The sequence below is a fragment of the Homarus americanus genome, unplaced genomic scaffold (assembly GCF_018991925.1).
Source record: "Homarus americanus isolate GMGI-L3 unplaced genomic scaffold, GMGI_Hamer_2.0 scaffold32583, whole genome shotgun sequence".
NCBI classification, from domain to species: domain Eukaryota; kingdom Metazoa; phylum Arthropoda; class Malacostraca; order Decapoda; family Nephropidae; genus Homarus; species Homarus americanus.
The window spans coordinates 19,344,835-19,489,013 of NW_024713129.1; the positions used below are offsets into that span (position 1 = coordinate 19,344,835).

Sequence of the window (144,179 nt, forward strand, 5' to 3'; positions counted from 1 at the left end):
TCAAATTCCTTATGCTCCAATACAATAAAGTTCATTTTAGCATGTTATTGATAGGATGGTTACATCTATATGTCCATTGAGGGCATGTGGCTTATCCTTCTGCATGCATTGAGAAATGCTGAGTCTCCTCGACTTTCCTAAGTGAAAACTGTGAAGACTCTAAAATTAAATCTGTATTATTGAAGATACTATTTAAAAATATATGTTGCTTTCTACTAGGCATGCAATGCATGCCTTGCATTAATTAAGAATATGCCACTGCTATGCAACCTGTACCAAAACTCACAGAACTGCCAGACGTACTTCAAGCGTCACTAGTGAAGAGGGAGCTAATGATTGGTTAATACAAGAGGAGATGGTTAACACAGAAGGAGTTGTTCGATTTCGTTCATATCATTATACAGTAGTAAGTATTTTAAAAGAGGCAAACAAAATTTTTTTTAATTATAAGTATTTATTAAGTTTTTTAATTTTTCTCTGTGATCATAATAACCTGTGGTGGGCAGGGCATGAAGGATGGGGGAAAGTGTCCGGTAAAACACAGTGAAAACAGATCATATGACAATAAAATGATATCTCTACATACTTTGTTTGTGAAGAAATTAATTATTTACCATAAATACTGTATGGTACTCCTCAAAAAAATCTGCCAATTTGACGCACATTCTCGTCTACTCAGTTTGTTTAAAACCAACTCTCTAGGTTTGAGCATAATCTTACATCCACAAAAAAAAACATAAAATCACATTATGTTCTATTAGGTTCTAGTAAATGTCGCCTCTTTTGAATTGAACAATGCCTCTGGTGTTAGCCAACTCCTCCAGAATTACCTATGACATTGCTTTAGCTCATGACCGTGCAGTCTCTAGGAAAGGGTGTTTGGGGATCCTTTGGACCCTCTACAAATAGATGACCACCTGCTGCTATGGTACGAGATTTCCATGTAAGGATATACTCTGGCTAGATATTGGGCGAGTGGCAAGTTCATTTCCTGTCAGTCCCAAGACTCCCAACATATATGTGTGTGTTAATAGCGTTGAGGTATCTCTTCTTCGTCATCGTCGTCTTCAACGGGACTGTGTTCTGTTAGTTGTTGCAGATCTTCGTTGGTGAGCTCTTCTGTATGGGATGCCAGGACGTCCTCAATATCCTCTGATTCCAGCTCATCAAAGCCTGCCTGTATAGCCAAGCTGAGGATATACCTATTCACAGCTGGGACTAAGTCCGTGATTCCCGTAAAACTGTTGACTCACTCGGGCCACAGTTTATGCCACACACCATTCAGGCAACTTTCTGAAACCTTTTCCCATGCCTTGCCAATGTTGTCAATTGCATGAAGAATGTTGAAGCCACGCCAATATCCTCCGATCGTGGGTTTATTCTCTTCGTCTGTAGCCTTGAGCAGCTGAACTATGGTACGGCGTAAATAATACGCCTTGAATGAGGCGATGACGCCTTGGTCCATAGGCTGCATCAGTGCTGTCATGTTGGGAGGCAGAAATACAACTTTTACACTGTCATGCAAGTCGTCGAGATTGGGAGGATGAGTTGGAGCATTGTCAACGATCAGAAGAATTTTGAAGTCAAGGTTTTCCTTGGCACAGTATTCCTTCATTGCAGGGACGGCGTACATGTTTAACCTTCTTGTTTGCCTTGTAAATGACAGAAAGGTGATCCTTAGAGTAACCTTTCAGTGCCTGTGGGTTAGCAGCGCGAGAAATCAGCATAGGCATCAGCTTGAAGTCGCCGGCATCGTTCGCGCCAAGCAACAGCGTCAAGCGGTCTTTTGCCGCTTTAAAACTTGCTGCTCTTTTCTCCTCCTTGGAGATATTGGTCCTCTCAGGCATCCTCTTCCAAAAGAGACCAGTCTCATCTACATTGAAGGCTTGCTTCGATGAGTAGCCTCCTTCCTGGATAATCCATTTGAATTCTGGCGGGAATGTCTCGGCAGCAACCATATCTGAACTGGCAGCTTCACCAGTCATCTTAATATTGTGGAAGTTATACCTGCGCTTTATTGAAACCAGCCTCGGCTGGCCGTAGAGGTCTCTTTCTTCGATCCTTCCCCCTTTTCTTCCTTTATGTCATCAAGCAAGGATCTGGCCTTATGCTGGATAACCCTAAGGCTCACAAGCGCATTGCGTTGGTTCTGGTCCTCCATCCACATAACCGGCATCTTTTCCAATTTTTCTATCACAGTACTTCTAGTTCGAGTTGTTTTAGTTGCACTGAGAGTAGTGCCACTTCCAGCACTCACCTTAATCTTGTCAGCGTTGGTCCGGATAGTACACACCGTTGTGGGGGTTAGACCAAGCACAGCGGCGATGTCCACAGCACGTTCCCCTTCTTCAAATCGGGTTAATACATCCATTTTCGTAGCAAGGGTAATGGTCTTATGTTGCCTCTTCACTACACCAGCATCAGTAGCACTTGTTGGGCATTTGGAATCCATTTTGAATGGTTATAGTACAGTTTTAGAGCAAAAGCACTTGAGCACACACAAATGATGTGAAGTCGTAACAGAGGCTGGCTTGGGGACGCTGTGACGTTCTGTGAGTGAGGGCAGCGCGTCGAGCCAAGAGAGCGTAGTGCGGCCAGATAAGAGCGGGTGATGCGCCGTAGAAAGTAGTCCGTGACCACGCAAAACGACATAGTATCGGATCCCCGGGATGTTAAACGAATTTTTGGTCTAAAGTTTAGCGATGTAGTACCGAAACAACGTTTAGCGGGACGGCGTTATACGAGGATGCACTGTACCTTGTTTTATTTTATTTATCATAATAATAAATGGCTTCTCTCAATTAATTATTTGTTTGGGGTTATTATGTTGTGAAAAAGAGGAGAGAGAAGATAAAGTGAGCCGTCATCTTCGATACAAAGTATCCTTTTATTCTCAAGTCAGAATACAAATTATATACAGTACAGTATTATGTTTTTTCTGTTATTGAAGACTTTATATTATTTATGATGAATCATATGCCATATGAGGCTGATCATAGAAGAATATAATATTATTGAATCAATAATAATCACGTTCGAAAGCTGACCTTGACGGCAGGAGTGGAAGAGTAATCAGGGAAGAGATTACTTTCAGATACAGCTTTTTCTTTTATTTTCAAGTCAAAATACAAATTATATATAGTTTTTTGCTTCTATTATTTAATGTTATATTATTTATGAAGAAACATACACTCTAAGAGGCTGATTATATGAGAATATAATAATGATTGAATGAAAACAAACTGGCGAACTTGGCAACGGCAAGTCTCTCACATCTCCAGCACGGTTATACTGTACATGAAGTCTCATCTGTCGTACCTATTAGCTCTCATTAGGCCTATATCAAATCTGATTCGACCACTGTACAGTATCTCCATTAAAGACAACACATACTTCACATAAAATGCTAGCCATTGTTTATAGGTTTAAGAGAAAAAATATAAAGCTGAGAAAGGTGTTTTTATTTACCTTATTAGATGCTGCAATAGTGGGAGTAGACAATGCACTTATGATGTTCAGGTACAATTTAGTTGGATAGTAATCATTTTCTATTTACTGTGCTTCTAAAATAATACAGGTTTTGTATGTGGTTCTTTTCACTTACCAAATTATATGTAGTGTTAACTGTACAAACTTAATATTACTGTAGAGACACAAGACATTGATGGGGTAGGGGAAGTCATCACAACACAAAAAGTTTGCAGTAAACCACTAAAAGTTCATGTAAACGAGTGTAGAAAGCAAGGTGCAGTGCCCTCGTGATATGTATGAATGCGGGACTCAGAATGGGGCACATGACACCCATGCAAATACAAACACACAAACCGTCCAGACTGATAAATCAGACTTCATTATATCAGCATTTGCTTTTTTTCGGACTCTCCAAGGTGCTCCCTCTATTTATCATATATATTTAATAAAGTCCAGAAAATATGACTTGGGGTTGCACTGGATAGGTGACAACACTAGAAGGGGTTGCACTGGAAAATGCTTGGGAACCTCTGACCTGGAGGCTCTGATTAATAGTTTTAAAACTTTTTCTGTATAGTAAAGTATTTGGAGAATTGGTATCACTTAGATGCGTTCCTTCTTGAATATGAACTTTTGTGTTGTCTTAGTGTAACCTCTTTGTAGTGGTAGTATTCTTGTAGTATATGTCACTGTATTATTTTAATGTCCAGATTTCTGAAAGCATTTATAACTGACACTAATTGCTGAATTAAAAACTTTAAACAGCATGTTATCATTTATAATAGCATCATTTTAACAGGACTTTTCTTAATTGCCTAAAAATTTGACTTAAATTCTTGTTTGTTAAATGCTCTCATCTGTTCTTTTAATACTGTTTATTTATGCTTTAATTTACAATTATTAAGGATGTATTTTGTTTGAATACTTGCAGAAAAATCTGGCCATGTTCACTACACAGTCCTGTGGTTACCGTCCCGCTTTACACAGTTGTGGCTGTACTTGATCACCCTTGGTATTGTCTTCTTTGTTGTTTTACCATCTATTCTGTGTATCATCAGAAATTACCTTGTGACACTGTGCAAATTATGTGGCGTTGCTTTGGGATTTGGGCCAAAATACCATCGCATATAATCACTTTGTATATACACATATTATCTGGGACACCAAATTGGAGGGTAACGTATTCTCTACTTAGGAATCTCAAGAGGAATCATCCTTGAGCCAGGCAGTGGAGGAATGGTAAAGGTGATGTTCATTACAGCATGTGTGAAATTGGTCAGCCCTGTCATACCAAGGCCCATAGTATAGTACAGGTTATTCTACTCTGGCCTCCAAGGACATAATCTCACTATTTTCTTAGAAGCAGGAAACATTTTAAGATTACTCATAGGAGTTGAAGTAACCAGTCTGATTTATTTTTAGATGAAATAAACATTCCAGAAATTATTTTTAGACAAAGATTATAAGATTTATTTTTGGATGGTATAAACATTTTAAATTTATTTTTTAGGAAATACGTAATGTAAAAATTCAGTTATTATTCATGGGGAATGAAAGAACCATTTTAATATTAATATATCTAAGAGATGAAGTAAAACAGTATTATGTGATCATGTTTGAAACTTTATGGTCATTAATGAATTTTATGATATTTATGCATTGTTTTATATACAGCAGCTAAATGTATTATGTTATGTACTCAAGGTGTTAAGTTTGTTTGATTATAAGTTTCAATTCCCAATTTAATTTCTAAAAGTTTATCCAGTTTTTTTTAATCAGGTTTGTAGGGAACATTCTACAGTCTTTTTGTGATGATGTGTTGTTATAGTATCTGTGTTATGGGTAATGCAGCACAATCTTCTGTCCAATATTTTTGTCTCTAAGGTGATTGGATTTTTACATATAAAAGTTTTAATGCTAATACTGTATACAGTACTGTATTACTAAAGTATAATCAAACTACTTCCCATGTTATCTATAGAGATGATTTACATAATGTTAGAATGTATTCTCTAATATTGTATGTACTATATAAAACTATTTTTATAAAGTCTTCATTTTGTCTTGTGAGAGAATTCATTGATCAACAATAAATAAATAACAGGTGGATTCACTGTTAACTGTTCAAACATTTAGCACAAGTACAGTAAATGGAATATTTGGTTAAATCTGATGATTTATTGGATGAGTGTTATTGTAACAATGCACCAGCACTTTATCAACACTTATGGCAAAAACTAATGTGGAGGCTTCACCACTTTCTAATTAGGAGGTGTATAGTTTAGTAGATGCCACAGAAGAACATGGATCTTGTATAGTATATGTTAAAGGTGGTATTACTTGTAACATTTAGTATTCCATTTTATAATATTACATGTAACAATTAACATTCCATTTTATAATAGTGTTTTTAAACAAAATTAGACACAAGTTCAACATGGCAGTCATGACCCCTCAGTGGTTACCAACTACCAGTTTTGTGTTGTCATGTAGTGTTAATGAGTACAGTGTATAATATAATTTAATCCTTTCAGGCAGGGCTACCGAGAGCTGGTCAGGTCCCTGGGAAAGATAAATTTATGGGCCACTTTACAGATGCATTTAATATTTATATCTCCCTTCTCCGGGACCCGTAGAGGCCCGGGCCCCGAGGATTTATTACGGCTTCCCCGTCCTCTCAGTGGCCCTGCTTTCAGGTGTACTTACCGGGTAGTACAATTAAGGCGCTTGATGAAACACCAACGTATGCGCAAAAATCAAGTTTTGAGATAATCAAAGTTAAACTTAGTGTACTGTACATTGTTTTTATCATTACTCCATTACCAACCAATGTTCAGGACAAGAATCTTATTTCTCCATGGTTGGTTTATGTCAGTATTCCACAAAGCTCTTCAATTAAATAATAAATAACTGGCTTGTAGTTTTGGGTTAGCACACTTAAATGCTTTGTACTGTATTAGATAAAATTTAAATTCAAAGTGTCAGTAATTCTGTTTATAATTTTCACAAATGTATGTATAAATTACCAGTTAACTTGCTACCATGTTGTAGAATTATGCATATTCTTATGCACTCAGTAGTGAGGCTTTGCAGATTGAAGTAATACACTAATGGAAGTGTTAGCTTTAGTGAAGAAGTGCCATTAGGAGAACAAGGAAGCAAGCTAATTATAATAGGAGTACTGCCATTGTGTTTCATAGTATAGAAATTGTTTAGGTTTGGTAATAAGGTGAGTGGGGGGGGAGTACATAAAATATAAATTGGAGGAAGAAACACACAAAATATATAAAAATAGGAGATCAGCAGTAGGAAGAAATAGTAGCACTTTAAAGAGAAATTTTAATAAAAGTAATAGCTCATAGAGGGGTTGGGGCAGCTACTCTCACACGAATGACAAATAGTAGGATGAAGATTTGATCTAAAATGGTTTATTTATAAGGAATGCATGATTTGTCAGCTACAGTGGGTCCCCGGGTTATGAATGGGTTCTGTTCCCGAGGACGTTTGTAAGTCGGAACACATGCTATGTGCATACCGTATTTACAAAACAATGTTTAAAATCTCACTATATCATAGCCTAAGTCCTTATATACAGGTTGTACCTCTCTAGTCCGTCATTCTGTGGTCCGGAAACTCCCATAGTCTGGAACGATTTTAGTTTGCCCATGGAGAAAATTAATTTGAGTCTGGTACTTTCGATGTTTGGCTAAATTTGGCCTTATTTACCCTACTTTTTTGGCGAATTACTACCTGTAATAATGCAACATCCTAATAAACCAACACAGAAAAGTTCTTATGTTTTACAGCTTTAGCTAGAGTTGAACCTGATGGCCTGGCAACTTCGTCATCCAAGTAAAAACACACACAACAACATTGGCTGTCTATATCTTTTCAACTTTACCACCACTGGTGGGTAGATTTTTTTTTTTAATTCAGAAACATTAATTAAAACATATATGAACAGTAAATAAGTGTTGCTTTCATATTCTTATGTAGAGTAATGACGTTATGTTTTCACATGTGCGCACTTACATATGCGATCTCACTTTTTATTTTACCATTAATGGTTAGCTACTTCCATTGTTCCATTTATTAACATTAAATTACATTACTTAAAACAACCATATTAATTTTACTACAGCTACAACCAGGGTCTTATTTTCTTCAGTTTTATATGTAGAACCAATCATTTTCCGTTTTCGTAAACAACGAAAACAACTCTGTCTCGTCTCCTTGTGTGTTTTAATATTCTACGTATTACTAATGAATTGTATTGTTCATTTTACACACATAAACATTAATTCATTCAAAAAGACATTCAGTAATAAACAATAATGAATGTTTTGTACATGGAGAAATGACGCTGTATACACAATTGTGCACGTCTGAACGATGAACGTTGGCGGGCCGTTCAAACCCGTCGAAATTTGAGTTTCCGCTGTCAAAATTTTCAATTGTGCAGTGGTTTTTTTTTTGTGTCCAAATAAAAAAATGTTGAATTAAAAACTCGCAAAATTTGAGAACCTGCTGTACAACATTTAACCCTTCAATATGTCTTCAAAGAGACCACGAAGCAGTGAAAGTGGTGCTAGTGCTTCCAAGTGTATGCACAAGTCACTATCTATCCAGGAAAAGGGTGAATTTCCATGGTCGGGCACCGGTCAGGTCCCGCGGTTGCCGGACTAGAGAGGTACAACCTGTACATCTAAGTCACTTAATTTAAAAGAAAAGAAGAAATAGAATAACAAAATACTATAAATGAAAGTAAAAAAATAAGTCATTAGGTAAATAAAATACTGTAAATTTCAAGTTTAACCTCGTTCATATCAGTGGGCGTTCATATGTTGGGGACCTCCTATTGATAAATACTAAGTGCAGTTACATTCATCCCTCTATTTGCATGAGTTGTATTTCCACAGATTGTGTATAACATGTCTTATATTTAAAATTTTTAAACTTGAAATAAATAACCTTTGCTTTGTAAAACACAGGTTGTGATACCATAGATTACAGTAGAGTCTCATTACTCTGACATGAATCTGTCAGAAATTCAATCCACTAACATTACTAAATTGTAACCATCAGGAAATAACCCTGGCATGCTCTACCATAAAGTTGGTAAATGTAAGAGTGGATGCATTCAAAACCAGTACAAGTTTGTGTCCATTAATTTTATTGTGTACTGTACAGTACATTGCTTTGTTAAAAAAGAAACATTAAAAATAATTAGCACTTTTTTTTAAATAGTAATTGCATATCAATAATTATTGTGTAAGGAAGGATAGTATTTTAGTACTGTATAGTAATGCTTGTTTAGGACATTTTTTATTGATTATTTTTCCTTCACAATTTTGATAGACAGTCTCTCCTCGACTTAAGACGGGGTTCCGTCCCGACGACCAGGTCGTAAGTCGAAAAGGCCAAAATAATACATAGAAATTCTAAATTGGGTGTCTCCTTTTCTTCTCAGCACCACGAGAACTCTCACTTTTACACTTGACAGCCATTTTAAATGGAATTACAAACGAAAATTTTGTCAGGGCACAGCGCGATCACTAATGTCGGGACTCGAAAATACGTAATGTGAAAAATATTTTATACAACCATTGCCGTCATATGTCCGGGTTGTTGTAAGTTAAATATGTCGTAAGTAGAGGAGAGACTGTAGTACATTTGGTAACTCAATTTTGTATTTATTTTTTAATTCAAATAAATAAGAAATAAATACTGAAACTCTTAAGAATAAAATAAAATTGTGGCATATGTCAGTCTCCAGAAGAAAGGAGGGGTCATGGCTACAGTGCAGAGAGTTTACATGTACAGTAGCTAAAACAAGAAGCATAATGGTAGACCCTGCTGCTATATGGCATCACAAAAATTGTGACCAAGTCCCAGGTTGCTGATTTGACTTTCTCCCTCATTTACACACAATTGCAGTCTCAATGTTTCTCTTATCATTGACAACACAACATATACAGCTACTCCCCGACTTACGACCTACTCGACTTACGACCACCCGGACATACGACAGCCTCGGTCATATTAAAATTTTGTCAAATTATGTATTTTCGAGTCCCAACGTCAGTGATTGTGCTGTGTACTGACAAAATTTTTGTTTGTAATTCACTTTAATATGGCTGGCAAGCTTAAAAGTGAGAGTTTTGTGGTGCTGAGAAGAAAGAGACACCCATTTTAGATTTTCTACGTATTATTTAAGCATTTTCGACTTACGACCTGGATTTGGGTCCCTAACCCCGTTGTAAGTCAGGGAGCAGCTGTATATTATTATTCACTTTTGATCTTTTTTTCATATTTGTATTTCTTTATGGTTCTTTATTATTATTATTATTACATTTTTGCCCCCCAGGCCCAGATGTGGGTCAGTGATCTGTGCCCAGGTGAGCTAATCACCGTGTAAAAAAATAATAAAAAAAAAATATAAAAAAATCTGTGAAGGTGGAGGTCGATATGCTCCAAAAATTTACGTGTGACTAGTAACAGCACTCATATAACAAAATTTATCATCCATGGTCTCATATTGTTTCCCACAAAGTATGCACAGATAGTTATTTTAGCTACTGTACACTGGCCAATTACCACCTGAGGTCTTCAGATTGAACACCTTCCTTTCAGTTTTCCGGTGCACCGTTCAGTTACTGTATTTTTTTAATTTCAAGTGCAAAATGAATGTTTATTAAAAAAATATGGGAACAGTGTTCAGTAAATTATGGCAGAAAAGAGAAAATTGAGTGAAGATATTATGGCCTGAAGTTGTCATTGATTTTGCAGGATTCATTTCTGGAGGAAATTGCTCAGGTTACCATCAACATTGACAAATTGGCCAATGAAGTTGTAATGTCAGATATTGATGTAGAAAATGTATAAGAGCTTATGTATTTTCATGGGATGTAACTATCAGATGAAAAGCTAATGAACTTCCGCAAAATCCTGAGCCTTCTGAAGAACAGGAGTGGATGAACCTAAACCTGAGTGATTTCTCACAAGAAAAAATTTGGCCAAATGGCTGGATCAAATACCATTGGTGCTGGACAAGCTTATTGAAAATGATTATGATTTTGAGTGCAACTGCGGTGGTTAAGGATGTCTTGCTTGCTACAAGAAACTTTGGCAGATGGATCATAAAAAACACCAGGCAACCCTTGATATAATTTTCAAGAATACAACTGCTACTAAACATCATATCAAGCCCCAACTAGGCTCATCTAAGGATCCAGATGATCCTGACCCCAAGCAATGAACCTCAACTTGAGCCCTCATTTATTTCAATTTAAAATAGAAGCTTTGTCAGATATGGCCAAACAAATCAGCTCACTCTCAAACCATTTGTGGTAAGTTTTACTTTACTTTAACAATGTATGTTTTTGCTTTTATTAGTACAGTAATAAAAAATTTAATTATCTGTACACAGTAATTAACCCAAAAATATTTCAATAATATTTATATGTATTTATACTTCTGCACGTGACAGACAATTGGATGGAAGGATAAACATAAATAAGCATATTCCAGCAAGTAGTTGGAACCAATTTTACTTAAGTATAAAAATGACATTAATTAATGGACAAAACTAGCATTAGAAAAGAACATTTTACAAGATCCAACAGCAAATTTCTTTTAAGTGTTTGTAAAAAAACTGCTAGCAAGTGACAGACAGCGATTACAGAATTCAGATGTGTTTATTATTTATGAAAATATATACCGGTATCACTGTTTACTTCTTTAAAAAAAAGGGGGGGGGGGGAAGACGAGGTGCACTAACATGTGTTAAAGATCCAAGACTGCATCTGCCTATTTTCCATAAGAAGTTCAGTTTGATTTTTGCAAATTCAGTGTAGACAAGATTTTTCAAGAATATAATCTCCATGTAAATTGAGGTCTAAAAGCGTGTCATGCAAGACCTCAAGTAAGTGAGCTAAATATAAAGTAAAAAGCTTAATGGGCAGTGGAGGAGAAGACTCGGGAGGTTGTTGAGAACAAGGCGAATGAGGTGTGGGAGGGTATCTGGCGTTGTACAGAGATTTGCAGCAGGCTGCAAAACAAAGCTAACCTAACCTCACAAGGAGGTTGGACAAGGTATTAACTGCCATAAGATGAAATACTACATGTTACATAATGAAAAATAAATTATTTGTCACTGTCATCACACCTTAATCCAAATCCCACTTTATCATTTATTTCCTTCCAATTTACAGTAGTTACATCAGAAATTGCAGCTCTAAAATTCTATAAAATTTCATACAGTACAGTACCCTATATACAAATCAGCTAATTTCCAAGCATCCACTTGTGGGAGGTACGTAAATTAAATTTGTTCACTTATTTTCTAAGACTTTATGATGTCACAACTACAGCATGACAGGAATCTAATAATGTAACTCATCTCATGATAATTATTACCAACACTCCTACCCAGTACCTACTATACTCACCCATCAATACTCTCCTCCAACACTAACACCCACCTCCACTACCCATCCATTATCACAAGCATCAACCACCACTGACCAGCATTACCACCATCAATCATCCACTACCATTCTCCTTTAACACATATTGACACTGTCCATCACCATCACAAACTTTCACCACACATTCCTATACACCCCAACCTGATGTTGTTTATTTCCTGTCCTTTTTGTCTACTATTGTTTTCGTCTATCACGTCAAATAATGTCATGTGATTTTTTATATAGTGTATAGGGTAAACAGAGAATACATTAAGATCTCCCTAATTCGGACTAAATGGGGCTCGAGGCTGTCCGACTTATCTAAGTGTAATCTCTCACGTAGGTGCTTTCAGCCATAATTTTTCTGAAAAATCCATTAAAAAAACAATATTAAAGTCAACAACATACATTTACACTGCACTTACTTTTATTGTAGCAGCTGAATCTTGAGATAGAGGACAATGGGGGGTCTTGCTTACATTTACGATGTACAGTATACAGGGTATTCACACATTTAATTACACCTAATATTTAGTTACACTTCCAGTATATTTAGTTACACTTATATGTAGTCTGCACTTAAATCTGGCTGGTCATAAAAAGTGCTCCACCTCAGTCCATACCCCTCAGATAATATTCATGGAGACCCCTGCATTGATTCTTTTTCATGTCTTCAGTTTGTTTTCAATTGGTAGTTCTGAGCACCATTCCTTTTCTCCCAGTGGTCCTCAATGGTTTTGTTTTACATTTACTTGTTTTAGAGGCCATAATAATGCACCAGGGAAACACTAAATGCAATAAAAAAACAAAAACAGGGTGGGCAGTGGTCACAACAACAAGCATACAGGAACTGACTCCTCTCCCAACTGCCACCCCTACAGAACCCCACTAAATCAGAGCTTGTCCAACTGATGGGGGTTTCCAACTTACAGAAATCTAACTTTGAAGGTTCTCACTGTACCTAATCTAAAACACACATAGAACTGTAATAGGTTATATATGTATCAATGGTAATACAATTCAGCCCATAAATTATAATATAATGTACCATAACCACTACAACAGCAAATCCTTGTAGAAACCACCACATTGCATGCACAAACTAACTGCATCTCCCTCCCATCCTGAAGCTTTAATCATTATTATTTTCAAAAATATTATGAAACTCATAACTTTAAATAACAAATACCCTACCCATCACTAATCTTGCACTGTCTGGCAGCTCACTGAATTACCACTCCAACTATCATTGAGTGGGCAATGTTCAGTTGCTGGATTCTTCTGGATCCCCAGCTACAACAAGGCCTGAATACATGGCAACATCATTGTATTTTTTTTTTTACATATTTTGACTGTTAGTAGGCATAATATTACTGTTAATAGCCATTGTAACAATAAAATAGACTAATTAGATAGTAATTCTTTTATTTGGCATGATTCCATTATTTATACAGTAAATATGTATATCTTATATGATAGGTTGTGGAAATAACCAATTTTATTTAGCATGAAACAGGAAATAAGGTGTTCTTATCATCCTCGAGTCTTGGGGGTCGCATTTTCAAGAAGCATAAGCAACCCCTCCTGCTGCCCTGCCTGGGATTACTGGAGTTGCAGACAACCCCACCTTCAGATGAGCTATCAAGGAAATGTCAAGACAGCAAATAATTTTCTCAAAGCTAGAGTAACATAAATGTAATAAGTAGACTACTGCTGGTTCAGAAAGGCCAAGAGAAACCGTTTATTTGTTTCCTTATGGTGCTACACAGATGTGTGAGCCATCCATTTGGTAGAGAACTTGAATGCAAGACCTTACGTGATGTTTATTTGAAAACTGGTGCAACCTATGAAGAATTTCCAAAGAACTGGGAACCCTTCATATAAGTTCCTTTTTACCAATTAGTAATTCTGTCAATTTATTTGCAAGTTTCTTCTGAATAAAAGAAGGGCAATTGATTGAGCAGGTAGAAAGTTTGTAAAAGAGACATGCAAGATTTTATAACATTACCAAGTCTGCAAATGTTAAATTTTTCATCATAATGCCCATTTTCCACACTTGCATGTGTTAGCCGTAATTACCTGATGGCAGCTCTCCTGCAGCATGATCTCTTGCAGCCTCTCCCATCACGTTCTTTTCTCCGAAATAATTTCTTACGGCCTCTCCCCAAGTCATTCTTGGCCTAACCTTAACTCTCCTCCCCCCACATTCTAACACATACACCTCTTGACCCAATTGGTCCTCCGTTCTTTTCACACGCCCTATTCATCTCAGCCCACTGCTGTGCAAAACCTCCTTAAACTCTAAATACAGAACTCTGCCACCCTTTTAGATCTGAACAGGATTTCCTATCTTACAGTGTCACATTACACATCCATCACTATACGTATATTTATTTTAGTTTTCTCAAGCCAATGTATGTCAACCTCTGTAACTGACCATATTTCACTGAAAAAAAATTAATAAAAAATCACATTACTCATGCCAGTTGTATACATTTATTATTTTCATATGAAGAAAAAGCTCTCATGCCACCAATAAAGGCAGCAGCTCCCTAAACTTCTTCCAGCCACTTCTGACTTTTGTATAATGATTGTTTATCAGACCATAGCTTACATCCCACAGAAAGACAACACATAAACAGTAAGTTGATGAGCAGGTGTACACCCACATAAGTTGACACACCCTACAGTGAGATTAAGACCTGACCCAGGAGAGAGCATGGCCACTAGGTATCTGAGTTAACCAGGTGTTATGACCGAGTTAAAGAACCACACTTAGCAAAGACACACCCGGGTGGTAATAACTAAGAAGCATTACCGACCGGCGACATGACCATGCACCTGGGCAAACACAGTTGTCCAGATCTAACCAGTTTAGTGTTAATTAGGAGAGGTCATCTGCCAGCTCTCCTCCAATATAAAAGGCCCTGCAGCTTCTTCCACGGGGCATTACTTTCACATCACTATCGACAGAAGACGGAGTCAAGCTCGTCACTGGTCGAGGTCGGGAGGGAGACTTCTCTCCCCAGCACAGCGTCTCCAGCTAGCAGTCTCTCCCACAGGAGACATAGTCCAGCACTCCCTTCAACAGCACCTGCTGGGCCTCCCTCAGGTCACATGTGAGTCTTTTTCAGAGCAATCCAGGGGTGAGTTATTTACGGTGGGAAGTGTGTCCATTTCGTGCTTGTATCCGAGAGTCAGTGTCTATAGCACGTTTTTTCCCAGTTGAGAAAAGATGTCCCGCCTCCTCCTCAAAATTTACAGCTGATTTGCTGTTGCAAGTTGTCCGATTTTGTCCTGACGTAATGATGTATTTCTAAATGAGTTTATTCATAATCGTTGGGATGACCGTTTCTGACGAGAAAGATACTTAGCTTAATTATATAAAGATACTGTACATACATTCATTATTTCAAACATAGCACATAGGAAGTTTATCAGAAGTATTATACATGAATTAGCTGTTAAACTCTGGAAGCAAATTCATGCTTTTGGAGGATGCATTTAATATACAGTATACTTATTTTTACCCACAATAAGGCATACAGTACTAAGACAAATTACGTATCAGTAATACTACATTATGCAAAAAAAATTTTTTTAAAGATCAGAATCACATTGAAATATTACACGACCGTTAGCAGAGGCAGGAAAAATATGAAGTTGTTCGCAGTCATATTTCCTGCCTCTGCTGACGGTCATGTAATATTCCAATGTGATTCTGATCTTTAAAAATGTTGTTTTTGCATAATGTAGTACAGTATTACTGATACGTAATTTGTCTTAGTATGCCTAATTGTGGGTAAAAATAAGTAATATTATGTGCATCCTCCGAAAGCGTGAATTTGCTACCAGAGTTTAACAATTAATTCATGTATAATACTGTATTGTACTTCTGATAAACTTCCTACGTGCTTATGTTTGAAATAATGAACGTATGTATCTTTATATAATTTAGCTATCTTTCTCGTCAGAAACAGTTTATATGAACTCATTTAGAAATACATCATTACTTCAGAACACAATTGGACAGCTTTGCAACAGCCAATCAGCTGTAAATTTTGAGGAGGGGGCGGGGCATCTTTTCTCAGTTGGGAAAAAATGCGCTATAACCAGCCACGCTACCAAACTTCCAATCTTTACAATCCCCCTACTATAATATCTTACAATTATTTCTACATAAGAACCCCCTCATTACATTTGCATGTAAGCTAGCTTCAGCACCCCCTACAGGACTAATCATGTCATCCAGATAGTAGAAATCATTGACACAGTCCAGAGGTATATATTATCTCCAATGTTGATTTTCTCCAGCCCTATTAAAGCCAGCATCATCCAGCATAATACCACTTACACCACTGCACTTCCTATGTACCAATCTTTCATACGCGGTGCTCACATTACAACCGAGTTGCTGCGAACACGTTTTTTACAGGTCCTTCATCCACACCACTAACCATTACATTTGTTTTTGTTATTTTCACTCTCATACCCTTTGACTTCATTCCATCCTTCCATTTCTTAAATTTATCCACTACATCTTTAATACTCTGCTGTCAGGACCATGTCATCAGCAAACAACAACTTCTAGTGCAAACCAGTCCTAAAATTCCTCAAGTGCCTCAAGACAGACCTTAGGCAAAATCTTAATTTCACCTCAAATTCGTTTCCTTGCCATTTACTCTCACAGTGGTTCTCGAGCCCTCATACAGTGCTATAACCACATGAACAAGAAACGCCTTGACCCATTGCTTTCTCATTGCTCACAGCACTACCCCATGTGATACCGTCAAATGCCTTCTCTAAATCTACAAAGACATATACAGTATATATGGAATTATCTGTAGTTCCCTACCTGGCATGAACTCAAACTGCATTTTGTTAATGTTCATTCTTTCCACTGCTTTCATATCCTGATCTATCAGCTTCAGGCCCCTGTAATTCACACATTCAAATGCTACCTTTTCCTTTTTAAGTATTCACAATCATCATCTTCAAACAGTCAGTTGGAACAATACATTCCATATCTGTATTAATCTGTTCAATTACCATCATCACGCCAACATCGTCTGATAATTTCAACCTTTCTGCAACTATAGTACCTGTACTGCCCCTATCCCATTCACACTGCTCATTCAGCAGTCAGTCATAGTATATTCTCCAGGCATCCTTGAATCCCCCATTATCATCAGCCACATTACCATAATCATATTTCTCAAACTCTTCACACCAACATTGTCCTTGTTTCTACCCACTGCAGTATTTGCCTTGTTGCTATTCTGTATACCTCACCTTTAACATGCACACTATTCAGCATACAGTATATATGTACAAAGATACAAATGTATCATGTTCATACTTCCTAGCCTTGTAAGCTTAATTTCTATCACCACCCAACTTCTAGGAGTAAAAAAAAAAAGAAGCAAAATTCCTTTCTCATTCTGTCCACTTCATCATTCCACCATCGTGTTACTGCATGCCTGGCTGACCCTTCTTCCAGCCAACACTTAGCAGAACATCTTTAAGTTTGCCCAGCATCTCACTACACAACCCCTCACACTGTTAATGGACAATTCCATTCTCCTCAGCATATAACACTTAGAACATATGCCTCCTTCCTTTCCCTGCATCTTTTAAGCATCATATTTAACACAAGCAATCTGTGCTGCAAGGTACATTTCTTTCCTGCTATCATCTTTATGTCTACAACAAACTTCCCATCTGATTTCCTGACCAGTATGTAGTCAATTTGGGTTCTTGTGCCACCTGACTCGTATGTGATCAGCTTACTCACCATGGCCGTTTATATCACTACTTTGCACCACAATTTTTCTTTCACCAAGCTTCAAATACAGTACTACATGCAGCAATTCACCCCAAAACTTGTCCGTTTCTTCCTCACTTAGCCTCACCTGTGGGGTCATACAGATATAAGTGACCAAATTCTTGCCTTCCAGTAGCCTCAAAAGCAGAATTCTTGCATTAATCTCTACCACTTTCTCCATCCACTATAATCCCTACATCAGTGGACCCAGAATCACTACCTGGTAACCTTCCAGAAGAATTTGTACTTGCTCTTCTTGCCACTAATCAGTGTATTTGCTCTTGATTCTGGCCACCATACATCAAATAAGGAAGGCTTCAAAGAATACTAATACAAAATACTACAAATGGTGCTGAAAGCCATTTCATCATATTATTCCTTATAGCATCCTCTTCAACTTACACAAGCAAATAAGAGTGATATTTATTCTGCCTTTTCTAATATGGTTTAAATTTATTAACCTAACTTACAAGAGGGAAATAACATTGTCACTAATATAACCTTACATTATACAACCTGAAAAGTCTAAGCATCGAACATAAATCAAATAAATGTAAAACCAATAGCAATGCTGTTAAGAGTAATGAAAAAAATCTATAAAAGGAAAAATTGTACAGCAATATATATACAGGGTGTCCCATAAGTTTCCATACAAAGTATCACCAACGCCATTACAAGCATAACTCCAGCTGTGCTTGAACGTGTTCTTCAGCAGTGGAGGACACGCATTGAAGAGTGTTTTCAACAGAATGGTAGTCATGTAGAGCATATTATATAAATAAAAATGGATTTTCATATAAAATTTATTTTTCCTATGTATGGAAATTTATGGGACAGTGTACAGTCTGTACTCACCCCTGAGGATGTGAATTACACGAAAGCGCTTGGGAACTTCGTGTTTTCTTCTTTCCTTGTGGTTATCAGCATATACCTAGATCACGCGCACCTACAGTGATTTACTTGCATATATATATATATATATATATATATATATATATATATATATATATATATATATATATATATATATATATATATATATATATATATATATATATATATATATATTTATTTATTTATTTATTTATATATATATACAGTTGGTCCTCATATTACGCGGTCCCGCATTCCGCGTTTCACCGTTAACGCGGTCCCGCATTCCGCGTTTCACCGTTAACGCGGTGCCTTGCCAGAACCTAACATTTTCACATTCCGCGGTCGTGAACCCCATTACGCGGAGAGCGGCTGGCAAGCCGCGCCATTTTTGGATCCAAACCTCCCGCCATCCGCCATGTTGTGTAAGAGGCGCGAAAATGGTGCGCACAAGGTCGCCCAGTCATCAAAACATGACCAGTTCTTCACCCGCCACCCACTACAGCCGGCCCAAGTCAGTGATAGTGATAATTATAGTGAGGATATGGACTTATATGAACTTTGGGGGGTTTGACAAAGAGGCCCTGCAAGCCTCTGTGGTGGATAGTGATACAATTGATACAAGTGATACAGGTGAGGGCCAATAATCTGCCCTCTGCCTCGGAACCAACCGCCCATCCCCGTGTGCCCAGCCATCTTTTCTACTAATGTAAGTGTTAAAAAACCTAATATTATTGATATTTCTCTTAATTATTAATTGTGTGTGCATGCCATCATAAAGTTAAGATAATATTTTTACTACAACATAGTTGTGTGTCGTCAAAAAGTGGAGTTTGGGGATCGGCCCGGACTCCATTTCAATTAATCCCATATGTTATGTTATTCACTTTACGCGTTTCTCACTTTCCGCGGTACCCTCTGGGTTACATTAACCGCGTAATATGAGGACCAACTGTATATATATATATATATATATATATATATATATATATATATATATATATATATATATATATATATATATATATATATATATATATATATATATATATATATATATATATATAATATATTATATTTTGTATATACAGTACAACTAATGTAGTCATAATTATGTTCAGGAAATTAATTCCTGAGTTATGAAACACTTTAGTATCAGTTTCAGCATCAGTTTTGGACAAATGGACCCCAAGCACAACTCAACCATAACCAAAACACTAAAATTGCGGACCATATAGTACTGGTTCCCATTCTTAATGTTTAGGTTTGAGCCAAAATGACTGTTCATTTAGCACACTATATAAATTACAGTACTGTACTGTATAGCAAGTCTGGTTAATTTACATCTTCTCATGAATTCAAGAATATACGTAGTACAGGCAGTCCTCGGGTTACAAATGAGCTCTGTTCCTAGAGACGTTCTTAAGTAAAAAAAATGTACTTAAGTTGAAATACATACTCTATGTATATACTGTATTGTACTGCACTTACAGAACAATGTTTAAAAATCCCCTATATAAATAAAAAAAATCACTTAATTTTCGAGAAAAGAAGAAATAGAATGACAAAATACAGTAAATGCAAGTAAAAAATAAGTAGTCAGGTAAATAAAATACTGAAATCTAAAGTTTAACTTCATGGGTCCTCATTTGTATCAGTGGATGTTCGTAACCTAGGGACTGCCTGTATTGTATGTAGATCTGATGCAAATGGTTTATGTGAAATTTTTCAATTAACATCAATAGTTTTATAAATACTGTACTCCATAATTCTAAGGATTGGATCCATGTGATGTAAACTCATTTTCTAATCTGATGAAATATTGGACTGTATTGTATGCTGTAACACAGGTAGTATAGTGAATACCCAGCAACCTTGGTACCAGAAACGAATCAGACTTGAAAATCTTCTGAATATTGGAAACAACAGGCCTCGAGCAGTTATGCATAAAATATAAAGTATTGTATAGTACCTGTGTGGGAAAATATGCCAAAGACAAGAAAATGTGCTCCCCAGAATGAAATATATAGGGTCCTGTATGGGGCACATTTTTTTGTTACTGAAAACATGATTACGAATTGTTAATAATAGAAAACTTAATAATTATTTCAGTAATACAAAAGTTGTCTTTATAAAAAGTTACTGGTTTTATAATGTGTATGTGCTGTGTTGAGAAACTTGGTACTTGTTTGTGAGGTGGTATTTCTGTGTGAAGTTAATGGGGAGTGGTAGTCTCTAGGTATATTAATTAACAATATACAGCATGTGTGTACAAGTGTAAGTTTGTAAGGTAGACCCTGATTTATGGGAGGTCATGAAAAGCCTCTTTGTATATTGATTTTTTGTGAATCAATGTACATTTCTCCAGTGACTCCCATTATATAACTGGAATACATTGAAGGGGGAAAATCAATCCCCAACCCTAAACAGGAGATTGGTGCCAAATTAAATGGTCAAAGTCTGGAGATACTGTACATCTTATATAATACAGTATAAAGCATCTGCCCAATAAAAAACTAAATCAAAGGTGCCTTAAATATTTCTTGTAACCAGCAAAACTACTGGATATACAGTATAATACACTTAATACTTATCAAAAAAGTAAAATCAACATCTCAAATTAGAAGGGCACTGATTACCAAGTACAATACTACTAACATTGCAAAACACTTACATGTATTTTAATAAGATAAAGTGAAAAAGCAGCATTATATAAATGTTGAAATGACTAATGGTTTACCTGTGACCACAGGAATCTATTTTAAGACTATGTACAATTGTGAAAGACTAGATTTTAGGAAGAATAGAAACAGCTCAACTTTAGTGGATTCATACTTTCAGGAATTTTTTTCAACGGGATATGTTAACAAACACAATCCTTATATTTATAAAATTATAAATATTTGATTTGTATATATTTTTGATTGAAAGGAATACAGTAGTGTCCTTTGAGAGAGGATCTTGACAAATTAATTATCGGTACAAACTTTGCAAATTTTATGCTTAAAATTGCATATAAAGCCTACCAAGTCTGCCCACCTGAACCTTAATGAATCCCACACTATAGTATACTTGTATTTTCATAAACTGGCACATTTTAAAACATAAACATCATTGTGTGCACAAAGAACTAAACATTTTTTAACCCCGTAACTTTTCAAAAATTACTAAAAATTTTCAGCTTTAGTAGCACACTGAAATTCACAGGGACCTGTATCCATAACATAATAATCACATTGTTACCCAAGACTTAAAGATTGTACCATATACCCTTTAAGTCCCAATGGTGGGTTAGTATACAAACTGAAGTATACTATACAGCCATCCTTGACTTACGACATACCTGACATACGACCGCCTCAGTCGTACCAAAATTTTGTCAAATTACATATTTTCGAGTCCCAACGTTAGTGATTGCACTGTGTACCAAAAATTTTTTTTTGTTGTAATTCACTTAAAAATGGCTGGCAAGCTTAAAAGTGAGAGTTTTGTGGTGCCGAGAAGAAAAAGAGTCACCCATTTTAGATTTTCTATGTATTATTTAAGCATTTTCGACTTACGACCTGGATTTGGGTCCCTAACCCAGTCGTAAGTCGAGGAGCAGCTGTAATAGCAAACACTGCCTAGATTCATGTTTTCTCTTGACAAATGGTTCAGTCTTTCAGTTATCAAAAATTACATGAAATTCCTAATGACTAGCTAAGGTTAATGTTCATAGTGATTTTACATTTTTGTAAAAGTTCTAAAACTTTACTAATAAAAATGAACCATATAAAGGTAATTATCTATTAATATACACCCTGTGTTCACTATGATATTCAGTAATCCCTTACCAACCATGAGTGAACCAACAGCAGTTTTGAGTATCCAAATTGCATAATTTTCCACATTCTACCAACCATGGTATCCAGTTTAAAGTACAGTACAGTGATATCTCCATTAGCTGGAATAATTGGTGCAGAGCACTTCCGTGAATGAGAGATTTCCGGGTAACGAGACGAATCTCTCAAAGCCGGAAAAAATCTCTCATCCCCGGGAAATTGCCCATTACATCATCTCTCGAACCGGGAAAAAACTTCCCCATCCCTGGAATTTTCAAGTTATCAGGAAATTGTTCTCAGAATTTTCCAGGAAATCCCCTTGGAAAATCTTTCCCAAAGCCAGAATTTTCCAGAAAATTCCGGCTTTGGGAACGATTTTCTGAGAAAATTTCAATTCCGGCTATCGGAGAGTTCCAGGTTTGAGGGAATCCAGCTAATGAAGATATTACTGTATTCGCAGGTTTCCCTGGCCACCATAGAAGACTTTTAGCCCCGTGTGGCAAGAATGCTTGCTGGATCAGAGACAAATTGAGCATCTAAAGTGGAATAAGGCATAGTAGTTCCAGACTTCCAGCCCATTCATAACTGCATGTATTTTTGTCTGATTATTGCCAGAAGAGGTTACTTGACTTCTGTAATATTCAACTTTGTGTGCCCTCACTGAATAAACAACAGACCTAAGTACAGTCATATACTCTGATCTAATATGGTCTGTTCGCTGCCTACACCACTCTCGTTCAGCACTTCTACGATCCCTACGAAAAGAACTTATAGACAAGTCATTTATAGTCTTTTCGTACTGTAATTCTCTTCATGATCTGTGGACAATAATAGCAACACTTAAACTCCAAGTATTGGTGATGTTACTTTTATATCTATTATTTAGTGTCTATAATATTATAACGAAATCCTGTAAAAACAAATACTGTACCCCCCAAGTTCGCGCATTTTTATTTTGCGGTCCTCTATTATTCGCAGATGACACCTTGGATGTACCGAACAATGTCTGTGGGTATTTTTAAAGTTGCTGGCATTTTTGCAGCTGGGACAGGGAGCCATTCGTTCTAGAGACAGTAATTTCCTTTACCTGTATTGTAAATGTGTGTGTGTGTGTGTGTGTGTAGACACACACAAAACACATACAATTAAATAAATGGAAAATCCTCTCACAAATAATCATTAACAAATTTATGAAAAATGAGTCTACCCTCAAGTCCATGCTTTATTACTTTATTAATAAAGCACAGACTGGAGGGTAGACTGTCACATTTTTAATAAATTTGTTTCTCATTATTTGTTTAAGTATTTCCCCATTATTATCTATTTGTATGTGTTTTGTGTATGTGTGTGTGCCTACACACACACACACACACAGGTAAAAGAAATAATTGTCCTAAGAGCAAACACACAAAGAGAATATACATTTCTTTGTACACAAGTAAAAATGGACCCCCCCTCCCGCAAATGTGATTCACGGCCATTTTGAGAACCTAATCCTCGCGAATTTGGGGCCCCCTGTCTTGTATATGTACACGAGAGAAAGAGAGAGAGAGCTAGAAAAACCTTTTCATCCAAAAACAGCACCAGAAATTTTTAATAGATACAAATATTTATGCACAGATGATTGAACATAGTTCACCTGATGGCTGCCACCTCTCTGCCCCCCTCCCCTCCTGATCAAAAGTATTTATCAACTTGCTTATTTTCATCCTTTAAATTTTATGCTATATAGCTTCTTTCTATTGTCCCAGCAACAGTAATTACTTAACACTTACATTAAACTCTTGATAACTCGGCATTTGATATCTCGGACTTTCATATAATTCGGCACGTACATGGTCTCGGAATTTATTTTAAAATAACTAGGAAAATGCCAAGTTATATATAATTATCTGGGAAAATCTCGTCACAATTGGCCACGTGGGTAAAACTCGCCGCACTACACTCCACGCTTGGCCAGTCTGGTGTTTGTTATTGTTGTGGTCGAGTTTGTGCTGGCTCACTCCACCCAGTACATGGATGTGGGAAGGGAGGATGGTGTAGCACCCCAATATTTTGGGTATAAAGTACTATACATTGCACCACAGAGTATCTAGGGGACCAGAATTAATATTCAGCACTCCCTGGTAAAATTTGGTTCCTGCGGTACTAACCCAGTAACATCCAACAACCGCCCTCATTCATGTCAGGCCAGCCAGAAGGGAAATCCAATGGAGTAGATTTTATTTAATTTACAGTGCCATTCACTTTATCTGAATTCCAACTATCTGAACCTTCCCGGTATCCCAACTTTGTCCCCTTTGGTAAAAATTCTAATTTAGTTCAAAATTCTGAAAGCAACTTGAGTCATTTATTCATGTGTCTGACACCTGTAGTGCTATAACCACCCTTTTAAACAAAAATTGCTGTGATAAACAATAAAATTGATACATAGCATATCATAAAATACAATAGAATATATTTTACGTAAAAAAAAAGCTCCTTCCACTCAAATCATCATCTAAGTGATACCACAGTTCAGCCAGGCAGTCAACCAGCTGACCGAGACGTGTGTGTGTGCCATGACATCACATGAGAGGGAGGCAGGTGAGTCAGCCACACAGTACAGGTCACTGAGTGGCCTTCAAATACATTCACCTCCCACACACACACACACCTATGCTCTTCATTTTTCTCATTTTATAGTTTTATATTATATTTTCTTTATTTCTAAGCTACATTAGAGTATATTAATTTGTATACTCTTTTGCTCTGTAATAAAGAAAAAGGTTTTACTTGGGTGGACTATCATGTCCTTTTTGACATACAAGTAGGTTACATGTTATTTACATACTCAGATTTGGTTGTACACAGAAAACAATTATTTTTGTTAAAATTTATTCTTTATTTTGTAGGAGTGACCAAATTACAGTAGTATACGTAAGTGACACACTGTTTACTGCTTATGTCACGTTTCCCCTCCGTCATCTGCATCACCTACCATTCCCTGCGTCACATACCATACATCTTGCTTACTAAAATGCTTCATTCTTCGCCTGCAGTGCTGGTAAGTGTTACTTATTGAAAATTAGTACAGTGACCCCTCGTTTAACGAAAGCCTCGGTTAACGAAATTTCGGTTAACGAACTGCCTTCCATAAGGATCTTCAATTCGGTTAACGAAAAAAAATTCAGTTAATGAATTTCTTACGAACCGACCTCAACATGTTTTCGCTTGCACTGACCGGGCAACCAGCTTTAGTATCAGTCCACCAATACATTAATCGGTTCTAGGGCTTAAATGCCTTACTATTTCAGTAAATATCAAGAAGTTTATACTATTCAATAATTTCAAAAGTTTAATATTCAATTTTTTAGTCATTTTAACAATTATTGAACATAATTGAAGGTAAAGTGACTAGTTTAATGCGCGGCATCCAGCCTCTTAACACAGCAAACAGGCGTTAGTCTCTCTCTGTTTTCACTGGAGGTAACATCTTGCTTGAGACTCTCTTCAACTAAATGCTTTTTTTTCTGTGTTTCCAAGCAAATTATTGGTCATTTTGAAATATATTTTACATATTGACAATATATAATGCAGTGCAGTGTTGATTTAAAGAAAATAATCTTGAATTACACCAAGAGAGCTAAAATTTTATGGGTGAAATGGCTCCATGGGGTGACTTCTCTTCCACCCCAATGCCTTCTCTTCTTCCTTCTCCTCCACCCCCATTCTAAATCCCATCATCATCATCATCATCATCATCATCATCCAGGAGCCTTCTACATACACACCTCAAAGTAAGTGAACTTTTCTACCATTTTTGTTGAATTTAGGAAATTTTCGGTGAGCTGGAACCAATTACCCAAAAACTCATTGAAACAATGGTTTCGGTTAACGAACGACCTTCTGGAACGGATTGAGTTCGTTAACCGAGGGGTAACTGTAATTACATGTACAAGTATACATATATGGGCCGATAATTTATTTATTTATTTATTTTTTGTGTGTGTGTGGGGGAAGTGCCTCGATAAGTCAGAATTTGGGTTAATTTGACAAGGCCACAGCCCCATACGTGCCAAGTCATCAAGGTTTTACTGTATGTTAATGTAAACCATTTCTGGAGAATGTCTCGACCCATTAAGTCAAGAAATACTGGCAGGGGCATTATTTCATATTTTGTTTTGGGGCGAGGGAGGGGGAGCGCCATTACATGCAAAGAGTAGGAGTCAAAATTCTGCTCCACCGTGGTGCCGCCAGGTGGTTCTGAAACACACGGAACATGTTCCAACACGTTTTATATTTTCAATTTGCATCTGCCCGGTGTGGACTGTGTGGCTGCTAACAATATGACTTACTTCCTTGCCGATATTCAGTTTATAAATGATAGGCAATGGGAACGATGAAAATAAATGAATACTTATCATTTTGTTTAATTATGCATGGTAAGAATACCATAGAGATGTTCTCACCAAATCCAAATTTGTCTATATGAAAAAGGAATACCTGTATAATTACAATTTTCCTTGGAGAGCAAAACAGCCCTTGGGAGGGACAAGCCAGGTCTTGAAGGGGGGGGGGGGTGTTTCCCCCCTCACAATGACACCCCTGCATAGCTGACTGTGTCTCTTAGGAAACGAGCCAGTTAGCCACCTGTTCTCATTTTCTTTTTGACCTTCCTCCCAATTACAAATGTCGGTAGTTTGGGTGAATAATTTCATATTATCAGTCTAATATCTGCTCTTGAAGATAAGCTTTTCCAGAGAAGTAAATATCCAGTCCACAAGTAAACAATTTTACCTCTCTGTTATTATCAATACTGTAATATGGAAACTAAACAAATTTGGAGCAAAGATAAAAAAAAATTAGAAAATGAAAAAAGTACTTGCATCTTGCATAGCTTGTTTACACAGATAATTAAGAAAAAAGTAGTTACAACTGATAAATTTTAACGTGTTTTTGTCCAGAAAAGTAATAAGTAACAAGTAGATCACTGGAAAAATTACCTAGTTACTGTAATCGATTACAATTTAATACAGTAAATCATTACTTGCCCACCACTGACTGCCACTTCCTTCCCTACCCCTCACTACTTGACCACCAGCTGACACCATCCAGGCTATTTTCCCACTACGTATATGTATGGAAATTTATTAAGGAGCAGTACACTTATCATATCAAAAAATATCCTGCTGCTGTATTGAACAAAAAATTCAATTTATTGTCAGCTTTGAACATTTCCCTCATCACTATTTTGACTTGTACAGTGTGTAAATATCCCACTCAGTGGCCTAGCCCTATTCCCCACTGGTAGGGACAGTGACTCACTATGTGAACATCCCTCTAATATTGCTTTCAACATACAGTACAGGTACTCATAACTATATATTTTTTGTAGTTTGCCCTGAAATATAGCCTCAAAGTGTAAATCTAGTAATACGAGAGATACTGCGCCAAAAAAGGGTGATGAAATAAATATTATGAGAAAGATAGAGGAATTGCTTGATCAACTTGCATTTGGTGCAAGTGTAGCAACTGGAGACAGGCATCAGGGGAACTTCTCCATTACACTCTTTCATAAGTTTATCTGATACTGTACTTGTGCATTGGACTTATAGTAATTTTATAAGGTACACTAAAGTTATTATAAAAGTATTTGTTTTTTAACTAGAGTACACATCCTAAAGGGGAGCGTTTGGCTGAAGCAGGAAATTCATTAATAAATGATCAATCAGTATCAATTTCCTGTCAGCAATTAAGGACACCAGATACCCTGAATTGGTTCTGCCTAATCTTTAATATCTGTTTTTTCTCTTATATTCTTATCAATTTTCAAAATCCTACTTCTCAATAACTTCTTGCTAAATTACGTTGAAATTCATGTGAAATATAAGGTAATTTACTCTTCTTGAACGTAGCAAAGATACTTCTGATTAACACTTTCGTATTGGATGAATGAATTTTTTCCTAACTTACCATTTTTTCCTCCAAATATTTATAAAGATAAATCAGCAAATAATAAACCAAGCCATTTATAAAGAAAATCTATATGTTATGCCATGCACAGTATGTTATTCTACTACCTGTGCTTAGTCTTTGTTTTATTAAGATCGGCTCGGGATTTGAAGGTTAAGAAAAACTCGTTTTGAGATATGGGCCGATAAAGGTGACGTGAAAGAAACTCACGATCGTACCTCACTCTCGCTTGTTTGATGGGTCACTGAATCTCATGACGACGGTTTCCTGAGGTTAGTTTTCTGAGAAGGGTGCCAGATACTGATATTTTCCAAGTGATTGGTATTAATTTACACCAAAATATTATTATAAATAAGGTACTTTCTACAGCTTTTCCTATGTAAACAGAAGGGACCTCTAAACGAAAGAGGAGGTACAACAAACATGCTAAATAAATTTTACGAATTATGCAATAAAAATACGTCAGCATATAGCCATAGGCAACAGCTTTCCACAGGAATTTTTCTGAATATTTTTGTTATTTTCCAATTTTCCTCGTATTTTCAGCCAGACGCTCCCCTTAACTCCTATGGTTGGCAAGAGATCACTGCACTTCATAGAAACATAGTAAGGCAGCTGCTCATCAAATATTTAAGTACTGTACCAATATCTATTAAAGATAGTCTGATTAACAAACTTAAAACATTCAGTATTTGTTAAATTTCCTTTAGAAACTTGCTTCAGTTTCAGCAGCTCATTTTAAACAATTGACTTTGGTACATACCTTTTCTTGTCTCCTTTCTACAAGAAATTATGATTTAATATCAATTACATCACAAACTATTTACAAAGAAAATAAAACAACTCTATGACTTGGATGGGTTGGAGGATGAGTCTGACACTCCATTAGTGAGCTCAGCCAAGCCTCTGTTCACGAGCTCTTCTGCTACATCTACATCCTGAAGAAAAAAAACCACTAATGAACTACTTAACAGTTTCATAAAATAAGAAAGCAAACATATATGAATTACTTTATACAATTTATTTTTCTTTCATCTACTCAGTCTTTTCCTTCTAATATTCACGGTGAGAAGGATCACAGTTATACACATATAGTACACACATTCAGTATTCCATTTATCTTTTTGTTATCAGAAATTCATGCTTACTACTGTAATACATGTGAACTGTCACTCCCCTGATTATGGATTTCCAACTTTACAAATATTCTCCCATAAGTCCCATAAAAATGAGCGCCAAGTAATTCCCAGGCCAAGCGGAGATATTTCCAACCATACCCAACCTGTGAGCTCTATGCTATGTTACATTTATTTTTAACTCGTAATTTCAGGTAGATATAGAGTAAGACCCCAAGTACTAGACTCCTGAGTAACGACATGTCTGAATAACGACATAAATCTTGGAAAAACTATTTTTGTTTAAATTCGAAAAAATATCTTAGCAGGACAGCCATTTGTTATTGTTCTGGAGCAGCATGGTGTGGACATGATACCACCAGCCCTCATCATAACACAGCCTATAGGTGATGCCGAAAGCAGATGAGTTGTTGTTTTAATGTTATTACTGCACCCCAATAACTAAGAACGCTAAAATTTTGAATGTCTTTGATCATAAGTGCGTCAGTTGTTACACACTGAAATGAGGTAAACGAAATCATGATTCACAGTATCAAATTAAAGGCTGACCAGATTCATACAGAACATGCACAAGCATCTACATCTGGCATTTATGGCAGCCACCGTGCCTCGATATGGAAGATGATTTGAAGATTTTGATATTGAGCAAGCAATGGAAATTCAGGCTTAGTTGCTTGATAGATGGCAAACCATCTTGTGACAAAAAATTCATAACAAGAGAAGGGTGGCTCCACAGTTTCATTAAACATGCTAAATTACATTGTATGACCTTCACTGGGGAGGATGCATCAACTAATATAGCTGTGGTAGAAAACATGAAGGAAGAAGTTGAATGTGGTAGAGGAGGATGGACTCTCCTGATCAAATCTAATTATACTACTCCAAAGAAAATTCCAAAGAAAACCTTTAGTGTTAGTTTCTTTTCTGTAGCTGTGCTGACGTAGAACAACAACAGTGTTGGTGAATAAGTCACTCATATGCTGAATTTGTGGGACACTGTGTCAATCAGAGATAGCAGGCTGTGATGCACTAAAATGATATATACCGTGCTACTGTTTAGTACAGGTAATTAAATAATTGTTTCAAGCAGGTTATAATGAATTGCACAGGCCTCCAATCCTTAATCCCTTATTTAGAATTGAATTAGATAATTTTTATATCAATTATTTACTTAAAGAATGTTCTCAGTCCGTTTCACGGGAAACAACTGGATGTTACTGTATTTTCCATGTACTGTATGTTCCTCTTGGCCCCAAGAAAAGGAAATGAATAGAACTTTTATAAATGGTAGTACTTACTGTAGAACCATTTGTGTCAATAATCTGAACACAAGGTATGGTTTTTTCTCCTGCCTGCTGGTATCCAACAACTTTTACCATAACAACCTTCCATTGTGCTGCATATGTCAACTCTTCAAACACATCAGCTGCTTCATCCCCCTTCACACTCCTACAAAAATATATCATATGATGATAAGTGTTGACATGAAGTACAGTAGTGTAGATTTCTAGTTTACTATCTAACAGATCGAGTCATTTTATATGTGCATACTCTCCACAATCAAACAAATCAAAGCATAAAAGGTTTCAAAGGACTTACTCAGGTTTAATATTTGCCAGAAAACACTCAATGGCTTGAAAGTTGAGCTTCAGGAAGTCTGTTCTTAACTCACTCACATTATCAATCTTGACTGTCTCTGTGTCTCCAAAGTCAACATAATATACTGTGACAAAACTTTGTAGAGGATCAGTCTCATTATGCTCATAGTTGCAGACTTGTCCTCTGTACCATGAGTTGTCATGTGGAAATTTGGCTGCCACAATGCTATTAATGTCTACCTGTAATTAGAGATTATACATTTTTATTATTCTGGCTCAAATATCACGTGGGAAGATAGTCATGACCATGCTCTCTTTGGTGTACAGTAATATATAACCAAACACGTTGTCTTGACACTACTTGATGCTTTAAAGTTCATTCAATGAAGTAGTATATATAAAATATTACCCAAATATTTCTGCTGCATACCTTAAGTCTTGAAGATGCAAACTAAATTCCTGATAACTTAAAAGTGACCAATAAGTAAAGCACCCATAACCTTCAACATGAAGTAAGGAAGTGTAACAGGTATAACTTTTGATTTAGCAAGTCCATACTACAGTAGATATAAAAGAAACCCGAGATGATGCCGAGCATTTATTGGAATAAACATGCAAAAGATTAAAAAAAAGGAAGTTAAATTTAAAATTTTTGTATATGACATTTCTCAGACTAAAAGCTAACTCTACTGAACATTTCTATACAGTACACTGTAATGTTAGAGATAAATATAAAATTAATAAAAAAATGTTACCTTGACCCATTTTCTCGAAGGCAATTATGATTAGGACTGTTCCTCTGTGTCAAGAAAAAGATTTCATTGGGAGGGAACATAAAAGGCCATGATAATATGAATGCCATTAACCCTTTCGCTGGCCACTCGTCCGGTCCAAATCTCAACCTTAGACGCAATCTATTTTTAAGGCAGTGCTTTCAGGTATTTTACTTTCCCTCAAGATTATTTTTACCCAACCTCATAGCAATTCTCGCAGTGCTCTCCAGGCCTTAGCTAGTGTCTCATCACCCCAACCCTCGGTAATAGATATTTAAGAGTGGCTATTTTTCATTCAATGTCGACGCCGGCACGTCAGTGTTTGCCGGGTTCCAGTCCATGAGGGGAGAAGGGGAATGAGAGAGTTGATGCTGTGGCAAAAGCAGCTGCTTCTTGCCCTGTGGCACATCATTCCCCAATACCTGCCTCTGATATGAAGCCAGTAATAAGAGTTGTCCATAGTTTGTGGATCTACATTAATGCCAACAGAATGTAACTGTGTTTATCATATTTTGGGTTCATGGTCTCCAAGTCCATCATACCCATGATCACCAAACTGCCGGTCCTATATATATAAAACTATAAAGACTTGACTGCAAATACAATACTTTACAACTAAAGAACCTCATCATTTTACATACCTTGTCTAATTCATGAAGTTCCCTGTTTTCTGCGCTCTCATAATATTCTGTCATTTCTGTCACCAGCTTATCCAGCAGAACAGACCGTTGACCCACCACCTGTTACAAAATGATGATTTTTTTTTAAACTCGATGAAAATTTTTTTTTTTTATTTCATTTACATATAGGAAATGCTTTAAATTTTGACAGTCATGCCAACAATGAGAATCTTTAAGTCAATCAGGTCATGTGATGAATCATCATTATCATCGCCATTTTATGGCTGCTTTCCATGCTTGCAGGGTTAGCTCAAAGGTGCATGATCACTTATAGCCTCTCTTGTCAGGTTCTTATCCATGAAGTCATTTCTCACAACAACTACACAGTTAATTTCCATCAATGAACCCAACTGCATTAGGTTGCTCCACTTTGCTTTCTATGGTAGGTAGGCACAGTGTGTAGGTGATTTATATGTAACAGGTTCACTTAGGATCTTGCACTATGTGTAACAAGTTCACTTAAGATGTTCAGTTTACATGTACTTACTGTCATATATGTTTGGATATGGGTAACGACAAAAACAATATAAACCCTCCGCTGCTCGTCACTGCAAACCCAAGTATTGGTACACCAGTAAACCTTATGTCATAGCAAAAAAAAAACAGTCTAGTGGTCTTGGGGTGACCTACCAAGACTATCTTTAGATACAGCCTTCCATGCATAACATGGCACTAAAGCTGACCATGGTATTAAGTGTTTGATGATGGAGTAGCCTCTTGGGGCATTGCCTGAGTTCTGGTTTCTGTACTATCAAGAAGTGCCAGCCTATAAAATTTACAGCTGGGACCCTCTGTACAGGAAGCACAGCAGCCCATAAAATGCAGCATAGACCAGGGGAAAGCCATAGTTCTGATGTCCTGGTTGCCATCAGGCAAATTTGAAGCAGGATTCATGTTTGGATGCCCAACCTACTTTTACAAAGTGGGAACTGGGCAGTAAACCCTTGCCATTCGCGAGGGATAGGTTCCAAGAAAGGGCGCAAATTGGCAAAATTGCGAATAGCAACTTATACTACCTTGGCGCACTACTGTATACCTATACCAAACAACTAACCTGCCACAACAGCACTCATCCCCTTTTAACTTCTCTAATAATAAAACTTTCTATGTCAGGGTTGTCACTGACTTCTACTTTTACATTTCAGTCCACTAACATCAGTAGCACTGACACTTGGCAGTCTATTAAGGGCCATTTCACACAGAAACACTAAAGTTTTGAGAGTACAACACGAGATGCTGCATGGGGTGACACGTTTTGCTGTGGGAAAAGGCTTACAAGCTAGCCACCATCTGCTTACCGCGAATCGTCGAAATCGCAAATGGCAGGGGTTTACTGTACTATCTGTAGGACCTTCAGGAAAAATTTTGGCTGCCAAGCCAGGGTCACAACTCCCTATTCATTGCCTTCTTGATGATTTTCTGTGGCTCCTATTATAGTTTCTTAGATTTCATCAATTTGATGAGCCTGAAGATCCAAATTCTCTGAAATGAGATATTACACATGGTCCAGTTTAACAGCTTGTCGGTGATTGTTTTTAATTATCCACTTCTCACTATCTTGATGAAAGAATTTTATGGTTAACTACAGATTTCAAGCTTAGCTGGAGTTATAAAAGTTGTTTGAAACTGAAATTTTTTGAAAAATAATACTGTATCCTGAAAAGGTTAATCCTTCCCATTTTTGGGATCTCTTCATTAGATAAGAAAGCATTTATCATCTATAGAAAAATGTCCTAAAGTTGCAAAACAGTCATCCAGTTTTGCTGATTCAGTTTTGCTGAATAAACTCAAAATTATTAAGGGTTTCCTGCACCCTACTCTAACATTTAAATATCCTCCTTTTATTTTCCTGCAGAAGCTGTGTTAGCTGATACAGCCTCTGTTGTGAACTTGTAAGTCACACTGGCTCATTTGTTACTGCTCACTCTAGGGCAAGAGATGACGGTAGTAATGCGTGTGATGGAGGGTGCGGGAGGGGGTTTTGAGAATTGCAATTAAATGCCAGGTAGCGACGTGTCCTCCTAATATTACGTATTAAGTAATTATTACATGTTTTAATTGCCTGTATGTTGGCATGGCGAGTTATTGCTAGGCATTAACATACCTAGGTATAAAGCTAGACGTCACATTCTGGACTATATCACAAAAACTGTTTTCTAGAAAAAAAAAAAAAAAAAGGCTTTTTTAAGCACTGTAAAGTGGGCCATATTAAAAAAGGGGCATTTACACCAATAATCTATTTCAGCTCAATTATGATAAAACATGAAAACTATCATAACAGCACAGAGAAATTAAAGAAACTTTATTGAAGACAATAAAATCAAGAAAATATTTCATGGAATACCTGTACTTTAGTTGCTTAAAATGGTTTGGTTAGGTTAGGTTAGGTTAGGTTAGTGGGATAAGGCCTGTTATCTGTCATTATGTGTCAATATACTGTATGGTAAAAGTTCTTCTGAAACAAGCCATCAAACAGTACAATAGTCCTCACTTGAAGCCAGAAATGAGATGCCGTGTCAACTGCACATACATAAGCCTCAATATATCGGTCACTGTTTGTTGATGAAAGTGCTTCAAATAATGGGTTGTTGCGGTTCATAGGTGAAGGCTGAAAAAATAAATAAAATAAATATGGTGAATTATGATATTTAGCCAGTAAGGGTTTTTGATATGTAAGACAATGCACATAATAGTAATACAGGTACTCCTCGACTTACGACAACCCGGACATACGACCGCCGTAGTCGTATAAAAATATTTTTCAAATTACATATTTTCTAGTACCGAAACGTTTCCGTCCTATACGACAGCGTGGGCTGGCCCGCCTCGTGGTGTACAACATCCACGCCGTAGCCCGCTCAGTTGGTGTTTTGTTTCTAATTCCCTTTAAAATAGCTGGCAAGCGTAAAAGTTAGAGTTCTCGTGGTATTGATAAGAAAAGGAGACAGTCAATTACTTTTGAGATGAAAATGAAAATAATAATGCAATATGAAAATGGAAAAACGGTAACAACCATTTCACGCGACCTTGGCTTCTTTCATTCGACGATATCAACAATTTTGAAGGACAAGGCAGAGGCATTTGCTACTATTAATAAGGGGATGCAAATGTTTGAAGAAATGGATAAAAACGTTGAGCGTTTTGCAAAAGTTGACAAACTGATCCGAGATGCACTTGCTTGCTACAGGGAGATTTACAATGAAAAGAAAAGACAAACTGTGCAGTCTAAATTGGACATATATTTTAAGAAGTCCCCCACTGCTGTCTCCTCATGCCCCACTACTGCTGCCTCTTCACTCCCTAAAGATGATCCAATACCTTCAACAAGCAAGTATGTTAGCCTGTCTGAAGAAAGCAAAATTGATGTCCCACCCAGCCCTGTCTCCTCCTCTGCTTCATCCAATTAATGTAGTCTCCATGTTTAATTAAAAAATTATTGAGGCCCCATGTGCATTCAGCTGACTACATTAAAGTTAAATGCACAGTAATACTTTATTCATCTTTCAGTATTGATTACTTTTACTGTACCTTATTTCATTTTAGAATTTCTGTATTATTTTCGCATTTTTGACTTACGACCAATTCGACTAATGATCTGGTCGTCGGGACGGAACCCAGTTGTAAGTCGAGGAGAGACTGTATTGGTTACATTTTCCCTTTTGCATGCCTTTTCCTATTATGATGCACAATTGCAGGATACCAGAGCAAACACAAATATTTTCTTCATACAATACAATGGTTAATAAATGTCCTAACTACTACAAAAGATATGTTGTGCTATGGTGTTCTCCTTCCACCAAAAAAGCCTATAGTTTATCCAGTTACTTCTTACAACCCAGTATCACCTATCAGCAGCATGTCCTTACCCAAAATTCACTCACTACCGATTTTTTTTACTCATTCATGCACCCTTCACACCAGTACGGTTATGCCGATCCAACCGTTTCCCCATTTATCACCATCTTTACTGCTTTTGACACTGTTCTTTTTCTCCATACATTCCTCAATTAACTTATTACTGTGTTTCCTTCAGCATGTCTGTGATTTATTTAAAAAAACATAACACTTTTGGCTGATGCATTTGCATCTAAATGTTCAAAGCTACACACTTTCTCCATTCTGTGTCTATTTATACAACCAACATTACCTTCTCCTCATCTCCCTTTTCTACTAATTTTCATCACTTTATCTGTCTTCACATTAATAACCTTCTCCTACTATACACACTTTCCTTGATGTATATAGTCTGATGGGGAACCTGTTCTAAACACACTAACACATGCTCCCTCGTCCAAATAAAATGTGCACATCATTCCAAAATATCAGATTTAGCCGAAACATTTTCAATAATCCCCACATCCATTTTTCTATTAACTCTATGATACACTTTTTCCAGATCCATAAATTCCAGTCCAACTCCTCCCGAGACACTTTTTCACTCACACTCTTCAATATAAACACCTGATCCACATATGTTCTTCCTCTTCTGATCCCACACTATTCTTCCAAACTATATTGTCTGTTTGAGCTTATAAACTCTATCATCCATTCTTTACATACTTAACTTCTCTCCTCAGCATTTCTACAGTGGTTCCATCAACTTCCAGTGCCTTACATTCTTAACTTCATCTCTTGTTTACTTGCTATTTTCCTCTTTCACTTTGACATCTTTTTCTCCTTCACATCTAAATCATATTACTGCCTCTTTCTACTTCCTTTGACTACAATATATCACCTCATTCACTCTTAGCATTTATATCCATTTACAATATTCTCTCTTACTTTTTCATCCAATCTAATTCTTTCCAGAACTTATGGCAACTTTTTTCCCAAATGTTCATCAATCTGTCTTTTGCTGTCTCATCATGTTTTACTTTCATTTAATATATATGTACTGTACTTCTCTCTTCCTTCATCACTGAACTGAATAAGAGGTTGGATTAATAAAAAAATTTCACCTACATTTATCTGTGCCTTTAGTAACATATACCTTTACCTCTATAAAATAATGATCATGGCATTCCACAGAACTAATTTAAAACACAAGAAAGCAGATTTGGGTTGTAGCATACCTGACTAACATTTTCATGTGCTGCCTGCCGACCTCTGGCTCTCAGGAACATGTTAGTAGCTGATGCATGTATTTGTTGCCTCATCTCTTCATCCTCAACCACCTGTGAAAGAGGCCACCCATGGGCTGCTCTACACTAGGTCATGCACCGTAAAAAGTAGCCCAATCTGTGTTTACTTAAATGCCAGTTCACTTAAGACAAACTATAAGTTGGTTTTGTCAGTAGTAACACGCAACAATGAACAATGTAACATTAAGATTATTGTCATCTCTTGTAAACAAAATAATAACTTAAGTGTTATTAGATAATAGACGATTCACTTAACAATAACTACTAAAAAAGAACAGTGCACCTCAATACGAATTACAATTCAAATAATCACACACACAAACAATAAGATGATTCATCACACATCCCTCAGTATAAACCAAGCTACAGTAAACAGTTTTCAGTAGTCAAGCTACAGTAAACAGTTTTCAGTAGTCAAGCTACAGTAAACTGTTTTCAGTAGTCAGGCTACAGCACTGACTCCAATTCTTCTGTATTAAATCTTTGGTCGAGTGCAAAAAGGGCCAATGTCAAAAAATGCCATTTTTGGCTTTTGCCCATGAAACCTGGGTTACATGGGCCAAAGTCTAAAATGGCATTTTTTGAACATTGGCCCTTCTTGCAATAAGCCAGAGTAATTAACCCACTCATCCTTACCAGTATTGTTAGAGTTTTCTGTTTGTAATTCTATCCCGAAGAACATATTCAAAAAATTTATTCAGGCATGTTATATATTTTTCTTTCTATTCCTTCATGAGTTTTGTTTACTGTAAAGCTGTATAATGTTAAGTACCTCATTTATATAGAACTGTGTTACCACTGTATAAAGTACTGTACATACCTTCAATTACAAGGAAAAAGTTCAGAAAAATAGTCATGAAGACAGTGACTTAAAACATCACTGTTGTAAACAGCCAAATACAATACTACAATCTGGACTTCAGGCAATGGGCAACAATAAAGTTTTATAATTATCAAGAGTAAATACAATGACCATTTTACAATCAATTCCAAGTTTTAATAAGAAAAAAATAGATACCGTATTTTATGGCATATAAGACGCACTTTTTTATCAGAAAATGGGGCTGAAAAAATCAGCCAGCATCCTATATGTGAAGTTGAGGTATCCAGTAAGCTAATGAATCCCTCAGTTGCTGTCTCCAGTAAGCTAAATTCTACCTAACCCAACTCCAGAATTAAAAATATATTTTTGCTTACTTAAAACACATTTTTATTTTTAATTAATTAAAAAAATATTTATTGTATATATAAAAGCTTGATATAACTACAGTACTGTACTGATGATCATACCCCGAGGAGATTAATGCACGGTAAACACCCACCTCTTCAGAGGTAGCTAAGCAGTAACCATTTCTGAACTCTTACAAGCATTACAATCTATTAATGCCATATCTGCAACATTTATTTTTAAATCTACAAATACCAGATAGAAATGAAGATTTACAGATAACATTCTTTTCACATTTGCATCTGTTAACATCACTTGCTGCATTGTAGACAGGTTAGACTAGTCACTCAAACCACCAGGCTACTGGGACAAGCTGTGTGGTGTTATGTTTGTTTTTCATCTCGTATTTTTGGGTAGATATACGTAACTTTCATTTATTTTTACTCAGTTACATGCACACACCATCCTACATACATACAGTATTGTGAAAAAATTGAAAGAAATAATTGTCGTAAGGGCGAGCACAAAGGGAGTATACATTTCTTTGCACACGAGTTGGCTCGCTCAGTGAGGGGGGGAAGGCGGGGAGGCATGTGGGGGAATGGAGGGTTGCTAGGGAATCGGCGGAGGTAGCGTCTGTGTTGCTATGGTGAACCAGAGAGTATATGCAAATGGCGACTCTGTTCAACTTTCATTTCGCTTTTATTTACTGGTTTGGCAATACAGTACAGTACTTTTGAACTTATTTATTGGTGTTATTTTTATTTATTCCTCACATTTACTGGACTGTATATATTATTTTAAGAAAACTATGGCTACAGGAGGAAATACAGACAAGTTTTTTCCTAAATACTCCCTGCTAAAATGAGGGGTGCATCTTATATGGCCATGCATCTTATATGCCATAAAATAAGGTAAATAAGTTTTTGGAGTTGTTTTGCAATCTAAAATCTTAATTTCTTTTTAACAGGTTTAATAATACTGTACGTGGATTTTTTCAAGTTCACACATGAAAGTCAACTGGATACATTACCTAATTATTGCACCTTAATGACAATTAATATAAAACAAATTATTTCATCAGTGTGTGTTTGAGCTTGAAAACTCACTTTGAAAGTTATTTAAATTGTTTTCTAATCATGAATAGGAGCTTAAGTTTCTGATTGAACTTCCACATCTAATTATGAAAAGTACAAAAAAATAATTCAATCTATATAAGCAAAAACAATATTATAAGAGAAAATTATATAAAAGTGAGAACTGAAAATATGAAATTCAATCCATATGAATCACTTGACACAGATTCCCAAAGAGAAATGTTCATTATTACTTTCAAAATATAAAGATTTTTGTTGCACTTATTTCACCCTTCTTAGTTGGTCTGACAGATAAATATAGATAATGTGAACAAATACTTAGGGAGCAGCTACCGATAGTCAAAGCAGAAGACATAAAATGCAGTGGAAAGAAATTTGGGTTGTACAGTATACTGTATAGCTGAAAGGTGAGCATATAGTATACAATATATTATATACAGTACTGTTTATGATACAATCGGCCCTTAACATACGCGGGTTTAGCATACACAGATTTGCAAATACGCAGATTGCCCCGCCGGAGGAATATTCTGTACATTGAAGTAATTGAAGTATATTCAAATTGCGCGCCATTCAACTCGCGCACGGCACCAAACACGGGAAACCGCCCGCTCCCGCAACCTCACACACACACGCATAGCTCTCCCTCAATCAGTCAGTCTCGCTGTAACCACGCTTGTGTTGACATCAGCATTGTAGTTGCAAAAATATTACATTTCCGTGAATGTATTATATCAAGCACAGTATGAATAGAATATCACTAATATAAGAGTATTTTAACCGAAAACTACTAAAAAAACGAGTAACATATCTTGAATATCGGAAGGTTAGGTAAAGTCTTTTGTTTTCATGTAGTTTATCCTAATTTACATTGAAATGCATTACGTTTCAGCAAAACGACTATTTATTTCTGAGAATATGGAAATGTAATATTTTGCTGAAATGACTTACGTATTACAGTGGAAAGTGACGAAAGCAATGATTCGCTTTCTTTCGTTCAAAAGATGTTACCGTAATCGCTTTTCGAATAGTTTTCAGTTAAAAAACTGTTGTATTACAATAATATTCTATCCTAATTCACTTGTGATGCAACAGTTTTTTTAACTGAAAACCATTCAAAAAGTGATTACGGTAACATATTTTGAACGAAAGAAAGCGAAAGTCATTGTTTTTGTCACGATTTTATCCCACTTTCCACTGTAATACGTACATAATTTCAGCAAAAATATTACATTTCCGTGAATGTAGCATATCAAGCACAGTGTGAATAGAATATCATTGTAATATAACAGTATTTCAACCGAAAACTATAAAAAAAACGAGTAACATCTCTTGAACATTGGAAGGTTAGGTAAAGTCTTTTGTTTTCGTCATGTATTTTATCCTATTTTACATTGAAATACATCACGTTTCAGCAAAACTACTATTTATTTCTGAGAATATATTCATTCAGGCACAGTTTAGGTAAAATATACTTGTGATGTAATATTTTAATGAAAATACGGTATCGTAGTTTTCTTTTGTTTCAAATTTAATTAACAAAGATTGATGTTTCAAATGTAATGAACAAAATTTATGTCCAGTATCTATAAATAAACTTTAATAAATGAATACTTTATGTTTTACATCGTCCTGTGCTACCATACCATGGATTTGGCTACTTTGGGCTTGCTATGATGACGCAAGAGATCTACCCTGGCAACTGTACCGACACTCACAGCTGGTGGTGCGTTGGTGCATCATTTCCATTGTTTACTGGTAGTTACTGGTAAATATTTTTCAACCTAACGAAACTATTACCCGTTTAGAGGTCGACCCCCAATTTTTTGCCAAATAATTTGGTCTTAAAAACTCAAACTACACACAGGTATATACGGTAAATAAGGACATGGGGGGAGGGGGCAGGTTTTTGGGGCAAAAATACGCGGATTTTTAACATCTACGGGTATCTCTGTTATGTAACCCCCGCGTATGTTAAAGGCCGACTGTACTGTACTTTATATAAAGTACGTAGAGTAAAATTTAATGGAATGAGATACATTAAATAAAGTATCAAAATATATGAATACGATTTAGGGAGAACCCACAGGTAAAAAGAAGGTAAAAGAAACATGATATATACACTCTTACCAAAAACTTCTCAATCACTATAAGCACTAGGCAATCTGAAAAATGAACGAAGAATCTGAAACCATTCCAAGATGACAAGCCCCATTCTGCTCATTCTCACATCCATCGTGCCCAAGTGTTCGAGAAGTATTTTGTTGAGAGTGTACAAAGAAACTGACAGCTATACAAGTGAATATTCAAATATGAGTGAAAACTATAAGGCAATGAAATATCTCAAATGAATCCTTAAAACTGAGACTTGAAAAATATATTTCTAATGTACATAATGTATAATAAACTGAACATGTCTTTTCAGAGTTTATCTGCAATAATTACATTTAAGACAATCATGACAATTTACTGTACAGATAATGATTGTCAATGTGATAATGCTTTTAATTTAAACTCAATTGTATGAGGACTCTTATTAACATTATACCCACAACATTCATATACAGTATACACAAAATTAATACACAATCTTCCAACATATAAACACACAATGGATAGAAGAAAAAGAACAAATGCAAGGTGTGTTAACACTCAATACAGTTCTGCATAGGATAGGAGAAAACATTAGTTAAAAAAGTGACCAAAGCACACCTGCTGAGGGCATCAAGAAGTACAGGTTAGTACACAGAAATTGAGCTGAAGAGGTAGAGCACAAACCTAATTAATACAAGTTTTCAGAGAGGGTCAACTTCCAAGACATAAGGAGGATATTAATCAAAAACAAAATGTTCTATGACGTGCTTAATATATGCTGTACCAAATGGCAGGCATAGGCAAGAACTAAATCTTTTGGAGAAATGGGAGGGAATTCTAAATCTTATAAATTCCTTTAGATTCATATTTATACTATAGCAGCACCTTCATAACTTAATCAGAAACAATATTTCAGATATGTTATTTTTTTCTATTGGTAGTTCTCTTCTTTAACCAAAATAAGACAATACTGCACAGTATATGCATACAAATCTCAAGATACTGTGTACCAAAAGATCCATAAAACCTATCAACACACCATATTCTCATTTGTATAATTAAAATACAGTACAGGAACAGTCAAAAGTAATCATCCACTCCACCTGCGCCTGGCTGGGTCCTTTCTGTGGGGCAAGTCATGTGGGGTGGAGAAAGGGAATGGTAGACTTTGGGAAGTGTCATTTGTTGGGAGAGGGGGATGCAAATTGCTCATCAGAGAGGGGAGGATTGAAGAAAGCAGGAAAAGTCATGAAAGGGTGGAAAGGAAGAATGGATGTAATTTTTTTTTCACTATATTATTTTAGTTTCACATACTTGAAAGAGTAAAAGATGAAGACCCTTATTTTATGACTGATTGATAATGAATGTGCAATCTTTTTTTCTTAATTATAATTTTTACTAGTAGTGGGTTAGGTTTTAAACAACGGTAATTAAAATATTTACATTAACGTTGATGTGAGAAATATTAAAATTCATTCTTAAATATTTTTGTAGCAATTAATAGGGAGTTTTTCAAGAATGGTGGAAGCGATTAAGTAACGATTCATACTTAATATTTTTTCCTTCAATTAATAGTAATTTTTTTTCAAGAATGGTAGTGGCAGTAGGTGGAGGTGATCAAATAGCAGCCTAGTTTATTGTTACTGGTGTTGAGCAAGGCCAAACACAAGGCCACGCCCCTCCTCTCTCATGTTTTCATATCAGCGGCTTTCCCTCAAGGAAGCCATATGCTTTATCAACCCTAATGGCACATTACCTGCAAAAAGCTCATTGCATTCCTCCCCAGAATCTCAAGTTAAGTCCATATGGCACCTCACCCCCACCCTCCTGGTTGGTTGGTTGTTGCTTTAGGCCTATCAACTGACAGGGTCATTAAGGACATCAACATCAAGCTACATCCACCAACCTTAACACCTTCTTCAGGTGTTAAGGATATTTCCAAGACCACATACACTCTCAATATGTTTATGTCCCTTGACCTGTACCCTCCTACCCTACCCGGGCTCACCAAACCTAGCTCTCCCCCCATCAATACCTTCCCCACCCTTTTGTGACCCGTTGTGTAGAAATACCTTGAACTCGTGGGTAGGGTAGTTGGATGGATGGATGATTACTTTTGTCTGTGACTAAACACAGAAAATCTTCAATACATCAAAGAAGTTGACCCTGGTAAAGCATTATGAGGCACTCCACACTACAGCCATCACACCTTCAGCAAAGAGTGAGCTAAGGGAGAGGGTGGCCACATAACACCAGCAGTGGAGCCAACCAACAAACTAGGCACCCATACACCAACACATACTCAAGACTGTACCTTCTCCAGGAGTAGTGACCTGGCTGCTTCAATCTGCTCTTTGCTTCCCTTGAGAACAATCTTCCTCATATCCTCTGTCACATTCACATTAAACATTGAAAACAAATAAATAGCATGCTCTAAAGACATAAATTTTCAAATAATTATTTTGGAAATACATATAATGTACTGTATCTATTCTAAAAATATAAAGGAATGTTTCAACGTACAGTTGCCCACATTTCCACCTGGTACAGTTAGCATTGCCAACCATCTCTCTCCGTGATGTATTAATCCAGAGAGTATCGAAGCATGATTCTGAAGCACTCATTCATTAGGGGAAGACTCTTGGAATGGCCCTAAGGAACCTTGCAATAGTGGCTAGACATTAGGGGCTCATCCACTAACTATGATTCCTGGTGTTTCATATAGTATTTGATTATCTACATGCAAATTATCAGGTTTTTTTTTTTAAATATTTATATCTGCACACATGTCATAAAGCCACCAATACAGTCTTTAACAAATACAGTAAGTGAACATACCCGGATTAAGCCATTCTTCACAGTGGCTCACTCATTCAATATTATATCACAGTGATATCTCTGTGAGCCGGAACAATTGGTGCAGAGCACTTCCGGGAATGACTTACGACTTACTCGACTAACGACCACCCGGACATACGACCGCCGGAGTCGTATAAAATATTTTTCAAATTACGTATTTTCTAGTACCGAAACGTTTCTGTCCCGTACAACAGCGTGGGCTGGGCCGCCTCGTGGTGTACAGCATCCACGCCGTAGCCCGCTCAGTTGGTGTTTGGCCGTCGTTGTCATTAGTGATCGCGCTGTGTACTGACAAAATTTTCGTTTCTAATTCCCTTTAAAATGGCTGGCAAGCGTAAAAGTGAGAATTCTCATGGTATTGATAAGAAAAGGAGACAGTCAATTACTTTTGAGATGAAAATGAAAATAATAATGCAATATGAAAATGGAAAAACGGTAGCAACCATTTCACGTGAACTTGGCTTCTCTCACTAGACGATATCAACAATTTTGAAGGACAAGGCAGTATTTTTTTGTTTCTCTCAAGTACCAAACTAAATTAATTCATTGAAACACTTCGATTTAGTGCGAATTCGGTTTAAGTCGACCTCTCTTGGAACGCATCTCATGTTATATCGACGTTCTACTGTACGTGCTAAGTTTGTATTGGTACTCACCGATGGACGGAGGTGGTAGAGCGAGTGTGTGGTGGGTAGTGAAGCAGAGGAGGCGGATGGCGGGAGGGGATGGAGTATGGCGAGAGTGGGGGAGGAGGGTGGTGAGTCACTGAGACTGCATCGAGCAAGAAGAGCGTAGCTCGGCCAGACGAGAGAGGGTGATGTGCCGTAGAAAGTAGTCTGTGACAACCAAAACAACGTAGTATCAGATCACCGGGATGTTAAACGAATTTTTGGTCTCTAAAGTTTAGAGATATACTGTAGTTCCAAAACAACGTTAGGCGGGACGACGTTAAGTGCGGACTTACTGTACAGGTATAGGCGACCTGTGATGTAATGGTCAGGATGCTCGCCTCGCAAGCTAGCAGATCCGGATTCAATCCCCGGGCTGGGTGAAATTAAGAGCAAGTTTTTTTACGCCATTTGCCTCTGTCTACCCAGCAGCAATTGGGAACCTGGATGTTAATCGATTTGCGGATCGTGTTCCGGGGGTAATGGTTAGCTAGTGCAGTTGGCGAGCTGTCCGGTCTTCTCGGACTATTCCTTGACACTGGTTAATGCAGGTCGTTAACTTAAGGTGTGTTGGCGACAGCTTCTACATCTTAAACAAATTCATGCCTAGGTGGCCCTTGGGCCGGCCATCCTCCTTACACGAGGGGTAATCATCAACACTTCTATTGTTTCATTTATTTACATTAAATAACATTAACTATAACATATATTCTTTTTTTCTACATTAATTATACTACAGCTACAACCAAGGTCTTATTTTCTTCAGTTTCATATGTAGAACCATCGTCATAGGTGTAAACACTAACGAAAACAATGCAGACTCATCTCCTCTTGTGTGTTTTAATATTCTACATATTATTAATGAATTGCATTGTTCATTTTGCACACAAACATCAAATTATTCAAATAGACATTCAATAATAAACAATAATGAATCTTTGGCACATACTGTTAATAAGGGAAATAACGCCATTTCCATGAGTGCGTACGTACATTCGTTGGCCTTCCGCTATAAGTGTTCTTTACCATCAGTGGTTACTTCTACTGTATGTACACCAAATAACATTAAATAAAAGAAACTTATTTATTTTCAATTAATTTTACTACAGCTACAACCAGGGTCTTATTTTCTTCAGTTCAGATGGAGAGCCATCGTCATGGATGTAAACACTGACAACAACAATTACGTATTGATTTATATTGTATAATGTGGATTAATAACCATTATTTAAAGAATATAGTTGGCATTTTTCATTAATTTTCCCTTTTTGAGGGAAAAGAGGGAAAAAGCCACAAAAAATATATGAAAATGCCACAATGGGGAATGCATCTCATTATTATTGCTTTATTTTAATGGTAAGTAATGATTCAAGATATGATTCACCTTAAACCGAAATATGGAAGACACATTACCATCGTTAGTCGAGGCTTTACTGTACATCATCTATTGAACCCGGAAAGAAATCCCCCATCCACGGAAATTTCTCAGAATTTTACAGTATGATTCATTATTTCATATCTCAAAGCTGGAAAAATATCTCCATCCATGGAATTTTCCAGAAATTTTTGGGTACTGGAAAAGTTTTCTTAGAATTTCTGGAAAATACGCATGATTTTCATCTCTCACACCCGGAAAAAATCCCCTATCCCCGGAATTTTCCGGGTACTGGGAAAATTTTCTCAGAATTTTGCAGAAAATGTGCCCCTCAGAAAATCATTCCCAAAGCTGGAATTTTCCAGAAAATTCCAGCTTTGGGAACAATTTTCCGAGAAAATTTCAATTACGGCTATCAGAGAGTTCTGGTTAAGAGGGATTCTGGCTAACTGAGATATTACTTAGTACAGTATATTATTCTAGCATACAGCTAATGCATATAAATAACATTTCTCCTTCTGTAATGGCACATTTGGTAAAACACTTAGCAAGGAGAGCATGAATGTTGCCCACATAATGGGAGTGGATGGAATATCATTTGAATATCAGCATTCACAGATTGAGGACACATTGTTAAACACAACAGTATGTAAGTGCACCTCTTGGTGAAGAGGACCTCCCACCCCTCTCTCTCCTTATATCACAACATTTCCTCATACAGCTACCAACTAGTAGCTAACAGGTTGGAACCAATGACATTCTACAGTATTTTGTAACATGTGTTAAAACTAAAGCCATGCAAGAAATGCACTTTGGAATCAAGCTTCATTACTCTCTTGGTTCATACATCAAGGAGAGAGAGGATTGGCAATGCTAACTGTACCAGGTGGAAGTGTGGGCAACTGTACAAAGTGGGATGAACATTAATATGTAACACATAGGTGTTCTACAGTACATGATCAGTATCATGTGTTAATTATCCCTAAACCAGGTGCGACTGTATAGTGTGCCTGTCATGCGTAACATGTTCAGTAATACTATGCATAAATTATGTGCACCAATTTTCTACCTTCACCTAAATAAATAAATATTTAGCTAATGTTTCTTTACAACAACTGAAGATATAACAATGAAAAGCGCTTAAGTAAAAGGCAACATTTAAGTAAAATATGTGGCACTTTTATAGTCATGTGCAGATTTTGCATTTCTCAAAACAGTATCATGAAACTGTACTGTATGTTTTACATGCTGTACTTAATACTGAGAAAAAGAACTATTGAAGCAAAATAAAAACTGAATAATACTAATTTGGATGTCATACTCTAAAATACTTTATAATTCCTTTATTCATTTGTATTAAGAATGATAGTAATTGGCCCAAATTTACCATATAATGTAAAAAAAACACGGATTCTTTTAATTGCGGTCTAAATTTTTGTAAATAGATTCTTGTTCTGTACATACATCACCAACAGCTTTGAAATATACAGTATATGTTGAATTGAACACAAATATGATGATGAATATTAAAAGACAATCAGAAGCATAACTACCCGTATGTGCAAGCAGTACAACACCAATAGTAAATTAAACAGTGTACATATAATACTAAAATGCCCAGCTTGTAAAAATTCCATGGGATTAAGTAAACAACCATATAAGAATATTTTAATATCACATATTCTCCACCTTCATCACTCAAAATAAATAAATAGTCAGATCCTACAAAATAAGGCTTCCTTATTAATATTTTTGCATACATAGAAAATCAAAATAAAAAAGGTAAATACACCTGTATATGATTCACTTTTCACTCACCAGGGTATGGAAGAGAGAGAGTCAGGTCTTCATCCCTATCCACAAAGACCTTTGCTCCACTAAGATGAGAGATTGTACGAATTGATTCTCCATTCCTTCCAATTACTCGACCAATGGCACCCTGAAACATAAAGGTGTGGTAATGATACCTACCTATTAACATGAACAACAATTCTCTATAACATTGCTTTCTGGCTAATATTGTGTACTGAATTATAGGTTATCCCTTAAAGAAAATTGAGCCTTTACTTCTAAATCCAACATTTTTAATTGTTTTCTTCAAGACATAAGGGATACAAGGAAGGGCCAGTTCTGCCCTGCCATCTGTTCATCAGTGGTGATTAAAAGTGCAAAATGGTGCCCACAAGTGAAAATCTTGAAAATTATTGTAATACTGTACTTATACAGTATAATGTAGATCTAATTACATTACTAAAATTTGAAATAATTATAGCTAAAAAAATATCTACAGTAATACCCCGATTTACGCGATCAATTGAACCCGCGGAGTAGCGCGTAAAACGAGAAACGCGTAAATGGAATAACAGAACATATGGGATTACAGTCGACCCTCATTAAAACGGACCCCTTTAATCCAGATATCGGATAAATAGGACGAAATCTGAATTAAGCGAGGGACTGTCCGTGTCAAAATTCTGGTTCTGGGATTGTCCGATAGATGGTGCGCACGCCAAACCGCCAGTCATTGTTGACTTAGCGCCATATTCAAGTATCAATGTTGTGTTGCCCTGCAAGTTTCGTTGATATTTCAGTGATTAGGCATCTTTCAGCCTTGTATTTTACATCATGTCTTCAAGGGGGAGTAATATGCCGAAGAGGAAGTATGTGACCCTTTCTGTGAACCAGAAACTGGGACTTATAAGGAAGTTAGAGGCTGGTGCTTCGGTGGCTAGAGTTTGTGACGAGTATGGTGTTAAAAAGCAAACAGTTTTGGACATACGCAAGGCTAAGGACAAACTCACTGCATTTTCTTTGAAATATACTGTTGATGCAAATTCTAAATCATCATCTGTTGGTGCAAGGAAGCGTATGAGAGTGGCAAAAGATACAAATCTTGAGGAGGCAGTGATGAAGTGGTTTGTGCAGCAACGATCCTAAATTAACCTAAATCGGTTAATTCGGACAATCGGCTAAAACGGACACCCTTCCCCCTTCCTATTAGTCGGTTTTAACAAGGGTCGATTGAAATAGAGACTGGGCCGACTCCCAAACTCCACTTTTTCAGACACAATACCTACGTTGTAGTAAAAATAACATCTTAATTTTATCATGGTATGCACACACAATTAATAATTAAGAGAATTATCAATACTATTAGGTTTTTTAACACTTACATTAGTAGAAAAGATGGCTGGGCACACGGGCAGAGGGCAGATTATTGGCCCTCACCTGTATCACTTGTATCAATTGTATCACTATCCACCACAGAGGCTTGCAGGGCCTCTTTGTCAAACCCCTCAAAGTCCATATAAGTCCATATCATCACTATCACTGACTTGGGCCGGCTGTGGTGGGTGAAGAACTCGGTAATGTTTTGATGACTAGGCGACCTTGTGCGGACCCTGCCCGCGCCGCTTCCCGCGTACTGTATACGAGTAGATGCACCGCGTAAAGTGGGCATTCCGGTTCTGGCGGGGTACCGCATAAATGTGGAAACACGTAAACGAGAACCGAGTAAACTGAGGTATTACTGTATATACCTTAATAATTATCAGTAGTACCTGATTTACAAAGATTCACTTCATATAAATTCAAGTTAAGAAAAAATTGTCCCATGCTTTATGAATGAAAAGCCAGAAGTATTAATTATTTTGTTCCCCTTTTCAAAATTTTTCCTTATTAATTATCGGAATACAGTATACTAATCAAATGCATTTTTTTTAATACAGCACTGTACTAGTACACAGGGGGTCCCTGACTTACGAACGCCCGCCGATACAAACGCGTTTAAATTTATTTTTACAGTGTTGTACAGTATTTTGCTTACCCAATGATTTATTTTTTCTTTCATTTACTGTATTTTGTCAATCTATTTCTTCTTTTCTCAATTAAGTGATTTTAGATGTATACGAGGACTTAGGCCATAATATAGTGGGATTTTAAACATTGTTCTGTAAGTACGGTATGCACATATAGCATGTACTTCAACTTATACATTTTCGACTTGAAAAACATCCTCAGGAATGGAATCTGTTCATAACCAGGGGATCCCCTGTACTTACTTATACTAACTTATGTCATTATTCTCCAACACTCACAATGTTTGCAAATAAGCTTTCAGTGTGTCCCCATTCTCCAAAGTACAGTCACCATATACATTTAATTGCTCCTCAAACTCATATCATTGGCACTGCCTGTGCAAATGATGAACTGTGGAAAATGCACAGTAATAATTCAACAATTCCCTGACAACTACACACAAAACCTTATCTAAATGAAAGGTGAAGGTCTATAAGATAGAAAAGAAAAAAAAAAGGATGGAGTGAGAACTGTGTGCAGTGTTGCCTTTGGACAATGTGGTCCTGTATTGACAACGTATAATTAAAATATGTAAACAAACCTGTGCGAATAAATGTGTACTGTACGAGGTGCATCTACTGGCTGGGGCTGTCACTTACATCTTGCAATATGTAACAAATTATTTTGCCCCCCCATTCACCCACCCAATAGCTATACCACTGCTCACACCACCACATACATAGTCATTTGCCTGATGATCCAATTTCTCCTCACTTATTCTCATGTAATACAGTGAACCCTTGAAGATTCGAACCCTGTAAATCCAGATTTTGGAAGATTCGGTGTATGGGCGGCAACGAGTAGGAGGGTTGTCCTACACTCGTTTGCTGGTCTGTGACCCCCACTAGGAGAGGGGGGGTTAGATGGAGGTGAGAAAGTCGCTGCTGCCTCGTGACACTGGCAGATTCTACCCAGCCGTCAATACAGTCATACCTCCCAGCTGTTCATCAAATTCTGGCTGTGATCTCATCATAGGTCCTGGACTCGTGGGCTGTTTCCCCAGACCTTCATATATCAACTGTCAATCCCTGGACACCTACCCCAACCACTACTGCAGCTGCCACGTCATCGCCAGTTCCTCTCCACCATCTGTGCCCCCGGTGTTTCTCCTGCTGTAGAAAGACATCAGCCACCACCACTCGAGTGAGGAAGCCTGACTGGACCATCCCCAGGGCCGCTGCCGTAGGAAATATCTGTTCATTGTTTGATTCTATTGTTTGTTTGATTCCATTAATTGCTGACTCCCATTAATTGTTCGATTCCATTAATTGCTGACTCCCATTAATTGTTCGATTCCATTAATTGCTGACTCTCATTAATTGTTTGATTCCATTAATTGTTGACTCCCATTAATTGTTTGATTCCATGAATTGTTTGATTCCATTAACTGTTTGACTACATTAATTGTCGATTCTCATAATTGTTGATTCTCAAAATTGTGTGACTCCCGTAATTGTTATTTCATGTTTGTTGAGTGGTGTCAGAGTTTTGTGTTATATTTTTATAGTAAAGAGATGTCAATCTCGAACGGTTGTTTGTTATTCCTCGGAAAACCATGGTTCTTGACTTTCCTTTTAGAAGATCCTGATTAGACTGGTAAGGGATTTCTATCCCTAAGTCCCAGGCCTTTACATTCAGACAAAAAATTTGGGGGTTCTGGACTAAGAAGCATTCTCAAAACAGGGTGAAGGTAGTTATAGGCTTAAAAGTTTTTTCTTATAAAATGTCACAGATTAAACTTAGCAGAATATAACTTGCATTGCTGGAATCCTTGCAAGATAGTGAATAATTTCAGTATAGGTATCACATAGTTTGCACAAAAGATAAATTTTTAGTCCTTTAGTGTATAGTACTGTACATTTGAGTACAAGGTGAGTACAGTAATGTTGCTCAAAATTATGGCTTTTTCACAGGAAAAAGATTGTATAACTAACCCCAGTGGTCAGGTTAATATGTACAGCGTACTGTATTTTTGTTTTGTTTTATACCATTATTTATCGTTTTTATACATTAGTACATTCGCTGGAAGATTCGGATAATCGGCTTTTTCGGACAGGTGGTCCCCCTTTTAGTCCGGGTCTTCGAGGGTTCACTGTATGTGGAAAAACTAAATAAAAGAAAATAATCCTGTACAGTATTCTTAAATTTCATATGCTATATATGTACAATAAAGGTGTAGAGTTGTAAGAGAGTGTTTATTATTGGCTTATCAGCACTATGTACAATTCTTTTATTTTTATTTTATGACATTCTAAACCTTCTTTCATAAGAACATATCTCGGTTTTTCTTTGGGTGTCTTGGGCAAATGTCCTTTGATTTATGAAAAATCATTTTACAAAAGATTTTCAAGAATGGAGCCCTTTTGTAAATTAGGGAATACCTTTACAAGAACTAAATAAAAGTAAATGCTATGTGACAACTTTACTACACATGCAAAATAATTAGTGAAAATAACTGGCATTTACTGTACTCCAGGTGATACACACACACCTATAACCTCTTGCCTCTAAGTGAAACATTCATATCATTTTATCTAATCTATGACCTCTAAAGGTTACAATTGTGACCTTATTTTGGGTTGGATTTTTGGCACTCGTCCTTAGGTCAAAATCAGGATCACATTGCAAAATGCCTTTCATATGCAATACAGTACCCTATAAAAAGATTAGCAAACTATTATTATATACCATATTACCCCAATCCCACTATAATGTTCTGTGGGTAATTTAGGGTAGAATGTCATAACTGATGATGGAAATACAGTGACCCCTCGGTTAACGAACTCAATCCGTTCCAGAAGGTCGTTCGTTAACCGAAAAGTTCGTAAACCGAAACCATTGTTTCAATGGGTTTTTGGGTAATTGGTTCCAGCTCACCGAAAATTTCCTAAATTCAACAAAAATGGTAGAAAAGTTCACTTACTTTGAGGTGTGTATGTAGAAGGCTCCTGGATGATGATGATGATGATGGGAATTAGAATGGGGGTGGAGGAGAAGGAGGAAGAAAAGGCATTGGGGTGGAAGAGAAGTCACCCCATGGCACCATTTCATCCATAAAATTTTAGTTCTCTTGGTGTATTTCAAGATTATTTTCTTTAAATCAACACTGCACTGCATTATATATTGTCAATATGTAAAATATATTTCAAAATGACCAATAATTTGCTTGGAAACACAGAAAAAAAGCGTTTAGTTGAAGAGAGTCTCAAGCAAGATGTTACCTCCACTGAAAACAGAGAGAGACTAACGCCTGTCTGGTGTGTTAACAGGCTGGATGGCACGCCAGAAACTAGTTTCTTTACCTTCAATTATGTTCAATAATTGTTAAAATGACTAAAAAAGTTAATATTAAACTTTTAAAATTATTGAATAGTATAAACTTCTTGATATTTACTAAAATAGTAAGGAATTTAAGCCCTAGAACCGATTAATGTATTGGTGGACTGATACTAAAGCTGGTTGCCCGGTCAGTGCAAGCGAAAACATGTTGTGGTCGGTTCGTAAGAAATTCGTTAACCGAATTTTTGTTCGTTAACCGAATTGAAGATCCTTATGGAAGGCAGTTCGTTAACCGAAATTTCGTTAACCGAGGCGTTCGTTAAACGAGGGGTCACTGTACTGCATTGGTGTTCCTCACCATGGGACAACCACGTAAAATGAAAAAATATTAATGCATTTGTTAATCTCACTGATGCACAATGTCATATCAAACTGCTATAATAAGGGTCTACAGCAGGGATTCAAAAGCTGTTGCCTTGGAGCACCACTATCCTCCCTGATTGTTACCGCCATGCACAATTGTGCGCGTCAGCAACATGTGTAAAAGATACAGGCAGAATAGAAAGAATAGGAGGAAGAAGTGAAGATGAGAGGGGGTCAGAGAAGGAGGTAGAGAGGTGGAGCAATGAGACTGTTTACAACTAAGATAGCTGACCAAGTGATCGAAATGAAAAACACGTTGTCCCGACGGGCCCACAGCTGCCCATGAGACAGCCTGGGGGTAGACTATCGCCTTCTCCTGTAGAGGCAACATGTTGATTCTCGTCAGTCGACATTTCTCCTGTACGACATCGTCTTTGTTCTCGTTGGTCTACCCCTAGACCAGTAACACACGAGTGTGATTGTGAACTGTTGAATCCTTTGAGAACACTAAACGACTTGAATAATTGTAATTATGTACTGTACATTGATCATGTTGTTCAAACTGTGTGTCCTCATGTATCAGCAGTTGTTACATATGAGATGTATTCAACAGGCTTTGACCGAATTATATTCTTCGTGTCAACGAGCAGGGTCTTATTGTCCTGCAGCCACAATCACTTCAATAAGCGGTTACACTAATAGTTTGGCAGGTCTCTTTTACAGTGCTTAAAATCACTAAAGACTTTTTTGTGAGCACCAGTTCTAGATTTAGAACATCCCCTTATACAGTAACTTCTCACTTACAGTTATCATACAGATCATCTTAAAACACCTGGTGCTCATCTGATTAAAATAAGGTTGGGAACCCCTGGCTCTACACTGTTATCTGCCAACAGCAAGTCCACCAAAAAAATAACATTCCAACCAAATTATATGAATATCATTTCCCCACTAAAGGAGACTGCATACTTATACTACCCCTGTTAGTTGGAACAAATGCTGCAGAGCTTTTCTAGGTTTGAGAGATTTCTGGGTATTGAGACAAATTCTCTTACCTCTGGAAAAAATTGCAAATTTACAGAATTTTTTGGGGTATTGATGAATGTTTCCATGTCTATACTACACATCTGGCATAGAACTTTGTTGCTATGGAGGTTAAACTGTAGTCAGACATACACACAGCTGTATTCATTTATGCAAACATTACTGTACATGTAGAGTATTTTGTAAATAAAAAAAAAATGCTATACTGTACTGTATACACTATAGTACTGTACTCACCAGCAAATGCTGTCTTTGAGCTTGTGAGCAGACAGGCAAAATGGCGATACTGTATGATGATACAGGATGGTATACCTTTGTCCTATACCATCTAGAGTAGCAGGTGTTGCTAACTGTCACCCTTCACTCCCTACTTCACATGCACCCTCTACACCAGTGGTCCCCAACCAGTAGTTCGCGGGCGCCACATGGAACCATATTATGGAGCCCGCAAGGGTTTATTAGAAAACTGCGAAATAATTGGGAATCTCTGTCAGAGTGAAAATAATGAAACTAAGTAATAACTTGATATGACTTTAGAGAGGGGAACCCCGTTTGTCCCAAATCTGTCGTGTACAGGATGTGTGGAGTGATATCTCCATTAGCCGGAACAATTGGTGCAGAGCACTTCTGGAAATGAGAGGTTTCCGGGTAACGAGACGACTTTATCAAAGCTGGAAAAAAAATCCCCATCCTTGGAATTTTCCAGGTAACGGAAAAATGTTCTCGGAAGTTCCAGAAATTGCCCATTACATCTTCTGTCGAACCCAGAAAAATATCCCTCATCCCCGTAATTTTCCAGGTAATGGAAAAATGTTCTCTGAAGTTCCAGAAATTGCCCATTACAACATCTCTCATACCCGGAAAAAACTCTCCCATCCCCGGAATTTTCCGGATATTGAGAAAATTTTCTCAGAATTTTAGGGAAAATGTGCCCCTTGGAAAATCGTTCCCAAATCCAGAATTTTCCAGAAAATTACAACTTTGGGAACAATTTTCCGATAAAATTTCAATTCCGGCTATCAGACAGTTCAGGGTTTGAGGGAGTCTGACTAACGGAGATATTACTGCATTTACCACAGACCGGACCCAGAGAGAGCTAGCATGATCCAAGAGTAAATGTAAAAATTTTGTATCTGGTAACAGTTAAACAGTTTGACTAGTGTAAAACTGAAAATACTGTAACTGTATACAGTAGAACATCGATTTAAAGCGATTCAATTGAAGATTATAGATTTAAGGCGACACCCACAATTAAGGACAATGTTTTAATTTAAAGCGAATCTTTCCTATTTTGCGCGAGTCAATTTGGTGCATCATATTTTAAAATTCACGCCTAATGTTTCTCTGGGCACACCACACTGTCCTAAGGGCAAAGCTGTACTGTACATGTACTCAAAAAATGTACTAAATTATTACAAAATTTTTTGTCTAGTGCAAACTACTGTATAGCATGATTACCTGTATATTCAAATTAATCACTATGCTATAAGAATTCCAGCAATGTAAAGTATATTCTCCCCTGTCACTTCCATGACATTTTATAAACAAAGTACAAAAAATCAATCTAAAGGACATAAATAAACAAATAAATACTTCACTAGACCGTCGGCCCCCAACTGTCAAACGTGTCACTGTCATCCCTCCCCCACCCCCATCTTCCCAGCCCGGGTTTGGTGATTTTAGGCTTTAAGTTTTTATCTTATATAATATCACAGACTAAAGTTAGGAGAATATAATTTGCATTGCTAGAATCCTTGCAAAACAGCGAATAATTTGAATATAAACGTCATATATTTTGCACAAGAGGTAAAAATTCTAGCCCTTTGTAATAAAACTAATGAGAACATGTCAGTTCAGTGACATTTTATAGAGAAAAACTTAGTCACTCTTAAGGACAGATAAATAAATAAGCACTAAACCTTGGCATCAACTGTCAAACATGTCACCTCACCTCCCCCCCACCCAAATCTTCCCATCAGCTGTTCGTTAGTAAACAGACTATTTCATGTCCCATAATTTTAGCTGTGTTGATTTATGAGTGTTTGTTTTAACATAATACTACAAAAAACAATGTTTTGTTTATTCTAGGAAATGGGCTGAGGTGCATCTGGGTAGACTCTCAGTCTTTTTAGTATTTTGTTTCTCTCAGGTACCAAACTAAATTATTCCATTGAAACAACACTTCGATTTAGTGTGAATTCGGTTTAAAGTGACCTCTCTTGGAACGTATCTTGTGTTATATCGACGTTCTACTGTACTGTATATGATCTTTGTTTTTTTCTTTTTTTATCTTGAATGTAGATCCAAAGTTTTGGCACCCTCCACTATATCTACAATGACAAATGTAGTCCAGAGCCTACAAAAGGTTAGGGACCACTGATTTACACACTAGCCTGCAGTAGGCAAACACTATCCACTGTACATATGGTACAGTTACAGTTATTGAATGTACAGTACAGTATATGTAACCGTAATCACATTTTACGTCTTAACACTGCTTTAACGGTATTCATGGCTGATTGTATCCTAGTACAGTAATGTACAGTGCTGTCAATACATATTATATGCGAAAACAGCAGTGAGTGACCGAACACACTCGTACAATGGCAGCAGACAATGAATTAAGAGTGTCAGGATGCTAAAGTTTCAGGAGATAGACTACAAGATACATCAGGCATGGACACTCTGAGCCTACCAACCCACGTGCTCGGCAAGTGTCGGCACATGATGCAGTCACTCTGAAATTCATTTGAATACCCAGAATGGAGAGTTTTCTCTGAATTTTTCAGAATCCTAAAATTCTATTTTCCAGGTAATGGAAAGTTCCAAGAATCAAATATTTTGGCTAAGGGGGATACAGTATTACTGTATACTGATGAAAGTGCAAATTCTATCAATATAAATTTTAATCAACTCAATATCCTGATTACTTTTAACACACTTTACAATATGAAGTACCGGGCACAAACAAATACATATACAGGTACTGTACTGGACTGTACCTGTACTGTAGAAGTAATCAGTACACTACTTACATAAGGTACCAACATTTCTGTGGTTTCAATCACAGGTTGTTCATTGACAGTCTTGAGGATCAATGTTTGAGCCAAGGTGATATTTTTCTCCAAGCCACTGATGACACACAGACGATGGCCTTCCTCTCCTAATGAGAAATAGTCAACATTTTCAGTACATATACAAAATGATAACAGGTGCTATTCTTGTACAGTATCCTATCAAACAAGGGTATTTTATTGTCCCTACAAGTGAACATAAGAATGAATATACTGTACTCCATTTTCACTACCGTATCAGTGCAAAATTCCCTTAAAAATAAAAATTCACACTGACTACTGTACTCCATATTCTAGGCCACATTGGTTCCCAACCTGGGAGGCATTTGAGATTCCTAGGGGAAGGAATGAGGTGGTCAATGGTCAACATATGCCATTCAAATATAAATTCCTAAAGATATATATGGGTAATTAACTTCGTAAGGGAAAACTTGACATCCGTCATCTCAGCGGCACCTCATGTAGTATTGCCATAAAAACGTCAACCTATTTTAAGCCGTGCGTGATCCGTAGTCAGTTGGCAAGTAACTGTCAAACGGGGAAGGTACATATGGGGGGGGCGCCATGGATACAGGGTTGACCAAAGGGGGGCGCAGTGCCAAAAAGGTTAGGAACCACTGTTCTAGGGTGACTTAAAACATTATTAATTATTTATTTCATACCAATAAGTTGAGGAAGATTAAAAATAAGGGAAACATGGTGAAAATAGGGGTTAAGGCATGTGGCAATGGAATTTTATTTATTTATGTTTTTTTTAATCTTTGAAAGGATCAATATTACGTGGGATTTGGCCACCCATAGCAGCAAGACCAGCTCATCACCTGCTGACCTGGCCTTGTGAATACCCCAAGTATGGTTATCCATAGGGATTAGGAAAGGGGAGGTCTGTAAACCCTTACCTGAGAAACCAGTTCTTGACCATATGACCTGGACGGCCACACCCACACCTCAATATTGTGTCCCACACTGACCTGGGAATCCAGCACCAACACTAATGAGGCTCAGTCTCTGCTTCTCACTTAAGAGGGCGTTACTGTGGTTTTGCAGAATCTATACTTATGTGTTGTTGCCCCCAACCCATAATTTTTAAGTGAAAATTAGTGAATCTAAGAAGAGAAAAGCTGAAGCAGAGTTTCGAACATTCAACAAGGAATGGACTTCTAAACATTTATTTAGCAACGTGGATGGAAAAGCAGTGTGTTTAATTGGCAAAGAAAGTGTGGCAGTGCTAAAGAATTACAACTTAAATTGCCATTTTGAGACCAAGCACTCCAGTAAATATAAAAAAAACATTATGATGAAGAAAAGAGGAAGAAAGCTAATGAGATGGATGCTCAATTACAACAACAGAAAAGTATTTAAAAAAAACCAATTTGCATCCCAGGATGATATTACAAGAGTGAGTTATGTGAGTGCTCACAAAATTGCCCAAAACAGCAAGCCATTCTCTGAAGGAGAATTTATAAAGGAATGTATGGTTGATTCTGCCTCTATTTTATGTCCAGACAAGAAAAACCAGTTTGAGAAAGTAAGTTTGTCAAGGCGAACAATTGTAAGATGTGTAGAGGACATCGCTGAGAACATGTATCTGCAGTTTAAAGATAAAGTAAGGACTTTTGAATACTATTCACTGGCACTTGATGAAAGTTGTGATGTCAGACACACAGCGCAGTTGTTAACTTTCATTCGAGACATCACCAAAAAATTTTAGATCACAGAAAAATTGGCATCAATACAGCCACTGAAAAATACAACAACTGGAGAAGACTTATTGGAGGCACTAAATAACTACTGTATATTTTGAAATTAAGAGTAGAGTGGGAAAAAATGGTAAATGTGACCACCGATGGAAATCTAACAGGTAAGAATGTTGGATTGCTGAAAAAAATTCAAGATCAAGTCACAGAAACAAATGCAGAACAAAATAAAGTCTTTCTACACTGCATTATTCATCAAGAGGTCCTTTGTTAAGTGTTTTAAATTTAAGCCATGTCTTGGACACAGTTGTAAAAGTGGTTAATTACATTTGAGCAAGAGGATTAAATCACAGACAGTTTATAACCCTGTTTGAAGACTTGGAATCTGATCATGCGGATGTTCTCTATCGCACAAATGTGAGGTGGCTTAGTTTGGGAACTGAAAGAAGAGACTGGCTTATTTTTGGACATGAAACAGAAAACTATAAATTTCCCACAGTTGAATGATGAGAAATGGCTCTCCAATTTTGCATTTACTGTTGATATCATGGGTCATATGAATGACCTGAATTCAAAGCTACAAGGGAAGGGGGCTTTAGCACATGATTTATACAACAGCATCAAGGCTTTTATGAAGAAATTACTTTTGTCTCATCAGATGACAAACAAACAGTTTGCTCACTTTGCAACCTTACAACAGATTGCAGTTTGTGATCAAAATATACAGAAGTACTCATTGCAACATACTTGACTTGCATGCCTAATTTTCACACCAATTGCAGGATTTCAAATTAATTGAAAATGACCTGTTTTTGGTGTCTTCTCCCTTCTCATTTCAAGTTGACAAAGCCTCATTTGACCTACAACTCGACCTTATAGACCTGCAATGTGATTCTCCGTTTCCTGAACAGATGAAATCAGTGCTTCTTCCCAAATTTTAAGCCTCTCTTAATGACTGTGCATTTCCAAAACTAAAGGCTCGTGCCCAAAGAATGCACGTGCTGTTTGGATCTACATACAGTGGTTCCTCGGTTAACGAGCACAATCCGTTCTAGAAGGATGCTCGTTAACCGAAACCATCGTTTCAATGGGTTTTTGGGTAATTGGTTCCAGCTCTCCGAAAATTGCCTAAATTCAACAAAAAAGGTAGAAAAGTACACTTACTTTGAGGTGTGTATGTAGAAGGCTCCTGGATGATGATGGGAATTAGAATGGGGGTGGAGGAGAAGGGAGAAGGGAAGGCATTGGGGTGGAAGAGAAGTCACCCCATGGCGCCATTTCACCCGTAAAATTTTAGTTCTCTTGGTGTAATTCAAGATTATTTTCTTTAAATCAACACTGCACTGCATTATATATTGTCAATATATAAAATAAATTTCAAAATGACCAATAATTTGCTTGCAAACAGAGAAAAAAAGCGTTTAGTTGAAGAGTCTCAAGCAAGATGTTACCTCCACTGAAAAGACACAAAGACTGACGCCTGTATGGTGTGTTGGCAGGCTGGATGGCGCGCATGAAACTAGTGACCCTACCTTCAATTATGTTCAATAATTGTTAAAATGACTAAAAAAATTAATGTTAAACTTTTACAATTATTGAATAGTATAAACTTCTTGATAATTACTAAAATGGTAAGGAATTTAAGCCCTAGAACCGATTACAGGTTGTACCTCTCTAGTCCAGCAACCTCAGGACCTGACCGGTGCCGGATCATGGAAATTGCCGGACCATGGAAATTCACCCTTTTCCTGGATAGATAGTGACTTGTGCTTATGCTTGGAAGCACTAGCACCACTTTCTCTGCATCATGGTCTCTTTGAAGACATATTGAAGGGTTAAATGTCATATAGTAGCTTCTCAAATTTCGCGAGTTTTTAATTCTTAACGTATTTTATTGGAACACACAAAGAATTAATAAAAAAAAATTTTGAAGGCGGAAACTTGAATTTCGACGGGTTTGAACGGCCCGCCAACGTGCAGACGACGTGCATAATCGTGTAAACAGCGTCATTTCTCTTATGTACAAAAGATTCATTATTGTTTATTACTGAATGTCTTTTTTATTGAATTAATGTTTATGTGTGCAAAATGAGCAATACAATTCATTAATAATACGTAGAATATTAAAACACACAAGGAAATGACACAGCATTGTTTTCGTTGATTGCAAAGCCAGTGACTGACTGGTTCTACATATAAAACTGAAGAAAATAACACCTTGGTTGTAGCTATAGTAAAATTAATATGGTTGTTTTAAGTAATGTTATTTAATGTTAATAAATGGAACAATAGAAGTAGCTAACGATAATGGTAAGGAAAAAAGAGAGATCGCATATGTAAGTGCGCATGCGCACACATGAAAACATATCGTCATTACATAAGAATATGAAAGCAACACTTATTTACTGTTCATATATATTTTAATTAATGTTTCTGAATTTGTTTTTATTGAATTAATGTGTGTGTGTGCAAAATTAACAATACAATTTATTAATAATACGTGGAATATTAGAGGATACGAGACGGCTGCCGGCATTGTTTATGTTAAAGTTTACGAAACCAGTGACTGATTGGTTCTACATATAAATCTGAAGAAAATAAGACCCTGATTTTAGCTGCAGTAAAATTAATGTAAAAAAATTAATATGGTTGTTTGAAGTACCTGTAATGTTATTTAATGTTAATAAATGGAACAATAAAGTAGCTAACCATTAATGGTAAAAAAAAAGTGAGACTGCGCGTATGTAAGTGCGCACATGTGAAAACATATTGTCATTACTCTACATAAGAATATGAAAGCAACACTTATTTACTGCTCATATATATTGAAGGGTTAAATGTTGTACTCTGTATAGACAAGCAGAGAGAGAGAGCAGCCGAACTGCCGGATGTAAACAAACCTTAATTTCCCGCGGCTTTGTTTTTTTTTTTAAGGGGATTAGCTCACCCGGGCATCGGTAACTGACCCACATTGGGGCCTGAGGGGCAAAACTTTATACTCCTGTAATAATAATTCAGATAATAGCAAACTAAAATTTCCTATCTACCTATTGGACAAACTAAAATCGTTCCGGACCACGGGAGTTTCCGGACCACAGAATGCCGGACTAGATAGGTACAACCTGTACTGTATTGGCGGACTAATACTACAGCTGGTGGACCACCAAATGCAAGCGAAAACATGTTCAGGTCGGCTAGTAAGAAACTCGTTAATCGAGGGCTTGCTCGTTAACCGAAGTTAAGAATCTTATGGAAGGTAACTCGTTAACCGAAATCTCGTTAACCGAGGGACCACTGTATATACGTTAGCAGACATTTTCGGTAATGAAGCTAAATAAAAAAAACTTAGATCTGCAATGACTGATGATCACCTTGAATGAGTACTTTTCATTGCAACAACAGAGGTAACACCTCACTTCAATGGTCTGGTCAGCAATCATCACCGCTGGCATTCATACCACTGAGTAAGTTAAATATTCTTATAACATATGAACAACTTCAAATCTTACATAATTACATATTGGTCTTTTAACTTGCTTTTATTTATTTATTTCTAACCAACAAAACATAATTTTATTACTTTTTATTTATCAAGAAGAACCAATAAATATTTTATTTTATTCATTTTATTTATCAAGCAGAGTTCAGCAGTGACAACGTGGATTAGGGACATCTACAATCAGACCTGGACGACTTCACCAAACCACCACCACCTCCCTAGGGAAGCTGGAAGAAGCAGGATTAGCTGTGATCAGACCTGACCAACTCAACCCTATCACTACCTCCCTGGGGAAGAGTAAAGACAATGTCTCAAGAGAAGAATTTCAGCAAGCAAGATCGATTCTGTTCTACAGGTATTATGTTGATCCACTTAAAGTACTAATTATACTGCACCTTAACTCTATGTTATTACTACACGTAGTAGTATTAATACAGTTTTAGTATTTGTATTAGCATTATTATTAATAATAAAATAGACAAGCTGAGAAGTGATATAGTATTTATTTACCCAAAATATCTATGTTTGTTACTTAATATTTTCCTTACATCCGATATATACAAATACGTACAAGGCTTTACTTTATGCAAATATTATGCATTTGCATTTCTATTAAATCTGAGGCCCGAGAAGTGTACCACCATTCATGAAGTGGCACGCCACTCAAAATAATTGCCCACCCCTGGGTTAGGGTATACAGTATACAGGTACATGACAAAATTCAACAGGGGTAAACATGTCTACAAAAGCATTAGATGGAGAGTTGCTGTACAAGGAAACGTGTACAGAAATGAATAAGTTTCACTTATACAGTACGAACAAATACCATTAAACAGTACATACCTTCATCAGAAATCCTTATATTTGTGTTTGTACGATCCTGAATTAATTTAATATTCGCGCCTTGGCGTCCAATTACAAGTCCAACAGCATCAACTGGAACTTGCACCTGTACAGTTGACCAGTGGTTAACTCTGGCAGTAACCAGTTTAATTTCATCTTCATCCTGCAAATGAAGTTTATTTTGAATTGCTTTTGCACACAGTACAGCACTATACATACGGTGTCTACATCCCTAAAGTTCTTAACATATCCATAATACAGTGAACACTCAAAGATCCGGACTAAAAGGGAGACCACCTGTCCAAAAAAGCCGATTGTCCATATCTTCCAGCGAATGTACTAAATGCATAAAAACGATAAATACCGATATGAAAAAATACAGTACAGTACTGCAATTTATGGCAAGGAGTATTTAGAAAAAATCTGTTGTGTGTATTTTCCCCCTGTTGCTATAGTTTTCTTAAAATACACCGTATAGAAAAGCCTCCCATAATGACGGTTCTACTAACAACGATTCATATTTAAGACCCTGGTTAATTTAGGACCCAATTCAATTTACACCATTATTTTCTTCGTGTTTGCGACAAAAATATTATTAAAAAATAAAGTAAAATTACATTTTCATATAAATAATAACTTAAATCCCAATATGTAATATACAAATATAAAAAAAAAACACGCTTTGTGCAAGGAGACTGCCGGGCTTGTGAGTGTGACGCCAGCATCACTAGTATAAACAGTCTCAGCTGAACAGGAAAAGGAGAAAAACATTCTCAGGTTTCTTACGGCATTTTTTGTGTCCCTATTCAACATGAGCAAGAGAGCAAGATATGATAGGGCTGGTTCAAAAGCTAAAAGAAAGTGTATACTGTAAGCTTAGCTGAGAAACTAGAGATGTTAAAACGATATGAAAAAGGTAAGAGTTCTGTGGATATTGTATTATGTGGAGCAAGCAATGAACATAATATTATTTTCTAAAGTGGATCCATTAACAGAACGAAGCATTAAAATTAACAGTGACATGAAAAACACATATGACCTCTACATAAAGATGTACAGTATAATGGGAAAAGAAAGCTGCTGTGAAAGGTTCTTTCGACAGCTTTATTATTCAAAGGCCTAAACCATCAACTTCAGCTACACCATCAAATTCAGCATCAGCAACAACTTCAGGTTCAGTAACAGTTTCAGCAACAGCTATAATATGATATCTTTATGGAAAGCTTCAGCTTCAGCCAGAGTTGAACATGATTGACGAAATCATCTGAGTAAAAACTCGCACAATATTCATTGGGTGTCCTTATATTTTAGACTTTACCACCATTGGTGAGTAAATTTTTTTTTTAAATTAGTAAGTACAGTATTATTTGAAACATATAGGTATGAACAGTAATAGGTGTTTTCACATATACGCACATCAATTGTTCCATTTATTAACATTTAATAACATTAATTAATACAGTGATCCCTCGGTTAACGAGCGCCTCGGTTAACAAAATTTCGGTTAACGAATTACCTTCCATAAGATTCTTAACTTCAGTTAACGAGCATTCCCTCGATTAACGAATCCTTACAAGCGCCCCTCAACATGTTTTCGCTTGCATACTAGCTGTCGTATTAGTCCGCCAATACAGTAATCGGTTCAAGGGCTTAAATTCCTTAATACTGTATTTTAGTAAATATCAAGAAGTTTGTACTATTCAATAATTTTAAAAGTCTTAAATTAAATTTTTTAGTCATTTTAACAATTATTTAACATAATTTAAGTACAGGGAAACTAGTTTTTAGCGCGCCAAACAGCCTGTCAACACACCAAACAGGCGTCAGTTTCTGTGTCTTTTCAGTGGAGGTAACATCTTGCTTCAGACTCTCTTCAACATAAACGCCTTTTTTCTATGTTTCCAGTTAAATTATTGGTCATTTTGAAATTTATTTTACATATTGACAATATATAATGCAGTGCAATGTTGATTTAATGAAAATAATCTTGAATTACACCAAGTGAACTAAAATTTTATGGGTGAAATTGCGCCATGGGGTGCATTCTCTTCTCCCTTCTCCTCCACCCCCATTCTAATTCCCATCATCATCATCCAGGAGCCTTCTACATACACACCTCAAACTAAGTGTACTTTACTACCTTTTTTGTTGATTTTATGCAATTTTCGGTGAGCTGGAACCAATTACCCAAAAACCCATTGAAACGATGGTTTCGGTTAACGAGCAACCTTCTGGAACGAATTGTGCTCGTTAACCGAGGGACCACTGTACACACATACAGAGTATGTATTCATTTTTTTAACATTAATTTGACTACAGCAACAAACAGGGTTTTATTTCTTCAGTTTCTTATGTAGAAGTAGGACCATCGTCATTCAACACGGGTGTTGTAAACGTGAACAAATATAATGCCGTCTCGTCTCCTCTTGTGTGTTTTAATATTCTACGTATTATTAATGAATTGCATTGTTCATTTCGCATATATAAACATTCATTCAATCAAATACATATTCAGTAATAAACAATAATGAATCTTTTGTACATATTCTTAAGATAAATGACATGGTTTCCTTGAGGGCGCAAGTATATATTGCCGTTCCACTATCACTCTTTTTTTTCTTTTACATCAATGGTTACTTTTACTGTACCTTTACATTAAATAACATTAATTAAAACACCCATATTTTTTACATTAATTTTACTATAGCAACAACCAGGGTCTTATTTTCTTGTTTCAGATGGATAACCGACATTGGGTGTAAACACGACAACAACAATAGCGTCCCATCTCCTCTTGTGTGATCTTATTCGAGTATTATTGACTTATATTGTATAAGGTGCAATCATAAACATTATTTGAAGAATATAGTTTGCATTTTTCATTAATTGTATTGTTTTTGGGGGGAATAGAGGGTAAAATGCCACACAAAAGTTATGAAAAGGTCACACTGGGGAACACATCTTATTATTATTGCTTTCTTTTAATGGTAATTAATGATTCATGATATGATGATTCATCTTACACTGCAATATTGGAGGACACATTACCGTCGTTATTCGAGGCTTTGCTGTACCAGTAAATGAGAGGAATAAATAAAAATAATTCCAAATAAATAATTTACAACAAAAAATACTGTAGTAATGTGAGTTAACTGGAATGCTTCAAACCCAGAATTTCCGATAGCCGGAACTGAAATTTTCTTGGAAAATCGTTCGAAAAGCCAAAACTTTACGGAAAATACCGGCATTGAGAAAGATTTTCTAAGGGGCACATTTTTTTTAAATTTCTGCAAAAATTTTCCCAGCATACCTGAAAAATTCCAGGGATGTTTCTTTGTTTTCCATGTTTGAGAGATAAAAATCAGGCACATTTTCTGGAAATTCCAAGAAATTTTTTTCAGTAGAGTACTCAAAAAATTCCAGGATGTGGGATATTTTTCCGGGTTCGAGAGATGAGGTAATACGCAATTTCTGTAACTTCCGAGAATATTTTTCCGTTACCCGGAAAATATCGGGAATGAGGGATATTTTTCTGGCTTTGAGAGATTAAATAATGCATCTTTCTAGAACTTCCGAGAACATTTTTCCATTATGTACCTGGAAAATTCCGGGGATGAGGGATTTTTTTCTGGCTTTGAGAGATGAAAAAATGCATCATTCTGGAACTTCAGAGAACAGTTTTCTGTTATCTGTTTTTCAGGTGCTCAAAAGGCGACTGATTGTGCTTTTCAGTGCCCTAGTGTGATCATAATATCTCTGAGTATATGTTGTTGCACAAGCATTTAGTTGGCATTAGTGATCCAGCGTTGTAGAGGCATGTATGTCAAATCTGTGACTTGTTCACTAGTGTTGACAGCCTGCAAGCTGTGTTGTGCATTCAAAGCCGCTACAGGTTGCCGTTTCCTGCCAGGGGGTAGGACAGCCCCTGCCCACTTTGGCCGTGGCAAACACAGGTACCCAGGTACAGTATGTGTGGCTGGTCTCAACCTGCTCTCTGCACTTCATCTGCGGCCTGCACTATTACAGCGTCAGGCCAGCCTGTGAGATGTAGCCAACATCCATGTCAACTTGCTTGGGTTCTGCCCCCCGCCACAGGAGCCCGAGCTGTTTGGCATCCCTGCAGGAGGTGTACGTCACCCAATCACCCAAGAACCTCTACCTCTCTCTGGCTGCCTGCAAGGATTTGGGGCTTGTTCCTGAGGATATTCCATTCCCCTGTGGGAGTGGAGGCGGTGAGCAGCGAGATGGCACTCCCTGTTGACCCCGTCTTGTCACACAGACCACACACGGTACCGTTTCTGCCATTGGATGAGAATGTTTCAAGATTAGAGGGGTGGCAACTCCAGCATTTCTCTTTCACCACCTTCAACACCACCAGGTCCTCGCTCCCTGCCATGACCGGCAACCCCCACCACATCCACCTGACTTCCGGCACCCAGCCATATGCCTGTCACACCCAGGCATCTCTGCCCAGGTACTGGGTAGCAGAGGTCAAGGATCAGCTAGATGAAGGCATCAGGAGAGGCATCATCCAGCCTGTCCTAGCTGGGAGGCTAGCAAGTGGTGTGCTAAGATGGTGGTGGTAGCCAAGAAGTCTGACCACCCTAGGCTTATTGTGGATTACCAGTGCCTCAACACTTGCTGCCTCCGGTAAACTCACCACACACCTGTCCCCTTCGATATGGTGTCCCAAGCCCCATTACACTCCTACAAAACCGTAACTGATGCCTACTGGGGCTTCCACCAGGTGGAGCTTGATGAAGAGAGACACCGTCTCACAACTTTTATCACGCCATAGGGTCGTTACCAGTACACCAGAACACCCACGGGCCATTGTTCCACATCCGATACATACACATGCAGATTTGATGCCATCCAGGTTGTGCCCAGGAAATATAAGTATGTCGACGACACCCTACTGTATGACTCAAGTGTGGAGGGGGCATTTTGGCATACATTTGACTTCCTGGTGACATGTGCACATAAAGGAACAACCCTCAAGCCTGAGAAATTCCAATTTGGCAGGAAGGAGGTTAACTTTGCGGGGTTTCACCTCGGTTGGGACTCCTACAAACCCACCACCGATCACCTATCTGCCATGAAGGACTTCCCCATGCTAGCCCAGCCCACTATCACGGATATCAGGTTATGGCACGGCTTTGTCAACCAGTTGGCCCAGTTTCTTGCCACAGCCCCCATCATGGAGCTCCTCAAGAAGCCCTCTGGGAAAACGGTGTACTGGGATGACCAGTTACTGGCCAAGTTCCGTCGGGCTAAGGACACATCTGCCAGCTAGCCAGAGATGGCCTAGTTTATTATGACAAGACCAAACCCATGGCTGCCATCACCAACTGGAGACAAGGAATGAATAGGTTTTGTTGTCCTCCAGCAGTGCTGCACCTGCTCTTCTGCCGACACGCAGGGTCTAATGGTAGACCTGCTGCCACATGGCATCAAAAAAATTGTGACCAAGTTCCAGGTTGCTGATCTGATTTTCTGCCTCATTTACACACAACTGCAGGGTCTCAATTGTTTCTCTAACTATTGACAACACAGCATACATATATTGTTTCTCACTTTTGATCTTTTTTCATTTTTGTATTTCTTTATGGTTCTTTATTATTATTATTATTGCTATTATTATTATAAATATTATTATTATTACAGGTATTAATATTATTATTATTACATTTTCGCACCTCCAGGCCCCGATGTGGGTCAGCGACCTGTGCCCGGGTTGGCTAATCCCCGTAAAAAAAAAAGTCAAATCGGGGGTGGCCGCAGCCAATCAAATCTAGGGTGGGGGGGGGCGGCAACCTATCAAATCTAGGGTGTGGAGGGGGGGGGCAGCCAATCAAATCCAATAAAAAATCTCAACTTTTGATTCAACCAATTAGCATTCAATATTCAGCGTGGGTGGTAGGATGCGGGACATTTTTAATCAGTTGCAACATGGAGCCATAACGTAAGTACTGGGTGCGATTTCAATTATTGGAAGTTTATCGTATTATTTAATTCAAAAAATAAGGAAACTTTAAGGAACTGAGGAACCCACGACGCATTCTGATCTCTGACTCGGGGTAAGGTCAGAAATACTGTAACAGTTATTTATATTCTCGTGGAGGCTGACCACGCAACACTAGGGTTATTACATAGCGTTTGGGAGTCCGAGGGCAGAGGCCCCAGTAGGGTTTAGTTAAGGTTTAGTTTGGTTATATGGTATAAGTTAGCAAGCACAGAGTACCGGAAATTCAGAACAAACAATCGATAAACTATTATGAGGGGGGGGGAGGGCTAAATCACAAACGAGTAATTTCCAACAGAAACGAAGGTCAGATTTGAACTAATCGCATCATAACCCATCAGAAAACCACTTTTTCTTCAAATTCCACGATTGCTTTAATGTGCACATTTACCAAAAACAGCCGTTTTTGATCAAGGATAATTCACATCTTTTTAAAAAACAATAACGCATTTCCCATGGAAACGAATGTCAGATCTGAACAAAACCCATCAAAATACATCAGAAATCAAACATCTCGTGAAAAAATACGAGGGTGTGTTAAAACGAATATTTACCCAAATAACTCATCGACAAGTCAGTCGTCAATATTAACCTTTAAAAGTTCAACCTAACCTAACCTAACATAATCTGTGAGAAGTACTTCCTCGAAAACACGTACAAGAATATAAACATAACAAATAACACATGGCGGTATAGTCATCAATATTAACCTAAAGTACTTACTATAATAACAAGAATGTGGAAAAAATTAACGAATTGAACAGGTCCTTCTGATGGTAACTCATTTTGTTGGTAACGATGTTCTCATACAATATCAATTTAGCCAGTTTGTGAAATAATAGCTCACAAACGAACCAAGACTAAACATCTTAGGTTAGATTTGGTTGTGTCACATTGTATGGCACTCTTCAAACATTTACTATGACAAAATCAGCCTTATGAACACTGGCCTGGTCCCTTCGTCCAATATGCAGTTTACCGAAGAAAAAAAAATGTGATGCTCATTAATTTTGCACACAGGCTATGACATACCTTAATCATGCATTCTCTGATAAATTGTTTGTCAAGCATCATGTACCTTAACATGGCAGATGGCAGTTACTGTACAGTACTTTCATATCATAGTACAGTATCAGAATTCGGGTCTTCCGGTTTATAATACTTTCATTAATTGTACTCTCAAACTAAATTACTAATCAAAGGGCGAGAAAATTAAAACTAACGAGCTCGGATTATGTTATTTGCAGACATCCATGAATGAAACATCAATAGTAAATCATTTTCTAGGTCAAGGTAACACAATTCACACCTTCAACTGCTTATGTTTACACCACAGAACGTTACCCCATGACCCAAACTACTTAAAAAATACAAGTTGTCATGCTATCAAAAACTAATTACCTTCTTGGTTATATAATATAAAACAGCTCCAGCAACACCAGACAGCAACAGAGCCCCACCAAGAGGTAATATGAGGTTTTTAATACGTCCCGTGTCCATGACGATCACTCCCTACCAACTCCAAGACACTGAGTCGCCTCCTACCTCCCACCTCCAAATTTTACAGGGATTATTATTCGTCTGCTACACTTTTTTAAATTACGGTGATAGTACTGCGATATAATGACTTTAAATGGCATATCCTCACCAATTTCTGTAATTTTTAATGTTTAATATTTTTTCAGTTGTCATTAAGTTGTTTATTACTGTAGTAGACAAGTAGTTTCATCACCTGCACTTGGTCAAAAATATAACTCTCCTTTTTATTAGAATATTATTCATTACTTACGATAATTAGTATATTAACGATTAGCTGTGAATTCATAGACATATGCAAAGGGTTCAAATAGACTCATGTTATTTGTTATTACAGTGGCAATGTTGCCCATCTTCTGTTGGTGCTTTTTTTTTTACTTTTATCCTCTAAAGACCTTAGCTGCTGAAGCACGTTAATATTTTATAACAACATCTGTGGAAGTGGTTGGCTGATACATATAAATACATATTATCTCAGGCAATTAGTAAAACAATAAAATATTTAGCAAGTGAGAGCTTGAGTGCGCGGGGTAATGTGGTCCCAACGGATTAGTTGCGTCTGCTGCGCTTGGCCACTAATACAACTCCCACACTGATATTTTATTGTAATTCGTGTATTAACTTTAATTTATATTGAAATGCAGCACATTGATTAAAACTGAAGCCAATAAGGACGAGTTCATAAGTTCCACACGTACAGCATGTACTCTATCCTTTAATTTTATTTTTTGCTCACTCCATTGGCCGATACTATTTTACTTAAAGAAATGTTTATACAATATACTGTGGTGTGGGTTTATGCAAACTTACATACTAATACACACACATGCATATAAGGATACCGACAAAATATGTAAACACAAACGCACATAAATATATAGCCTGTAAATTATATGCACTGTACTACCCATACCCGGCAACCCCCCGATCAGTTATTTCATTCATAGATGTTAGTACTGTATTGTATTGTAATCCGGTAACTGGTGGTAAATTACTGTCTGATTAAGGCAGTAAAGTTTTCGGTTTCAAAATATTTCATGACGGCAATGTTGGCAACACCGCATGCAGGTTATACAAGAATAAATACTTGTCACATCTCGTTTGTCATGTTTGTCCAGAAATATGCAAGCAAATCAGCACATATGATAATCTTCCTACAACGTCATTCACAGATTTACATCTGTACGGTAACATTCAAGAGTGGTTTACATTAATGAAGCTTAGTGAACCCCCCAAAAAAAAGAAATAAGCATTAAATAATGACATTTGAGAGTGGAGTGCCAAACAAGCAGCAACACAGCATCTATAGATAACCTAATGTATTGTTGAAGATGACGTCAACTTGTAGCAGAGGGTGTCGAGTTGTCCTGGCATCAAACTTTGTAGCGTACAGTATGTGGCCAGTTGTCAATTCTCTTTAGTTGTCTATTGTCTTTTTGTATGGGCACACAAACGTACGTACATGTAGATATCTCACACTCAGGAATGGGGTAGAATAGACTCACAATACGTTTTCTGTATATATATTGTTGTACAGTGCAGTGCTAAGGAGTTACTAGGTGAGGAGTAGCTTGCTCAGAGGTCCTGTAGGGTGAGGAGCTTGTATTTTTTTTTTATTGGGCACCCCTCCTACATCCTTGTGTCAGGTGAAGCGCAGAAGCGTTTACAGCGCCCAACAGGGAAGCATGCTAAGTTCATGCTTGCCTTTATGACTCATGAGTTAAGGGTGTAGAAGCCTGAAGAGTCAGTGGTTTATGTCATCAAGTTATTGGAAGCTCCAACAACTCCCTGAATACAAATTCGCAACTTTCGACTTACAACAGGTACCTACTTTACTGCTAGGTGAACAGGGACTAATGGGGGCTAGGAAGTAAGTCAGTGGGGTGGCTGATGTTTGGGTTCACACTCAGGTTGGGATGGAGAAAGGAAACTCACAATGTGCTCTCTGTATATATGTTGTATTGGATGTACAATGCAGCTTGGTGCTGGGAAGTGGCAGCGTGGTTACAAGCGTGATGTAGAGAGAGCTGGTTGGTGAGGATGCTCAGAGGAGGACCAGCTTGTGGGTCGCCATGCTCGCCGGCGGGAGCGAGGGCCGCCAGGCAGGAGGAGGAGGAGGAGGTGTTGCTTGCTGGTTGGTGTAGGTAGAAAAGAGAGGTAGGTCACCACGAGGTCAGGTCTTATATAGCGGAGGTAGGCGTGGCTTAATAGTTGACCTCCGTCATGTAAGGCGGCGCTGGTTGACCTAGACCACGAGGCATACACTGGGGAATTCGTGGGGTCGGCTACACAGCGACAAACAGCGTTTGTAGGGGAGAAATCCACTACAAGTCCAACAACTTCCACCGGCCCGGGAATCGAACCCTTGACATCTCGCTTGCGAGGCAAGACTGTCCATTTATTTGCTTCGACAGGTGTGATTTTGGCAGCCTCCATGTGTCTGCGAAGTCGCATAATTTCTACCATGACATCCTCATTAAAAATTTAATTAAAAATCTTGGTCATGCTTGAATTTGAAATACTCCCCTGAAGTTGTTGTTCTTTTGCAGAAAACAAGTAGCTTGGCTGAATAGCTGCAAATATTGACAAGATGTCATCCACGGCCTCTGAACGAGCATCCAATTCTAGACTAAATCGATCTAAGCATTCAAACACTGATCTCCTCATTTCCTCTTGCATTGGCAGTCCAGCACCCCTAGCCATCTCTCCTGGCATCATTTTCTTACGTCTTGTGGGGTATGAGATTGTTTGGTTCACACTCAGGATGGAATGGAGAAAGGAAACTCACAATGTGCTCTCTATATACATGTTGTATTGGATGTACAATGCAGCTTGGTGCTGGGAAGGCAGCATGGTTACAAGCGTGATGTAGAGAGAGCTGGTTGGTGAGGACGCTCAGAGAAGGACAGCTTGTGGGTCGCCACGCTCGCCAGCGGGAGAGAGGACCGCCAGGCAGGCGGAGGAGGGAGGGCCGCCAGGCAGCGGCAGAGGAGGAGGTGTTGCTGGCTGTGGCTGTAGGTAGAGAGAGAGCTAGACCACCACGAGGTCAGGTCTTAAATAGCGGGGGTAGGCGTGGCTTAGCAGTTGACCCCCGCTCCGTGGTGTATGGCGGCGCTGGTTGACCTAGACCACGAGGCATACACTTGGGAATTGGTGGGGTCGGCTAGGCAGCGACAAACAGCGTTTGTAGGGGAGAATTCCACTACAGTACTCCCCCTTCCCTCCAGGCTGTGTAGGAGACTTGTTGTCTGCAGAGTTGCTTAGCACATGCGAGGCAGAACGGGCGGTGCGTGCCTCATGTGAGACAACGGCGATGGCGTGATGAGCCGGTCGCTGGATACAACTGTCTAGATACACAATATCTGTGGGAGTAGAGAGGGAGAATAAGGGTGTGTGGAGGCGATGAATGTTGTGCTTCCCTCACGGCAGGTACAGAGTCGACAGATGCGCCTGCTGGGGTGTGTGGACCTGGGTCAGGAGCAGGGGCTGTGTCAGCAGCAGCGGATGAGGGCTCGTGACAGCAGCTGGGTCCACGACAGCAGCAGGGTGCAGGACATTAGCAGGGAGTACCTGAGGGAGAAAAGAGGGGTGTGTGGGTCCGCACTCAGGAACAGAGGCCGCATCAGGGGCGGCAGGGGTTACTGCTGGGCCGGGGTCGGCGTCTGAGGCAGGACGGGTGTGCTGGGGTCGGTAGGACGTGGTGCTTGGGGCAGGAAGAGGAGCTGGTGTCTGCTTAGAGTAGCAGAGCTGCTCTAGGGTGTCTAACCTGCGGTGTAGAGACAGTAGTTGTAGAGTCGATGAGAGCTGCTTCTGGGTTGATAAGCCAGCCTTCCATGTTGCTTGAAGACTGGGAGAATGATCAGTTTCTCCTCCATCCTGTGTGAGTGCGAATCTCCGGGAGTCACCATTTGTGGGGTATGAGATTGTTTGGTTCACACTCAGGATGGGATGGAGAAAGGAAACTCACAATGTGCTCTCTATATACATGTTGTATTGGATGTACAATGCAGCTTGGTGCTGGGAAGGCAGCATGGTTACAAGCGTGATGTAGAGAGAGCTGGTTGGTGAGGACGCTCAGAGAAGGACAGCTTGTGGGTCGCCACGCTCGCCAGCGGGAGAGAGGACCGCCAGGCAGGCGGAGGAGGAGGAGGGAGTGCCGCCAGGCAGCGGCGGAGGAGGTGTTGCTGGCTGGTTGGTGTGGGTAGAAAAAAGGAGAGATCACCACGAGGTCAGGTCTTAAATAGCGGGGGTAGGCGTGGCTTAGCAGTTGACCCCCGCTCCGTGGTGTATGGCGGCGCTGGTTGACCTAGACCACGAGGCATACACTTGGGAATTGGTGGGGTCGGCTAGGCAGCGACAAACAGCGTTTGTAGGGGAGAATTCCACTACAGTCTTATCCTCCCTCTTGTTTCCATGGAGATGCCCATTTCTTCACATTGTGCAGTTGCATATTGAATCGCTCTCTCCACAATTTTATTCCGCTGACCTCGAAGAAACAATTTCAAACCATTCTACAGTGCACTTTTCAAGACTTATTCCTTCTGTTTGCAAATACTTCTGTGTGAGATTCACTTCTTCCAGTACATCACACCAAAAAGAAAGATAAACCAAAAAATAAAAATCACATACAGCTTTAAGCAAAACTTCAGCTGATCCTCTTGTGTCAACACTTTCTCTTTGATTCGTCAGTATTTCCAGGGCTATGATCAGCTTCTCAAATTGTTTCTTGAGAGGCTTTACGGCATCTTGATGTGCACTCCATCTAGTCTGAGAAAGTCTTTTGACTGTCAGGTTCATATTTTCTTTCAGTACTTCCCATCGGTGAGTTGAAAGTGAAAAAAAGCAATAAAGTTTCTCTACAGTGTGGGGTGAGAGATGTTTGGTTCGAGACTCAGGATGGGATGGAGAAAGGAAACTCACAATGTGCTCTCTGTATACAGTACATGTTGTATTGGATGTACAATGCAGCTTGGTGCTGGGAAGTGGCAGCGTGGTTACAAGCGTGATGTAGAGAGAGCTGGTTGGTGAGGATGCTCAGAGGAGGACAGCTTGTGGGTCGCCATGCTCGCCGGCGGGAGCGAGGGCCGCCAGGCAGCGGCGGAAGAGGTGTAGCTGGCTGTAGCTAGAAGAGAGAGGGCACCACGAGGTCAGGTCTTAAATAGCGGGGGTAGGCGTGGCTTAGTAGTTGACCTCCGTGATGTATGGCGGCGCTGGTTGACCCAGACCATGAGGCATACACTGGGGAATTCGTGGGGTCGGCTACTCAGCGACAAACAGCGTTTGTAGGGGAGAAATCCACTACAACAGTTCCAAAGAATGTTACACATAAAGGATTGGTTCCAAAAGAGTGTACCCCACAAAGGTTCAAGGAATGATTGGCACAAACAAAACCTTTGGATTTATTTCTTTGATTTTCTTCTGAACACCTCAATGAATACCAGCCATAGTTGCAGCATTATCATATCCTTGACTGCGGCAAAAGTTAATGTCCAGTCCATCACTCTCCAAATTACTCAGGATATCCTTTGTGAGCTCATTTGCAATTTTTCCAGCAATAGGAAAGAAACCCAAGAAAGATTCCCTTACTTCAACAGAATCACCTTCAATATGAACATATCTAATCACTTCGGACATCTGATCTGTATGAGAACTATCAGGTGTACTGTCAAAAAGAATTCCAAAATACTTGTCCTTCTTGATGTCAGCCAAAAATTTTTCCTTAACATTATTTCCTAGAAGACAGATGAATTCATTCTGAATATTTGGTGACAAATAAGAGCTCACTCGCCTTCCAGATATCTGAGATGGAATAGCATGCTTAACCTCCAAAAGATGTTCTTTCAAAACAGGATCATAGTTTGGTAGTAACTCCACCAGTTCCAGGAAATTGCCTTTGTTTATTGATAACATATCCTCCCTATCACCACGAAAAGGAAGGTTCTGTCGAGCTAGAAACTTAGTCACATCCAAAAGACGATGAATATGTCCCTCCATTTCTTCCTCTCACTGTCCATTGCAGCTTGATTATCATGATCAACAGTTCTTTTGAGCTTTAGTCTTGCCTCATGGCACCCCCCTCTGGCTGTCACCCAGGGCGGACCGCCCCCTTACATGGCACCCTCCTCTGGCTGTCACCCAGGGCGGACCGCCCCCCCCCCCCACTTAGTACGCCACTGCCTCTGAGCAAGCCTCTCACCACACAGCAACTTCTTAGCACTGCACTGTACATACAATATATATACAGAAAACGCATTGTGAATTTTTATTCTTCCCTCCATCCTGAGTATGAGATATCTTACAGGTATACAAAGAGAAATAGACAAACAGAAATAACTTGACACCTGGCCACATATAGTACTCCACAATACTAGAGGTGGTGATGCCGAGGGAAAGAGGCCAGAGATCTGTGCACTTCTACTTTTATCCTCTTCACCACTGATCAGCTTGTTAACCCCTTGGGCGATCGGTCACGTCCTGTTACGCACTGTTGTTTTATCCTCTTCACCATTGATCAGCTCGCTAGCCGCTTGAGCGATCTGTCACTTCTCTGTTACGCACTGTTGGCAAGTACTGGGCATGCACCAGTCCCTGAATGTACCTGAACCTGCTCCAGTGTTGGTCAAGTCTGGTCTTGAAAGAGCTTACACTCGGTGCCGTAACAGCACTTTCTGGCAGATTATTCCAAGAGTTCACAACTCTCACTCCAAAAAAGTTTGCCCTCACAGTTTTCAGGACCTGCAGCTTCTTCAATCTTGAGCTGTGACCCCTTGTGGGGCGAGCGTTCGCCAGCTCCAAGGACATTCGACTGAGTAGTGCCCTTTGAGATGCTTATACACCTCAGTTAAGTCGCCACTGAGAGATGAGAGTGCCTGAAATTGCCTAGCTTATACTACAGATGGGCAAGGGGACACCCAATTGAGGTGCATAAGCATCTCAAAGGGCACTATTCAGTCGAGTGCCCTTACCTGGAGCTGGCGGACGCTTGCCCCACAAGGGGTCACAGCTCAAGGTTGAAAAAGCCGCACGCCCAGAAAACTGCGAGGGCTAACTTTTTCGGAGCGAGAGTTGTGAACTCTTGGAACAATCTGCCAGGGAGTGTTGTGATATAAGGGCGGGGGCGGCCGGGTTTTTTGTTTCTCTCTTTCTTTTTCTTTCCTTATATATTCTTTCTTTTCTTATTTCCATTTGTTCTGTCTAGTTATTTCATTTCATATAGTTACTCCATAACCTCTGACCTTTGGAAGCATGGCGAGGGTTAGGGCACATGGGTTCTGTAATTCTGCTATCAAGCTATTGGATAAGAATAAAGGTAGATACTGAGGGAAAATGGTACCCCTTACATACTGTACTCTAAAAATGGTTTGTTAATATGAAATTCAATTTGGTTAAAGGTGTCATTAACATGCAACTACAAGGATCAACTCCTTGGCTTTACTCATCTGCAATTTCAATTAGATACTCTTGCTTCTTACATCATTACTGGTTGTGCATTTAAAATAACACACCACATGACATGCTTTTATATGGTACCTTCACTAGAACTGTTGGTAGTACATATGGAGGATGCACTCACAACACATAACACGTTATTACTGATACTATCAATATTTATGGGTTCACTACTCAACATGGGATAACTATATTTCTGCTAATTATCCCCAATCATATACAATAATAATACTTTGGCCCATATAACTGTAAGGAGTGCCCCAGGGTGTCACTCTGGTGTCACCACTGTAACACTCAGACAAAAACGGACCACTAGGTCTTATTCTATAAGTAACAAAAATCGATCTTAAATTATTTGTTACAACATCAACTTATACCTCCTTAACCCTTTCGCTATGTTTTGCGCACTTACCATTTTATTCTGGCTACCGTCATATGATTTCATTGTTTGAGGTAACCTCCATGAGCCAAAGGGTTAAAAACCCATCTCAATTAACCCTTTCGCTGTGTTTCACGTACTTGTCATTTTATTCTGGCTACTGCCAGACGATTTTATTCAGCTTGGGGTAACCTCCCACAGCCCAAGGGTTAAGGTGATTATTATTATTATATATCATTTACAAAAAAGATGGTCACTTTGCATACTTGCTAAAAGCACAGAATGATGGTGTTTTTTAGAACAACAGGCTATTATAAGGCAATTAATACAGTGCTTGTAGCATCATGTCATTATTTGAAGAACAAACATACACCAGCACATCTCAACTGTCAGTATAGCTGGTTTACTTACATCGATAACATGCACTACTTCTATTGGTGCCCTGTAGTAATATTTAGAGCAACATGATATCACAGGAAATGCATACCAGCACCTCAGTTGTGAGTATACATAAATGGTTTACTCACAACATATAATAAACTCTAATACTGGTAATAGCCAAATTCATGGTTTCCATACTCAACCTGGGACAATTATATTCCTGAACATTATCCACAATCATGTACACAAGAATAGTAGAACATGCAATCAAGATTACTACACCCACGGTTGCCAACTCCTTCAACCCAAAAGTTGCTACAATGAGTGCTAAGTCACAATTTCAGCACAAAATTTGCTAAATCTTGTAGGCTAAATTCAAAGAAACATAGGATAAGCCATGATATAAAATCGTTAAAACCTAAATCACCGTAATTGCATACCCGAGATTACAAGAGTAATTCGTCATCCTCTTCAGAGAGCGAGTGGGCCGAGCTGGTTGTTCCTTCAGCTTCATGTTGTGACTGGGAATAAGCCTCGACTGTTCCAGTTACTTTGATGATGTGCTTTGGGATTTCATAACTAAGACCGTTTTTTTTAAGTCTTTTTAGGCCACTACGAATGGACAGCACAGCACTTAATGTATTTAGATTAAGACGATTTCTCAGCTTTGACTTAACTAAATTGATTTCACTGAAAAGTCTTTTGATCTCGGCATTAATGTGTGGAAGTGATAATACTGTATTCTCATAGCCAGAGATACAGGTGCCTTGAATGGCTTGTCTCCAGCAGTCTCCATACTGATTAATTTCTGTCCATAAGTCAACAGTAGAAGATATGTTTTGCCACTCTATAAAAGTTAAGTTATGACACTGATTTTCTATTTCTTCAATCTTGGCAGCACTGTATCCAAAGAACTCATTGTCTGTTGGAGGCTTAATTCTTTTTGTGCACTTGTTGACAGAAAACCTGGACATCTTTGATAACACAGAAAAATTATCAGGAAGCATTAGTTTAAGTTCTCGGCACAGTTTTAGTATAAATACAATGCATCTGTTACGCACTTCGTTTTCAACATCCTGAGAGAGTTTGAATTCTTTGTAAAAGTTTTCAGATTCATACCCAAGGAAGGACACTTTGATCGACATGAGAGGCTATGTCTGCTGACAATGGATAAATTTACTTGGTTGGTAAGGTATTAAAAAGTGAAAAAGGTTGAAACATAGTTATCTAATGCTAGTGCTCTTTCCATCTTCCTTAAATCTGCTGTTCAAACAAAAGAACTGAAAATGGCTGTATTCAGTCATAGCTCGAAGGTGAAGTGCTTTGAAATTGGATGGACAGAGTTTTCCTATTACAGTATAACGTCGATATAACACGAGATACATTACAAGAGAGGTTGCTTTAAACCGAATTCGCACTAAATCGAAGTGTTGTTTCAATGGAAAAATTTAGTTTGGTACCTGAGAGAAACAAAATACTAAAAAGACTGAGAGTCTACCCAGATGCACCTCAGCCCATTTCCTAGAATAAACAAAACATTGTTTTTTGTAGTATTATGTTAAAACAAACACTCATAAATCAACACAGCTAAAATTATGGGACATGAAATAGTCTGTTTACTAGCAATCAGCTGAAGGGGGGGGCGGGGGGGAGGTGAGGTGAGGTGATATGTTTGACAGTTGATGTCAAGGTCTAGTGCTTATTTATTTATCTGTCCTTAAGAGTGACTAAGTTTTTCTCTTATAAAATGTCACTGAACTGACATGTTCTCATTAATTTTATTACAAAGGGCTAAAAATTTTATCTCTTGTGCAAAATATATGATGTTTATATTCAAATTATTTGTTGTCTTGCAAGGATTCTAGCAACGTAGATTTTATTCTCCCAATTTTAGTCTGTGATATTATATAAGATAAAAACTGTAAGCCTATAACCACCCAACCCTGGCTGGGAAGATGGGGGGGTGACAGTGACATATTTATCAGTTGGGACTGAAGGTCTAGTGAAGTATTTATTTGTTTATTTATGTCCTTTAGATTGAGTTTTTGTATTTTGCTTATAAAATGTCACAGAAGTGACAGGGGAGAATATACTTTACATTGCTGGAATTCTTATAAGATAGTGATTAAATTAAATATAATCATGCTATAGTTTGCACTAGACAAAAATTTTAGTAATAATTAAGTACATTATTTTGAGTACATGTACAGTACAGCTTTGCCCTTTGGAGAGTGTCGCGTGCCCAGAGAAACATTAGGCGCGAATTTTAAAATATGATGCGCCAGATTGACTCGAGCAAAATAGGAAAGATTCGCTTTAAATTAAAACATTGTCCTTAACTGTGGGTGTCGCTTTAAATCAATAATCTTAAATTGAATTGCTTTAAATCGATGTTCTACTGTACTGTACTGTAGTTACGCAGCAGAATAATGTTCTCATTGAAAGCTCTTGTACAGCACCAATCAGACTCAGTGGACAAGGCTGCCAAAGGGTACCTAACCAATCTGTCAGATCTGAAAAAAATGAAGACAATGAGCTGTCTCTGATTTCCTACTCCTGTTGAAGCTTATGAAACAGCTTAATTCTATGAAGATAACAGAGCTAGTTGTAGGGCTGGAATGTATATTAAAAAAATGCTATGTTGAAAATGATGCCACCTTCTTTGGACAATGCACACCATACAAATCATACTCTTGTTACTGTGATCTGAATTTTTCTTCCATGCTGTATGAAATCATAAAATCCTTTTTGAATTTTCTGAATGAAAGGTATAATTTGGACTCTGAAAGAATCAATAAACAGAGTCTCTTGATAAAGCTGGATCGAGGTAACTGACAGTGACTTGAAAATATGCCATGAACTTATCATACCATTTTCTTTACAATACAGAAATACTTGTGAGGCTTTTGATTCACTAATGACTCCTTCTGAAATAATATAAGCTACTGTTCAAACCAGTTGGAGAACAGAGAATTAGTCATGAAATTAGCACAGGTAGTTGCAGCTAAACCACATTCAGTTGATGTTCAACAACTGATAAAATCATAGAATGTCATCAAAACAGATAATCGATCTTGTCTGACATCTACCACACTGAAAACTACTTCTGCATGACATAACATGCCTTTAATCGCTGAGTTTGACTCTCATCAAGCTGTACTGTATTGAATGAAAGACACAATTGTTGTGATGTAAAACCAGTAGCAACTATGGTTTTAATTAATATTCAGAGAAGCATGCGAGGAAAATAAAATTAAAAAATCTACATATACAGTATAGCCCAATTGGACATATCTTTGTTTACTGTTTCACTGTTTTGTACAAACTACAGTATTTTACTTAAGAAATATGAAACATGAACTTCCAAGAATAATATACCGAGTAATTTAGTTACATAATAATCTACTAAAGTTTTACTGTAATTTATTGAGTCTGATGCTTCATGCTCTAAAACCCTGGTCTTTCTAAAAAAAATTATCATTAATATTTCTTATAATATCCTCCGAAATGAAATGTTATCACCAACTAATACTACATGCCAAAAACATTTCAGATTTTCTTCTTAGTGTTTGCAAGCTTAACACATGTTCCTTGTACCATCTGTCACTTTACAAATGCATCAGCTTCAATGAGCATAACTACAGTACTGTATTCTCTAATACAAATGAGTGGTATTTTAATCCTCCAACTATTTCTTATGTAGCTATGGGTCCTATAGAACATATGTTATTTTATATCTTCAAATTCTGATGGTGCCAGCAGATATACAAATGATGAGTATCTTGCATTTGTGTTCAGTACAGAGGGTCCCGGACTTACAAACGCCTGCCGGTATGAACGGGGCTAATCTTTTAATTTACAGTACAGTATTTTATTTACCTGATGACTTATTTTTTACTTTCATTTACTGTATTTTGTCATTCTATTTCTTCTTTGCTCTTAAATTAATTGATTTTAGATTTATATAAGGACTTGGGCTATGATATAAGTGGGATTTTAAACATTGGTCTGTAAGTACGGTATGCACATAGCATGTGTTCCGACTTATGAACGTCCTCAGGAAGAACCCGTTTGTAACCCTGTATCTTTACTAGAAAAAACCCTGAAAGATTGTTTGATTATTGAGGGCCTTTGAATCACAAGGCCGCAAGCGCCATTTTTTAAAAAGTGAGAAACAAGCCCCTAAAGTTTTTTGTTTGTTACTCCACAACCAATAAAGATATTGAGGTGGGGTTTGTTTTATTTTGAAGATACTTGTTGTAAAAGTTTTGTGTACGAGTGTCATACATCGCGGCCCAGGTACCACAGATGCACACCCATTAGCCGAAGCAGGTCTACTCGCTGTGTCATTTGTTCAGCTGGGAGGTGTGGTGGGTGACGCACACCTGTCATTGGCTGCTATGTCAGTTAAAGGGATTCGGTGTGGTGGGGCGAGACTTGCGGCCTTGTGTGATGAATGAGCGTTGAACATGGTCCTTTTAGGTACACAAACCAATGTATGTCAGTGCTTTTTTGACCATGTGAAGAGTAACACAAGGCTGCAAATCCAAGCTCCACAAGACACAACTCAACTTAGAAAATATGTTGGTACCAGTAACTCAATTTCCCCCGTGGTGGCGCTTGCAGCCTTGTGCTTCGGAGGCCCTCAATTATACTAGAAGTCACCAATGGTCTACAGTCTGAAAGAAACAACACAAGTAACAGAAAGATGATTGATTATCTCAATAGAAGATTTTATGAAATTAAAAAACAATTTAAACAGAAAGAAAGCAAATTTTGTTTAGTTGACACATTTTGTACTTAATTTCCATAAAAAATTATATAACTCGTAAGTAAATTTAATAAATGTGTTATGATGATTTATATGCAGTATGTAATTCAGTATTAGTGTACAGTACTATGGAAAGAATTACTCCATTACAAATAACCTCAGATGGATGGTTGACACCAAGTACTGTACATGTGGCTAACAACAGTAGAGAGAAAGATTCTACAACAACTGGAGGATGAAAACCCACAAGATAAAGACAGACATACAGTATTCCCATTATTCTCCTACATCTTCCCTGAGGCCGCCTGGAGTAACAGGTTTCGTTTTACATCAAGAGCATCCTCTAAGTCAGTGACAGCAAGACGTACACGATACGCACATCCCATGCTTGGGCATCTGCAAAAAGTGTGAAATAATTAATTTACAAAATACATAAGTCATGCCATTAAAGAATTTTATTTTACTTTTTCACCATCTGAATGCAGAAATATATATACAGGGTACAGTACTTTCTCGATTTAATGAACTAATTCGAGCCACCCCTTTCCTTTAAATAAAAATTTCCGCTAAATCAAATTTCCATTATTTTTGCTCGATTTAGCAAACAAATTCTCTAAATTAAACATGATTCCGTTAAATTCCACACCAAATGCGCCGCTTGGCACACAGGGTTTGTTTACATCTGCTCAGTCTGTGTCCTGCCACCACCGCGTGTGTTGTTCACTGCTACCTCTCAGTCAACTAACTACTGTGCTTAGACATCATGCCAAAAGTCTCTTGGAAGTCTCAGAAAGGAAGTGGTGTGGGGGAAGAAAGTCAAAAGAAGGCAGCTGTCAATTGGAAAAAGTGTGGAAATTAAAGAAAATTTTGAAAACAAAAACTGAACCCCCTAGTTTAAGGTAAGCCATGAATACTGATTATATGTACATATCATGTGTCTGAGGTGTCTCCGTAGGTGTGGGCACATTAACGGAATTAATCTCGATTTAGCGAACTAGTTCACTAAATCAAGCGAAAAATAATGAAAAAAAATGCCTTCCGCTAAATCGAGAGTTCGTTATATCGGATTCAGTTAAATCAAGAGTACGCATACTGTACTTTCATATCTCTCTCTCCCTCTGTACTGGGTTCAATCTCTGCCCAGGGATAAAAGTGAGATAGGTGTGATATAATATGACCCAAACAAACATTGCAGGTTTTCTCCAAATACTTTGGTTTCCTCCTGCACTAACAATCGACAGTAACAAAAAGACAGACAAACAACCTCAATGGCTAGTAAGCTGATAAATGGTGAATTGATATATAAATAATAAAAAACTTACCGGAAACCTTTACGTTTATTCCCTTGGATCATGCTGATTACTGATGCTCTATCATAAACATGACCACAGTGTATGTTGCGAACAGGATCTGTTATGGTCTTCTTGCTGATGGGGTCTATATAGTTGATAGTCTCTTGTGTTGTTACCAAATCTTCATCTCTGGTAACCATTGCTGGAACTAAATACAGTAAAATGTTATAACTCCAAATGCTAAGATGTTCTTTTAACCCTTAGGCCCTGGGTGACATTCCAGAACGTCTGACCAGCGCGCCCCAAGTGACATTCCAGAACGTCTGACCAGCGCGCCCCGGGTGACGTTCAAGAAAGCGCGCCTATTCCCACCACTGTTTAAATGCCCAGCGCGGGTTATCAGGTTCCAGTGTGATTATTTGCCTCTCACATCATGCGCTGGGCCACAGGGAAGCTTCCTGAACATAATTGCCTACTTTTGTTTGTTTCATTTTCATTGTTTATCATGTTGTATCAAAGTAATATTGGTAAAAGTTGTGTAGTTGTATTGTAGGGTATTACAGTATAGTCTCGATTTACGCGGATTTCGTTTACGCGTTTGGTCATTTACGCGGCACCTTGCCAAACCGACAATTTTTATTTACGGGGTATTTTCCATCATTTACGCGGGAAGCAGCGTGGGCAGGGTGCGCACAAGGTTGCCCAGTCAACAAAACATTACTGAGTTCTTCACCCGCCACCCACTACAGCCAGCCCAAGTCAGTGATAGTGAGGATATGGACTTTGAGGGGTTTGACAAAGAGGCCCTGCAAGCCTCTGTGGTGGATAGTGATACAGGTGATACAGGTGTTAAAAAACCTAATATTATTGATATTTCTCTTAAATATTAATTGTGTGTGCATACCATCATAAAATTAAGATGTAATTTTTACTACAACGTATGTACATACGTATTGTGTCTGAAGTATAATTTGATTATTTACTGGAGACATATGTTTTTAGCTCATAAAATTCATAGAAATTACCCGGTCAGAATATAATTTACATTGCTGGAAGTCTTATAAGATAGTGATTAATTTGAATGTAAACAAGCTAAAATTTGCATTAGACATAAAAATTTTAGATCTAATTTAAGAATTTTATTAGAGAGCAAAAATTTTATCTTTTGTGCAAAATATATGACGTTTATATTCAAATTATTCGCTGTCTTGCAAGGAATCCAGCAATGTAAATTATATTCTCCTAACTATAGTCTGAGGTATTATTTATTACTAAACCTGTAAGCCTAGTCTTTTTCCCCAAACATTTCTCAGGGAGGGAGGGAGGGAGGGAGGGAGGGAGGGACGAGGGGGAGGGGGAGAGTTGAGTCCATTATTTGACCAGACATTACCGTAACTGGCGACTGTATTTCTCTTAAATATTAATTGTGTGTGCATACCATCACAAAATTAAGATGTTATTTTTACTAAAACGTAAGTATTGTCGGAAGAAGTGTAGTATGGGGGTCGGCCCAGTCTCTGTTTCAATTAATCCCATATGTTCTGTTATTTCGTTTACCGGTACGTGTTTCTCGGTTTACGCGGACCTCCACGGGTTCAATTGACCGCGTAAATCGAGACTACTGTGTACTGTACTGTAAAACAATGCTATGATTACATTATAAATATTTTTATTTGTGGAATTATTATTATTTTATGCATTACTTGCTCTACCAAACACAAAAACAGCCAGGCAGACTGGCGACCGACTGGTGATTGTTGCCAAGCACTCTTTTTATGAAAAATTATGCAAATAAAATATTCTAAATGAATTATTTTATTTATAGTAAATAAGTATTAAGATCAGTAAATGCATACATTATTGGCCACTTCGGAAACAAAGGCGAGCTAAAAATAGCTGCCAAGTGCCGAGGGACCACGAGAGTCAGCTGTCAAACCAATACAGTGGTCCCTCGGTTAACGAGCACAATCCGTTCTAGAAGGTTGCTTGTTAACCGAAAAACTCGTTAACCAAAACCATTGTTTCAATGGGTTTTTGGGTAATTGGTTCCAGCTCACCGAAAATTGCCAAAATTCAACAAAAATGGTAGAAAAGTACACTTACTTTGAGCTGTATATGTAGAAGGCTCCTGGATGATGATGGGAATTAGAATGGGGGTGGAGAAGAAGGGAGAAGAGAAGGCATTGGGGTGGAAGAGAAGTCACCCCATGGTGCCATTTCACCCATAAAATTTTAGTTCTCTTGGTGTAATTCAAGATTATTAATTCAAGATTATTTTCTTTAAATCAACACTGCACTGCACTATACATTGTCAATATGTTAAATAAATTTCAGAATGACTAATAATTGTACTGTAAAAACGTAAAAATAGTTTATGTTCATGAGAGCCACGAACAAGATGTTACCTCCACTGACCAGAGATACAAACTGACGCCATGGTGGGTGAGTCAAGTGGCTGATTGGCGCACCAAAAACTAGTTTCCTGTACTGCAATTATGTTAAATAAGTGATAAAATTACTAAAAGTTTTAATATAAAACTTGGAAAATTATTGAATAGTACAACCTTCTTGATATTTACTCAAATGTGAATGAATTTAAGCCCTAGAACCGATTACTGTATTGGCGGACTAATATTCCAGCTGGTGAGCAAGCGAAAACATGTTGACATGATTTCGTAAGAATTTCGTTAACCGAATTTTTGTTCGTTAACCGAATTGAAGATTCTTATGGAAGGCAATTCGTTAACCGAAATTTCGTTAACCGAGGGAACACTGTAGCTATTTATGTACAAGTAGTCCCCGACTTACAAATGCTTGGACTTACAACCGTCGGGACTTTCGACCGCCGTAGTTGTGACCATTTTTTTTTTCAAATGACGCACGCATTTTCTATACCGAAACGTTTCCAGTTAATGTAGTCTCCATGTATAATTAGAAAATTATGGGGGCCCCATGTGCATTCAGCTGACTATTTTTTTTTATTATCTATGTCGGACTTTACTACCATTCGGACTTACGACCTGGATTTGGGTCCCTAACCCCGTCGTAAGTCGGGGAGCACCTGTATATATTTTGCACACTCCTGAGACTGGCATGAAAAACTCGCAGATTTTGCTTTCTTAAGGGGCCCATTTTACCTAAACCCAGCAAGCTTTAAGGGAATACTGTAGGTAGTTGTAAAAATTCAATAATCATCAGACACAATGAGCACAGGTAAGTTTTGTTGGGTGTATTTATAGAACAGTATTTGTTTTGTACTTTTTCAATTATTTACTTTGGATGCAGTGACAGCATAAGAAAATTAAGCTTTCACCTCTAGATCAACATTTTCCCAATGCTTTTTCTTCACAACCGAACTGGAACCCCTAAAATGGATATACTGTACTGTATATGTATTTATATTAGCTGGGCTTTCAAGATACTGAAGTTTAATTCTAAAATCTCACAAATTAGCAGATCAGTGGATAGAATGATGGAGCTGTGTTTCTACCTCAAACAATCACCATGATTGTGACTTCAGCCTCAAAGTTAACTTTACCTTTTTGTCAAGATTTACAAGATTTTTTTTTTTTTTTTTTTTTTATAAAAAGGAAACAGCAAGTACTGTAATAAGAATACCATCTTCAAGTCTATGCTCAACAAGACAAATGATCCTCTAGAATAACTCCTTTGACCTTAATTAGGATGTGTTGTTGACTTGTTGATCTACAGTTTTTATTTGTTATATTTACTCATCTTCCATATTTGTGTCTGGTAGACTTACAGTTACAGAAACCTCAGAAAAGGAAAGAGATGGCACGGAATTGTGCTCAAAGAAATGAGTAGAAAATTACAAGACAGGGCCACCACAGCAAACAGAAACACTCTAAAACAAACTTGTCATATATACAAGATATTCAACCTGCAGGTGCAGTACACTAAACAATTTTTTTTTTTAACGGGAATTAACCTACCAGGGGCACAGGTCAAACGACCCACAATGGGGCCTGTACTGTATAGGATGAATCCTTAACCTTCACAGTGCTAAATCAAATTAACACAATGTAAATAGAACATACTGTATGGTACTACACAAAATGTAGGCTGATACATACCAACTTGTGCCATTAATTGTTTTCTAAATGCCATCACATTAGGGTCCTTATTTATAACTGTCTGCATATTTATGTCTTGCTTCAGTTCCTCGAGGTTCTCTAGGTAGGCCTGTAATGTAATTTTACACATTTAGAGTAAAAGTGTTTTGTGTTTATTTAATTTTCTAATATATCAACACCTACACAAATTATTTTTAGCAGGAAAGAGTGACACTGAAACACTGAAATGGATTGGCAACCTTTAAGAAACTAAAATTATTGATAAACCAACATCAAAAGTGAATTAGCAATATTACTGTACCAGTAAATGTGGGGAATAAACATACATACTGTAATACAGATACAGGTTGTACCTCTCTAGTCCGGCAACCTCGGGACCTGACCGGTGCCGGACCATGGAAATTCACCCTTTTCCTGGATAGTTAGTGACTTGTGCTTATGCTTGGAAGCACTAGCACCACTTTCTCTGCATCATGGTCTCTTTGAAGACATATTGAAGGGTTAAATGTCGTATAGTAGCTTCTCAAATTTCGCGAGTTTTTAATTCAACGTATCTTATTGGAACACACACAAAAAATAAATAAATAAAAATTTTGATGGCGGAAACTTGAAGTTCGACGGGTTTGAACGCCCCGCCAACGTGCAGACGACGTGCATAATCGTGTAAACAGCGTCATTTCTCTTATGTACAAAAGATTCATTATTGTTTATTACTGAATGTCTTTTTTATTGAATTAATGTTTGTGTGTGCAAAATGAGCAATACAATTCATTAATAATACGTAGAATATTAAAACACATGAGGAAATGACACAGCATTGTTTTCGTTGATTACAAAACCAGTGACTGACTGGTTCTACATATAAAACTGAAGAAAATAAGACTTTGGTTGTAGCTGTAGTAAAATTAATATGGTTGTTTTAAGTAATGTTATTTAATGTTAATAAATGGAACAATAGAAGTAGCTAACGATAATGGTAAAGAAAAAAGAGAGATCGCGTATGTAAGTGGGCACATGTGAAAACATATCGTCATTACTTTACATAAGAATATGAAAGCAACACTTATTTACTGTTCATATATATTTTAATTAATGTTTCTGAATTTGTTTTTATTGAATTAATGTTTGTGTGTGCAAAATTAACAATACAATTTATTAATAATACGTGGAATATTAAAACACGAGGAGACGAGACGGCTGCCGGCATTGTTTATGTTAAAGCTTACAAAACCAGTGACTGATTGGTTCTACATTTAAAACTGAAGAATATAAGACCCTGATTGTAGCTGTAGTAAAATTAATGTAAAAAAAATTAGTATGGTTGTTTGAAGTACCTGTAATGTTATTTAATGTTCATAAATGGAACAATATAAGTAGCTAACCATTAATGGTAAAGAAAACAGTGAGACTGCGCGTATGTAAGTGCGCACATGTGAAAACATATCGTCATTACTCTACATAAGAATTTGAAAGCAACACTTATTTACTGCTCATATATATTGAAGGGTTAAATGTTGTACTCTGTATAGACAAGCAGAGAGAGAGAGAGAGAGAGAGAGAGAGAGAGCAGCGGAACTGCCGGATGTAAACAAACCTTAATTTCCCGCGGCTTTGTTGTTGTTGTTTTTTTACGGGGATTAGCCCACCCGGGCATAGGTCACTGACCCACATTGGGGCCTGAGGTGCAAGAATTTAATACTCCTGTAATAATAATAATAATTCAGAAAAAAAAAAAAAAAAGCTGCCTATCTACCTATTGGACAAACTAAAATCGTTCCGGACCACGGGAGTTTCCGGACCACAGAATGCCGGACTAGAGAGGTACAACCTGTACTGTACAGTAATGTACTAATAAATTAAAAATAAAAGAAAAAATATTGCATTGCCATTTGGCAATCATTTCACTACACATGAGACACAAGACAGTGAACAGCTGAGACTCTCCACGCTGCTCCCCTCTCCCTAGCTGTGATAACTCACGTACTTGTAAGAAATGTGTATTGCATTCGTGTTTTTTACCTTAATAATTTTTTGGGGCACATTCTGTATGAAAGATTCAATGTGATGTAATACGGTAGTTAAAAAAACAATTACATATGTCTACCTGAAATTATAAGTTGAAAAATAACTGCTCTGAGTGCTAACTCTGACATCCTTCTCTCACTCACATTTTTCAGTGAACACCTCCCAAGCATTAGCTGGTGCAAAATGGTGATATAAGTGTTTACAGAAATGTACTTGTACTGAACTGAACTGAGCTGAACTGAACTGTACTGTAGTGCAGTGAACTATCATCACCTCGGACACCTACCACATGGCACCACAAGCTTTAATTATCTTTTTACCTTTATCCTCTTCACCACTGATCGGCTCGTTAGCCACTTGGGCGATCGGTCACGTCTCTGTTATGCTCTGTTGGCAAGTACTGGCTCCTGAACCTGCTCCAGATCTTGTCAAGTCTAGTCTTGAAAGAGCTCACACTCGGTGCCGTCACAACACTCTGGCAGATTGTTCAAAGAGTTTACAACTCTCAACTCCGAAAATGTTACCCCTCGCAGTTTTCTGGACTTGTGGCTTCTTTAACCTTGAGCTGTGACCCCTTGTGGAGCGAGCAACTGCCAGCTCCAGATAAGAATACTCAAGTGAGTAGTGCCCTTTGGGATGTTTATACACGTCAATTAGGTCCCCCCTTGCCCATCTGTAGTATAAGCTAGGCAATTACAGGTGCTCTAATCTCTCAGGGTAGCTGAGGTACCAAAGTGCTGGCACCAGTCTGGTGGCCCTCCTTTGGACATTTTCAATCAACTGACAGTCCCTAGCATATCTCAGGGACCAGAAGGGTGACAGTACTCCAGACGAGTATGCATCTTAATTGCCTGATTCACCTTCTTCTAGCAATGGCCCGAGAACTTCACCTCATTGTCAACAGCCACACTTAAGTCCTTTTCACATTCATTCTCCTCTTACTTCACTTGCAACATTGGAGGCATTAATTTTTGTGCAAGTTTTTTGAGTATGGTAAGTTATTTGGCCCAAAACTTGGGTATTGGGACGAGACATAAGACAGTAAGGAAGTGCCTTGATACCTCAGAATGGTTAATGCATCATATATTCTAAATTATCAAGGGTTTACTGTATATACGGTAGTATACTGTATCTACTTGTAGTGAAATAGGTTTCTTTATACTGTACCATTTGCACCTCTGATGTACAGTATTGTACAGTACAGTATAGGGTACATCAAACTTTTCAAAAATGCTTCTATTTTGTATTAAGAGGAAAACCTGTACAGTATCATTATCTCAAAATAATATTGGTCTACATGTACAGTACTGTATTTTTATTTCAATACTTTTTTCTTTTAATTTTCTCCTACCTTTGTGGACTGAAAAACAAAGAATGAAGAAACCTGAAGAAAAGGTGGAAATGGTAAAGGAGAGAGGTGCAGGTCAAGTGCATATATCAAAAGGAATGGGTTGTAGTAACAAACAGAATTACCTCTTCATATTTTTCTACATCTGATTCATCATTCGTGTCATCCTTTGCTCTTCCTTCTGCTTCCTTGGCTGCTTCCCGAGAGATAGCTACAGAGTGCTTTGCTTCTACGCACATCACTAAGACTTGCTCAAGGTCGGATAAATGCTTGCTTTTAAGGTCATCTAAAAGAAAAGTGAATATTTTATTTATAATTTTTTTATTCAAAATTAAAAAAAAATATAAGTACTGTATACAGTATGTATCAATAAATATAGGTTCACACATGCTATTAAATTAGAAAAGTATTGTAATTGTCTATCTTCACTCTTCTATTTTTCTCTGGGGAGGTTCAATGGGTACAAAGATTTAAAAAATGGGGGGCAAAGTATGAAGAGCAGCATAAGGTTAAGTAAGTTACAATACTGTACTGACATGAAAGGGCTAGAGCAAAAAAAAAAAAATCCACACAGAGCTACCTATTCTTACATTTAACCAGCACAAAAAGTACCATACATATACTGTACAGTATACTCTCGATTTAATGGAATCCGAAACTTGTATACAATGAACTCTCGATTCAGCAGAAGGAACATTTTTCGTTATTTTTCACTTGATTTAATGAACTAGTTTGTTAAATTTAAATTTCCTGTAATTCCTTTAATGCGCTCACACCTACGGAGACACCTCAGACACATACGTACATGGAAACATTAGGAACATCATTCGTGGATTACCTTAAACCAAGGGGTTCAGTGTTTGTTTTAAATTTTTTCTATAATTTCCAAACCTTTTTCCACTTGATAGCTGCACTCTTTTGACTTTCTCCCCCACACCACTTCCTTTCTGAGAGACTTTCAGCATGATGCCTAAGCACAGTAGTTAGTTGACCGAGACGTAGACGACGAGGTAGCAGTGAACACACGCGGTGGTGGCAGGACACAGACTGAGCAGATGTAAACAAACCCTGTGTGCCAAGCGGCGCATTTGGTGTGGAATTTAATAGAATCACACTCGATTTAGCAAACTACAGTAGTTTGCTAAATCGAGCAAAAATAATGTTAATTTGATTTCGCGGAAATTTAATGGAATCACATTTGATTTCGCGAACTAGTTCACAAAATCGAGCAAAATTAACAGAAACTCAATTTAGTGGAAAATTTGATTTAATGGAAAGGGGTGGCTTGAATTAGTTCGTTAAATCGAGAAAATACTGTACCTGTAATGTCAATCTTTGGTATGTATAGTAAAAAAAAAAAAAAAAAATGGATGCACCTTCACAGTCTCCGACGGGTCAAGACGGGTCAAACGCACCTGGCGCTGCTCAGCAGCAGCCACGTCAACTATTATGTTGGCCAATACCAGCTCCCTCCCCTGAACCCTCCTCCCCACCGGAATATCAACAATATCTCGCCAGAAGTTACTATTTCATTTGGGAAAGGAATGGAACCAGTGTTGAATAGTGGTGAACAGTGTTTAAGTCAGTGAAAAACAACTCGGCAGTTACAGTTGAGTCTTACCCAAGCTAACCTTCACACAGTGAGGTCCCAGGTACCCAGTGATAATTCCCCTGAGACTCCACGATAGAGGCGCCTGGGACCACACCTCACCCACTTGACTGAGTGAAGTCCTGTGACAACAGACCACGTGGTGTCCCCATGATGCTACGACACCACGTAGTGAATGGGTTGCTGCATCATCATGTGAAGTTCCTCATAACACCATCTGTGAGGGAATTACTACACCACGTGATGCCCCTTATAACACCATCTGTGAGGGAATTACTACACCACATCAGGCCCCTCATAACACCATCTGTGAGGGAATTACTACATCATCAGGCCCCTCATACACCATCTGTGAGGGAATTACTATGCCATGTGATGCCCCTCATAACACCATCTGTGAGGGAATTACTACATCATCAGGCCCCTCATACACCACCTGTGAGGGAACTAGTACTCCACGTGATGCCCCTCATAACGCCATCTGTGAGGGAGTTACTACACTACATGTCTGCTGTTCAACACCTCAGCTTACATGATCCACGTGTGTAAACATTAATCTGTATGTTCACTGTATGTTCCTTCACCTTTCTCTAATGAAGGCTTTTGTTAAACCACTAATGTATGTAATAAGCCATTAATGTCCAATGAATATTTTCAGCCTTCGGCCTGCAAACTTTTTCAATAAACTGCTTATTATTATTATAATATGACACACCGGACCAAGAATTCTGACAAGCATATGGGTTTTATATGTATTCCTATTAATTTCTCTGTATTAACTTTAAGTGATATAACCGAATATATTGTAGCGGTATTGTATTGGTTACACAATGCAAAGCATCACACAATCAGAAGTACCAACTGTACCAAATGATCATGGCCTCAGTCAGTGATTGTTGCATAGCCCGTCAGATCCAGGGGTGCAGATGATGATTTGGTTAACTGTACAAATAATAATAAAAGTATCTGTGAAAATTGGGTCGAAAGATTTCCTAAATAATCAATACACCTATGCTGCAATGTAACCACCACAATGAGCCACGCTACACATAGTTCGCAAGATGAATCTATTTTCTTCTGAATGTGCATATACTGTACTATAATAACAATACTTACTTCGGATAAAACAGGTAATGTCACTAGCAAGCGATATACAGTAATTACAGTATGGCATTTTGCAATATTGTATCTGTCATCTGTGGTGTTAGATTGTTTCACGTGCACAGATACTTTTTTGATTGTGCATACAATAATTGAAAACAATTAATTCTGCATCTTAATTTGAATTGTTAGCCCAATGTTTCCATCAACATGTATGTATGAATGACTTTGACGTTCACAATGCAAAGTCAATCTTCGGAGTAAACTAATGAGAAACCTCTAGTTTTCTCCAATTCATTCAAATCAGACATCCATCTCTCTTTTTTTTTCCCTTTCCTTCTGGTGTCTTCAACCATGGTATTATAAATCCTACTAAATGACCATGCACTCCATATACAGTAGTGTACAGGCATTCCTCAATTTACAAAAGGGTTTTGTTCTTGAAAAACCATTAGTAGCTATTTTTTCTTTTTAATTACAGTAGTACAGTAAAGTACCTTAAATTTTCACAAAAAACAAAACACATTTTTTGTAGTACAGGTAGCTATCACATATATGTTTTTATGCCTTTCGTCTGTGGAAGGGGCACCAAAATCCACCTGCCCTGTCCAAATCTCATATTTCTTCTTTTAATTTATTTTTTAATTGTGAAAATACAGTGACCCCTCGGTTAACGAACTCAATCCGTTCCAGAAGGTCGTTCGATAACCGAAAAGTTCGTTAACCGAAACCATTGTTTCAATGGGTTTTTGGGTAATTGGTTCCAGCTCACCGAAAATTTCCTAAATTCAACAAAAATGGTAGAAAAGTTCACTTACTTTGATGTGTGTATGTAGAAGGCTCCTGGATGATGATGATGATGATGGGAATTACAATGGGGGGTGGAGGAGAAGGAAGAAGAGAAGGCATTGGGGTGGAAGAGAAGTCACCCCATGGCACCATTGCACCCATAAAATTTTAGTTCTCTTGGTGTATTTCAAGATTATTTTCTTTAAATCAACACTGCACTGCATTATATATTGTCAATATGTAAAATATATTTCAAAATGACCAATAATTTGCTTGGAAACAGAAAAAAAAAGCGTTTAGTTGAAGAGAGTCTCAAGCAAGATGTTACCTCCAGTGAAAACAGAGAGACTAACGCCTGTTTGCTGTGTTAAGAGGCTGGATGCTGCGCTTTAAACTAGTCACTTTACCTTCAATTATGTTCAATAATTGTTAAAATGACTAAAAAATTGAATATTAAACTTTTAAAATTATTGAATAGTATAAACTTCTTGATATTTACTAAAATAGTTAGGAATTTAAGCCCTAGAACCGATTAATGTATTGGCGGACTGATACTAAAGCTGGTTGCCCGGCCAGTGCAAGCGAAAACATGTTGAGGTCGGTTCGTAAGAAATTCGTTTACCGAATTTTGTTCGTTAACCGAATTGAAGATCCTTATGGAAGGCAGTTCGTTAACCGAAATTTCATTAACAGTAGGGAGTGACAGTTTGGCAAAAGTTTTCAAAATCTAATTGCTTGGGTTGGATTATTTGTCTATCGGCCACGCTAATTCCGAATATGTTTGAGTTTTTTACATCATTGCATTAGAAGGTTTGTGGATACTTTTGGGTTTGGCATGAAAAACGCGAAAAAACTGTAAATAATAAAGGGACTGGCAATGTGGCACAACCTGTTAAAATCAAGTTATTGAATTGGATTATTCGACTACTGTGTACACTGGTTCATAATATGCTATTGTTTTACAACTCAATGCGCTACAAATTATGCCGATATTTTTGCTGCAAGTCACCACATACGTATATTTCGAAAACCAGGGCCCAATATTACCAACGGCGTGGATAGATTCCGTGGAATGAATTCAGGACATTCCCGCTCATGGAACATTACCAAACTCCGTATATGTGCCAATGGCAGGCCAATGGCAATATTTACAGAGTTTGTTGAGGCTCCCTGGACGGGAATGCCCTGAATTTATTCCACGGAATCTATTCACGCCGTTGGTAATATTCGTCCCAGGACTGATCAACGAATTCAGCCCAAGTAGCTTGACTTGGACAGTTAAGGACAAAATCTCAGTCCGTACTTTTGAATAAAATATTGTTCAATAGGTGGTGATATTGAAGTGCTGAAAGTTGTTTTTTCTGTGTTGTTTTGCAGTTAGTTCAAAGGGCCGCCACCAAGATGGGTCGTCCTAAGATTAGCAACACTCAGCTGCGCCAGGGTAACGATAAGGTGTTCGGGGTTCGGATGCCTCTGCCATCTAACAAGTTGCCTCTGAACAAGGAAGTTGGAAGTGCCCTGGCTTATGAAGCAGAAAACGAGAGGTTAAGGAGAAGAACAAATGCTTTTGATTATATGGATGCCACCAACAAGGTGACTGAGAAGGTACTGGATGTGTATAGGAAGGCCACTGTCCCCACTATCTCTGAAATCAGGGTGAAAATGAGAGTCCACGACCTGTGGAGGATGCGGAGGGAGACGATGATGATGAAGGGAAATGGACAGAAACAGAAAAGGAAGAAAACGAAGAACGGGAAGCTGAAGATGAGGTTCGAGGATATAGCTGAGAAGTTGTTTGATGTGGCAGACGACAGCAAAGTGCACGAACGAGAGAAAAGCTTCCTGGCAGCCCAGAGGAAACCGGGAAGGGAGGGCTGCATTGATGGCGTTGACAAAATTGTGACTGCCAAGCTGAAAGAAGAGAGGGAGAAGGAAGCGAAGAGGGCAAAGAAAAGGGCTGAGGAAGAGAGGAAAACTGAGAAGATGAGGTCAAAGAGTAAGGAGGAGATGGAGAGGATGTAAAGAAAAAGTATTGGAATATTCTGATATAAGGGGGGTTTTGGACTCCCAGGACCCCCTGTATCCACCCCTAGGTTAGGTTAGCTGCCTATTTGCTTCCGTTTTTGCTTTGCCCCACCTAAAATCACCGATTTCCCACGGATTCTTCAAGATTCCAGGAGGGGAGAACTCAGTAACCACTCATTTGTGACGATAATGAAGATCAAATTCATATGAATCAGATCAAATACCAAGAGAAAAATAGGTAAATTTTCACTAATGCACCGGTCTTTGTTTGGATATTAAAAATGTTTTTCCGATATTATATGATGAGTTTCGGACGAATTTAATATTCATTTCAGCAGCAAATCAATAGTTTTTAAGATCCCCCCCCAACCATCAACCTTAACAAAATCTTTTGGTAAATTTGCACTGTCACACCGCACTCCGTTAGAGAGTCAACAATATATTTTTCTAGTGTATTTGTGTGTGTGTTTAGACCGAATATGACCTTCATTTCTGGCAGAAATTAGCCGTTTTTTTTTATCAAATTTTTTTCGTTGGAAGGTTTTCCAAAAAAAAATCATGGCAAAATACATCGAAAAACAATAGAAAAACCAAAACCAAAACCAAACCAAACCAAACCAAACCAAACCAAACCAAACCAAACCTAACCTAACCTAACCTAACTGACTCTCACCCTATGATGGAATCACCTATTTCTTACCTTATTGGCCTGGTTCTTGTTCGTCATTGGATTCCGAGATTCTTACACAACGCCACATATGTTGGTCTTTGCGATATTTACATTCAATCTTGCTCTTAGTACACTTTACTGAGGTTGGAAGAACACCATGTGATCGACAAAATGCAATAGTTTCTTCGTTTTTTCCCAAAAAACTCGCAATCAGCTCCATATAATTTAAGTGACACCCGTCGCAGACTTTCATGGTCGGAACTGAACTTGAATTTCGAAATATGAAAGACTCAAAATAAAACTTTAATTTGATTGGGCCAAATATACCGCGAATTAAACCCAAAATAATTTTAATTGGTTGCAAAAACAAAAACGCTTTTGATTGGCCGCGTGACGTGTACGGGAACGCATGCGCGTGATGATTTATAAAGGAGACGCAGGAGACACGCAGTGTTGGGGGTGAGGCAGGCGATAAAGGCGGAAGATTAACGGAAGAAAATAGAGAAAATTTTGGATACGCTTTCTCCGTTATTATACATTTCCGCCAGTTTTGTAATAGATGAAAATTATCTTATAATTAGACGTCTTATTAGAATATGATAATAGATTAGTGGTAGGAATGAGTGGTGTGTAAATGCAAAAATACCATTTTTTTTTTTAGTAAATCACTCAGATAAAAAAACAACAAACCAGCAAAAACAAACCTAACCTGACCTAACCTAACAAATTTTCTGATGAAACTCTGCATTTGACGTAAAATAATCTCTACCACAATGTCGACACAGCTCTTTCCACCTGTTCAATCATATTGGTTATTCTGGTAATGAAAAATTAAATCTCCGCTCCCGACGCACCCATGCGTTGATCATTGGCCAAGACAAAAAACTTTTGCCTAATTATAAGTCTCCTATCGCTAAAGCCAATAAGAAACTCCCACACCACCCACCGCACAAGCACTGTAGATGCTTAAGAAGCCAACATGGAGGTAAGGAGCACTGTGTGATGGGTGGTCAGACCTTTTCTGTGAGACATAAACAACAAATGGCGACACTTGTGACTAACCAAATCTAATATTGAAAAACTAATATCTTGGTTATCCTTAATTTCCGGCGGACATATCACAGAAGAAAAAGGTCTTAGAATTGTCTAAACATTACGAAAAACATATTAGTTACTGCGAGAGAAGTAATGGTGCAAGATACAAAATTCACCGAATAAAAATTTATGGTCGAACAGTGGGTAGTGATTGATTAATACGTTTATTGAGATACAAAAAAAACATTAATACATCTCAAAGGGATGAAGTGACATAAGTCATCCTCACCCCAGTCCAGGAATGTCCCTCTCAGGACTCACATAAATCCCTAATATTTCATATAATTAGTTATAATACATAGTTATATTCTAGATGCAAAATTTCTATATTTCTTTAATATTTCATCTATTTTCCCATTTCCAAACATCCACTCTATTTGCATGGGGACATTATTTATATGGGCATTTCTATACAGTGGGTAGTTGGGGGTGAAACTGCAAACTTGCCAGGTTTTCTTGCAAATGAGTCAACACTGAATTGAGTATGGTTATCTGTGTGGCTAAAAGAAGTTTATATCACAGCTTTGCCCCTCATGTGACAACACCACCCTCATCACTCACCATCCGCGACATACTTCAGCACCGAGAAGGCACACCTCTTGACTTGACCAACAGTCTTCTCAACGTTCTTAGAAAATATATCCTCTTTAGGGCGTGGCATTTTGAGACAGCGATTTGTTTGCGGTAAAGTGAAGTTAGTGAACCAGTTGACACCTTGATATGGTTTTAAAAGTCAAAACAACAACATATGATATAGAAGTTAGAACAGACGTGAAAATAGAGTTAAGTTCACCTAACAGAACATAATGGTTAAGGTGCTGCCATCTATTATTCTAAATCAGACAAAAAATAACTTGTCAAGCTGCCACGATATCTGAAATTAGTTTTTGCGTAGAAACTCAGATTTAAAGATAAAAAGCACTTAGAGTGTACAACGACTACCAGCATCGACTTTGTAATAATAAAAAAAGAAAGCTGAGTGAAGTTGACCCCTATTTGAAAACAGGTATTAATGAACACCCCAGCCAGTTAGTAAGTAACCTCTACGTATATTGTATCTAAAATCTATGTGATATTGTCATTCAACTTCAACGACAGCTTGATCTCCATAAAAATAATCTGTAAAATTCAATAGCCTGCTTCAAATTTAGTTTCGGCGCAATGAGAACGGACAAGGTTCCCAACCGTAGACTTCTGCAGTGTTGATGCAAATCTTTCGCTGGATAACGAGTTGGGCCAGTACAGTATAGTATCTAGAAGAGGGAGAAATAAAGTTTCATGACAATATTCTCTCGCTGATATAGCGATATATTTCTGGCGACTGACGGCTAGAGGCTCATCCAGCGTGTGTAACCACCTCCCATTTGGTTGCCCCAGAAAAAACCCCCCCAGAACCAATGAACGGTGTAGCCTAATTAAATTCAACAGTTAATTTATACACGATTTAAACGTTATGACTCAATATCTTTGTGGATAGATGGATCCCTCTAGCTGCTGTGCTGTGCAACATTGCGCTTGTGAGACCTCACTTGGATTACGCAGTTCAATTCTGGTCACCGTATTACAGAATGGATATAGAATCCTTGGAAAGAATTCAGAGGAGAATGGCAAGACTTATCCCGGGCATTAGGAACCTTGAGTAGAGAGACAGGTTAAAGCATTTTAATTTGCACTCCCTCGAGAGACGTAGAGTGAGGGGCGATATGATAGAGGTGTAGAAATGGAAGTCAGGGCTGAACAAAGGGGACATTACAAAGGTTACTCAAACTATCCAACCCAGAGCGAACTTGTTACAATGGTTTTAAATTAGACAAAATAGATTTAGGCTCGAAATAGGTAAACATTGGTTTGGAAATAGAGTAGTGAACGAGTGGAACAAGTTACCCAATGTCATCATTAACTCGAATACGCTGGATAGCTTCAAACATAGGTTGGATGGATATATGAGCAATAGGGCTTGGGTGTAAATGGGACTGCCCAGTATGGGCCAATAGGCCCGCTGCAGTTTCCTCCATTCTTATGTTCTTATTACACCCCTCATGCACCTGGTAGGCATAAGGATGGTATTTTCGTGTATTTTTTAAGACTTGCGAGAGAATACGGAAGAATATCTCACGGTTTCACCATCTCTGATAGGACTGAAGCACATCTTTGCAGCTCTGCACCCGGTAATTATTGACGCCGCAATTTCACTGTGTAGCAACCAATTATTTAAGGTCTTCCTGTGTTCCCAGAAATTCTTCATAAGTGGGTTTAGTAACATTTAATATTGCTGTTAGCATTTCCAAGCTGACCTGGAAGACGAGAACAGGAAATAAGTAAGAATTGGGGGCGTGTTCAGCAATTAATGAAAAGGGAGGGGGGTGCTCTACCCATTGGCTTAGCTGATGAGACGGCAAAGCCGTCGAACCCAAAATCCCTTTCCTGGGCAAGATAAAATTGTGAAAATCCAATACTCTGAAACAGGTTGTGATGATGTCTGGAGCACATGGGAGGAGATCCACACGGCAAACCTCAACTTAAACATTTGAAGAATAAACTTATTTAATTATAAATCAACAATTATTTTTGCAAACAATATTGTGGAAGAACAGATCTGAATACCTGTCCTTTGAATAATTTATTCATTATTAATGATTTATTAACAGAAGATTTGCAGACAACTTCTCCTTGGTTATCGGATGGCATATATTTATAATGATTTAATTTTTTAATGATATTGTATATAAAAACCTTGAAAAGAATCAAATACTTTCGAGTTGGGAGCGATTGTATTTCCCACCTGTAAATAACCAACTCATGAGAAAATTGACGTACTTTAAATGAATAATGTATTGGGCACAATGAGCACCCCCCCCCCTTCCTAGACACGCCTCTGGGTATAGTAAAGTTTCAGATGATTATTTAAAGAGAAATCAGATCCTGTAGATATATGTTCCGGCGCTCTCATACACCGATCATCCCAGAATACTCTTTCTTCTTGTCAGAAGTTAGATCAAGTTACACACTTTCTCAAAAAGGAAGTACGAGTAGTGGATTTTGCTCGTATTATGTGGTACTGCGTTTGATGTATTTTAAATTATGGCATCCAGTATTGCATTGAATACAACCTAATTTCCCTGGCACACCACCCACCATGGGGCCCAGCAGGTAGAGATCATCTTGTCACAGACCAAGTTGTCTCGACAGTCTTCCGGATTAACCAGAAAGCACAGGTAAGCGAGCTGCTCTGGGACAGTGCCTTCTTGACCCAGCCAGATATAACTGACTCCTTGGTGGTCACACAAGTCACTACCGGTTTTACTTCCATTACGCCACCAAAGTAGTGTTGTCTACCCGAGGCGCAGCTTCAAGGGTGACACTTCCAAGTTCAAGGAAACCAGGTGTGCGGGTCTCTTAGTACGGCCAACACCTGCCTGTTTAATCCTCTCATCCGTAAAGATGAAGGGCGAGAGCAGCTCAGTGTGGCACGTCAGTCACATTCTCTATTACCAGACCTAGACCTATGGAACTGAACCCATGATATCCTCGAGGAACACTTTCCCCTCCTACGGCACCATGTGTCTATGGGAGGGTACATCAGAAGTAAGTGAAGTACACTAATGTTCGAACACCAAAATTAAGTTTGATTAGCAAAGACCCGCTATACTGTCCGATTCTGGGGTCACTAATTCTAAGGGGATAACTTAACTTTATTCTTAATTTTAAGGTCGCTGCTACCAGACCCCCCCTGGACAGTATGTAGCTCGTTAGGTAGCATGCAGAGTGAGCTAGGCATTGGGTTGGGTTTTTCATTGACCAAATCGAGAGTGGGAAGAAGGGTGAAACATCAAGCATGACTTCACTAATTTATTCCTTATAAAACATATTGCATCGTCACAATACAAAAAGAGTTGGCCTTCATCAGGACGACCACGATTATGTTCATTCCACTTTACATCAAAGTACGTCTAACAAAAATTATTACTCTCATCTTCGTTCTTCTTAACAGTCCATGACCTCCTTACCTCGGTCATTCATTCTTACCATTACACCCAACACATCCGACTGTATCACCTGTTAAGCCCCATCCACACGATCGAGCAGTGCCAGGGGGAGATTAGTGGCAGTCATAGTCGGGCGCCGGTAGCTAGTAGGTGGTCAGCAGTGGCGGTACGATCACCAAGGTGTGTCGCAGAATAATCGCCAGACAGTTAAAGCCAAGAGCATAGCGTTGTGTACTGTAATGATTGCTGCTATGTGCAAAAAGAAGAACCAAATCCAGAAAAGGGAATGGTGCAAAGAGTGGTTAAATCGAAGAAAAGTATTGGGAAGTCATGCCACGATTTTACGTGAACTGCATGGGTATCCATGTTTTACACAGTCGAATGAGGAAATGCAGTGCATCAAAGCACCATAATGTGGGAACGTAATTGTCCTCACTTTCAGCTCGACTTTATTTCTGCATCTTTCTTAGTTCCCGTCTATGCTGATTTCGAATTGTTTAAATTTTTCTCTTCACGTCACTTGTGGTAACTGAAGTCCCACTTCTCTACATAACCTCTAATAGCATTCAGTGCCGCTGTACGTTTGTCCCTATCCAAGTCAGCTTTGACATTCCATAGGCAAGGGTGCAGGCGATAGAGTTCAATTAACAGCATGGTCTCTTCTCTAGACCAATGAATGTTTTTGTTCTTTGGTGGACGGAGGGCTAGACATGGTACAGTGGTGACTGTTGTGGCGAGACTGAGAAATTGACAGCCAGGGTCAACTTCGTTTGTCTGGTAGAGTCGTCGCTTCCTAACAGGCAGCAAACTACCAGGCAGGCGGACCATGATTTCGCTCAACTACGGGCACTAGGCTGGTTTGCTTGCCAATTTTGCCCGATATCGGGCATTTAGTGCGGGCCCGCCGGGCCTTTATGCTATGAGTACGTACACTTAAGATTATAGGACCTTACCTTGGTACAATTCGTATAAAACATACAGTAGGCGAGTTATCCTTTACCAACATTTCCAGTGACAAGCCCGGTGGATTTTTTGTTTTTATCCTCTTCAAAAGATCGGCTCGTTAGCCGCTTGGGCGATCGGTCACGTGTGTTACGCACTGTTGGCAAGTACTGGGCATGCACCGGCTCCTGAATGTACCTGAACCCGCTCCAGTGTTGGTCAAATCTTGACTTGAAAGAGCTCACACTCGGTGCCTTCACAACACTTTCTGGTAGATTGTTCCAAGAGTTTACAACCCTTACTCGAAAAAAAGTTTGCCCTCAGTTTTCTGGATCTGCCGCTTCTTCATTCTTGAGCGGTGACCCTTTGTGGGGCGGGCGAGCGTCCGCCAGCACCAAGTAAGGACACTACTCAATAGTGCCCCTCGATGCTTATACACAATTAGGTCATCCCTTGCCCGTCTGTAGTACAAGCTAGGCAATTTCAGGCGCTCCAATCTCTCAGGGTAGCCGAGGTGCGGAAGGGCAGGCACCAGTCTGGTGGCCCTCCTTTGAACATTTTCAACCAATTAACAGTCCATAGCATGTTATGTAGCATCCTTGACCACCGACGGGTCAAGACGGGTCAGACGTACCTGGCGCTGCTCAGCAGCAGCCACGTCAACTGTTATGTTGACCCATACCAACTCCCTCCCCTGATGAATATCAACAAGTTCTCGCCTGAAGTTACTATTTCATTTGGGAAAGGAATGGAACCAGTGTTGAATAGTGGTGAACAGTGCTTAAGTCAGTGAAAAACAACTCGGCAGTTGAGTCTTACCCAAGCTAGCCTTCACACACTGAGGTCCCAGGTACCCAGTGATAATTTCCCCGAGATTCCACGATAGAGAAGCCTGGGACCACACCTCAGACCACGTGGTGTCCCCATGATGCTACAACACCACGTAGTGAATGAGTTGCTACAGCATCATGTGAAGTTCCTCATAACACCATCTGTGAGGGAATTACTACACCACATCAGGCCCCTCGTAACACCATCTGAGAGGGAATTACTACACCACGCCAAGCCCCTCATACCACCTTTGAGAGAACTAGTACTGCACGTGATACCCCTCATAACGCAATCTGTGAGGGAGTTACTACACTACGTGTCTGCTGTTCAACACCTCAGCTTAGATCTACGTGTGTAAACAATCTGTATGTTCAATGTTCTTTCACCTTTCTCTAATGAAAGCTTTTGTTAAACCACCAATGTATGTAACAAGTCATTTGTGTCCAATGTATATTTTCAGCCTTCGGGCCACATACTTTCAATAAACCGTTTATTATTATTGTTATTAATTAAAGAGGTATTAATGATGACTGTGCGCAGTACACTGTGCCACTGATAAAATCAACAGGGACCCTTCCAGGAGTTCGGTATCCTTGTATTATCAAGTTCATCAGTACAGGTACTCTAAATATTTACGAAGGGAAGAACACGCCTACAACAATAGGTCATGTTGAAGTCTGGTGTCTAAAAACTAATGTGTATCATGATAAATACAATTTGTTTTTAAAGAAGTTTATTTAAAGATTAGTAAAGTAACATTTGTCAACGATTTTGCATACATATTCAGTAATAAACACTACACTAAATCAAAAACCACTTGCTACCTCAGGCGAGGTTTACTATTAAAGCCTTGAACAAGAAATATACTATAATTCATACAAACATGATAGCTACACCAGGTCTCTTCTAGAAAAGCGCGTCTGGATGCAAGTTCTGCAGACAGCAATGATGAATCACAGTCTGGTATTGTCCTTTGCAAAATTCATGATACAGTACTTGTGTCGTATACTTAAAGTGACACGACTTCGGACAATTTCATGGTTGGAGGTATGACTGGCATATCTAATTCTAAGATAGTGGATTTTTTTCCCAATGAATTGCACATGCTGTATACGTGGGGTCATTAATCCTGTTCACTGCCATTTATACTGGTTAAAAATTTGCGAATTCGTCTACTATAATAGTGAAATTTCTTTTAAAGCTCCAAAATTTTAAGGTAGAAACATTCAACAGTTCTCATTATTCAAAACACGGCATCCAATAATATAACCAATTAGACAATTTATATAATCACAAAGCACAGAAAACAGTTGAACACGATTTAACTGATCACCTGCTGTCCATTACACAGGGTGGATGGATAAAGTCCACCACCACTTCTAGAGGCTACCAAAAATATATAGTGAATTCAACCAAATCTAACGTTTCATAATTAACCCATCTACTTAGATAATTCACATACCAAGACCCATAAAAAGTGAATAATGCAAAACCGCAAATATGGTGATGGACCAACGAGGAGTGCGTATGAAGATCATTCCTTTAGACTTTCAGCAGCCGTTCTCCGTGGGTGGGTGGCATGGGCGGTTCCCAATGCACCAGGACGACCCTCAAACACACTTCGAAGCACATCTATACCAGAAAAGAGAACACCTTTGTATAGGGGAATACTTTAAAGGGTGGATACTGCACATAAGGTGAGTGATATGCACCTCTTTACAGAACTGGCGATACTGACAACGAAAATGATGAGCCTTACGTCATCACACCGCTATCAATGGCAGGGTAAATACGGTTTACGAAGGTGAAATCATCAACTAGCTGAGGACGTGCATCTATTTATATACGTTAAGTCAGGTTTGCCTCTTGCCATATAATCTTAATTTTACCATGAGCTTCTTGAGGGTAATGGTGTGATTTGTGTCATTTCCACTTTACTACAAACCTTAATACGGTCGCACAAGAGCGTTATATTGCAATATTTTGATGCATTGGAGTTTCAAAATGATTTTTACCATAATACAAAACTTAAAATATTAAAGGGATTTACATTTTAGGGGAGCCATTACTGATACCCCCGAAACTATTCAATATTTCTACTTTCGCAGCTATCAAAGATCTTTTAACTGAATACTTTTTAGCCTGAACCTGAGGGCATACAGCTCCAGTATAATGAAGAAAACCTTCAACTGTTGCATCAACAAGTTCATCAACATTGTGGTCCTCTCCGCCACGCCCGCGCTATAGTTCAACACCATATTTGTAACTTGTGAAGGGGAAAGGTCCAGGAAGAAGCGCACCGAGAGTACCAGGTGATGTGTGGTGCGTACTGCCAGACGGACGCTGATCTGCACCATTGACATACCCTCTACCTGCAGGCGTTGGTCTTGTGTTGTTGTAGCGTACCACTCCCGAGCCGACTCGCCAGCACGGGCCACCTGGCAAAACAAAAAAACTGTATACCCTGGCAACGTCACAGGTGCCTCGCTGACGAGCAAGTCTCAAAATACTAAACCTGTACAACGAATTTAATAAGTGCAGGATAACAAACGCCTGTCCCACTCACCGTACCACCATACTTTTCTCCAGTAGTTACCACACACGCAGGCTGGATTAACCATGAGGCACTAGCCCCCCCCCCCGGACTGTAAGGGGGCCCCAAATACAAACATTCTCGAAGTTGAAACATAAAATATGAACTTCGTTCAACTATGTCCTAGCAACGTCTCAATTTTCTGTCATGAACATCGAAGGTGTTATTTTGCAGAAGCTTAATATTGATGAAACCATTGATAAATTTGGGTATAGTATTTTGTTCTTTATATATACCTTGAGGGTAGGGGGCCCCAAGTTGATCTGTGCCTTAGGCCCCTATTAGGCTTAATCCGTCACTGCACGTCCTCCCAGTCTAACATCCATCCATCCATATTATGAATGCGACACCATAGTAATTTATTGGGTTTAATTGTTATACATACAGTCCCTCGAAGTCTAACAGTAAATGTGTAAACTATAAAAACTTGTAATTTAATTGAAAGTGAAATTACCTACTACATAAAATCGAAGTGAAAATTTATATACAGACTAAAATAAAAAAGTTAATTGAATTTGTAATCGCGGGAAGGCAACGAATTCTCATTGAAGCAGAGGTATGCATTTTTAAAATGAACTTTGTAAGCAAAATCTTCCAAATAAAAATTTTCAATGAAATGGGGGTGGAAATTGGGATTTACCGGATTATTTCTTGCGCGGTAAACCTCAAGTCGAGATGTTAATTTCTAATATATTAACCCTGGACAGGCACACCAGAAAGCCTAAGAAGACCAGCTAAGACCTTACATATGGGGAACAAAAGTCGAATATTTTTTTTCAAACCCGAGTAGGTAGGTAGGTAGGTGTGTGTGTGTGTGTGTGTGTGTGTGTGTGTGTGTGTCAAGAACCCTTTAACTTTCGACACCGCCTAATTTTAAGGCCATATACACTACCTGTATTAACATCTTAACACCCGGGGTTCCACAAGTAATTGGTTTCCATAAAGATTTGCACGAACGATTAATGTACAAAGGGCAAATTTGTTAAGAGGAAAAACGCAATACGTAAGCAACAGGTAGACCTTGGCCTCCACACCTTGGGTTCAGCAAGACTATATCAAGAGTTAAGAAAAAGTGGTTAAGATTAGTCCAAAAATATTACTGGAATAAAGTAAACAATCTCAATACGGTATATACCTCAAGGCGAGCAGCTCACTTGTAACTTAAATGCAAATAAACTTCCATTGCTCCGTCAACAAGTTTATTTATTACATTAAAAGAAACTACGGTGTAAATCCTTTAGAAAAACCCTCAAGTGTACGAGGCTTTAAAAAAATTACCTCCTGATATGACCCCTTAATGGATATATTCAATGGTAATCATGTAGGGTGCATTAACCTGAATAAACATGAAGAATGGTTCAGTTTACGGTCGTTCATTAGACAGAGGGAAGGTCTTTGATGGCAGCGTTCAGGCCAATATACTTAAACTTCGGAGGATGAACGTTCAAGCGATCATCTTCAAGAGGTTAAAGCATCACCCCGAAGTAAATGAACTGTCATGGTTTTAACTCCTTTGGAAAATGTATCATTGTTCTCAAGAGAATCATGCCAAGTGTGTTAAACCATCACTTGTGCAAAATAAATCTAGTCTAAAAGCTTTCTTCTACTGCACAAACTACCGACTTCATGATGCCTGAAGTCTCTGGCTGTTAAAGCATTGAAACTATCATAATAAAGTTGCCACTGCAAAATTTTCCCAACACTTGCTGGTAAAAAATGAAGTTGCCGAAGTATCAAACAAGTCCCCTAAAAGCCAGCTACGACTAAGACACAAGAAAACACCGAGTCGACCCAAACCAATGATCTTAATTGGACATACAAAATAGTTAACTACGTTCAAGAATACCGAGTATGACTTCCCTTCCGGTAACATTTCTACTTTATGGCGCAAGGGTCCAGATGGTTTCAAGTGCATTAATCTGATTAGGACTTTTCAGGTTTGCCAGAGTAAACAAAGCTGAGCAGGGTGTAATATAAGGCCCGTTGTTTACCTGGTGTAAACTGGGAGGGATGGGATGAACACTCACCAGGTGTGTGGCGCTGGTGTCGTTACAGTCTTCACTGTTGGGATGAACAAAGTCGTGGGTGATGCGGTAGAGGCGACGTATGGTCTTCTGGCCTAGAGTTGAGGCCTTCACCACCACCCCGCCCTCACGACCATCTGCTCAGAGAAAGAAAACAGCTTTAGAAAGAAAGAGCGACGATAGTTCTAGGGGAGGGGTGAGAAGAAGATGACGGCATTTCCTTGCAGGAGGGAAAGAAGGACAACCATGCAGAGTAATCAATATACATTAACACTACTAGGAAGCTCTATGCCGAGAGAAAAGTTAAGCTGAAAACCAATCTTATTCAAATCTGATCCCAAAAAAGGACGAGGCCAGAGTAACAAAATTTCAGCCTGAAAATTAAAATTAATGGATAAAACAGAATCCGGACAAACTCTTCCCAATCGGTTTAAAACTGAAAATAAAGATAGACAAGTTCTGGAAATGAGAGAACCATGTATTCCTTAGCTAGAGGAACCCTTGCAACTGTTTCATCGACGTGTTGTATTACAGGTGTCAAGAGGCTTTAACAATTTTCTTCCATATCCCAAACAAAGGAAAAGTTTTCTAACCTTACTGATACCATGACAAATAACATTCCAAAGATAAATTACTGAATCGAGCAATTGCCTAAGATTTAGGGAGGGGTGACAAAAGTCAATGAATGAACAATACTACAATAGCCGAGAACCTACCAGAGTCGTGGAGGTCACAAGCGTTAGGGGCCATGTAGTGGTCAACGAGGGTATGGGCCTTGGCCAGCACCTCTTCAGTCACCCAGACAACAGTACGACCTCCTCGAGTCTCGCTCACCACGGATACCTGACGACACAAGAAAGTTCACTTTACTGTATCTACATCATTGGTAAAAAGGTTTTGATATTGAGGCCGTTAAATTAGATTTGATTTTAGCCATATTACTTTCAACTCCCTAGTACAGTACAACATACTGCATCTTCAAAACCAAAATTGGTTTAGACACTTAAACGTCGAGTTATGCAAGTGATCTTAAATGTGTATCAGAGGATATTGGGAAGTGTCTAGACATTTTGACTTCGGGAATTACGTGACGAATCAAGTATATTTATCAGTTTCACAGGATCGTTTGCGAGTGACTTGCCTAAATCAACGATTTCATAAACCTTAAAAAAGTATTGTCCATTTTGAAGACAAACTGGAACCAGTACAGAAAATGCCCTTCTATAAAAACAACCAGGATTCTTCAGCGTTTTATGAAGTACAATACAGTATACTCACGGTGTGCGAGATTCTGGCAGTGAGGGCAGCTGTTAGGGTAGGCGGGGGGACGGTATCAGTACCTGCCACCACACTCAACACCTTCTCCTTCGTGCTGGTCACCACCTGACGGAGACCAGACTAGCGTTTAACAACCTTTCTCGTCAACCCTAAACTTGTAACGCCGTTTGATATGTATTAAAGTAATGCCGCTTAATTATTTCTAACTTGCTGGTTTCATGGAGTAATGAAAATTCATTACTACCAGCACAAAATTTAAGCTTATGAATACATTAAGTTTTAGTGAGGAAGAAGGTACCACTAAGAAATGTAACTTAGAAAAGTCGATCTTTGCAACAGACTACATGGAACAACAAACTTAAACCTAACCTTAATTAGCGAATTTAACTGCTTGATTATGTGTAAGTTTGGCCTGAGGTTTCGTGCCAGAAAAAGTATTATTTTGTCCAATTACCTGTTCTGTTACCTCTCTGGGAGACTTCCTCAGTACAGGCACCCATTCCTCCACAGTGTTCAACCCACGACATGCCCACTCGTCCACGGCCTCCCACCCGCCAACACGCTGCAGGATGGGCTTGGTTAAGGGAGTGGCCAGGGGCAACACTGCAGCTGCCGCTCGCACCCCGCCCTCAGCCACACCAACGACCACACCCACGCACTTGTAGTCCTGCAATATTAAAAAGTAGAATATATAATGCGAATAAGTTACAATGTATGCTACCCAAGATCACATACTGTAGTGTACATAGGCTACAAGAAAATTGTACTTGTACACCAACTTCTAACAAAATATAATTATGCTAGGTCTACAGCAATGGTCTGCAGCAATGGAGAAATTTTACAATGCTAATAACTGCAATGGCAAACATTAACACTGAACACTATCCTATGGGAACAAAACTGTGTTCCGTACCTGAACGCAAACTTAGCGATCAATAAGAAAGAACTCCATAGAGCAAGCCATCCTTCCCCGTAACACCAAACTCAAGATTCTTAAGGATCTCGGGCTACAAGTCTCAGAATGTACCTTCTCGAGGTCGGAAAGAGCAGTTACATAGTGCCGCTTGGTAGCAAAGGCATGACTTCATGATGACCATGGAGGTCTAAACTAAGGGACTGGAGAAGATGAACAGCCTTAATCTTCATTGTGATTATACCTAAGCATGGTTAATAGTAGGTGGTACTGTGGTAAACTGACCTTGGTGGTGTGGTAGAGGCGAGTGGCCATGGCGAGGGCGTCCTGCACAGCGGGTAGGGCCTGCAGGCGGGTGATGAAGGTGAATGTAGCCGTAGCCTCACGGTGGTCTGTGCCGTCCAACATAGTTACTCCTGTAATGTAAAGCGCACGCAGAGGAGTGTTAAGTAAACATTAACTTGAATCGGTTGTCAATCAACCATCAATACTCTGCATCACAGCTTTAATAATAATCATGGAAATTAGTTCAATTTTTAAACAGGTCAATAGCATTCGTTCACAAGAAAGTAACAAAACTAAAAGAGGAGCGAGTTTAACGTAATTTCATTTTCAGAAGTTTTAAAATTTTCCGTCTCCCCGCCAAGTTTACTTTCTGCAATAAAGGATGGTTCGTTTCATTATTTTGTTTTAAAGATTTTGGTACATTATATAATATTCAGCTTATAAAAGTACGAAACCAATCCATCTAACTTAACCTGAAATGATGGTGTTTCTATTTTAATCATCGAAATATAGTTCCTTTCTGCGAAAAAGAGCCATTCTTACACTAAAGTTAAAACGTGGCGCCATGGTTACTGGAAGATCGTATTTGACAGTCAACCTCCGCCGATTGTGGACGTAAAAAGTGTCATTATGCAATACGCATTCCTCGTACACTTCCTGTCATTTCCTCAAGGTATGAAAGTTTTTATCTTCTATTCAAAAAATTGACTTAAAGTTGGTGACAAGTCCAGGCTACTCGTGACTCGTCAAGCATTACCCAAAAATATTCCTACAACTTTAATGAGCATTGTACATTACCTTTACTGTATAAACTTCTCCAAATAGAACCAATATTGAACAGGTTCGATCTTGGGTACCTTTCCCCCAACTACCTTCTTTAACGAATGCGAGTGTCCGTCTGAGACTGTGAACTGATAGCAGCTGAGTTGTCTGCTGACCAACCCTACCTAACGTCCAGGTGTTGCTACATAGTATTATAAATCGTATTTAGTTGGTATTTTCACGTATTCTGTCTTCAATAAGCCAAACTACTCACATAAAACAGGATGTTTTATATGCGATATAAATTTGATGGTATTTAACGAAATATTTAGACGAGTGGTAGATGAAATATATTTAATTCTAGACAATTGGTAACTGAGTAAATACTGCGAGGCAGAAACTACCTGTTTTGTTAACCATAACGAAGTTTGATTGTTACGAAGTAAAAAAAATACATTAGTTCTGTAAAATTGCCAAATTTATAGAAACAATACGTTATATTGTAGGTAGTAGGTAGAAGACAGCTTTCAAACAGGGAGGTACTACCGCCTAGGAAAATATTGGAAGTATAATGTAATAAATGTATTGTCTAATGGTAGACCCTGCTGCTATATGGCATCGCGAACATTGTGACCAAGTCCCAGGTTGCTGATCTGACTTTCTGCCCCATTTATACACAATTGCAGAGTCTCGATTGTTTCTCTTTCTTGATAACACAACATACATAATAGCGTTTCTCACTATTGATTTTTTTAATTGTATTTCTTTATTATTATTATTAGTGTTGTCATTATTAGTATTGTTATCATTATTATTTTATTTTACTTTTTATTATAAATTTTATTTGCTATGAATTACTGTATTATTATTACACCTTTTCACATATCCGTTGAGACATTGTTACATAACTATTTGACAAATTTCATAACCGAATGACAGAACACATATCGAATGACAATCTAAAATAACTGTTGGTGTTATGTCATTCTCCAGTTGTTACATTCTCAAACTATATGTAGACTGTCGGTTTATTGTTCACGTCTGTCAACTTCATAACTTATGTCAATCATTTCCGTTAGCATGAACGAACAGTTATTATACATTGTCATTCGATATGTGTTCTGTCATTCGGTTATGAAATTTGTCAAATAGTTATGTAACAAAGTCTCAACGGAGATGTGAAAAGGTGTATTACATTTTCGCCCCCCAGGCCCCGATGTGGGTCAGTGACCTGTGCCCGGGTGGGCTAAAACCCCCCTAAAAAAAAAAAAAAAAAATATATGGTTTTTGACAAGTTATTTTCTCTCAGAATCTCAAGAACTAACTAAAGTCTAAACAAACAATAAAACTTAAGATTTTTATCTGCTGCGTTAATCAACTCTAGAGAATGCACATGTATGCAAATTATAAACTAAAATCAATAATATCTTCCTCCAGTTCCTCGCACAGTTCCAATGACTTTTTAAATTCCTAAAAGTTAAGATTGCTTCTTGTTTCGCGCTAAATGTTGACACAAAACAAAAGTCAAAGTAATGTAGAAAAAAGTTAGCATCTGCAGTGAGTCAGTGGACGTCAGCAGTGCCAGAACTTAAGAAGGTATGTTTTTTACGTGTGAGAAAATTAATCACAAACGTCAGCTTAGTGAACGAGACACTGGCGTTCCCTATTTTCTTTCTCATATTCTGTTTTTTATTTTCCCTCTTACTCTCTCGCTTACCTTCTCTATTATTCCCTCTCTTATTTTTCCACTTTTCTTTCTCGTTCTTATTATAATTTTAATAACATTAACAATAATAATACTAAAATAATTCTAATGCAGCAAAATTAAATTGTGAAATAAAAGTAAATTCAAAACCATTATTGTATATATATATATATATATATGTAATCATCATCATCATTATCATAATAATAATGGAATATATTACAAACTGTAAAAACAATGTCATGAATCTGCTGAACTGTTACGGCTCAGGCTTTTGGAGGTAATTTTTTTAACACGGTAAATAACTAACAAGTGATATCCGCCAGACTAAAATATAAGCAAGCACCACAATCATAAATTCATCAAAAATGTAACTGACCAAAATATAGTTAGAGAAATAAAGAAGAAAAGTACTTGTAGTGGTATATTTACATTTATTCCACAGTGTAACAAAGTGACGCGGATTTGGTAAACTGTGTCACCTCGGGAGTTCGTGGAAAACGTACACAAAAAGTTTGTTTGGTTGCGAGAATACGTAGTTCTTGGGGGTTATGTAGTGCAGGGCTGCCAACAGGAAATACTCCTAAACTGTTTTACTACAGGGGTGCCAACTTTGCCAAGGGCGTGATTTGTGTGTGTGTGTGGGGGTGTGTGAGAGGATGAGATGTGTTTGTGGAGGGGGTTAAAGGGAAGTACATATATATATATATATATATATATATATATATATATATATATATATATATATATATATATATATATATATATATTGATAAAATCACACGGAAAAGGGAAACAACGGAGCACCTTAGCTTTCGTCTTTATTCAAGACATCTCCCATTTTCATTGTGGATCTACATGATATATATATATATATATATATATATATATATATATATATATATATATATATATATATATATATATATATATGTGTGTGTGTGTGTGTGGGGGGGCAAGTATGTGCGCGTGTGGAGGGGTAGAATATATGGACGTGTTGGGGGTGTAGGCATGGAAAATTTGTTTGAGTGGGGGGGTTGGGGTATGGGAAAGGGGCGTATGTACTGCACTGTACAGTATGTGCGTGTAGGCCCTACACTGTAGGGCACGGAGTGTACGAGGGGGACCTCTTTAGAAATGCGTATGTAATGTGCGAATGAGGAAACGCTTGTGTGTGTGTGTGTACATTATATATTGTGTGTGCGTGATAAGTATGTATAGATGTATGTATATGTTTTTGTTTATAATATTGTAGTACGACCAACTATATCGTTCAATTAAACAACATGTACAGTATATTTGTATAAACAGCTTAGTCTACCGTCGCAGGGAAAAACCTTTAATTAAACCTTTCAGTTTTCTAGACAGTGCTAAAGGTGTTTACGACTCACTACCCACAAAGGTTAATCTTTTGCATTTTACTTAAAGTACGATGTTTATTCCTCCATAAAATCCATCCTGTTAAGAAAAATTTAAGCCAAGATTTGTTGAAGAATCGTTAGCTGAATTTTATACGGTACCTAGATACAGAGAAAGAGAATGTATCTAATTAGAATAACAATAAACAATACCTGAAATAACAACACCTACGATAACAATACTATTATAACAATACCTACGATACCCGGTAACAATACCTATAATAACAATACTAACAATATCTTCGATAACAATACTAATAATACCTTAAATAACAATACCTACGACAACAACACTAACAATATTTACGATGATAATACCAAAACGTAAGATAACTTAAAAAAATATAATAACAAAACTACGATAACAAAGCTTTCAAGAAGTACAATATCACTTTTAATAATTACGAGAACAACACTACTATTTACGATACTCTAGTCAGTCTAGTGTGTATGAGTAATAACAGTTCAGTTGGCCAGAAATCGTTTATTTTGAGGTACTGATTTCAAATAGTTTTCCTGACGCCGGGGAGCACATCCTTCATGACACACGGAGGAGCACATCCCCCATGACACGGGGACACATCCTCCAGGACCCCCGGGGGAATAAAACCCCCAGTCATCCACCACCCTGAATTACATATTATTCTAAGTCCCCACAAAGCCTTCAATAATTAATCTACAGTGGGTCGGGTCGTTTGACTGACGAAGTGAAGATTATTTTCTTATTGGTCGTCTACCCTAGATTTGTTTTAATGGAATATCTTAATTTAATTTAATTTTCAATTTACCATTTTTGACAGGGAAATAAATCTGGCGGCTTGTTTAATTCTCCCATTATTCTATTTGGGGTTTTCTTTCAGTGTCGAGTGTTAGTAGAAGAGGTAACCGATGTACGGAGAGGAAATCTGCTGTTATTGGTAGTCACAGGTCAGAGGGATAATACCCTGCCTGCTCACATTTGAACTAAGGATTGAATACAGGACGCAGTAGGGAAAAGCAAGTATGCTATCGCTATGCTCCCCTAAAACATTTTCTGAGGTTAGGAAGTTTTGTGTTCTCTTTCCTTCGTCATATTCTCCAGTGAGCTTCTCTTTTACCACGTGTAATGGGTAACTAGTTTCCTTGAGAGAAGAGTGAGCGCCCTGTAAGTTGGTCACGTCAGCGTATAATTTGTTTCCCTGGAGCAGCAAAGATTTTACATTTATTGATGAGTGGTGAACGCTGCGGGACCAAGATGTCAGGTTGAGCTATAGGAACCGTCCGACTGGATGGTCACAGTGTTGCGTCTGGTCCTGAGAGCTGCCTGTTCTTCCTTAGACGAAGGCGGCTGACGATCAGTAATTATAAATATAAGTCAAGGAAACCTGTAACAAGAATATTTTGAAATTGTCGTAGACATTGAAAACAATAATTGTTAGGGCTTTTTAATGCTGACGAAGGAGTCTAAACTCCCTGTAAGTCGGGTACGATTATTATTATTATTATTATTATTATTATTATTGTTATTATTATTATTATTATTATTATTATTATTATTATTATTATTATTATTATTATTATTAAAGTTTTAACGTTATAACATTAGGACTTTATCGTCTTGGTGGTTAAAGTTAGGTTAGGGTAATATAGTTTAGGTTGGTTTAGGTAAGGTTAGTAAAATTAGGTAAGATTGGTCAGTTGGGTTAGGTTAGTTAGGATAGATTGTGTTAGGTTAGTTCTGTTATGATAGGTTGGTTTGGGTTAGTTCTGTTAGGTTACGTTAGTGGTTGAGGTTGGGATTGGTTATGTTATGTTTAAATTATATTAAGTTTGGCTTGGTTCGGTTGGGTGTTAAGTTATGATAAGGTTTGGTTGGGTTGACTTATGTTTCGAACAGGTTTAAGTTAAGGTACAGGATAAGTTAGGTTAGGTAACGGTAGGTCAATTTAGATTAGGTTAGGCTACGTTCAGTATCGCCATCTAATTTTTTACGTCACAGAAGATGATTTTTTTTATGTGCACTTACAGTATATAAAAACAATGTGTGGATGTGCACCACCAGGAGAGACAAGGGAAAAATATTACTTTTATCCAAGGCTGAGGAGAAATGGCGCCGGTATTGACGACCTGCGCGGTGGGTAAAAGGTACTCGGAAAAAATGGCACCGGAAAAAAAAACGGCACAGGAAAATATGGCACAAGAAATAATGGCACAGGAAAAAATGGCACAATTTTCATACTAGGAAAGAATGGCACAACAAATTTCACTTCGAGCTCACGAACCACAAACAAGCTTACGAGCCTATGTTTGAAGCTATCCAGCGTATTAGAGTTAATGATGATGTTTGGTAACTTGTTATATCACCTTTGTTTAGCCCTGACTTCCATTTATACTCCTCGATCATATCGCCCCTCACTCTACGTCTCTCGAGGGAGTGCAGATTAAGATGCTTTAACCTGTCTCTGTACTCAAGGTTCCTAATGCCCAGGATTAGTCTTATCATTCTCCTCTGAATTCTTTCAAGGGATTCTATATTCATTCTGTAGTACGGTGACCAGAACTGAACTGCGTAATCCAAGTGAGGTCTCACAAGCGCAAGATATAGTTTTAGGATGACCTCGCTAGTCTTGTAACCAACACTCATTCCTCACAAAGCTTTCTTTACTTCCTCTACTACCAGGTTGGTTGGGCACAGCCACCCAACTATCTGGCGTTCCATCTAGTGGATCGAAGCTGACCATGCTGTTGTATCATTTCACATCATCAAAGAATCTCGTGGTGAGCCACCCAGGAAGCGCCAAAAACGAGTTTATAAGAACCTCCAGACAAAGCTGAAGACCCTCAGTCAGGACCGCCAAGCTGGTCCCAAGTCAGTCCAAGAGTTTGTGCTAGGCGCTGGCTATAACATTCATTGGAAATCTTAAACAATAATATGCTATGTGGCATTTTTAATTTTGTAATTCATTTGTGTACGAGTTTTCACTAACATTCGGTAGAATGTTTCAGTTTAAGGTAATAAATGTTTTATGTTATGACGTTGATATAACTCGAAGTAAGTTTCAATAACAAACGTTATAAAATGTTCGCGAAAACATGTCAATAAAAATTAATGTGTCAATTTTTCCTATATTCGGGTAAAATTACAGTAAGTGTGCGCCTCGCTTGATGGACTGTTGTGTGACGAGTTATTTCTCTCGTGATTTCTAATGGTTGATAGACTGTTGCACTCTTACAGACCTTAGTTGTTGAGGGGCAGTAATAGTATTGTAATGTAAACGACTTCTGTGGGCACTCAGCCTAGGGAGTACATTGGTTAGGTTAGGTTGAATTAGTTTAGCTTCCGGTAGGTTTATTTAGGTTAGGTTAAGATAGGCTGGGTTAATATATGTTTAGGTTAAGTTACGTTGGGTAAGGTTATGGTAGGTTAACTTAGGTTATGTTAGGCTAGGCCGGTTTAGTTCATGTTTAGCTTAAGTTACGTTAGATTATGTTAAGTTATGAAAGATTAATTTAGGTTAAGATACGTTAATTTAGGTTAGCTTAAGTTAGAGTCCCTACATGTAGGGACTCTAGTTTAAGTTAAGCTAGGCTGCGTTAGGTTTGGTTATAGGTTAATTTGGTTCCGGTATCATAACGTTACTGTCTGTTTATCATCATTGTCCCGTCTCTGATATACATTGTGGTCCTTACTGGTTATTGACCCGGGCGTTACCCTCTAAAATTCATGTGCTCTTTTTTATGACGTTCTGGGTCACAGTGACACCTACTAGATGCCTCTCCCTCTCTGTTCTCTCTTAATTTCTATAGGTTTCTGTCTCTTTTTTATTACTCTGTTTTCTATTAGTTTCACTTTCCTCGTCTCTCTGTCTCTCGTATTCTCTCTCTACACACACACACACACACTGTATATTTTCAGCCTTCTGGCTGCCAAGCTCTTTCAATAAACCGTTAATTATTATTATTATTATTATTACACACACACCTCATCAAACTCGGGGAATCCCCTGAATTTCCGGACGGAGGTCATACTAAAGCTTAAATGTGATTACTTATAAAAGTATGCCATAAAACATTCATGTAGGAACACTTACTGATGCTTGCAGATAATAAAATTTCTATAGGAAGGGTTACTTATTAATGTTCATAAGTCACAAAATAATTGTGAGTGAGTACTTATTAAAGCTTTTACGAAAAACAAGTAGGATTACATAAATGTTTTACGTAAAATAACATATTATTAATAGGATTACTAATTAATATTTATAAGTTAAAGAAAACATAAGTACCTAGGCCCACTAATCTGTAGTTATGATTACAAGTAGAATAATTTATAAAAGCTTATGTCACCGGAGACGTGTGGGAGTAGAATTATGTATAGCATTTCATAGATTACAGTATAAAAATATTTTTGAGTATGATCAGCTCGAAAACCAAATGAATTACAGAAGCCGTCTTTAAGAAGATCACCCATAAAAGTTTATTAGTTATAAAAACATTTACAAATAGGATCCCTTATAAAACCTGAGAAGTCACAAAACGTTACGTCATTCACCCCTGAACGTACACAGGGGAATGAGGCTAGGTGCAGATTCCCCACGATTCGTGCGACAAATATTCCTCGTAACTGAAGATGTCAGAATGCACCTAGATAGTTGACTTAAGCTGATGCATATAAATAACGTCCAAAAATATAATTAAGGTTACACGAACACTTTACCTTAACTAAGTACGGGAGTCCACGAGTTAGCCCCAATTTGCAAACAAATTCAACGAGTAGAATCCTTACAAAGAGTATGTGCAATGTGCATTAACTTTGTTGTAAATTAGACGTATCAAATTAAGGTGGAGTTTTAGCGTCAGTATTGGAAGTAATTTATGCTCTTTAGCCTGAGCCTGTCATTTAGGTGCATATTTACATTTTCTCTTACTAGGAATAATTAATCGTACGATTTTTTTTTTAATTCTGAACACTGGTCCCCTGGCAGATGTTGCTCATTCTCTTTGTCTGATATTATAAAGGGGTTAAAGTTTGTGTCGACTGCCGATAGATCGAGAGAGGTGTATTACTGCAGTGCTAATTCACAGAAAAGAAATTCAAACAATGCGGTATGAAAACCCCTCACAAGTACTGTACCATCATCACCTTTGAACTTAGAAGGTAATTAAGTTAAATTAGGTCGCATTAGGTCAAAATGGGTTATGGTAGGTCAGAGGGGGCGTATAGGTTCAGAGGCTTCTTCAGTGTTCTACGATTATCTAAATTTTCTATGTTAGGTTAGGTTAATAATACGAAGCCATGCTAAGACGTTCGGTCAGGTTAATATTCAATTTCTTAGGATAGGTTAGCTTATGCTCGGGCACTTTTTAAGGTAGGATAGATGAGATAGGTTATAGGTTAGGTTAGGTGAGGTTAGGAAAATGAAAGTTGATTTAATTTGGTTAGTTATGTATAAATAACACACATCCCTTCACATTAACAGACTCCACACTCACTTTAACTCACACATCACACTCACTTTAACTCACACACCACCCTCACTTTAACACACACACACCACCCTTACTTTAACACACTCACCACCCTCACATTAACACACACACAAACCACCCTTACTTTAACACACTCACCACCCTCACATTAACACACACACAAACCACCCTTACTTTAACACACTCACCACCCTCACTTTAACACACTCACCACCCTCACATTAACACACACACAAACCACCCTTACTTTAACACACTCACCACCCTCACTTGAACACACTCACCACCCTTACTTTAACACACTCACCACCCTCACAATAACACAGGTGGGAGAGAACATTCGTTATTTCATGTCAAGAACGAGTAAAAGCTAAAATCTCACCCCATCTGACCTTTCAATTAATCCGAGGTCGTACACCGCCTTTGACGGGAGTGTAAACACGATAATAATGACGTCATCATCAAACACGCGTGTCGTCGACTTTCCACAAAATACAAGTTTTTGGTACTTTTGCGGGTAAGGCTCACATGATCAAATAAATATGTGGATGGCTTAATAACACGTCAGTAAATATTTTCTGGCTCCAAAATTATTTTTCATTATTTTTTTTTTCTTTATACCCAACTAGTTATAAAAGTGAATGATATTAATATACAGCGTATTTAACAGTATACAAGGCCAAGATCACGGCGGTATGGCCAGCTTTCTAACGGTTATCTTGCATTGTCTCACCTAAGCTGACTAAGCTTACTTATTGGCATAATCTGACATAATTTGGTATGATCTGATTTAACGACAAAACTGATATAATCTGGTATACTTTGTCATAATCAGGCTAAGCTGACATAATCTGACAATCTGGCATATTTGAACATAATCCAACGTAACCCGGGATATTCTAACATAACCTGGAATAATCTGACATAACCTCACTAATATGAAATAATCTGGCATAAGCTTACGTAATCTGACAAATCTGATAAATAATCTAACATAATCCGGCCAAGCTGATATATGTCACATAATCAACTGAAAAGGTTGGAGATAGACGATAACTCAGAACGTTGTAGATAATAATAATAATAATAATAATAATAATAATAATAATAATAATAATAATAATAATAATAATGATAATTTTCACATATAACAAGAGGAATAATTTACTGACGATACAAACACCAAAAAAAAAAAAAAGAAACCCGGCAACACACTCACAACTAAACACGCGTATGGTGCTGGTGACGGCTGATCGTTGGTTATATGTGCCAAGGTTGAAATACTCCCAGTCAACAGGTTTCTAACACTACACAAGCACTCAGTCACAAAAAGTCGTATAGAAAGTAATTTTTGTATTCTTTATTTGGGGTTAAATCATCGTGTATGGTTTCGGTAGAGTCTCAGTTTAATTCTGGTGTGCTTTAGTTGTAAGTGAGGCGGTTAGATATGTTCTTGCGTCTCCGGTTATAAATAAGATTTAGCGTGTGAGCCAGGTTTCCAATGACCCGTACAGCACTTTATGTAAATGGTGTAGAAATGCCGTTGACACTGTAATATAACTCCCTACATGCGTTCTGTTGTTCCTGTTATGCGAGGAACCAGAATTGTATGAATGACTGAGAATTTGGCCTCAGGGATTACTTTGTAAACAATGTTGAGAAAGCTAGTGAGTGAGAATCGCTACGAGGTCAGTATTGACATTTTGTCAACAACTTTTTTTTCTCTATGAGGAAATTTTCAATAAAATTTTGTAACATTAATTGTTTTATTACGAGTATATTTCAATCTTTCCCATATGCACGAAATACAAGGATAAAATAACTACGAGTTGGTTGATCTTGAAAGTAATACAAATACGCGTACAAGGTGTAAAAATTATTAAAAATTAATATAATTTATTTAAAAAATGGAGGGGGGGGGGGGTAGGGGTGAGAGCGAGGGAAACCACTGCTCTAGGAACTTCTGATAAAATTACTGCTGTTAGGCATTCTTGATGAAGTCTTAAACATTTCCATGGTGACTGTCTCCAGGATCGTGATCTAAGAGTGATCCTTATAGTACTGTACAGAATTCGAAAGTCACTTGGCAGGGGCTAGTGTGCCTCAGGGATATATATATTGGGTCTCGTGTCATGCAGTGTGTACTTAACAATCTGTTCCATCCCATACTTAAATCGTATCCATCTGTAGATAACTGCACTTATATTTTCCTTCACAAGAGAGAAGTCCTTTACACTGTGGCTGTATCAAAATGGGGAAGAAAATGGCAGGTTACATTTGCTATCGAGAACACAACCAGGCAGCATGAAGCACTACCTTGGATTAGAGTGCAGGTTAATGATAGTGAGTTAGTACACAACAATCAAGTGGATGTTCTTGGCGTGAAATTTGATACCAGAGGTCACGAGGGAAAGTCATGTGCAGAATGTTGCAAGTAAGGCAGAAAGGAAATTAACATAGTGTAAGACACACACACACACACACACACACACACACACACAACCTGCAATCCTGTGTACGAGGCCTGAGATTACTCACATGTTGAACGTGCACCACTCTCCTATCCACCATCCTATCTTTGACTCCTGGACAAGGTTAGAGAAACGCTCATAGACTCGCTTCTCAAACTTAGACAAAAACTGTCAGGACTTTTTATATCAACAGAGCCTACAGCACAAACGCCTTTGAAATAATCTTGACTGTCGTATAATTTCCAAATGGTCTTATATGGTTAGGCTATAGAAGGAGTTGAATTAAAATAAAACTTCTTAGCGAGTAAAATACTGGGAAATAAATATAAATTTTAATCCTTGTATTACTAATTTTATTACTAAGAGAGAGAGAGAGAGAGAGAGAGAGAGAGAGACGACCTTGGACCCGGTGACTCCAGACGACACCTTCATTATGGGTGTAATTCTTAGAATGAACTCGTGTGAAAAACACCTGGATGTGGTCTTTGTGGGAGCTCATGAGACTCTACTTGTGTGATTGGAAGATAGAGAGAGACAGAGAGCGATAGATAGGCCGATATTGATAGATAGAGAGACCAATAGAGAGATAGATGGATAGATAGACAGATAGATAGACCGATAGAGAAAGAGAGATATACCGATAGATAGATAGATGGATAGATAGACAGATAGATAGAAATAGATAGATAGACCGATAGAGAAAGAGACCGATAGATAGATAGAAAAAAGAGAGAGACAGAGAGAGAGAATGACTCATTCTGTTGCTAGGGAATGTGGACCAGTTTTACCTGTGTACCTCGACGACACCAGACACCGAGGAGGGGTCACACACGCCACATATGGAGTACTGTTCCCCTAGACTCGTTACCATTTGTGTTATTCTTTTCCTCCACTATTATACCCTTGAATTAACCAGACTAACACACACACACACACACACACACACACACACACACACACACACACACATGTAAAAATTAACTTCAATTATTTTTCGCGATAATTTAATGATTCATGATGTGTTTATTTGTTGTCATTTCCCATTATTTATTATCGTTCACTTTTTTCTTGGGAGTTTTCCAAAGTATGATTTACTTTTATGGTAAGACGATGACGGGGGGGGGAATTCGCAAGGTAAAAGGTCATAATTTGGGTTAGGTTAGGTTTGATTAGGTTAGGTTAGGTTAGGTTAGGTTAGGTTTGATTAGGTTAGGTTGGGTGACTTTTCTGTGACCAACACAACCCGAGTGTCCCGCAAAAATGGTCAATGTTACAAATATATCACGAACTGGACAGTAACGTCATTTTAGTGTTCATTGACTTGAATCACCCATCGTAACTCAAACTATCCACGAATCGTTAGGTTTGGTTTGGTACAGGGTAGGTTAGGTTTAGGAATAAGTTAAGCTAGATTAGGTCAGGATAACTCAGGTTTGTTTAGGTTTGATTGTATTAGGTTAGGTTAGATTAGGAATTAAAGCTAGATTAGGTTAGGATAACGCAGGTTCGTTTAGGTTTAATCAAATTAGGTTAGATTAGGTTAGGAATTGGTTAAGCAAGATTAGGTCAGGATAACTCAGGTTAGTTTAGGTTTGATCAGATTAGGTTAGGGGAGAGGATATAGGCGGTCTCGTTAAAGCTGAGGAGAATTACTAATAAAAACACTGTCTTCCATTAAGATCAAACAGAAACTCTCCCAGGTCCTAAAATATTGTGCTACACGTGATGGTATTAGGGTGGTTCAGGAGAGAGAAAGATGACAGGTGGTCCGTGTAGATCTTAATTTTATTTATGTTTACATCCGAGTCTCACCTCCACAGAGCGCTTAGAACACGAGAAATAAACTACTTTTCTTTGATCGTAAATATCGTTAACTTGCATCTCGATTTTTTTTTTTGGTTTTGGCAATTAGATTCCTAATACGATTTTTTTTTACCTGATGTGATTGGTTTAAGTTGCTTCGTATGTATTATATATTACTCATTTATGTACATATCTGCATCTGTATGTATTTACGAATATGTTTCATATACGTACGTCTCACAAAAAAATTAAAATCTGCATGAATTATTAATGTAAAATAAAATGTGCTACATTTGCCTCCTGCAAGTGTCACCGTATCAAAGAGAGAGAGAGAGAGAGAGATAACACCACCTACGCCCTACTTTTAACATTAACATCACACTTAACACTTTCTTGCTCCCACAGGGGATATGTTTACTGTAGTCCTACGTTAGCTACACTAATTACCTCTATTTTTATGTTTTTCAACGAGGCTGTATATATATATATATATATATATATATATATATATATATATATATATATATATATATATATATATATATATATATATATATATATATATCCTGTTTAAATTTTTCTTTTTCTACCTTTCTTCTTCTCTTACTTCCCTTATTCTCTCTTTCCTTCTTTTTTTCTCTTCGTCTCTCTTTAGTATTCTCTCTTTAACACTTTCTACTCGTCCATCTCTATACCAGCCTATATACAATATATTTGTCCATATAATTATATATTTTACCATTTATCTTACTATCTGTTGTATATCAGTTTGTATATCTGTCAATATATCCACGTTTCATCTATTTACCAGTATATCGCAGTATAATTGTCTGTCAGTAAATGTATTCATATGTATAATACCTCTCTGAATTAATCTCCTTGTCTCACTTTCTCTCTCTCTCCCCCCATCAGGCAGGGGGAGGTTGACAAACAACTTGTGATTACGTGTGAATGTTTGTTCTAACAGCTTGAAGTCTGGTGCTGTTAACTATTACACCGTTGGGTGGGGGAAGGGAGGGAGGCAGGGAGGAGAGGATGGGAATGAGGAGAATAAGGAAGGGATGAATGGAAGAAGGAAGAGATGGATCCATGAAAGAAAAGGGAAGCGGGGGGAGGAAAAGAGAAATAGACACAGGTAGGTAAATATATATAGACATACACAGATAGATATATGAATGGGCTGATAGATAAATAGAGATTGATAGACAGAAGACAACTACTGTATAGTTAGACTGAGAGAAATACATATGAGTTGATAGAGAGAGAGAGACTTGCACATCAACAAATGGGGTCAGCAAACCAGCAGACAATGACAGTGGGGGGGTGATGATGGGGGGTGATGATGGTAGGGGTGATGATGGGGGGTGATGATGGTGGGGTGATGATGGTAGAGATGATGGGAGGGTGATGATGGTAGGTGATGATGGGTGGTAGAGGGTGACAGGTAGGTGTGGAGGGTGATGATGGTGAGGGGTGATGATGGTAGGGTGATGATGGAGGGTGATGATGGTAGGGGTGATGATGGTGTGGGGTGATGATGGGTAGGGTGATGATGGTGAGGGTGATGATGGTGAGGGTGATGATGGTGGTAGGGGTGATGATGGTAAGATGGGTGACAGGTAGGTGTGGAGGGTGATGATGGTAAGGGATTGAGAGGTGGGTGAAGGGGGGGGGGTGGAGGAGGGAGGGGTGGTGGAAGCAGGTGGTGGTAGAGGGGAGGATGGTAGAGGAGGATGGATGGTAGAGAGGGAGGATGGTGGTAGAGAAGGAGGATGGATGGTGGTAGAGAGGGAGGATGGTGGTAGAGAAGGAGGATGGATGGTGGTAGAGAGGGGAGGATGGTGGTAGAGAGGGAGGATAGATGGTGGTAGAGGAGGAGGATGGTGGTAGGGGTGAATGGTGGTGAGAGGATTGGTGGTAGAGAGGAGGATGGTGGTGGAGTGGTAGGAGGGATGGATGGTGGTAGAGAGGGAGGATGGATGGTGAGGAGGATGGGTGGTAGAGAGGAGGATGGGTGGTAGAGGCAGGATGGATGGTGGTAGAGAGGAGGATGGATGGTAGAGAGGAGGATGGATGATGGAAGAGAGGCAGGATGGATGGGGTAGGAGGGAGGATGGATGGTGGTGAGAGGGAGGATGGGTGGTGGTAGAGGAAGGGGTGGATGGTGGTAGAGAGGAGGATGGATGGTGGTGGAGAGGGAGGATGGATGGTGGTAGAGAGGGAGGATGGATGGTGGTAGAGGAGGGATGGGTGGTGGTGAGAGGAGGGTGGATGGTGGTGGAGAGGCAGGATGGGGTGGTAGTAGAGGGGATGGGTGGTGGTAGAGAGGGAGGTGGATGGTGGTAGAGGCAGGATGGATGGTAGAGAGGAGGATGGGTGGTGGTAGAGAGGAGGATGGATGGTGGTAGAGAGGCAGGATGGATGGTGATAGAGGCCACAGGGGTATGAGTGACATCATAAATCAAGATATTTGATATTGTTGAAGTTTTCATGTGTTTAATAATTATTCCATTAAACTAAGATATAAGAAGAGTGATATATATATATATATATATATATATATATATATATATATATATATATATATATATATATATATATATATATATATATATATATATATATATATATGTGCGTGTGTGTGTGTGTGTGTGTGTGTGTGTGTGATATGAATATGATTAAAATGTTTCGTATGCCGGGTGTGATGAAACAAGAGCTTTCATGTTGTTGGAACCTTTACAGATCTGTTGCAGAGGTAAACAAGCGTGATCAGTCAGTGAACCGACAACTGAATTATTTTTGTTTGTTTTGTGTAGTTCATATGTATTGTGTGGGATTCTCAGCCTTTCTTTTGTTGCTTATATTTACTTTGTCCAAATTGTCGTTGTATACATAGACGCAATAAGTATACATAGGTCAGGACGGTGCATGATTTCCTAAACAGATGAAGATGGGTGGGATAAATATCGCGCGGGTATACTGTACCTTGTGTTTTTCTTTCCATCACTGTGAAGTAATGCATTTGTAGTAATGTTGTTTTAATGCTAAATTAATAAAATCTATTTATATATGCAATGGAATATTTTATCTGTACAGTACGTCAACCAGCGAGATTGATGTGTGTGCAGTAACATGAGTTTTTATAAACATGGCGGCCATTATTACATTACTTCTTGAATAGTATAGAATATATTATGTTATACAATTATTGATATTCTTTATTGATTTTATGTTTATAAATACCAAAAATTATTGTCCCATCTCAAGGTTTGATTTAAACAGCTACACGAGACATACAGTATATCTTACCACTCTATTCCTGTTGCTTTGGTATCAACGAGACCCTGTGTACACATGAGGTAAATTGGTTCCCTTGTTGTCACGCACCTGTACATAGACAGCAGGTAGAGGCTAGAGAAAAAGAGAAAGTTGAATAAAAATAATCCCAATTACGCTGATTGGTTGATTATGTTATTATACCTTGTGAGAGAATAGAAATGTGTTTCAACAGCAATAAATACAAGAAACTTGCTATTATCAATAATTTAAATACTTAACATTATCGTAGATTCTATAATCCTCATAAATAAATGTACAGTATAACACGAAACCTGTTTATACAAGAGCATCTTGTTGTCACAACAATTTTACTGGTGAAGTACAGTACAAATAATTTTATTATCCTACTGCGTATTATGGATATTTATGTTTGGAATTTATCATTGCACAGTACTATTTACTAATTAAATTTCTGTAAATTTTATTTTATGTTGACTGAAACAGAAATAAATTGTACGCCCGCACAGTACACTTTCCATTCGTCTCTGATGACTCACCCAGTCGGGCACCATTGTTCCACATATAAACAATTTCTGTTGTTGTTTATCGTATAAACACCTTGGGAATTTCCCGTTAAATATTAAAAAAAAAATATTGCATCATTAGAAGAAATTAGCAAAAAATGGCTTTGGGAACGTATTAAAAAATTCATAAAGAGTGCAATAACATAGGCAACTGAATGGAAAGTAAATCTTTAAACCAAATTACATGGAAGAAAATTTCACCATACCTTAAAATACGAGGGTACTGTCCTCCGCCTCACTTACCAAACTAATTGGGCTGCTGTCAGATGGAGAAATTGCGAGAAGAGTTATAAAAAATAATCTCTAATTTATCTAGGACGCGGGAAAATGTCAACACAGTAACGAGGCGGAAATGGAAGACGTAAACAGGACGGAGCTCAAACTCCAGCGTTTTTGATGAGCGCCATCTATTGCTTGACAGCTGAGTTTGACAGCCCAGTCGTTTTTTTTAATGTTTCAGGGCTACGGCGTCAATTCTGAGGGACGGGGCAACGACCAGACGAAATTAAAAGAGTAAACGTAAAACATGACCCGTTTTGAACCCTGGTGACGTCAATAGCAAAATGTAAAACAAGAAAAAATGAGGACTTGGCTCTTTCGTTCATATTCAGAAAGATTCATACGTTTTTTTCCGTTCTTAATTGGGGAATTAGTATATATATATATTGTTATGGTAGAATCTTGGCCTGACTTCGCTTGCCTTTTGTTCGTACTGTATATCTTTGTGTTTGGGTTTAAGTGAGCAAATTGGGTGTTTTCATATCATCAGTAAGGGACGAGAATGTAACGTAGGAGGAGCCTTAAGAGTTCGTCTTAAGGGTGTAGCTGCTGTGGATAAGTTAAAAACGTTGTCACATAATCAGTTAGGACAGAAAAGGTTATGTTAGGACAGAAAAGGTTATGTTAGGACAGAAAATGTTATATAAGGACAGAAAAGGTTATGTTAGGACAGAAAAGGTTATATAAGGACAGAAAATGTTATGTTAGGACAGAAAAGGTTATATAAGGACAGAAAATGTTATATAAGGACAGAAAAGGTTATGTTAGGACAGAAAAGGTTATATAAGGACAGAAAATGTTATATAAGGACAGAAAAGGTTATGTTAGGACAGAAAAGGTTATGTTGGGACAGAAAAGGTTATGTTAGGACAGAAAAGGTTATGTTAGGACAGAAAAGGTTATGTTGGGACAGAAAAGGTTATGTTAGGACAGAAAATGTTATACAGAATTATGTTAGGACAGAAAATGATAAGGACAGAAAAGGTTATGTTAGGACAGAAAAGGTTATGTTAGGACAGAAAATGTTATATAAGGACAGAAAAGGTTATGTTAGGACAGAAAATGTTATATAAGGACAGAAAAGGTTATGTTAGGACAGAAAAGGTTATATTATGTTAGGACAGAAAATGTTATATAAGGACAGAAAAGGTCACAGAAAAGGTTATGTTATAACAGAAAATGTTATATCCAGAAAAGGTTATGTTAGGACAGAAAAGGTTATCAGAAAAGTTAGGACAGAAAAGGTTATGTTAGGACAGAAAATGGGACAGAAAAGGTTATGTTAGGACAGAAAAGGTTATATAAGGACAGAAAATGTTATGTTATGGACAGAAAAGGTTATGTAAGGACAGAAAATGTTAAATATTATATTCAGGTAATTTTGGGTTTGTTCAGCATTTACTATTATTTATATGTAGTTATAGATATTGTAAGAGTTTTGTGTAGATTTTGAATTACTTTTAAATACTTTTTTGTATTACTGTCCTAAATGTTTTAATTTTCTCTATGTAAACTTTTTACATATTTTTAAGTACTCTGGAGTATATAGATAGTTCAAGAATTTTGTGTATGTACTCTTATGTATTTTCAAGTAATTTTTGTATTTCTAAATATTTAACATTGTAAGAATTTATAAGATATGTTATAACATTATTATTATTATTTTTTTTAAGATTGTTTTTTGTCTGAATTTTTATCTTTTAAGAATAAAATGTTAGTATCTATAGGTACTGATGATGATTTTTTTTAGTGTTTTTGTTTATATTAACATAAGAACATTAGAACATAAGGAGTCTGCAATAGGCCAAAAAAATTTGTTTATGTATTTTATATACACAAGGAGCCAGGAGGTGGCACAGCTGGGACTGCTCTCGACCGCCTTCACTTTCCCAAGTTGTAAACTAAGGTACTAATTCACAGCTGGGTGTACTGTGAGCGCCCAGGAATCGAACCACTGCCTCCCTGAATAGTAGGCGAGCTCTGTATCCACTTGACCGACGCGCTCCATAGTGCTCAGTAGTCTATAGTTCAAGCTTTGACAGGAGGATGGTATGGTCGACAGTATCAAGGCTTTAGAGAGGTTCAGGAATATTCCGACTGTAAACTAATTGTCATCAAAGGAATTTAAGATGTCATTAATAAAGGCTAGTATAATACTCTCAGTTGACCTTCTAGCTCTAAATCCAAAATGAGAGTCTGTAAGGATGTTATTGACACTGCAGAAGGAGTTTAATCGACTACATGCTAGCTTCTCCAGTATCTCACTTAAGGCTGGGAGGACTGATATGGGGCGGTAATTCTTGAAAAGACGTTTATCACCAGATTTTTTATATGCTTGGTGAACTTAAACAATTTTCATTTTATCCGGAAAAACAAAACTAGTGAAGGAAGAGTTACAAATGTGTAAGAGAGCAGGTAGTAATTAGTGGGCTATTTTCTTAATAATGCTCAGTGGTATATTGTCGTTGCCTGCTGCTGCATCTTTAGATATTTTTATGGTGGTCAATAATTCATCTGCCGTGACAGGGGTTAAGAACAGCTCATTTTACTGTGTGTTTTGCAGGTAGGCTTTAAATTGATCATGGTGATCAGGGATGCTCTCAGCATGATTCTTGCCAACTTTGATAAAATAATCATTGAAGTGGTTGGTAATGAGGCTGGGGGGGGGGGTTCCATTACTACTGTATCATTTATCATAAATGCTGAGCGGGGAGCCGTAGGTTGAGTGTTCCTGTTCTGAATAGAATTGATGATAATCCAGGTTTTCTTACTGTTGCCTAATGCTGACTGTAGCTTATTTGTATAATAGCTACGTCTGGCTGTTACTCTATTTCGGATATTTCGGTAAGCATCACCGAAAGTTATGGGTCTTTGTCCAAATTTTCCTTGGAGTGTGTGTTTCTCTTTTATCCGTAACCCCAAAGACCACGGTGCTCCTATACTGATTTAAGGGGGCTAGTTTATTGGGCACCCACTAGCAATCTCGCATCCTGTGCAAGGCGAAGCGCAAAAAACGTTTACAGCGCCCAACAGGGAAGCATGCGGAGTTCATGCTTGTCTTCTTGACTCAGGCCATTTAGGGCGCAAGTGGCTGAAGGGCCATAGATTTTGTCGGCAAGTTACTTATAGTGACAGGATGATTGTGTGGAGGGAAGTTTCCCCATACAATCCATCTGTTTATGGCAAGGTGTGGCAGGTCCCTGGTAAGTCAAGTGCCAGGCCCGTCTGTAGGAGGGGTATTTGGTCAGGAAGAAGGGGGTGTTGTGACGGCTGGAGACCTGTATTGTGGTAGGATAAGCACGGCGGCATTGGCAGTATTAAGGAACAATCTTTTTAGTGTGAGTGTGATGGTGCGTGCGTCGGTAGTTGCAACATCGAGGAGGAGGTCGAGAGGTTGGCCCTTTGAACAGATAAAAGGTCCCATGTCAAGGATCAGAGGTGGTACTTGTGTGTGTGTGTGAAAGAGAGAGAGAGAGAGAGAAAATTAAGAACACACACATGTATACAAACAGCTCATATGTACACACAAAATTCATACAAGCACACACACACACACATTCACCTTTCCTCTTTTTTCCCATCACTCTTTTATTTGCACCTGTCCTCATACACGCTCCTCCTCTCTCTAATGAGCACTACCAACCACTCATCCCATCAATCCCTCCACTTATACCCTAACACTTCACCTGCACTTTTTGAGACTGAATGACTGAACTGTTCCCATTATTCTTCAACCTCTCGCTAACTTACTCCCTTCAACAGTATTTACATGTGTGGTCATCTGAGCTTAAGAATTTTCTTTTTAATAGTTCTATCACATTTTCGTTTCCAAACTCGTCGAAATTTATAAACTTTCTTTATATTTCTTTGAATCTCTTTCAATCTTGGATTTTCGATTCATTATAAATATATTTTTTCTTCAGTAATAGTCAGAAATTCGTAGTATATTCAAGACGCTTAATTTGTATTGCAATTCTACTATCCACAAACACAGAGGTTGATCATTATTTATCTTGCCTCTACAATTATTAATGAATCACTTCCCTTTCTAAATCAACCCCATCTCTTTTTCTATGTCTCTTCATACATTTCTATCAGTCTCTCTCCATCTCCCATTTATTCCTGGTTATGTTACGACGCCACATACATTATACCTTATATATTAATAATAGTTCCTCGTATTTCCTCACAGTCATCTCCACTTTACTATCACCAACGCGTACATTTTCATATCCCTTCATAACTATACGCTATCTTTCACTCTTAAAGCTTTCAATACAGTCATTCAGGTCTTCTCAGAATCTTTCTCTTTCTCCTCATCACTCTTGTAGTCCCCTGTGCACGTGTACTTACTATAAACCGTCTTCCTCTTCCTGGTTCGAGTAATATTGAAAGACGGTTCCATTTTATTTTTTAGGATACGCTTAATGTAAACTAGGCTTGAGGCTATTTGATTATCGTACAGCTTACTTGGATATGTTATATATATTTTTATCTAATAAGCTTAATGCTTTTTATTATCCCATAGCTTACTTAATTAGGCTACTGAATATGTTTACTGTATTTGGATTTCATGAGGACTAGAAACCCCTACTTATATCACCTGATGATTAAACAAATACCCTAATACTAACCTGCCTCAACCTAACCTAATCTGATCTAGTATAACACGACTAAACTTAACCTAACCCCCATTTAATGTTATGGTGTTTTTAGTTTTCACGATTTCAATGTTCTTTTGATAAACTAGAGGTTATTAGCGTTTAGTTACCTATTTTATCAACGTTTTTAATTCATCAGTTACAAGTTTGATAATTATTTTTTCAAGTTCTGCAATCACATTAACTGATAAAAATTAGAATCAGAGACTAAATTAAATTACGGGCTATGATAATTAACTTTTTTATTATATAATGATTAGGCTACAGGATATCTAATTTCACTCATAATTATCTAACCAGGCCATTGATAATATTAGCCCAAAAGGTTATGAAATTAGTGTAATGGTTATGATACTAGCCGAAGAATTATATAATGTTTCTAAATATTATATAATTAAGTTAAGGTTTATTTAATTAGATTAAAAATTATCAAATTAAGCTAAAATTCATATTAATAGTTTTGATGTTATCTAATTAACCTAAAAATTATCTAATGTACCTGAAGCTTATCTTATTACCGTGAAGTGTATTAGATTAGGCAAATGTTATTTATTAGTCAAGTCAAACTCACATGCAAAGGCGTGGCTAAATGTACTGTACGTGTAGCCTAGTAAGTCAACATTATGAGCTTGTTGACACACACACACATGGGATGACTCTCCTCCCCATTATTTATATATGATGGGCCCTCTGGTGTCTATAAATGGGGTGGGTCCCTTGGTGACTGCTAAAGTTAGGTACTACCTGTCTAATGACCTCTGGTTTAAATTTAAGGAGTGTCGTTTAAGAGGACTTGTTTTTTCTTGTCTATTCACGGGTTTATTACGTATTTTATATAATGGGTCCTTGGTCTTTGCTAAGGGAACTACCAATTACAATGGGTCCTTGTTTTCTGCTAAGAGAAGTGCCACCTACTTATTAGGTTTAACTGGTTCTACTTTATAGACTCCTGACAACTAATCGTTAATTCACCTGTTAACATTATATTTATGGCCTCTTGTCCTGTGTGGTGTTGCCCGGCCACTAGCCACTCAAGTTTCTTGCGTCACGCAGACGGATATTACCCTGGCTGTTTTTGTGTTTTTATTGTATGTGTTAGTGGATTGTGAACTGATACCATGGCTGATAATGTACTTTCAACCTTTCTCTTCCATCGTCTCACTGTCTAGTGCCAAGAAACACTGTAGCGACACTGAAACTTGGCCAAAAAGCAGCAGAATATCAGCCAAGCGTGTTGACTCAGGAAGGCGGCGGCCATGAGTGACTGTGGGGCTCGCGTGTTGCTTTGATGCATGTGGCGGTGTTTTGAGAAGATCGGAGAGGCAGAGATAAAGATGGTTTTTGACTATTTTTAAAGGCTAGAAGCAAGAAAAGGTATGTGATAATATATATTTCTAAACTACCGATTACAAAATTTAAAACCCTAGAATTCGCTGGGTGGCCGAAACGATAAAAATACTATTAATTTTTTTGTTTATATTATCGAGTGTAGTAGTTTAAGTTAGTTTGCTTTTTCAATAATGTATGAAATTGGTATTCTAATTTTCACCATGTCAATATTAATTTTATTTTTGTTGGCTTTTATATCATACCTGTCATTCTACCATTCATCTTGTCTTATACCAAGATGTGTACAAATTATACAATATAGGCATAACCTTGATATAAATTACAACGTAAACATGAAGATACTGTACCTTGAGAGAAGCAGCGGGTATTAGTAGTGTGTGTAGGTGAGGTGGCGTGGGCAGAAAGACACTGTACACTCCTTTTAAGCGAGACACTGCGTTACCCTAATTTTTTATCGCCCACTTCTCGAAATGTCAGTTTGGCACTTACTCCCTCCTTCTATAGGTGAGGTCACATAATGGGTCCTTGGTGTCTGCTAAGGGAGGTATTACCTATTATATTTAACGGGTTCTGTAAACAGCTCCTGACAACTTATCGTCAGTTCATTTGGTAACATTATATTTGTGAATTCTTGTCTCGTATGGTGGTAAACAGTGTTATGTGTGGTGGTAAACGAAGACAACATCCTCAGTGTCTTAGCGTCTGACTTAACTACTGAAAGCGGACAAAACCACTCCAGTCTTGTCCGTAAAGTTGATCACCTGCTCTTTTCCAGCGAGAGAGAGAGAGAAAGAGAGAGAGAGAGAGAATTTCAATCTCCCGACCAGAAAGTTCATGGAGAGGGAGAGAGCCAGTAAAGCAATGACTCTGTCCTTTGTTCCGTGTGTCTGTGACAAACTTGGTGATACTGTTTGGTAGATCAGTGTTTCTCAGCAGTGGGGCGTGAAGGTAGGACCAGACCAGGGTGTTTATCATGGTGGACCAGACCAGGGTGTTTATCATGGTGGACCAGACCAGGGTGTTTATCATGGCGGACCAGACCAGGGTGTTTATCATGGCGGACCAGACCAGGGTGTTTATCATGGCGGACCAGACGAAGGTTAATCATGGTGGACCAGACCAGGGTGTTTATCATGGTGGACCAGACCAGGGTGTTTATCATGGCGGACCAGACGAAGGTTTATCATGGTGGACCATGGTGGACCGAACCAAAGGTTTATCATGGGACCAGACCAGGGTGTTTATCATGGTGTTTATCATGGTGAATTGAACCATCGCGGACCAGGCCAGGGTGTTTATCATGGTGGACCAGACCAGGGTGTTTATCATGGCGGATCCGGCGGCGGACCAGACGAAGGTTTATCCAACCAGGGGTTTTATCAGGGAAATTGGACCAAACCAGGGTTTATCATGGCGGACGAACGAAGATTGTCATGAGTGAGACCAGACCAGTTTAATTGTTTTCGCGGTGGACCGAACCAGGGTGTTTATCATGGTGTGGACCAGACGAAGGTTTATCATGGTGGTTGAACCGGGTGTTTATCGCGTGTGGACCAGACGAAGGTTTATCGCCGGTTGAAGACCGGGGAAGTTTATCATGGCGGACCGAACCGGTGTTTATCATGGCGGACCAGACGAAGGTTTATCATAATTGGACCAGACCGGGGTGTTTATCGCGGCGGACCAGACGAAAGGTTTATCGTGAACCAGACCGGGGTTTATCATGGTGGACCAGACCAGGGGTGTTTATCATGGCGGACCAGACGAAGGTTTATCATGGTGGACCAGACCGGGGAGTTTATCATGGCGGACCGACCAGGGGTTTATCTTGGCGGACAGACGAAGGGTTTATCATGGTGGACCGGACGGGGTGTTTATCAGATGGCGGGTTTATCAGACCGAAAGGGTTGTCATGGTGGACCAGCCATGGTGGACCAGACGAAGGTTAATCATGGTGGACCAGACCAGGGTGTTTATCATGGCGGACCAGACGAAGGTTAATCATGGTGGACCAGACCAGGGTTTTTGATACAATGGTCTGTGGGAAGTAAGACCCAAAGGCTGAGGAAAGCAGTGATGGACAACTTCCCGGAGACATAATAGACTGATGTCAGCTTGGGGAGTAGAGTGATGACAGTTGTAACCGTTGGTGATGGTTGGGAGGGGGAGGGGTGAGGGAAGGATAAGGGTGAGGGTGAGGATGAGGGTGAGGGTGAGGATAAGGGTGAGGGTGAGGGATGAGGGGTGAGGGTGAGGATAAGGGTGAGGGTGAGGGATGAGGGTGAGGGTGAGGATAAGGGTGAGGGATGAGGGTGAGGGTGAGGGATGTGGGATGAGGGGTGGAGGATGAGGGACGGGTATGAAGGGATAAGGGATGTGATATTTCCAGTGCCCTCATTCCCTCCTCTCACTCACTTGGCCTCCTTCCTTCTCTCATTTACTGCCCACCTTCTCTTCCCATCTCTCACCTCTATCCCTCTCTTCCTCCCTCCACTCCCTTACTTCTCAGTCACACTTATCTCCCGGCCTCAACTCCTCCTCTCATTATCTTTCATCTCTTCCATTTTCTTAATATATTTTCGTCTTTCCTCCCCTCTCATTTCCCTCCCTTCCTTTTCTCCCTCCCTCACTTACCTCCTCTTCCGTCCCTCCCTCCCTCCCTCCTTCCCTTATTTACCTCCTAGTTCATCCTCTCCTACCCACCTCCATTACCTCCTCCCCCTCCCTCCTTCCCTCCCTCCTTGCCTCCATTTCCCTCCCTTCCTACCCACCTGCCTTCCCTCCCTCCATCCTTCCCTCACTTCCTTCTCTTCTTCACGTACCTCCTCTTCTCTCCCTCCCTCACGTACCTCCTCTTCTCTCCCTCCCTCACGTACCTCCTCTTCTCTCCCTCCCTCCCTTACCTCCTCTTCCCTTCCTCCCCCTCCCTCACATACCCTTGGTTTATATATACCCCCAGAGATCGCCACTTTATAAATAGGTTTTATTATGTAATTAAATCTCGCTGTAACCTACCGTATTTATTTGGCGTGTTTAAACTGTACTATAGCGAATGTTGGTGTGTGTAACATGTAGCGATACAGTGTTTGTGTTGATGATAATAATAATAATAATAATAATAATAATAATAATAATAATAATAATAATAATAATAATAATAATTAACGGTTTATTGAAAGAGCTTGGCAGCCAGAAGGCTGAAAATATACAGTTACATATTTGGGGAATGGGTTACGAATTACCATACCTGTGGTAGATTGTTTGTGTTGATAGTATGTGTACCATTCAGTGGTACAGTATCTGTGTGTTGATGGTATGTGTACCCTACACTGGTACAGTGTTTGTGTGAAGATGGTAAGTGTACCTTACAGTGGTACAGTGTTTGTATTGGTTGTACAAGCGAGAAACAGTGGTTCAGTATAATTCTGTTGTGACAGACCTTATCAAGATACAAGGGTAGAGCAATAGTCAGCCAAGGATGGTGCTACAGTGTTACAGGTACAATAATACATTGTTACAGTGGCGTAGATTGTGGTGATACAGTGGTAAACATTCACATTGAAATGAAACAACTATGAAGTCGTATAAATTTTTATTGAATGATGCGAACAGAGGAATATTCACACAGCTCATAGCCAGTATGCTTGAGTTTCATCTGGTGTATGAGTACATAACATTTGGGTGCATTAGGGTACGTTAGGGTAGATATTCAATATGTGCATCGGGGGTGATGGTGGTAGAGTGGTACCACTCTTGCCTTCCCAAGCGAGATGTCACGGGTTCGATTCCCGGGCCGGTGGAAGTTGTTTGGGCTTACTTCCTAGCCCCCATTAGTCCCTGTTCACCTAGCAGTAAAGTAGGTACCTGTTGTAAGCCGAAAGTTGCGAATTCGTATTCAGGGAGTTGTTGGAGCTTCCAATAACTTGATGACATAAACCACTGACTCTTCAGGCTTCTATGCCCTTGACTCTTCAGGCTTCTACGCCCTTAACTCATGAGACAAAAAGGCAAGCATGAACTTAGCATGCTTCCCTGTTGGGCACTGTAAACGCTTCTGCTCTTCACCTTATACAAGGATGTAGGGGAGTGCCCAATAAAAAAAAAAAAAGAATATGTGCACCATTCGTAGCACGGACTGTCACGACGGTATTCAATTTCCCTCCACACATTTTATAATATATATATATATATATATATATATATATATATATATATATATATATATATATATATATACTGTATATATATATATATATATATATAGAAAGATAAATGGATAGCTAGATAATTAGAAAATAAATAAATAGAAACATAAGTAGATAGATAGATAGATAGAGAATATAATACAAACCATTATGCTCCACAGAGGTTAGAACAGTAGCTCAGAGCACCTAGCACTGCCTGTGAGGAAACGAAGAATTTATATGACAAGTGAGGGAGGGTGGGAGAAAGGGAGGGAGGGTGGGGGTAGGAAGACAAAAATATCATGTAACTTACGGTAAAGTAATGTTACAAGGGATAGCGGGTCTAAAACTGTTAACAAGGGCGTACCTCTTCTCTCGACGGCCTCACACCCTCACTGTGGTAAGTTTATAAAGGACAGCGAGCCCCTAAAGTGCTGCCAAGTTCGTATGTATACCTTCTTTAGTACGTTACTTTATGGTGACGTACAAGGGGTAGTGGAGCGACTAGTAGCTATATCCTGGTACTTAGCCAATAGTCTCATCGTTTCTCTGGTAAGGTACAGTAAGCTATACAAAGTATAGCTGGCCTGATAAGCTGTCAAATTCGACGTCACCTTCTATTAGTGCTCAGTTAGTTAGTTACGGTTGTTTATTCTCGGAGATTTGTAAGTTAAATATCTTCTCCTGTTGGTGATGTCAGCGACGACACAAAGATGAATTCTCAGATATTCTTCTGTAAAGATTCTCCAAACTGGAGGTGAGAGGACGCCTGCTGACTCACTAAAACACTACATGAATATCCTGGCCAGAACTGCGACGAAATTGCAGTGAGAGAGTATATACAGTAGATGATGGAAAATTATATATATATATATATATATATATATTGTAAGAAAAACATCACATGCTTAATTGTCCATATAATAATAATCAATATTATAAAAAAAGTTAAAACTTCAAATATTCATTAATCCCAAAGACTCAATATTAATGTAAAACACGCGACTTATTGACAAGAAACAAACACACACTCACACACTAGTAACCACGATATTGTTGACCAAAATTATTGTTATCAATCGTTCAGATCTGTTTGAAAGTGATTTATTCTTAGTGAACTGAGCTTCGGGTGAAAAACATACACAAGAGTATTTGTCAACATACCACAAGGTAAAACTATACACAGACAATACTTTGTCAATATGTCCCAAAGAGCGAGATTTAAGCCCTGTGTATTAGGAAGATCACAAGAGAGTTTATATGTAAATGTTTTGATGATAAAATATTTTGGCAGATTCAGTGTTTGCTGACGTGTGCAAGTTTATTATGGTGCTAGTGTGTGGACCACCCTTGTGGGTCACCACACATGTTGTGGAGGTGTTAGTGTGTGGACCACCCTTGTGGGTCACCACACATGTTGTGGAGGTGCTAGTGTGTGGACCACCCTTGTGGGTCACCACACATGTTGTGGAGGTGTTAGTGTGTGGACCACCCTTGTGGGTCACCACACACACTTTCAGTTTATCGTATCAGCTTGTGTCTCAGCTTGTGTGTCAGTCTGTGTCAACCCGAGTGTCAGCCTATGTCAGTCTGTGTATGACAGCCGGTGTCAGATTATGTATTAGTCTTTGTTTAAGTCTGTGTGTCAATCTCCGTCAACCCGTGTGTCAGCGTGTGTGTAAGTCTTTGTGTCAGCCTGTGTATCAGTCTGTGTCAGCCCGTATTTTAGTTTGTGTCAGCCGGTGTTAGCCCATGCGTTAGTCCATGTGTCAGTCCATGTGTCAGTCTGTGTCAGTCCTCTTGTCATCCGGTGTCAGGTGATCAAACTTTGGTAAATATTGATAAATAATTTTGTTGATCAGTCTCCTTGATCATTGTCTTCATTTGCTGATCATTCATTCTTTCATTTCTTTTTTCCTTCTCTTTCGTTCATCGAGTCTTTATTAGTCTTTTCCTCTATCTTCCCTTTCTTCTTCTTCTCTTAGCCTTGCAATCCTTATTTCCTAGTGCTCGTCCTCCTCTTCCTCCTCTTCTTCCTCATCCTCCTCTTCTTCCTCCTCTTCCTCATCCTCCTCTCCTTCATCTTTCTCCTCTTCTTCCTTCTCCTTCTCT

The 144,179-nt window shown here is 38.3% G+C and overlaps 4 protein-coding genes across 8 annotated transcripts in view; 1 reads left to right on the top strand and 3 right to left on the bottom strand.

The window, feature by feature from the left end:
* LOC121868910 overlaps positions 1-7,061 on the top strand; it is a 34,302-nt gene extending 27,241 nt beyond the window's left edge. For both annotated transcript variants that reach the window (XM_042369948.1, XM_042369954.1), the window contains one exon: positions 4,403-7,061. In XM_042369948.1, coding sequence (XP_042225882.1) covers positions 4,403-4,602 — 200 coding nt within the window. In that variant the 3' untranslated portion in view covers positions 4,603-7,061. The remainder of the gene's footprint in view (positions 1-4,402) is intronic.
* Positions 7,062-27,573: 20,512 nt separating this feature from the next.
* LOC121868927 (tudor and KH domain-containing protein homolog) lies at positions 27,574-72,244 on the bottom strand. 2 transcript variants are annotated; one of them, XM_042369964.1, is made up of 11 exons: positions 72,085-72,243; positions 64,659-64,821; positions 58,581-58,708; positions 48,820-48,940; positions 44,414-44,487; positions 37,672-37,773; positions 35,091-35,207; positions 32,561-32,659; positions 31,148-31,386; positions 30,847-30,997; positions 27,574-29,350 (listed from the first exon to the last, which is right to left on the bottom strand). In XM_042369964.1, the coding sequence occupies exons 1-11, from the start codon at positions 72,181-72,183 to the stop codon at positions 29,258-29,260; spliced, it is 1,386 nt and encodes a 461-aa protein (XP_042225898.1). In that variant the 5' UTR covers positions 72,184-72,243; the 3' UTR covers positions 27,574-29,257. The 2 variants fall into 2 exon arrangements, with proteins under 2 accessions (XP_042225898.1, XP_042225904.1); XM_042369970.1 differs by lacking the exon at positions 37,672-37,773 and having other exon boundaries at positions 72,085-72,244.
* Positions 72,245-83,691: 11,447 nt separating this feature from the next.
* Positions 83,692-102,023, bottom strand: LOC121868944 (E3 SUMO-protein ligase NSE2-like). 3 transcript variants are annotated; one of them, XM_042369979.1, is made up of 6 exons: positions 101,809-102,023; positions 94,084-94,244; positions 90,586-90,694; positions 86,522-86,699; positions 85,488-85,595; positions 83,692-85,107 (listed from the first exon to the last, which is right to left on the bottom strand). In XM_042369979.1, exons 1-6 carry the CDS (start codon positions 101,906-101,908, stop codon positions 85,101-85,103), a joined length of 663 nt encoding a protein of 220 aa, XP_042225913.1. In that variant the 5' UTR covers positions 101,909-102,023; the 3' UTR covers positions 83,692-85,100. The 3 variants fall into 3 exon arrangements, with proteins under 3 accessions (XP_042225913.1, XP_042225927.1, XP_042225920.1); XM_042369993.1 differs by having other exon boundaries at positions 85,447-85,595; positions 101,809-102,022; XM_042369986.1 differs by having other exon boundaries at positions 85,466-85,595; positions 101,809-102,021.
* A 5,703-nt stretch (positions 102,024-107,726) lies between these two features.
* Positions 107,727-115,003, bottom strand: LOC121868966. Its single transcript, XM_042370002.1, has 7 exons — positions 114,898-115,003; positions 114,100-114,230; positions 113,356-113,568; positions 112,902-113,006; positions 112,340-112,466; positions 111,627-111,760; positions 107,727-109,444 (listed from the first exon to the last, which is right to left on the bottom strand). The coding sequence occupies exons 2-7, from the start codon at positions 114,220-114,222 to the stop codon at positions 109,118-109,120; spliced, it is 1,029 nt and encodes a 342-aa protein (XP_042225936.1). The 5' UTR covers positions 114,223-114,230; positions 114,898-115,003; the 3' UTR covers positions 107,727-109,117.
* Positions 115,004-144,179: the final 29,176 nt, after the last annotated feature.

Bases quoted from the DNA above. Each gene is read 5' to 3' on its own strand.
- LOC121868927 (XM_042369964.1), bottom strand. From the start codon at position 72,183: ATGGACACGGGACGTATTAAAAACCTCATATTACCTCTTGGTGGGGCT. The intron at 58,709-64,658 runs GTATGTACTGTT...ATTTCTCATTAG, and splicing joins TATAAGGATTTCTGATGAAG to GAGAGGAAGGCCATCGTCTG. The intron at 32,660-35,090 runs GTGAGGACTATT...ATTTTGTAACAG, and splicing joins CATCTCATTTCTGGCTTCAA to GTGGTGGGTCAACGGTCTGT.
- LOC121868944 (XM_042369979.1), bottom strand. From the start codon at position 101,908: ATGCCACGCCCTAAAGAGGATATATTTTCTAAGAACGTTGAGAAGACT. The intron at 94,245-101,808 runs GTGAGTGATGAG...CTTTTCTTTTAG, and splicing joins GCTGAAGTATGTCGCGGATG to ATGACCTTAAAAGCAAGCAT. The intron at 90,695-94,083 runs GTAATTCTGTTT...ATTACATTACAG, and splicing joins ATGTAGAAAAATATGAAGAG to GCCTACCTAGAGAACCTCGA.
- LOC121868966 (XM_042370002.1), bottom strand. From the start codon at position 114,222: ATGTTGGACGGCACAGACCACCGTGAGGCTACGGCTACATTCACCTTC. The intron at 113,569-114,099 runs GTCAGTTTACCA...TTAATATTGCAG, and splicing joins GCCTCTACCACACCACCAAG to GACTACAAGTGCGTGGGTGT. The intron at 113,007-113,355 runs GTAATTGGACAA...GGTCTCCGTCAG, and splicing joins CCAGAGAGGTAACAGAACAG to GTGGTGACCAGCACGAAGGA.